Source organism: Gopherus evgoodei, chromosome 4 (genome assembly GCF_007399415.2).
Source record: "Gopherus evgoodei ecotype Sinaloan lineage chromosome 4, rGopEvg1_v1.p, whole genome shotgun sequence".
Lineage (NCBI taxonomy): Eukaryota > Metazoa > Chordata > Testudines > Testudinidae > Gopherus > Gopherus evgoodei.
The window spans coordinates 59,431,655-59,567,005 of NC_044325.1; the positions used below are offsets into that span (position 1 = coordinate 59,431,655).

Here is a 135,351-nt window from a genome sequence, read left to right on the forward strand (position 1 = left end):
GTCACATCCATAAAAATTCTTTATATACTGTACATGTATTTACAGTCAGTAAAATAGCACTGGACCTACAAGTCATTTTAGCTTATATCTCTGCTTGGTTTACCCAACAATAGAGATACCAGCCCCAGATCCAAGTTCAAAACAAGAATTTTAAATCACAGAGTTTTACAAGTCATTTCAACTGGACTTTTAAAATTTTTTTTTAAATAAGTTATACACTTTATATTTAACAATTTAAATTGCTTTGATGGGATAAATGTACATTTATTACCATATACTTGAATGCAAATTGCACATGTCTGTTTGGTCAGCTAAGACTTCAGTGTACAATAGACAACATATTCTTGTAAAGTAACTTATGAGATGTATTCTTGAAGAGCTCTGAGTAGATGTTGCACATAAATATCTTCAGTTACACAAGTTTCTGATATTTAATTGAATTACATTTGATAACAGTTCCCCATTCAGTCAATGGGAAGGATGTATTATACAACTGAAAGTCTAATGAATCTCTTTGTCTTGAAACACAAACACAGTTTTCATCCTGGCCAGATGGCTGTTTATCTGTCAATAATTTGAAAGACTATTCAGTTACCTCTTAACAATATTTACACTTTCTTGCTTTAAAAGCAGACTGGGTTAAACTCACTCTAGCACCTTCAGCCAGGGAAAATTGATTGGCAAACATAGGATCCAGTCCTTGACTTTGGGGGCTAGTACGGTGGAGAAGAGATCAAAGCGGCCTTTGAACTGCTAGGTTTTTGAGAGGGAAAATACTGAGCTAGAAGGGGAGGATGCTAGTCATTATAGGAGACAAAGCTATTGTATGGAGGCTCTTACTCCCACCTCCCAATTAAACATTACAATGTTTGTACAGAATCTAGCACAACAGAGTCCAGATTCATGACTGGAGCTCCCAGGTGCAACTGCAATAATCATAATAATGAATATTGGTGAAATGCTGATGTCACCTCTGCCCCAGAAGGTGTAATGGATTTTGTCACACCTGAATATCAAATTAGTCACAAATTAAAGGATTGGGAGCTAAAGGGCTGGCTGTAAGACTCTGCTTGGCCTGGGGCTAAGAGATGTGACTCTTGATAGGCTGGAAGGTCAAAAGGGTCAGAATTTAAAAAAAACAAACCAAACCCCTCAGAAATGCCATGTATTTTCTATTAGGGCTGTTGATTAATTGCAGTTAACTCACACAAGTAACTCAAAAAATATCATGATTTAAAAAATTAATCACAGTTAATCACAATTTTAATCACACTGTTAAACAATAGAATACCACTTGAAATTTATTAAATATTTTGAATGCTTTTCTACATTTTCAAATAAATTGATTTAAATTACAACACAGAATACAAAGTGTACACTGCTCACTTTATTATATTTACTACAGATATTTGCAGTGTAAAAATGATAAAAGAAATAGTATTTTTCAATTCACCTCATACAACTATCTTAGTGCAATCTCTATCATGAAAGTGCAACTTACAAATGTAGATTTTTGTTGTTACATAATTGCACTCAGAAACAAAAGTGTAAAACTTTAGAGCCTACAAGTCCACTCAGTCCTATTTCTTGGTCAGCCAGTCGCTAAAAGAAACAAGTTTGTTTACATGTGCAGGAGATAACACTGCCCTCTTCTTCTTTACAATGTCACCTGAAAGCAAGAACAGACATTCGCACGGCCCTTGTAGCCAGCATTGCAAGGTATTTACATGCCAGATATAATTTTTTTTTAACATTCACTTTAGTAAATTTTTTATAATACATAGGTTAGAAAAAGAGTGTCTGTACATCTGAGTATAGTGCTTAGATTATCCACAAATACAAAATTAGTTTTTTAAAAGTCATGATACACAGAATATATAATTAGCAATAACCCAAATGTAGGGGAATAGAGTTAACAATACAGTTTAGATATTAGAATCCGAATACTCGGGTACATCGCTCATGAAAAGTTTTACAGAGATTTGGTTGTGGAAAACAAAATATATCAATGAGTGGAGATTGTCCCTCAGTAACTGAGAATTAGGTTGTCCATTTAGAAAAATACAATCCATGAGAAAAGTAAGTGTTACTTTCCTGACTGTGCTTCTCATCCGCACTGCAGCTCACCCCTCCTAGTAGTGCTGATGTCCAGTGATGCGTTCTATGTAGATGTCCCTAGACCACCTGATGGCGTCCGACGCCATGAGTTGCTGCATTAGCCGAGCATAGCGTTGACCAGTTCCGCATTCTCTCAGCACTTGCTCGTTACTGGGGTCCCATATGCCTAAGGCTCCAACAATCAATGTGTGTGTCTGCCCGGATAACCCTCAGCTTTCAAGGTTTTGGCCAGAGGGACATATTTCCTAACTTTAGAGCTCAGGCATCATGGAAGGCTGGGGTCCTGTTCTCAAATGGTACATGATGTCCACCATGATGATCTTCTTCCAGTCCTCGGTGGTGATGACGATGTCGCAGTTGGCTGTTGGTTCCAGGGATGGTGGAGTTTACAGCAACCTTTCCCACAGGTGGCAGGATGGCTCTGGCCAGGCAATCTTGGATGGTGTTGGGTCGCAGCTGCCAAGCTCTCGAATGGGACTTGCAGCTACACAGGATGTGGGTTCGTTGCCGTAGCCGCTCTTCCTGTGTCGCTTGTCCTGATTCCCGTGGCAGACGGCTCCATTTAGTGGGACGCAGTTGAACAAGGCCCTGCGAATGAACCTCCAGTTGGCAAATCAGATGAAGCTGCCCCCGGACAGGAAGTGGTTGCTGGCATCCCACCTTGAATGCCTTGCCCTGGGCTAGCTACCGTTTTAGGTTTTCCACATATTGGCAGTGGATAACATCCTTCAGGATCCTCTCCAGAATGGTTCTAGCTCTCAGAGTGACAATAGTGTGATCTGTATTCTTCACCTGTGGCACCAGGACTTCCAGCTCCTAGCATTCCTTGCACGTCCAGTGGCAGCTGATACGCTTCTCCAGTCATCGCGTAGCATTGTGGGCACGAGTCCAGAGCGAAGCAAAGTCTCTTCCAAATTCACTTTCCAGCGAGCTGCTCAGGTCGGTGGCGACATCTTGGTTGGAGGGGGTCCTGGCGATTCGCTTCTTGATGGCATCCTTTAGAGCACTCTCTGCGATGTTCCTCACCATGGCATCTGGGCACGTCAGAAGGCGGAGGGTGAGAGTGATCATGGCAACATCGCACAGATCAGCCATTCGAGGGATGTTGGCACTGCCCTGCCTGCGAGATGTACACCAGTTCATTGCTGGCCCCCTGGGGAAGAAACATACACTTCTTCACCAGCAGCCGGATGATGATGGCTGTCTTGTTCAGAGGTACCTTCGTCACGGCAGATCCCCTCAGGACAAATAAGATACAAGGGATCAGGAAGGTGTTCAAGGCATTGATTTTCTGCGATGGTACCAGCAGGGAGGGGTCAATCCCAGTCACATCTCACAGATCTCCACATTGGTATCCTTATTTACAATGTCTTCTGAAAGCGAGAACAGACGTTCGCATTGTACTTCTGTAGCCAGCATTGGAAGGTATTTACATGCCAGATATGCTAAACGTTCGTATGCTTCTTCATGCTTTGGCTACCATTTCAGAGGACGTGCTTCCATGCTGCTGATGCTCGTTAAAAAGTAATGCGTTAATTAAATTTGTGACTGAACTCCTTAGGGGAGCACTGTATGTCTACTGCTCTATGTTTTACTTGCATTCTGCCATATATTTCATGTTATAGCAGTCTTGAACGATAACCCAGCATGTTGTTCGTTTTAAGAATACTTTCACTGCAGATTTGACAAAACGCAAAGAAGGTACCAATGTGAGATTTCCAAAGACAACTACAGCACTCAACTGAAGGTTTAAGAATCTGAAGTGCCTTCCAAAATCTGAGATTTGGAGTATGGAGCATGCTTCAAGAAGTCAAGATGCGGAAACTACAGAACCCGAACCACCAAAATAGAAAATCAACCTTCTGCTGGTGGCATCTGACTCAGATGATGAAAACATGAGTCAGTCTGCACTTCGGATAGTTATCGAGCAGAACCCATCATCAGCATGGATGCATGCCCTCTGGAATGGTGGTTAAAGCATGAAGGGACATATGAATCTTTAGCATCTGGCATGCAAATATCTTGCAATGCCAGCTACAACACTTCTATGCAAATGCCCATTCTCACTTTCAGGTGACCTTGTAAACACGAAGCAGGCAGCATTATCTCCTGCAAATGTGAACAAACTTGTTTGTCTGAGGGATTGGCTGAACAAGGAGTCGGACTGAGTAGACTCAGAGGCTCTAAAGTTTTACATTGTTTTGTTTTTCAATGCAGTTAGAATGTGTACATACGTCTACATTTGTAAATTCAACTTTCATGATAGAGATTGCACTACAGTACTTTTATTAGGTGTATTGAAAAATACTATTTTATTTTTGCAGTGCAAATATTTATAATAAAAGTAAATATAAAGTGACCACTGTACTCTTTGTATTCTGTGTTGTAAGTGAAATCAATATATTGGAAAATATGGAAAACATCCACAAATCTTTATATAAATAGTATTCCATTATTGTTTAACAGTGCAATTAATCATGATTAATTTTTTTAATTGCTAGACAACTCTAATTTTTATTTTTTGTGGGTTTGTCTATACAGGGAAGTTAGTTCAGATTAAGATTGGATTTAAATTTAAAATTGTTCTTGATTAACTCCCTGTGTAGAGGCTTTTAATCAGGAATAAAAGTGCCTTATTCTCAATTAGCTTAATCTAAAATGGGTTAAGGGAGTTAATCAAGAATAACTATTCTGCTTTAAATTCACGCTTTACCTTAATCTGAATTAGTTTCCCTGTATAGAGAAGCCCACAGCAAATACAAATACATCATATTCCTAAGAGTTTGTCATAAGGAGACCCTATCTAGCTGAATTTTAGTGTCAGATTAAATACTGTATACATTCCTTTCTATTCTTAATGAAATTTACATCCCCTGAAATGTATTTACATTAAAACACCTTTATGCCGGTAGAGCAGTGGAAAGGGACCTTGTAAATGAGCATCAGGCTTTTGAAAACTAGACTGTTGTTTGGGAACTCCAGGCAGATCATCCCAGGGAGGTACAGCAACCTTCAGCTTCTAAGAAGAGGTTGTGAAAGGAGAGTGTCTGAAACCACCACCACTCAGGCTTCTTGGTCAAAAGGGCACAGGCTGGGGAGCTCTCTCCTATACAGTGTGTTTCTTGCACTATCACAGACATACAGGGATACTAGGATTACGGACAAGAACCAAGTTTCAGAAACAAAGGGAGGTATTTTTATACCTGTGCAAAAATCAGAAATGCAGTTACATGACTTGCATGTGGTAGGGCTTGTTCTTTTTCCCAGTTAAGCCAATGGAGGTTTTGCTGTTGATTTCAGTGAGAGCTAGGTACAGCCCCACATGCAGGTTCCACACGCACAAATTAATAGTTGGTGTCAAAAAATCTGACCCACAATGGCATGAATTTTTAGACAAGACAGCTGAAGAACTTTACAAATGGCCTTAGCAAGCTGATGCTCCAGCCAATGACCTAGGACCAGAGAGGGAGAATGTGTGCAGAAGGGCAGGGTCCTGAGAGCCAGGCAGGAAATTTAATGGCAGGGCAGAACTTCTTGCTGCTGAGGACTCCTGTTAGAAAGCGACTGTTCATTGTACCAAATTAACACAAATGTAAGGGGGGGGGGGAAGATGGAGGAAACAATTTTGAGAGGGCATGTTTGGGGAAGGGGATTAAATGCTCAGGGACTGGGGCCAGGAAAGAGTACATGGATTCAATACAGAATGGGGACAGGGCAGGAGGACCCTAAGTGATTCAGGAAACTCCAAATCCCCGCAGCTTCCCCAAGAGAGACAAAAAGAGATGAAGGCTAGAGGCTCCCTGGTACTGTGAAGTAGATGCCTCTTTCCCATCCCCCTTATCTGCCCATGGGAAGAGAATGGGAGAATTCTTTAAGAGTGGGAGAGAGAGAGAAACGAAGGGTGGAAAACATCCTGCTGCTGCTTGTTGAACCATGCAAGGGGAGAAATACGGACCTCCAGTCCTCCTCCCAAGAAGACAATTGCAGGTAAGCTGCAGGAAGAGATTTTCTGGGGAGGGATGGGTTCATGATGGAGGGACATGTTTGCTGTGGATTTTGGTTAGCTGAACCGTTAGTCAACTAAACTACCCACAAGAACATAACCTGAAATTCCCCATGATGTACATGCAACTTCTCCCCACCCCCAGCCTTCTCAGAATTGTTCCACGGCCACTTTTTTCTGAAATGCTGGCAACCACATAATAATCACATACACAGTCTGTTTTGTATTTATGCCAACAAATCCTAGCTCATGAGCTCTTGGGGCAGGGAGTGCCTTCATGTTATTTGTACAGTGCTTAGCCCACTAAAGTCCTAGTCCCTAGCAGGTACCCGTAGATGTGCCAGAAATAATAAATAACAATAACTTAAGCTATAGAGGAAGGCTGTCAATGACGAGGAGGCTTTGTACTTCCCCAACTTCGATAGGTTCCATAGTTGGAGGCCATGACAGTTAAATGCTGTCATGGACTGACAATTCCCCTTCCTTAATTTTAATATTTGTATTTTTTTGATTAAATCTAATATCAGAACATATTGCACGCTTATAAATGAAGGACTGAAAGATGGAGAGAAGTTAAAGAAAATAGCCAACATCTTTTCCTCCTGTCAAAATCTGTCTTCAACCATTAACCACTGAGCCAGCAGGGCCAGTATCAAGACTATTTGACCTGAATAATAGCATGGGACATTAAAGTGGAAGCAATACTCCAGTGTGAAATCTCTAGTCTCGTGCTCTGTATGAGGCACTATAATTTGTAGTTTTGCAGGCTTAAAAGTGTGGGTAGCTAGAACCTCTATGGCCAGCTCGAAAAGCAAGGATTTTAAAGGAATGCTTAATTTTAATCAGTTATAAAAAATATTTATGTACCACATCTTAGAGCACTAAAAAGGAAAGACTTAAAATCGTCATTCGTTTCACTGCTTATAGACAGTTCATATTTCTAATGTTGGATGATGAAAATCAATGAACTCAGTTGCACTTTCCAGTTCTTAATGCAGCAATGATTGGGACTGTGAAATTTCTCTCATGAAAAATTGCTCAAAAGTCTTAGATTTATCAAATGTTTGTTGTTAGAAAACCTGAATTTGGGGCAAATTTGAGTTGAGAGTGTCCACTTAATTACATACCTTGTCAGAACACTTGTAGGTGACACTGGGCACTCGATAGAAACAGTAGCTACTTGTAGAGTTGCATCATCCATATTGGACATAGAAGTTGCTTACTGACGATAAATATAAACTTCTGGGCCTTTATCGCCCTTCTTGAGAGAGATTCCAGAATGTATTAATTCCCATGTTCAGAAGATAAATTTTATACTGTCAGAGAAAGGAACACATTTATACATTCAGCAGTATATTGAACAGGCAAAATACGCTGATTCAACAGAGTATATTTCTGTTTAAAATCTTTCAGTCTCTGGTTCCTGTTCACTTGAATACAGCAGCTTTGTCACAGTTCAAAAAGCCCTCTCTTTTACATTCATCCAGAGGAGAGCTCCTGCCTTGTCAGCTATGCGCAGTCTCTGTGTTGTGTATTGTCCAAGACATGATTTCTGCGTTGAATACTGAGAGATTCAATTGTTTTGTGTGCCTGTTTAAGCTGAATCTTTAAAGCTTCATTTTCGGCCTTTAGAATATTTCTTTCCTAAACAAAAACAGAGAATGGCAGGCGTCATGTGAATGGTATTGGATTTTTAAATTGATTTCACCCGTTTGCTGGTGCACTTGCTTGATTGGCATCTCACATTTTCTGTGAGAGACTATTTAACTATTCTCCAAATGGTTATTATGCACTGAACAGTAAATGGCATGTTAAACAAAAAAGATCAGCATGAGCAAATGGCAATTAATTTTCTGTTTGCATCTCTAAAAGAATGTATTTGGTTACCCGGTAAATTAACCATTTCATGCTTGGAACCAGTATTTTTCAATCTGACTCATGCAGAATATATTTGTTCTAAATGTGTGCTGAGCTTTCAACCACCCGGTGCATAGGAGATGCAAAGATGGGGGAGAAGATTTGGGTGGAAGGTGGGAGTCCATATTTCAGGGATGGGTGGGAGAGGGTTTACTTGTGGCCATTGCTTGGGTTTGTAGATAGATATAACATGGATTAGTATTTTGGTGTTTTTTCACAAAGACTGAAGGCTTCATAGGGCAGAGACAGGCTGTCTCTTGATTGCACTACCTAGTATAATGACAGTGTACTAATTGAACCATTTCCTCATTTCCTTTTTCCCTATGCATTAATATGCGAAGGTCCACAAAATGCTGGCTGACTGCAAACTGTGTGAAGTGAGCTTGCTTTATTTTTGCTTGCCTGAGATTTTAGGACAGTGATGCTGATTGGAGTTAAGATTTTAACCATTTCAGTTTTCATCTGAATCGGTTAACTTTTGTGAGAGGAAGGGACCATGTTGTGGTTAAAGCACTGGACAGAGATTCAGATGTGAGTTTAATTCCTGGATGTGTCAGGCTTCCTGCATTACCTTAGGCAAGTCACTTAATAGCACTGTGCCTCAAGTCCTTCTCAGTAAAACAGGGGTAAGCAATGCTTGCTTTCTCCCACCTTTTATCTGTCTTGTCAGTTTAGGGCCTGATCCAACTCCCAGTGAAGAATAAGAGTTTTTCCATTGACTATAGCGTGAATTGGATCAGGTAAGCTTGTAAGAAGAGAACTGTTACTTACCTTACAGTAGATGTGGTTCTGCAAGATGTGATGTCTGTGCAGATCTCACCATGTGCACAAGATCAGAATCTTCTAGCAAGTAGTGTCTGTTGGGGGCTGTACCTGCACCCTGAACATCCTCGCCCCTCCCTTCCACCATCCCCAGCTAAACATACAACGGGCTGCATGGATCCATCCAGCTCTGTTCCCTCAGTAATTCAGAATCCCAGAGATAAGGACTCGAAAGGAGAAGAGATGAAGAGGGGGTCATGGAATCCACATGGACAAGACTTTGCAAAGAACTGATAAGTAACTGTTCTTTTCTCTTTGCATCTTTGTCCATGTGGATCCCATGGGTGCTGGCTAGCAAGCAGTAATTCTCACAGGACATACTGAGGAGTCTTGTCCAACTAGCTAATTTAGTCAAAAAGAGAACTGAGAACAGCCCTTCCAAATATGGCATCAGCTCTGGCAGCCCAGGGTTATTTTGGTGAGTGACGCACAGTTTCAGAAAATTATTGCTTCTTGACAAAGGGAGGCGTGAGCACCATTTTGTCTGATGAAGAACATTGCAGATGTATTTTCCATCAAGGCTCCCTTGATCAGTGACAACTCCTTGAAAGCTAGCCTGATCACTCAAAACTCCAGGATGTTAATGTGAAGGCAGGCATTGCTTTGGGACCTGATTAACCCTGTTGTAGAAGCATCTATGACTACTGTTAGTGATGGGCATAAAGTCTGAAATGGATCTCCTCTCCTCGTGCTGGGGTTCATCCACCATTTGATAAAGTCCAATATAGCACTGTGATAAGAGTCTGTGCGGTATCTAGAAAGCTGCTATACAGTTATGAGCCAGGACTGCAGTGGACATGTGCAAAGTCTGGTGAGAAGCAGCACATATGCGCATGAAGCAAGATGACCTAGTAGCTTTAAGCAAAACCTTACTGATGTCATTGGTTGGTCTGAGATCTTAAAGCCTCATCAATTTGGGAATGGAAGAGATCAGGCTCCTTGAAAAGACAGAACTTCAGTAGTATACTGGACCTGTAAGGATTCCTGATGGCTGCAGCTAGGACGTTTTGTTGTTGCTGTGGCCAGGAATTTAACAGCTGCATTGGATGTAGCTTGGTGAGAGGTCTTGGCCACTATTGACCTTTTGCTTCACCACCTTCAGTTCTATTCTTTGGTCTCGAGAGAGATCGAGAAAGGAAGAACCTTATCCCTGCTTGTTATATTTGGCAAGTAATAAGTTGCAAGGATACCAAGGTATGTGGTTTTCTTCCAGGTAAGTCCAACCTCTTTAGATCATTTTCCTTGCGGGCCGACTCAGAGCTGGTTGTCAGGACTTTTCTAATATTGCTGAGACCACAAGAGAGCCCAGAGTAGGGTGAGAAGTGACATTCATGTCCCTTTTGCAGGTACTTGGTAATTCCTCTAAGATAACTTTCCTTGCTGCAGTGAAAGGCTCTGACAACAGGGAGCCTCACTGCAGCGAGAAAAGGCCCCAAAGGTGCCTCTTCCCCCACCCCCTGCCAGAGCCTTTCCCTGCTGCTGAGGCTCTCACCGTGGCAGGAAAAGGCTCCAGCAGCAGGGAGGTAGTGGGACGCTATGTTGCTAAAAATACCAGTGTAGATATGGGAGGCACTGCTTGGGTGTAAAGAGACGTGTAGAGTATCTGTCCTGGGGGTTCCTGTGTGTAGGGCACTCTACTGGCCTAAGCCATGTCTTGCTGGGCATGTAGTGTCCGTACTCTGCATGCTGCCGTATGTATAGACGTATCTTTGGTGTGTGGGCGACGCTGCCCTTTGCATGGAAGTTGATCTTGGTCTTTTTCCAGCTGAAGGTACAGGAGAGTGGGACATAGAGGTATGTGAGGCTGGACCCCAGTATGCCTAGTAAAGCCAGGAAGGGTAGAAAAAGACTGAGGAGAAGTAGTGTTCCAAAGTCTTTCAACCATGTAATGGGGGACATGTCTTTCCTTAAGGGAAACTGGGGTAATATCCCTGTACTTCAGCTCTTAAGAGCATGGGAATACTCCTTAGCAGAAGCTGGGTGGAGGTAGGAGGATGGGGAAGACACAGAATAAATTGAGTCTGTAGAAAGTGCTGATAGGATCAGCACTGGGAGGATCAGTACTAAGGAGGTGGTTCCAGTGCTTACTTTGTAATGAAAGAGGTGCCAGGGCTCAGCCCCAGAAAGCTCTGGCATAAATTAAGCACCGGCTGAGTAGCCAGAGAGTAGCAGCAGCTGGCCGGACACTCAGCTCTGAAGGCAGCACCGCCACCAGCAGCAGGATGGTATGTATGGTGTGTTGCCACCCTTACTTCTGCGCTGCTGCTGGTGGCGGCAGTGCCTTCAGAGCTGGGTGGTTGGAGAGTGGCAGCTGCTGGCTGGAGCCCAGAGCTGCCGGAGCTATGAACAGCCAAGCCTACAGGTGGCGGGCTGAGCCCCAGCACAAATCAAGCAATGGAGGATTCCTTGAGGGCAGGGAACAGGATGGCTAATTGATCCTTGTACTAGAGAGTAAAAGGTCTTTTGGTATTGAGAGAGACTCTAGCATCTAAGGATTCTTTCGTTGCCAAGGCAGTCAATACTGTTGAAGCTGAAGTGGCCTCCCCTTGTCCTGAGCAAGATGACGAGCTAGTCTGGGTCACTTTCTTGAGCTGATCTATGTTCTTGACCTTAGAGTTATCAGAGTCACAGGGCTCCAGGCTCCTCTTACACACATTTGCTTTATTCCTTTCCAGGGAAGGAGAATGGCAGTATCATCTGGCCCTGGGTCACGTCTTAGATCTACCATGTCTTATGTATCAGAGGGGTAACCGTGTTAGTCTGGATCTGTAAAAGCAGCAAAGAATCCTGTGGCACCTTATAGACTAACAGACGTTTTGGAGCATGAGCTTTCGTGGGTGAATACCCACTTCGTCAGATGCATGTAGTGGAAATTTCCAGGACCAGGTATATATATGCAGTCAAGCTAGAGCTCATGCTCCAAAACGTCTGTTAGTCTATAAGATGCCACAGGATTCTTTGCTGCTTTTACATGTCTTATGGTGTCACTACCTGGGTCCTGAACTGGAGGTGTGTGCAGTACCAGGATGACATCCCAAGGATGGCACTGATCTTGAGGCTTTTTCTTGGTACCACCAGGAGCTGGAGCTTGGAGTACAGTCTCCAAAGCACTGTGGGAGTGTGACGTCTGGCTCTGGGGACGTTATTTTGGGTCCAGGGAAGGCCTTTCAAGATCTGAGGTACCCCTCATGGACTGTTATTACAGCTACAGTTTTAGGTGAGATTCCTTCAGTTTTCTGGTCTAAATAAACAAGGATGTGCACATTGAACAATAATTGGGAATATATGATTCCCCTATGCACACAAGACATCTGCTGTGGGTCATCAGCTGAGCATGTGGGGGCAAGGGTAGGAATCAGCCTGTTGCAGAAAGGGTAGAACTCGAGCGCTGAGGGTTTGGAGTCTGTCACGGGGTGGTAAGGCACAAATATCTAAGAACATTCCCTGAGACAAAAGGGGAATGGAAAGCTGCCAAATGGGCAGAAAAACTATTAACTAATAATCTAAATCTATATATGCAATTATTAACAAAACCCAGTTGTTGTAAGTGAAAGGAGGACGCCACAGTTCCCACCTTACTGCCCATACTGAGTTTTTGTGGCCATTTATGCCTTAGGATTGTGGGGAGCACAAGCACGTACTGGGCATAGGTATGGCCCCAATGGACATTGCTTACCAGAAAGTTTGAAACTCATGTTCATGGAACACATGTGAACCAATAACAGTGGGATCCACACAGACAAGGATTTGAAGAACTGTTTCTTACTATGTGTTTTGTACAGTGCTTAGACCAATGCCCCAGTCTAGGTTCAGGCTTCTAGGTAGTTATTTTACAATTGTTAATATTGTAAATACATTTTACAGTTCCTCATTGCTGACTGTCTGGTTTGTCCATTTTACTCTATTGAATGATTTTCATTTCTATAAAGTTCTATTTCTCTCTCTTTCATTAGTCCTCATCTGTCGCTCTTCTTGTTTTATTCTCGGCTACTATCTGTGCCCTCCTGTATCATCAATTCCATGCTATTTTTTTTCCTCTTATTTACATTTCTCTGGAGGTATTTTTTTCTTATTTTTACCCTCACAATCATGTGCTTGTCATTCCTTTCCAGCTTTCTTATTTCTATTAGCCTTCTTTTTTTCTCCATAGCTGACTAGCCCACACATTCAGTGTCTTTCTTTCTGTATATTGACTTCAATTTCATTGATTCCAGCCTCTTGTTCTCCAGTGGCATTTCTTTTTCTCTGACCACTCAAATAGACTTTTCTAGGTGTTTAAATGCAAAAAACTGTGTTAATGCAACTTCTGCACAGTAAAAATCAGAATCAGAAAACTGTAATATTTCAACAGCAAAGCGAACTTGGCCTCATTGCCCTTCCAATCAATTTTATGATGTGTACATATTGGAACATAAACTGTTATGCACTTGCCTGTTCTTTTAAATAGAAAAATGGGACTAGAACACTAAATTTTGTTGTTCAGCATTAAGGTTATTTATGGAAGCTTTAGCTTCTGTATTTCTTTAGTTTTTATAATTGACTGTAACACCTTGAAGTTGCATTTAGAGTTTTTTTTTTTTGGGGGGGGGGGGGGGCGGGGAGGCTTTAACTTCCTGTGGATTTTTTTTAAGAAATGAAAGAAGAGAAACACATAGTATTTAACAATCCCATTTAGATTTTGAAGTTCACATCTTTCTCATGGTAAAGTCTGGTTTTGTTAGTGCTACTGTTTAGCTAGAGAGAGTGTGGGGCAAGGCAGGGTTAACCTGGCATCAGCATAGTGATTTACAGTTTAATAGCAACATCTTCACTGTGGAAACTAATTTGCAAACTATTGCCCCATCTGGAGTGTCCCTAAAATTGATGACCAGTGACTTCAATGAGGCCAGGATTTCACCTATGGATTTTAAGGCTGAAAGGGATCATTGTGATCATTTAGTCTGACTTCCTGCATAAGAAAGGCCTAATAATTTCTGCATCAAGCCCAATAGTTTATGCTTGACCTAGTGCATATCTTTTAGAAATATATCCAATCTTGATTTAAAGTTTTCAAAGGATGGAGACTCTACAAATACGCCTTATTAATTGTTCCAGTAGTTAATTACCCTGGCAGTGCAAAGGGCCCTTGAAATGACAGTAGATTGTTATATCAACTTTAAGGCCTCTTTACTGTGCCACTGTAGTGTAAAGGAGAATGGGGTCCATTGTGTAAGTACCTGCTCCACTTCCTGGTACGAGGGTTTATAGATGCACTGCTCAGCCTTCCATTTCTGACTTGAGTCCTTGTTTTCCCACTTTACATAAGCCTTTTTGCGGCTTAGAACTGGGCTTGGGCATGGAGATGGTGTTGCGGGCTGTAGATAAATATTTTCCGATGGCATCCCATGCTCCTTCTCTATCTGCCTACTGGGTACAGCGCTATTTGCCAGTGCTGGCTCAGTCTGTGTGCTCTTGTCAAGGACAGCTGGCTTCACTCTCACTGAGATTTTTTGGGACGAGACACCCATAAGCATAATTGTTCGGTCCTTGCTCTCTTCATTGTGTTCAGCCACTTCTCCATTAGGAAATGTAAATGGGCCTTCCTCCTGCCCTACAGAACAGAAACAACGAACTGAGTTAACTGGAGACCTGCATTGGGAAGGAAGATATATAGCCAGAATCATTCAGGGTGCTTTTTTAAAACAATGTACTATGCAATATTTAATCTGAAATGGTGTTTATATTCACATCTCTCTGAATTTGGCCTAGTAGCACAGGCTCTTAAACTTTTTCCGGAGTGTGGACACCTCGCCTCTGATTCACAATCCCATAAAATCCCTGCAGCAACTGCAACAATTACTTACAGGGAAAAGTATTATTAGGAAAGTATTACTGTAAATTTAGCTGTCTTTAAGAAGTGTAACAGAAGTGTAAAACTGGAAGGGACCTTAATAGGTCATGTAGTCTTCTCCTTGTATTCAAGTCAGGACTAAATAATAATTAGACCATTCCTGACAAGTGGTTGTCTAACTTGGTCTTAAAAACCTCCTATGATGGAGATTCCACAACCTCTCTAGGCAATTTGTTCCAGTGCTTAACCACCCTGACAGTTAAGAAGTTTCTCCTAATATCCAACCTAAATCTCCCTTGCTGCAATTTAAGCCCATTGCTTCTTGTCCTATCCTCAGAGGTTAACAAGAACAATTTTTCACTCTCCTTCTTGTAACAACCTTTTATGTACCATGAATGAAAATGAAATAATACAGACTAGAGAACTTCCTCCTAATAATTCCTACAGCAGATCTTTTAGAAAAACATCCAATATTGATTTTAAAGTTACCACTGATGGAGAATGGTAAATTGTTCCAATGGTTAATTACCCTCACTATTAAAAGCATACACCTTACTTCCTGTCTGAATTTGTCAAACTTCAACTGCCAGACATTCAATCATGTTATACCTCTTGTTTGCTTGACTGAAGAGCCCATTATTAAATATTTATTCTCCAAGTAGGTACTTAGAGAGCATAATCAAGTCACCCCTTAGCCTTCTCTTTGTTAAGCTAAGTATATTGAGCTCTTTGCATCTGCCACTGCCAGGATGTTTTCTAATCTTTTAATTATTCGCTGCGCTCTTCTCTGAACCCTCTCCAATTTATCAATATCCTTCTTGAACTGTAGACTCCAGAACTGGACACAGTATTCCAGCAGTGGTCAAATCAGTGCCAAATACAAAGCTAAAACAACCTCTCTACACCTTTACATACCCTTCCTTTCCCCATAGCCTTGGAGAAAAATCACAGTCTTTTTGTGTTAGCTTACCCCTCTAAAACTGGTGCAATTAAATACTTCAGTGTGCAATGTCTTTCACGTAAGTGATCCCAAAATGGTTTGCCGAGTTAAACGGCAGTTACAAAATGAAAGCAACAAATTAAAGCAGAAGGAATGAGAAATGGAGAGGTAAGGGTGTGACTCTACGAGCTCCTCCACGCCACCTGGCAAAGGGCTCATTGTTCTGTAACAGCAACTCCTGCTGGGCCTGCTAAACTCACTATACCTAAGATGTTGCTGTCATGGCATTTCTCAGTAAAGCACATTGTGTGAGATCTTAAATGAAAATCAGTATCTTGCTGATCATTAATATTGTTGTGGTATTTATGTACTGATTATATGTAAAAAAAATATGTCCTTGTGGTTTGTATCAAGGTGTTACTCCCTAGCAGAAGTGAAGAACTGGTTTCGCCAGACAAAGGCATGTATGTTCACAAGTCTGCCTAGGTTAATATGTAGATTAAGCACTGTAAACCAAACACAATGGGAGCTACATTTGCATTTCAGATCAGCAGGAGGATCTAAAGACAACTTGGAGGCTGCACAATGGCAGGGGAGGGGGGAGGCAGCAATCCTGACTGGGGGGTCAAAACAATAAGTTTGGCTTTTTGCTTCTCCTTTTATTTCCCATTTTGGTATCCCCTTACTGAGGAAAACCCTTGAAGGGTGTGGCGATAGTTATGAAAACTTGGGTCCTGGTTTTGACTGAACACCAGCAGCTCTCTCATAACTGAATCCTTGGGAGAAGATCTACTTTATAAAACAGGAACGGTAACCATTAATAAGTGCAGACCTCGGCTTGCATTTTATGGGTTTTTTTTATTTGTGTAATCAGTTCTGTTTCCACTCATTATCCTTTATCAATATCTCTTAAATCATAATCTTTGTTAATAAGCATATAAGTAGATTACAGTGCTGTGATGTTATAAAAGGATCAGATCCTGAGACATACCAGCCAAGCTGTGTGTACATTGTTTCTTTGGGGACAGCTTACCTGGTAATTATTGTGAGTGTCCAGGGAGAGGGACTGGATACTGCATGGAGCACTCTGAGGACTCGGGGGTTAGCCTTAGTTGGCACAGAAAAGGCGAGCTCTGTGGCAACTGGGAAATCAGTGATTGTGGGACCTGAAGCTCTTGGTTTCAGGCAGGGTTGCTAACTTTCTTACTGAACATCACTTGCCCCGTCCCTTCTCCGAGGCCCGGCCCCATTCATCCCCCCTCCCTCCGTCGCTTGCTCTTCCCCACTCTTACTTCCTCATTTTCACCGGGCTAGGGAGGGTCTCTTTTCGACCAGGTGTTCGGTTGAAAATTGGATACCTTGCAACCCAAGTCTGACAGCAGTAACTATGTGGGGCAAGCACTTGAGATGAAAAATAGAGACAATTTGAGAACTTTTAAATGAACGGGGAGTCAGTGGAGCTAACGAAGGATGCAGCTGTGGCAAGATGGACGGCCATATCTGCATGTGTTACAGCCCTCCATGTTCTGGAGTCTGGAAAGAGAGATGTGCCTGAGGGAAGCCACAGAGCAGGTCAGTGCAAGCAGTCTGATAGCTTCCAGGGCCAAAAGGGACCCCTCTGATCATCTAGCCTGCCCTTCTTTATAACACAGGGCATAGAATTTCCCCAAAATAATTCCTAGTGAATATTGTTTAGATAAACCTCCAGCCTTGGTTTAAAGATTCCTAGCGATGGAGAATCCACCACGACCCTTAATAAACCATTCCAATGGTTAATTACCAGCACTATGAAACATTTACAATTTATATGGAGGCCTGAGTGAACTCCACCATCAGAGAAGTTGAGGCTGCGGGTGTGGTTCCAGGCAGGTTTACAGACAGAGGCGATGCGCAAAAAGCAGGAGAGCTCAAAGATGGGGAGAGTGAATATCTTGAGGAAATCTGAGTCAAAAAGAAATAGCCTGTGGTCTCATTCAAGACAAACACTTCTTCTTTTGGATGCTTAACTGATTAAATCTGAGATTAAGCCATATTTCCTTGCTTGAGATAGGCAGGAAAGAATGGGCAGTTAGTAAAGATCTGCACAGCTGAGTGTTAATGTACGGTGACCAAGAGGAAGTTTGAAATCACCTAGGGACATGAAGAAAAGAAAGTAATTATGGCTCTTAATTTTCTTGCACATGAAATGTACACGAGTTGATTTTAGAAACCCAGAAGCGAAATTTGAATTTAACCCTGAGCCACTTAGTTAATATTGCAATTGCTTCCTGCCAAATGGTAGAAACTAGAGCACACTGCAGTCTGCTTGTCACAAGGTGGCACAATTAGTTAACACATCAGCCTTTCACTGCTAGACAGCTGGGCTCAGATCCTCTGAGTCACAGCTGAGAAAAGTTGGGCAGCATCCTGGCTCAGCTCTTGTGGGAATTCATCCATGTCATACAATTTCACACAACTGGAGGTCTCTGTTCAGGAAATGACCCAGACTGAAATAATTAGCAATATTGTGAGCAGGAGAGGGATAGTGGTGGGTGCACCCAGAGCTAGGTTTATTATGTCTGGCTCTGGTCGCAGTCAATATGTTAATGAATTCTAGTGTTTATTAACTAATGCTATTCAATCATAGGTGGTGGGTATAAGCCTTCCCTGGCATAGATGCCTGGGCCGTGGTGGCCCCGCTCTGCCCCTTCCCCTTCCTGCTCTACCCCAAGGCCCCCACCACTGCCCGCTGAGTCTCTCCTCTCCTCCATTTTACCCTGCATCTCCACAGATTCTCACTGCTTGTCATGTCCCTCCTCTCCTCCACCCCCATCTTTCCTGTGAGGCTGCCCATGCACCTGCTGCATCCCTCCTCTCCTCCACCCCCTCCCCGCAAGACTCTCCCACCTGCCACTCGCTGTGCCCCCCCTCACCCCCCCCATGGAGGAGAGGAGGGATACAGAGAGCTTGAGTGGTGGGGGCCTTGGGGGTAAGGAGAGGAAGAATGGGGCAGATGGTGGGAGCCTCACAAGGGAGGGGGGAGGAGAGGAGGGACGGGTGGGGGGGCCTGGGCAAAGCAGGGGGAGTGTGGGCAGGGCTGTAGGTGGAAGAGGCGGGACAGGGAGCTAGCCACCCCAGGGGAAGTTTCACCCACCACCCAGGTATTCAATCAGCATGTCGGGGGAGGGGTCCTCTATAGCAGTTACTTTGATCTTAGAGATCTAAACCTTCCTCACCATGGAATTGCTCTTTGACTCCTACAGGGCAGAGACTAGAGGCGAGGGCTGAGGTTGGGCTGTTATCTGCAGTCATGCTTTTGGATCTTTTCTTGCACTCAAATACAACCAGGTCTTTGCATTGCTTGTGACAGTTCATTCCACAGTCTGTAAACAAGTAAAACAAGGTTTGTAACATTTAGTGGTTTTGCTGCCGCATCTGAGATCCGTTCCCACACTGTATTACCTCCCCAGGAAACTGCAGAGGTCTTCTTACATGTTCTACAAGGTATGGTATGAAACCACAAATGGATGGTAAATATATTTAACTGCATCCCTGTGCAATGTACCATTCAAACCACTTTTATACTGAAGATATCCCACTAGCAAACACTCAGCCAAGCACAACACATTACAGTGGTAGTGGCCCAGGTGCCTACTTAATATCGCACAGTCACAGTGTCTTCTCCCATGCAAAAGCCTGCAGGAGCGTATTCCTGCAAGATTTCCATTGTGGAGCTCCCCAAAATGGTTCTGCTGGGGTTTGCCTCCCTGTGAAACAGGAGTGTCCATTACAGGTTCTGTGGGGATTTGCAGAGGGCTAGGGCCATCTGCTGTGAGGTCCTATGACCTCAAACTGGCTGAGGCCAGCTGCCCCTCCTCCAGATCTCAGGCCATGGCTTTCTCTGCCAGCAGACACCCCTGGGATCTGCCTCCTTAGATGGGGGGATTGAAGTGAGGCTATGGAAAAGGTAATGTACACTCAGGCTACAATCTTATCATTGATTTTGCAGGGCACCTTCACAACTATGCATTAAGTCAACAGAAGAGGAAGTAGTAATTACCTTTGCATCTATATCCTTGTTTAATAACTCCCCAGAGCTGGAATTCAGGCACAAAGGGGAAAAAAGGCATATTTGTGTTAAGATATTTCACTGAATTTTGGCATGTCAGATGACCCCCTGCAGGCATAAGAATGTGACAAAAGCCCACCCATTTGTTTTGAAGCCTGATACTTTTTCTTGCCATTCAATTGTGTCTGCTGATCTGCAAAGACGTTCCAGAACTGGAGTAGCAGGGGTCGTACAAGTCACGTCTATTGCGCTTTTGTAAAGTCTAGTCTCCAGCTTGTGACATGCTTTCAGGAGCCATCACTAATGCGTATCAGACATCACCCCATAACAGCATGATGCCGATCCCAGGAATCAGTCACCAGGGAGCAGCGCAGACAGCTTGCCCTGTCTTCCTTTGCTAAACAGGAAGCAGGTCCAGCTGCGCTTACTGCTGGGCCAGTCCCGACAAACTCAGGGAGAAGGAGGTGCTGGGCTTTGAACCTCTTGCCTGACAGTGATGTAGCTTGAAACACAGCTGCCTTGGCAGCCAGAAGAACACAAGGCAGAAGGAGCAATGTTAGAGAAGCAAAAACACTAACGAGGAAAAAGGCTCTCTTGAAACATGGTCAATAGGACAATTTACATGTTTAATGTTCAGATTTCAATATTAATGTTAAATGTTCGCTTACTAGACTGAAGAAACATCGTTATGCTAATAGATGTTAAAGTAATGTACTTAAAAAATAAGCTTACAAATCCAGCACAGTTGTCACAGAACGTAGGCTTTAGGTAAGTGGTCTCTTGGAAGTTGTGAGCAAAGCCAAGACCTAATTTAGAATAGATCGAGCTAGCCCTCATAAAGTAAGCTGTTATTTCATCCCTGCTAATCAGACCTTCCCTGCAAATAAATGAGAGAGACGGTTAATTGGGGTTCTGCTTTCCAGCAGCACAAGGAGAGTTAACTACATCTCCCACCCCCACTTCTAACTGCTGTAGATGTCAGAATTATTCAATAATCTGGCCAAGCCGGTCATGGGTTCTACAGAAACTCATTAAATTGCATTTTAATTCATAGATAATACAACTAAACAAAATAGCTTCTTGTGAGATGGAACCTCACAACAACTTCAGAACACTGTGCAATTATCAAAACAAAGCCAAAAAAAAAAAAAAAAAGCAGCAGCAAGGGAATAATTCCTTCCAACAGAAATTCACACTATTCTTACAATCTCTAATGCAGTGTTAGAAAACGTGCTTTCTCTTAGGGAGAAGAAAGATACACACCAAGGCTTTCTGCAGAGTCAAAATTTTAATTTTCTCTGCTTTCTGATGTTAATCCTTGGCAGGCCAAAGAAACTACAAATGACCACAGCTGCATTTTTCTATGTTTTGAGGAACATTTTTGGCTAACACAGAAATCTATTGTCATTTGGTCAAAACACAGGTTTCACTCGTCTGCGCCAAACATATTTTATTTCTCTACATGGTCTTTAACAACGACAACAACAAAAGCCTGTTCTGAGACAGTTTTTTACCTTAGAAAGATGTTCAATACAGTTAATGTTACTGAATATGATTCAACAAAATATTCTTTGGAGAAAATTGAAGTGTAATATCTTAATTGGTCTAAGCAGAGTGTTGGAGTCTCACAAGAGACAACGGTTTGATTTTGCTGCAGGTGGGCGAGGTCATTTGCAACTAACTCAGAAGGTGCTTTTGTGAGTTATATTTCCACTTTCATTTTGGCAGAGGGAAGGGTGATTTTAACATCTCTTATGACAACAACTATCTGTTACGAAGCTCACATGCAGAAACAGATGTAAAAATGAGGTTCACAGACACACACCTGTCCTTGTCCATGACACAAAATGAGAACGGAAAGCTGGCTGCAATCTTTTCAAATTCTTCCTGAGAAATGTATCCATCCTGATCATGGTCATAATTTTTGAAGACAGACTGGATAAGATGATAATAGAGGAAATTATAATGAAGTTGGATAACTTACTTATCACCTTTTGGGGGGGAAAATATTAAGTTCAAATTATATTAGCATCGCAGACAAAAACACGTATTGCTTTTCAGTCATTCAGTGTAAAATAAACTTTAATGGTTTTCTTTAAAACAGTGCAAGGACCTTTCTGGCTGCCTGCCCTGCTTAAGTCTATAGCCCCATCGTAGATTCTGGACTGATGTCAAAACCTAAAGATAAATTCTAAACAACACAGACCGAATTCTGTATTGTTCCATAGTGTGTGCAACCCCACTACCTAGGTATGGTGGCACTTCCCTTCCCCAGATCCCTTTGTTTTTCCACACTCAGCCCCTTTTCCCCTCTCTAAGCCACTATGGCCAGGTCTACACACAAAGGTTGTGCCAATGTAGCCCTCTTGATTAAAGTGGGAGTAGGCATGTGCACACACCATCACCCAGAGCTAGATCTTTGTAGTTAAACCAAAATAGTTGCCCAGCTTATTTCATCAGGGCAGTTCTACGTTGGAGGGAGTGTTAAATCAATGGAGTAGCACCATAGACACATTTTCATTAATGTAGCGACATCAGTTCAAGTAATCCTCCCTCTTCTAGCCAACACGGCAGCAGTGACTGATGCACTGGGCTGTGGTGACCTTTCTGCACTCCTGTTCTAGCCATCAGCTTGTCCCAAAGTCACTCGGACTTAAGACATTTTACAAACTCCCAAGAGCCCCATTTGCAAGCCACCAGAACGCCAAACCTTTCAGAGCATTCTTGGGTTCACCAGAGGGGCTATACTGCCTAGCACATTTGCCTGGACCTGAAGGTAGGGAATTGACTTCCTTCCTCTCTGGGGCAAGAAGCATGTGTAAACAGAGCTCAGAAACTCTCATCCAAAACAAGGTAATCTGCCAGTACCTGTCATACAAGAGGGTAGCTCTGAGCTCAAGAGCTTCCGATTCTCAGTGCCTGCTGCCTTTGTTATTTGAAACCAGACAGAAACAGCTATGGGGGAGGGCAGAAGTGTCCTTCCCTTCTCTATATCTCCATAGCTCCACTACAAAACACTATTGACCATTTCCCCTGCTTTCTCTGCTTGGTGTTTTTTGCCTTCTCCCACATATCCCCACCTGCCACACACTCAGTTTGGGCTGCCAGGCCCCCACTGCCTCTCTGTCTCCTTGTTCTCTCCTTAAAAATGTTCACTATAATCCCCTCCATGCCAACAAGGCTGTGAGACCCCAGTGGTGTCTGCACCTGTGCAAGAGCAATGGTGTGAATACACTCAATCAAAATACTTGGATCAATTTAACTATTCCAATATAACTTGCACCTGCACAACCTGTATGTGTAGACAAGCCAAAAGTTATTTTCTCTCTTGTAGGCCCTCAACTCAGCAAAGTACTTAAGCATATGCTTAACTCTGAGCTCAGGGGCAGTCCCAGTGACATCAGTGGAACTGCCCACATACTTAAGTACCTGGCTGAATTAAGGCCACTTCTGCAACCCTTGAGTAGCACCATTAAAGTTGATGTGACTGCTTGCATCTATTAAGTATATAAGGATTGCGAATCAGGTCCTAAATCTTAACTTTAAAAGTTCCTCTAGCTCATAACAAATTCTTGTTATCAAGCAATTTGTGAAAACACATGTGAAACACTGGCAGGGGCCATGGGTCTTGAATCCTGGTCTATAGGGCTCATTGGAGCTATCAGGTTCCACCTCACCCTTCAGAGCCCTACTAACTGTTGTCAGAATCGAAGCTGAACCCAGACAGAGCACCTCAGTCCTGGAAGCTTGATCCGTCCAAAGTCCTATTTAAACCCAGCACAGGAAGTTGTCAATACAATGGGATCCACCTTGCTGTGGACTGTGTGCTTCTGCTCTTCTGGCTTGACTTTCTAGTAGCCTGACCTGGCCCAACTCTGGTTCCTGATCTGTGGTTTGGCTCTCAAGCTTGTCTCCTGACCCTACCTGCCTCCTGACATTTGACTTCCAGTTCGCCCTGTGGCCTGTCTCAGACTCTGACTTTCTGGTATGTGACTTGGCCTGATTCTTGCTTTGACCACTAGGTCAGACCGCCCATGTCCCAGTTGCGACAAACACACTGTATCAAAACAAACTTTAGCAAAGAATGAATGTGGGCTCCAGTTTAAGTAGCAGTGCAGTTAGCTGATACCCCTGATGGGACTATAACTACTATAATAAAATTACATGACATGCATCTGATGAAGTGGGTATTCACCCACGAAAGCTCATGCTCCAATACATTTGTTAGTCTATAAGGTGCCACAGGACTCTCTTCCACTTATAATAAAATGTGTGCTTTCAAACAATGCAATGTTTTTAACATTGTTTACAAATAGACTCAGCACAGTTTTGAAGATGTCTGGTTTTCAGTATGCAGCTTCTCATTACATATACGATCATATACAGGATGTAATCAAACATACTTGGTAAAATGGCCACTTACATCCACCATTCTCTGAACGTGCTTGCTGATTGTCTTTGGATCAGGTTTTGGAGCTATGCCTGAGGCCCAATCTGCAACTACCGGCGGTTTGGAAGGTGTCAAAGGCTAAAATGAACATTATAGAAACTTATTACCATCTCATCAAGTATTGTCAATACCCAAGTTTTTTCCTTTATCTAACTGAAGAATAAGAATGGCGAGCCAGGAGAAGAGGCCTACTGGGTCCAGTATCCTCTCTCTGACAGTGGTCAGTACTAGATACATGAGAGGAAGGTCTTCACTGAGCTATCCACAGTTAATTCAGAGCCCAATAAGTGGTGAGTAGTTCAAATTACTCATGCCAAGGTGCAGTTCTTTGCTGTTTTTCCTCCCAACACAAACTAATCCGCTACTCCTGCAATTCCTTACATGTTTTTTCAGTCTTGACTAGTCTAAAAAACTGTGTCATCTGCAAATTTTGCTAGTTCATTTTTCAATCCCTGCTCCAGCTCAGTGAGTATATATTGCATAACACCTGTCGTAGTATGGAGCCTGTGGCATCCTGTTCAGCTACTGACCATTTAACAACTCTTTTCTATCCGAGTTTCTGTTTCCTGACAAAACTACGTATGCCAGCCCATGACTATTTAATTTACTTACTAGCCTTTTGTGAAGGACTTTGTCAAAGGCTGTCAATGAGGCACAATTTTCCTTTATAATGGCTCGTTAGTCTCTTATGATATCATGAACACTTTTAATTATTATTGTTTCAATCTATTTACCAAGAACAGCAGTAATTTCCCCATTGCTACTACAGTCAGTCCTATGCATTTTGATTAATAGGAGATCAGTTTTATGCAATGTAAGGGTGACCTTAAAAGCCCCTCAATGCATAACGGTAAAGAGATCACTGTCATATAACAGCAACTGCTATCAGGCCTGACAAACTTACACCTAACACACTGCTGTCACCGTACTTATTTGTAAAGAATATATATTGTAAGGTGTCAGTTGAAAAAACTTATATCACACTGCTCATCACAATCACTGTGTGATGTATGGATGGGTACACAGTTGAGTGTATATTTCCTAGACAATGGAATGTTGATTTATCTGTCTGCCTAGGTCTCAGATGTCAATCGAGCATGCTAAAAGAAACACAAAGCAAGCATATTAAGTCAACAGGAAAAGCAAATTAACACAAGGATGAGAAAACAGCATAGATAACATGGCGTCTGCATGCCAGCAGGGGAGAACTTTGGTTGGGGCACATGGCAAAAGAATACTTTTCAAATGTTTTCTGGTCTATAAGAAGGAGGAAAGAACCCCTTGGGAATTCGTCACTGAGGGAACAAAGAGGCCAGTGCCTTTTGGACCCATGGATTCTCAGCTTGTGATGCTGAGAGGTGCCTTTAAGTGAGAAACTTAGACGAGGATTATAGCCTGTCAAGTTAAATTTTAGTCACCACAAAGTGTTATACTTTCGTTTGTAACCATTTTCTGTTTCTATTATCTTTGCATAGTGTCATTTAAATCTCTGTTCACTTTTAATAAACTTATTCTTGATTTTACTGTAACTTCATCTCAGGATTGTAATATTACAGTAAAGCGTGACTCCTCAGCGGAGCGAACAAGGTTTTGTGAGTGTCTGGTGACAGGGACTGGATACTGCAAAGGGAAGGCTCTTCCAGAGGGGTTGGGCACTGGGGTGCACCAAGTGTTACCTGCAAGGCAAAGTAAGGACTGGCAGAGTCCTAAGGCGTTTGTTCAGCTGGGTAACCAGCTGGGGTGGCAGGAAATTGTCAGTTGGTTTAACATCAGCAAATCTCTCTTTTGTAAAGACAGAGGGCTAACAAGGTGACTTACAGTTCTGGACGCCCTGAGAGTGTGTCACAGTACGCAGCTTTCTTTTCCGTGTTTATAAAAAAATCTGAAAAAATAAATTATTATAAAAATGCCTTGGGGCAGATTATTGGAATTGTCAGACGCCTGTTGCTTTAGAGGAATTAGGGTTGACTGTCACTGGAGCAACTCATGGGCCTGATTTCTCCACTCATGCTGATATAAATCCATATATTTCAAATACATAATACATAATTGAAATAAATGGAGTTACACTGGTATCATAAGAGTGAGAAGAGAAGCAGGCCCATATATAGGAGTTGTTATTACTATTCTGCTTCACTAACATGTTGTTTGTTTGTAACAACAATATACCACAAACACGTCAGTGTCTTTAATAAGCTGTAGCCTAAACCAAAGTTTCTACTAGGGATGAAATTTATATTGCTGTTAAACCATTTTGTTAAGGTTCTGGAAAGGCTCTTACTGCAGCTCGGTGGCTTCTTGGCTCTCGTGCGTATGATAGTTCATATATTTCATCTTCAGTGTAGTAAAGATCAAGTGACAGCTGAAAAACACAGAACTGGATTAGTCTCTAAGTAGTTGCTGTTATTCCGTGGATTTACTTGTTTCTGGTGCACATGCAACTTGCTGGTAAATTAATTGTTAATTAAGGCTGTGCTACAAAACCATGCATTTGGGGGAACACTCATTCAAAGCATGGGTGCTGACAGCAATTTGAAATAGGCACATTTCCAAATGCCAATCTGTTGTTCCCATTGCCTGAGAAACGGACGCAAGTACAATCAGATATCTGCATCTAGCAGTGTGAGTTAATAAGTGACCCAATAACATCTGTTGTCCCCATGACATTACAATAGGGGTTCTGTCACATCCACAAGAGATGTCTGCCTGTGTGCACTTATGATTCAAAATCTATTTTGGTAGATTTGTCTTTAATAGCTGCCCAAGAAGTTTAGGGCAAAATTAGGTTTCTGTGCAACAAAATTGCTTTTCAGTGTTTTAATTATTTAGAATGAATTTCAGTATAGATTTTATTCAAGCATGCCATACACAAATGTAACTGTAAAGAGAGAAGTAGCCTAACTAGCCTCTCTGAATTGACATGGCTCTTAGAGTTCAGTGACCCCTCTTCCCTCTTCCTCCCACTCCTGCACAAACAGAAGAGTTATTGAAGCTGTACAGGTTATTTTAGCACTATCGCGATATCCACAAATTCAAGGAAGTCGTTCCCAATAACTATTGAGTTTCTTGCCGAGTTGGTTATTTGTAGGTGTGGTATGGTATCTCTTTTGGTTTCCATATGCTCAGCAGAGTCCGGGAAGCCATTTTAATTTGTTTCTCAGAGGGAAACCTATGAGTGGCCTGTTTAAAGTCAGAAACATTCTTAACCTCACTTGATAAATCTGTATCCGGCAGACAATAGCATAGAACATTTTATACTATTATAATTCTCACAGCTACATAGAAGTGCTTTTATTGCTTGATACTTCTCATATGCTACTGCATTTTTACAAGGAAAATAAGTGGTCTTCACTCCACTGTAGTCTTACCATACGGAGTTCCTGTGTTGTTATTGCCCAGACACTGCGTTATTTGTTTCGCTGAGATTTTGAGCCTCATATTATTACACTACCTTTTACAAAGAAATAATCTCTTGGGAAAGACCAAAATTCTGTTGTCAGTTCTGTGTATTTCTGGAAGAGTCCTCCACTCCCAGGGGTGCTGATCTTGTCAAAGAGAAAGGGGCTTAAGGAAGAAGATAGGAGAGAAGCTGAGCAAAGGACCATTTGGCAGGGCTACAGGAAGACTGAGCGAGCCCCTTCAATAGAGGGAAGAAGTGTCCACTCAGACCCTGATGAAGAAGCTGTAGCCTAGTGTGTCTGGGTTTTTCCTTCTTTTTGACTATTTTTGTGAACCCTGAAAGGGGGTAATTTTGGGGGTCATCTCGAGGGCTAACCCAACCAACAGGGGACACTGGGATGCAGACTAAATCTGATAATGGTGGAAGCTGAACTGCACCATCATAGCCCTCAAACAGCATCGGTTCATCACTGGGCATGGAGACCCCATCACAGGAGCTGAAGGAGGCGGCATATAGCTTCATTGCTATTACTCTTCACCTCAGTCTATGCTGTCAGCCTGAAATCTGCTGTTTCAGCATCTTGAATTCATCAAACCCAGCTGGGATCATAAACAGTGGGTAAGTAAGTACATGCAAGAGCCAGAAGATGGGGTTGCTTATTCATAGTGAGAATCCTGCTGCTACCACCATTAATTTTAGAAAGGGGCTATTATTGCACCTGGATGAGAGAGAATTTTAAAAAAAAAAAAAAAAGCTTGCCTACTACCCCCTTTTGCCTTTGTTTCTGCAAATATTCCAGCAAATAAGGTTAGTGGCAGGGAGTTCTTACAAATAACCAATTCTCAGCTGATATTAGATAGTTTTCACAGGAAGTGAATTCGGAACTCTTGCATACAAATATTCACACTAGAAAGCTGGTTCTAGTAGCTATGCTTATGTAAGCCACAAAGGAATATCTGTACAGATCACCCTCTGTACCCAAGCGAGAGCTTCAGCTCAAGCTACAGTAGCTCATGCCCTTAGCTCTAGAGGTCCTCAGGTCAATTCCTGCTGTACCAGCCAAGATGGCATCTCTCATACTTGCATAAGCAGGGCCCAGAAATATAGCATGTGACACGTCCAAACAAAACTGAACAAGGCTGCTCAAGTTTCTGATTTCAAATATATGCAAAAAACCACTTGACCAACCTACAGATCAAGAATTATTATTGCAGAAGTTGTAATGATAATTTCAAATAATCAATAAATCTTAAACTGGTTTCTGGCAATTCAAAAAACAAGCTAATTTTGTCAAATAATATTTTCATTATGAATTAGTCACTCCTCCCTGCAATTACCACCACCTCTTCACACTGACATGTCTGCTGATGCAAAAGCAGGTGACTAAAGACAACAGGAAGGAGTACGATGGAGACTGATGTGAGCCTGGGGGAGGAATAGGCTAACCCCAGGCCCTGGAATGCCAGAGAGAAGCTACTATTGTAAAGTCTTACAGCAAACCCAGAGTAATGTACATCTGATACAGTCACAAAACATCCACCATTTTCAAGGCTTTGCACTGAAATTGTGAATGGCTGCAGTTGTATATATTTCTGATGTGTACAATTATTTTTGCTAAAATGTTATGGAAAATAAGAAAGTTTAGGAACATAAAATCACTTTAAACAAGGTATTAAAAGCTTTTTTTGGTTTTGGATTTTTTTTTTTAGGGGTGAGGCTAGGGGAAATTCAGTACTTAGCAAGGCCCTGTAGGAAAACCTGACTGACTATGGCCCTGATTCAGTAACACAGGTGTTCTACGTCAAGCACATGGGTAGTCCCAGTGGTAGAGCTACTTATGTGCTTAAAGTTAAGTACATATTTAATTGCTTTGCTGAAACAGGGTCTGTAAGCTGGAAGCAAAACTGGCCCATCTTGTTAAATTGCAACCTGCTAAAAATAAACAGCACAACCTGGGAAAAGTAAGTACATATTAATAATTCTTCATAGTATGATAACACTCTAGGAGCAACTAGAATCGTAGGACTGGAAGGGACCTTAGGAGGTCATCTAGTCCAGTCCCCTGCACTCATGGCAGGACTAAGTATTACCTACACCAGGGGTCGGCAACCTTTCAGAAGTGGTGTGCCGAGTCTTCATTTATTCATTCTAATTTAAGGTTTCATGTGCCAGAATACATTTTAACATTTTTAGAAGGTCTCTTTCTATAAGTCTATAATATATAACTAAACTATTGTTGTATGTAAAGTTAATAAGGTTTTTTAAATGTTTAAGAAGCTTCAATTAAATTAAAATGCAGAGCCCCCGGACTGGTGGCCAGGACCCAGGCAGTGAGAGTGCCACTGAAAATCAGTCTTTGGCATGCGTGCCATAGGTTGCCTATCCCTGATCTAGACCATCCCTGACAGGTCTTTGTCTAACCTGCTCCAATGATGGAGATTTCACAACCTTCCTAGGCAATTTAATCCAGTGTTTATTTACCCTGACAGTTAGGAAGTTTTTCCTAATGTCCAACCTAAACTGCCCTTGCTGCAATTTAAGCCCATTGCTTCTTGTCCTATCCTCAGAGATTAAGAAGAACCATTTTTCTCCATCCTCCTTGTAACAACCTTTTATGTATTTGAAAACTGTTATCATATCCCCCCTCAATCTTCTCTTCTCCAACTAAACAAACCCAATTTCTAAAATCTTCCCATATAGGTCATGTTTTCTAGACCTTTAATCTTTTTTTACTAAAACAATGATATTGAGACACATGTACATCTCTTATTTAATTTGGATAGCATCCCTGCAGAACTAGTAACATTGTCCTGGCAGAGATATTCCAGAAAGAACCATCATAAACAGAAGAAGAACAAGGAGTCCGGTGGCACCTTAAAGACTAACAGATTTATTTGGGCATAAGCTTTCGTGGGTAAAAAAAATCACTTCTTCAGATGCTTAAGAAGAGTTTTTTTACCCACGAAAGCTTATGACCAAATAAGCTGTTATATGTTAGTCTTTAAGGTGCCACCGGACTCCTTGTTGTTTTTGTGACTACAGACTAACATGGCTACCCCGATACATAAACACAAGCTAATTCCAGACAATCTTTGCTAGTACCATACAGCAGCTTCACAAAGTAAAGTAAAATATTCCTCAGAACTGAGGTACCTTTATCCCAATAGCATCTTATGATGCCTCTCCCTTTTCATGTTGAAGCACACAGCAGCTACTATCAGCAACAGGCATAGCAAACCCCTCCAGCATACCTGGAGACTTTTATAAGACCTACTATCTCTCCAAGTGTATCCAGGGAGTAAAGGCAGCTCTGCCCCTAGTTAGTGCCTCCTTAGTGAAAGTGAGGCAGTGCTTGCCAACGAAGGAGAGCACAGACAAATGTCTTAATTCCTTCCTATAAAAATAACCCCCAGGAAACTACCAAAACAGCCTGTATTATTAACTACATTTTCCTACAGCCCGTGTCCTCACCGGGACTACTGTGTAACCCCTACTGTACCCTAAAAACCTTACTTTTTTTTTCATATTAGCTGTAGAAAAGTATGTATTTAGCTTTAAACACTTGAGAAATGCATGAAAAGCAGTTTGAAATAGGCAGTGTTTCTGTGATCTTACAGACCTACCGTGAGCAGATGTACAAGATCTTTATTAGCTTCTAAGGGAGGTGCCAACTCCTGGAGTTGTATCAGTTCATTTATGTGGTTATACAGAGACTGTAGTTTATGCACATTAATTTTTTGGTCCTCTAAGTAATTTGGCATGGCCTCATAAAGGGAGATCAGGTCTTTCAAGTGGACCCCAAGGATTGGGATCTTAAAGTTAGTGCACTCATTGTAAGCACGTCGATAATTGTCATAGTTCCTATAAGATGAGAGCAGTTCTGTCATTTCATTAAACACCTAAAGAAAATAAACAAAGTAGTAAAATTAATCACGTTTTCTGTGTTCATGATTTTGTTCCTGTGAACATATTTGTCTCTTCAGATGGTATAGAGAGAGCCCATGTTATTTGTCACTGACGTGTTTTTATCCTCCAGAAAGCCAAGCCAAGATTTACAAAACAAAACAAAAGTAACCTTACAGGTCTAAATCTTCTGGCTTCAAATGAAACCTAGTTTACAACTGCTTACACATTTAATAATATTTTAAAAAGCAATCCACCAATATTTTCAGATTCTAAACCACTTAAACCCCCAGATTTTAGCTTCACAAATTAAGATGATTTAAAATTAGGTATCCTTAAAAATACAGCCTCAAGTCACCAATTCCCCATCTTCCCTCTCCCCCCACTTCCATCACCGCGTATTTGGAATCTTTTAATCTGTAAATGTAATTGGGAGGAAAAAATAAAAATTGTTTGCCTGAAGGTTGTCCTGTCTGTATTGCCTGATGGTAACTAAACTCTATGTTTATGATACCGAGTACAGTGATACTGACCTTGTTGACCTCATGAGGAACATACGAACTTGTTTCTTTGAGCCTGGAGATAGAGCTGTGACAGAGACCTCCTATCACTGCCATTAAAGTATTGAAATTCTGCAACTGGTGGAGCTTCTATATTGACAAACAATATCAATTACTTAAGGTTTGAAGCTGTGAAATGTATATATCCAAATTATGCTTTCCTTTTAAGCTGGGGCCTAGGTTCTGTTGGTTCTACAGAGTTCCTAACAATTTCCTTTCTAGAACATCATTCTTGGTTACCATTTTAAAACAATCTTACTCCACTTTTATACTCAAGCAGTGTTCTCATTTGTTGGGGTGGCGTGTGAGCGCTTCCTTTATACAAAAAGCCTTTTTATTCTACAAGCAGAGCGCGTCTCCAAAGGACACCTCTCTTCAGTGCAAAGGTAAGATTTTAACAATATTCAATGCTCCTGTTCAGGAGAATCTTGAGCATGTTCTCTTTATCACAGTAATTCAGTACTCTAAATGGTGACACCTCTGGAAGGTTAAGGGAAAGTACTGAGTGGTTCAAAAGCAAGTCTAGCTGCTTTGAGCAAATGGGTCTACAATATGGGTCTCAAGGGAGAGACCTACTGCAGTAGAAAATAAGGTGATACTTGATCATTTGGTATACAAATAGAGACCACTGCCAACTCTCCCTCCCAGCTGATCCCACTGGAGAATACAGGTAGTGGTGAAGGAGGAATAATTAAAGGGCTGACAGTTTCAAAGAAAGGACATATGACAAACACAAAAAGGTCAAAGTGAAACTGACCTGTGCAACATGAATAAACTTGATGAACACTTCAGCCCGAAGTTGTGGTGTTGGCCTACTGAGTACCATTAGTTGTACCCATTGGGAGATACCATTACAAAGAGCAATGGATCTTTCCATTGTTGGATTCTCCTTTACGCAGCTGTTTACAATGTAATTCTGGTAATCTGAGAACTAAAAAACAAAAACACAATTAAAATCGCATCCAGACTTTGTATATTCCATGAAGCCTGTGTGCAGATATATATCTTCTTGCTAAATAAAATACATTGACATGTTATGTATTTTATATTTATCTATAGGGTGGAAACCATCCCCCATCCTTAAGCTCTGCTCAGTACAGGGAGGTAGAGGGGCTTCAGTCTGGGAGCTAGCTGACGCTCCGCAAATTACCTTATGCCACTGTCAGAGGTAGTAAAGCTCTGTCCCACCATGCTCCCATCCTGTTCCCCCAGCATGCAATAATGCCGAAGATGAAAGGAGGACTGCTGGTGCGACAGGAAGCTATGCCTCTGACAACTTGACACCAGTTGAGATTTCCCTCACATAAGGGGAATTCTCTACTGGCCACCTCTGGCCAAAATATGTTCACTTCACTATTCCTGAGTAGCATAAAGTGGCTGTGACGAACGAAAGAATCCAGCCCATAATCTGTATACGACTGTTACATATTCATGAAATGGCTTGGTGGTGGAATTCTCTCTCAATGCTTCCAATGTTTCACCTTCCTCTGCTGTGCTTGAAGGCAGACAAAGTGACAGGTATGTTTTGTTTTTTTTTAATTTAGAGCTGTTAGTAAGCAGGAAGCATCTTTTGAATTAGGATCTCTCAAAGAGAGGTTCTTGTGGGGTATGTAAGTGATCAGAATTTAGAATTCTAGTGTCCAGCAACTTCTGACTTTTACAGTTAGTGAAAACAAATTGAGTTTTCTTCTATGCATCCATTCCAAAGGAAATTGACTGACGTGAATTAACTAAATATTACAGCCATCTTGTGGTCACTGCTCATGGTAACCATACAAAGATGCAGAAGCCCTGTATGATGTAGAACTTTTTAATTTACATTAACCTGCAATATGTGGCTGTGCACCTTGCCAGGGCCACTCAGGTCTGAACCACACACTCAAGCCAGTCTGAGGGAGGAAACAGGAGGTGTGTGAAATGCATTCCCTGGGGTCCACCAATCTTAGTGGCAGACCAGCAAGGGAATAAGGGTGGGGAGAGATACAGGGCCTTCAATCCTGCATTCCCAACTGGGATGGTCTAGAAGACTCAATCTGGCTTTGAGCCTTCTGACACAGAGGCTCCTAACCCTGTTCGGTAGGAGAGGCACATGTACTTGTCCCACCTTAAACAACTTCATGGATTCACTTAGTTCAGTGGTCCTTCAGAGAAGGTTAAATATAGAGAGAGGTTAATTGCTCAATCCAGCCCTTAGAGAAGTAGCTTAATTTTAGGGAAACTGGAGGGAAGATATAACTTTCTTATCTCGAGGCACTGATTCTGATCTCACATATGCTAGTGTAAATATTCCAATGAAGGAACAATTCCAATGAAGTCAACATAATTTCAGAATCAGGTTTGTGACTTCTTATTTTGCCAGGCAGATTGCAACAATGTTTTATTTAATTTAATCACAATGATCCAAAGGGTACATCCACACTACCCACCAGATCGGCAGGTAGCAATCGATCCCCGAACGCACTCCCGTCGACTCCGGAACTCCACCAGGGAAAGAGGCGGAAGCGGAGGCGGAAGGGGAGCTGCACCGTGAGGACGGGGCATAAGTCGAAATAAGATACGTCGACTTCAGCCCGTAGCTGAAGTTGCGTATATTATATTGACCACCCCCACCCAGTGTAGACCAGGCCTTTGTGTAAGGGAACACCTGCATTTGTTACAACAATCAAGAAAGAATGCTCATTTTTATCAAAGCACTTTGCTCATCAAATTTAATAGTGAAAAGTGCAAGGGCATGCACTTAGGGATTAATAATAAGAACTTTAGATATAGATTGGGGATGCATCAGTTGGAAGCAACAGAGGAGGAGAAGGACCTTGGGGTATTGGTAGATCACAGGATGACTATGAGCCGCCAATGTGATATGGCCGTGAAAAAAGCTAATGCGGTTTTAGGATGCATCAGGCGAGGTATTTCCAGCAAAGATAAGGAGGTGTTAGTACCGTTATATAAGGCGCTGGTGAGACCCCACCTGGAATACTGTGTGCAGTTCTGGTCTCCCATGTTTAAGAAGGATGAATTCAAACTGTAACAGGTTCAGAGACGGGCTACTAGGATGATCCAAGGAATGGAAAACCTGTCATATGAAAGGAGACTCAAGGAGCTTGGCTTGTTTAGTCTAGCCAAAAGAAGGCTGAGGGGGGATATGCTTGCTCTTTATAAATATATCAGAGGGATTAATATTAGGGAGGAAGAGGAATTATTTAAGCTTAGTACCAGTGTAGATACAAGAATGAATGGGTATAAACTGGACATTACGAAGTTTAGACTAGAAATTAGACGAAGGTTTCTAACCATTAGAGGAGTGAAGTTCTGGAACAGCCTTCCAAGGGGAGTAGTGGGGGCAAAAGACATATCTGGCTTTAAGATTAAGCTTGATAAGTTTATGGAAGGGATGGTATGATGGGAGAGCCTAATTTTGGCAACTGATCTTTGATTATCGCCAGATAAGTATGCCCAGTGGTTGGTGATGGGATGTTGGATGGGATGGGATCTGAGTTACTGCAGAGAATTCTTTTCTGAGTGCTGGCTGGTGAGTCTTGCCCACATGCTCAGGGTTTAGCTGATCGCCATATTTGGGGTCAGGAGGGAATTTTCCTCCAGGGCAGATTGGCAGAGGCCGTGGAGGTTTCTCGCCTTCCTCTGCAGCGTGGGGCATGGGTCACTTGCTGGTGGATTCTCTGCAGCTTGAGGTCTTCAAACCACAATTTGAAGACTTCAGTAACTCAGGCATAGGTTAGGGGTTTCTTATAGAAGTGGATGGGTAGGGTTCTGTGGCCTGCTTTGTGCAGGGGGTCGGACTAGATGATCACATTGGTCCCCTCTGACCCTAGAATCTATGAATCAAGATCAAGGGAGATATCGGATTCCATGTATTGAACCAATGTCCAGCCTCTGAATTTCCTTAATACTTCAGGATCATTTACTATGCAAGTATTTGATTCAGACTGGAACAATCCAAACTGTGAAAAAAATTTAGGTTCAGATCCACAGCCCACGCACCAATTCTGACTTATTAAATCTGATTTTATACCAAGTAGAAAATTAATTCCTCTAGTAAGCCTATAAAAACAGAAACTGGAAGAGATGGATCTGTAATAAATTGTCAGCTCATAACGCTGCTTTATGTTCCCTACAGGTTCTTTCTTGTCTTTATCTTTCTTTTGTTTCTTTTTCTTTTCTTTTTTTTTCCCTAATACGAGCTATCAACTGTTCAAAATCCATGTAAAAAAGCAGAGATGACAGCCAACAACCTTGCTTTGTTCCCCTTGCTAAATTAAAAATGGAAGAAATATTAACACTAATAAGCAGAGTTGTCTGTGAGATTACAGACTGTTCACATCCATTGTTTGAATTTTGGACCAAAGCCAGATTTGGCAATAGCATGGAACCCAGGCAGCCACTCTACAGAGCTGGATAATTTTTCAGTATTTAACTATATAATTATTGTCTTTGTCTTTGGTTTGTCTTTGGTTTCAGTACAATAATTAATAAGTTTGATTAAATTATGTTGGTTACCAAAAGTTCTCCCTTCTGGAAAATGCCAGAAGGCTTCCCTATAATGTTGGGCACATTTTTATATAATGTATTAGACAAGCTTTGAGAAGAATGCTGGTGTCTGAATTTATTATCAAGGTTATTTAACAAGGTTGGAATGGAAAGTAATTTTGCACAGAGCAAATAAACGTTAATTTCATTCAGAATAAACATACCTTTTCATCTCCGACTTGTATTTTTACTAAGAACAAACACAATCCGTCTACCCCAAACTGAACAAGATAACGGCTGAATGAAACAACTGAAAACAGCATAGACTCATAGATGGCTATGTGAGAGATCTGAATTCAAAGATCATTTTGTTCTTGCTCTAGCTTTCAGCACTGGAGCAATGATATTTTCAGCTTACAGCATTTGAATATCAGTCATTTATCAGCCCACCTTAGTCTCTTTTTTAGATAATTATGGAGGGGGAATCTATTAACCATCCTGTTACAAGGTTGCATCCCACAACTAGATACGAAAAGAAGTGGAATTAAAATGGCAAAATTGTGGCCCAGAATCTCATAGACCTGATTGCTGAGTACTTGGGTATTTTTTGTAAAATGGAAACCACCACAAGTCTTGTAATTCCATTAAACTGAGTTCACCAGTACACTGTCCTAAAAAAAAGTCCCATTCTATGTAAGCATCTCCTGAAGTTCAAGTGGCTTAGCTATTTCAAGATTTAGGACCTACATAGGTTATCAGACCCTATGAAGACACATGTTATCCAACCATTCTGTCATAATTCCATCAAACTCAAAAGCTCAGCTCTTAAAACCAGTGCTTTTTTTCAGTAGTAACATCTTGTTCACACTGGACATGCTCAGAGAATTAAACACAGTCATTAAGACATTTAGATGGAATGACTAGAAATTAAAGCCAGACAAATTCAAATGAGAAATACAGTTGTTGGGTGGGGGGGTGAGAGAGAGAGAAATACACACATCCAACAACCCAACAACTGTATGTCTTTTTTTCAAAAAAACAGAGAAGGAAATTAACCTTTGGAACAAACTGCCAAGAGGAGTGGTGGGTTCTCTCTCTCAATACCAAGACTGAATGTCTTTTGAAAGATACGCTGTAGTCAGACACAAGCTACTGGACCCAATATGGGAAATACTGTAGGAACATTAATGATTTGATGGTAACTGCTAGCCTTAGAATGAATGAATGTATGTATGAATAGTTACTCTCATGTTAGCATTACATCATCTACTTTGCGAAGTCTCTCCCATAGCAGGGACAAGTCTTAGGCTACTATAGTAGGGAGGCATTCTGTGAGGAGTTAAATAATCACATTGTTTAATGGATAAAGCACTTTCTTTTCCTAACCAAGGTCCAGGTGAACTAATCTTTTATCTCAGATTATCATTAATAAAAGTATGCTGGAACCTATGTTACACAGCTAAATAACTGGCTGAGAACTACGAGGGAACCAAGACTCTGACTGTGCATCATACTTGTTATTCCCATTAATCATTAATTAATTAGTGTCTGCACAGAGCTTTGAAAATGTTAAGCATTATATAAGCGTTAAGTATTATTACTGCCTACAGGTAGGACCCTATGCATAAATGCGTGACTTCAGTCCCAAGGCTGTTAGATTTTAACATAACATATGAGGAGTCACGTACCTGGAGCTTAAAATAAAGTGCATTGATGCATGACTAGGAGAGATTTTTTTGCAATCTGTTCAACATCCCTCTAACTGCAAAACTTACCCTTCAGATTCTAGTGCTACCATCCAAAAGATGAGTCTCTTTGTTCTTTTAGCTACGCATCTTATCTCAGCAGCTTTCAAACCAGTATTGTACACATTTCCGGGGTGGGGAAAGGAACAACTATACCCACAAACAAACTGCCCCTCCTTGCTGCTTTGAACCTGCTGTGCACTTTTGTTTGACACAAAAAGAATATCAAACCATACTGACCTTTTCTTTAGTGTGACAAAGAAAGAAGAGTCAGGTACAGCCCCAATTGGCCTGTTTAAAATAAAGTGTTACTTCAATATTTAAGGGGTTTCAGGGCTCTCCAGGAGCCCTTGTAAAGGAGTGCTGCAGCGCCCCTCTGCTGTCATAGTGGGGTGAGTACACCAGGGAGACAGAATCAGGCAGCCTAGTTCCTGCAGTGCTTTGCTTTCCCCATTCTCCAGTCCCCTCACCATCCCCCTGTCCCCCATGCCACTTGCATCAGCTTAAACACTGTTCTGAGTGAAAGGAGATAGCTTGTTCCTCAGCCTGACCCAACCTACTGTCTGAACATAAGGGGGTCAAAACTGTCTGCCCTCGCCACTGCTAGCTCCCCTGACCCAATACAAACACTTTTTGAAAAAACAAACAAAATAAGGATCAGGATGAAAGTGAGTCCAACCGCATACACTCAAGGTTAGTTGTTTTGTTTTTTTCCTAGCCAAAAGCTGATCACTTACTGAGATTCTTCGGAAGGACTTAAATTCAAGGTAGGTGAGGTGGTCTGATAGCTCTTCCGGCTCTAGATGATCAAAGAGAAGTGAGACTTTCCTTTTCTTACTGGTGTTGGGCTTTATCCGCTGTGTAAGCTTCCGGGACCAATCCCGGGAATTTCTTTTTATAAAAAATAGGAAAAAGTTTACACTAAAATTGAGGTTGATTTTTGCAGGAAAACTAATTTACATTTCCCCCAAAACATGGTTGCATCAGTTGCTTGATTTATTGCAGTTGAAAACCAATTAATGATTTGAATTTCAAAAGAACAATTTCTTTATATTCATTATGAATAATGGATATTTCGACATATGCAGTATAGCTGTAGCCATGTTGGTCCCAGGATATTAGACAGACATGACGGGTGAGGTAATATCTTTTACTGGAAGTTGGTCCAATAAAAGATATTATGATAACAGTCCCGTTGAATGCTTTTAGCATGCATTTTTCAAGTACCCTTTAAAGATAGTAAAATTACATTATGAAACAGAATACCGCCATAGTGACATCTCCTCAGCCTTGTTGTGCTTAACTCTCTCCAGTTTGCTGTGTCCATTGGATCAAATCCCAGTCCCATTAAAGTCAATGGGATTCAGTGGCAACAGGATCTGGTCTTGCCTTGTTATTGCCCCTTATTGTCTTCATGGGCAGCTCAACTGAATCTCATAAGGAAGCTTATACTCTACTGCCAGCTATAAATTGTGGGTCAAATTCGGCTGCCTGTTTCTCACTCTTATTTAAAAATGGGAAGAGTCTCTTCTCAGGAGAGAGCCACGTGAGATACAGCCCCTGTGCCCTTTATTTTTCTAGGTGCTCTGGGATCTGTTCTTGACCAGATAATAAGATCAGCAACAACACATAAAATAACATTAGGAATTAGATATTATGAAATGAACCCTATATTGTCTCCCTAGTAACCTGAATTTTGGCTTTTAAAAAGTCCACTGTTTTACCTCATGTACATGCTGAGTAAAATGTGTTCTCCTTTCTCACTGCCCTTTCAAGGAATTAAGTCTTTCAAAATCTTTCTTCACTTAAAGTCTTCTGTGTTCCTTATGGTGAAGTTTACCCTGTGCAGAGGGTCGGCACAAGATCTCTGCAACAATTAAGTTAAATTGAAGCCATATTTTTAGAGCTTTAATGGGACTTAAATTGTCACATGCTGGCCCACTGCACAGGGGTAAATTTCACCCTCAGTAAACTGAAATCTTTTGCACATTGCTAATATAGGACACTTGGAAATATTCCTAATCTAGCTATTGGAGATTGGTTACTATTATTTTAGGCAAGTGAGATGGTACTATTGTTTTGTTTCCCAAACATAGTAAAACTTTGACACTCACATTTGAGTTGTGTCAATTAGGCGACAGTGTAACTCCTCACCATTAGCTCTCACCAATTTCTGAAACTCCTCCATGGTGTTAATTAGACTAGAATCCATTTTGAACATGATCCAGAACTCTGTTATCCAATACCTATTGTGAATGGAAAATAGAATAATAAAATAAAGAATTTTGCTGGTTATTTGTGTAACTAAAACACCAGTAATGCTGCAAGGCAAACACCCAGTCTGGTTTATAACTTCTATGCTCTTTTGGTCACTCAGATTTTAAATTTTGCTTCAAAGCACCTTCTCCAAGTACACTGTTCTATCCAAATAGAGAGTTTATACTGCAAGACTCAAACCCTTGTACTGACACTACAAACTCTGTCTTATTGCTTTGTAATGACTGTGTATATGACAAACTTCAACCTGTCTGATCATCTCACCATAGTATCTACACATACATAAATATTAAACAACACAGTGAGTTGGCTCAGTGCTCAGACCTTTAAATACACTGGGCAGATCCTCAGCTTGTGTAAATCATCATAGCTCCACTGACTTCAATGAAGCTACACAGATTTATGCAAATCAAGGATCTAGTCTATTACTTTTTCTTTAGATGGTGCTTATCTGTACCACCAAATTCTACAACAAACTCAGATTTTTTAAATCAGTTAGTTTGACAGTGAAGGCAATGCCTGGTTCCAGGATTATTTTTCTTTATTATATATTGGGTGGGAGAGTGGAAACCTGCCACTCACAAATAAATAGAAATTGTTATGGGTGATACACTTTGACTTGATATGTACAAGATATTTCCTGAGAAATAGTGCCTTGTACATGAGGTGGTCAGATTACATGTATTATGTCTCATCTTTCCATTCAGCTTATTTGGCTTGTAAGCCATGCACACACAAAACCTGGGTTTGCTCTAATAAATGGACATATGTACTCTCCTGTAAGTATGTGCATTTGTGAATTTTACACATGCACAATTTGAAAATGTATTCCATAGTGTCCTGTAAAATACTGAACCATTCTGTACTAATGAAGTACCCCTTTTTGAGATAGTAAAATGGTCACTATTGAAAAGCTAACATTTGCCAGCATCTACCATTTATTTCCTGGTCTAAGTACTGATGAAAGTATTAGTGCTATGCAAAAACTGTTGGCAAATGCTGACTCTTTAATAAAAACATTCTTTAAACTAAAATATCAACCATTACATTAAATGTAATAGAAGGAAAAAGGAAATAATTTCCTAGGGTAACACTGCAATTGATTAAGTACAACTCCGTATTGAATGCAATCAGGAGTTGGGCTACATATTGATATAGCCCAAGAATTCAACATTGCTTTATTTGAAAGAGAAAACTGTATGGTAACCTAGGATCCAATTCAATCAATTGCTGATCACTCTCAACTTTCAGTGATGTCAATACAAGTTGAGGGCGCTCAGGCTTTTGGAGGCTCAGGGTCATAATTATGCACCCATAACATGGAGCTGAATTTATCCATTGATTTTAATGGATTTGCACCAGGCCATTTGGGCCATTGTGCATAGATCTGTGCAAGTAAAACTTTAAGGAAGTCTGTGGAATAGCATTCCTCTTTTGAATGCTAACTTAAGAAATGCAAAGTCATTCTTATTTGTGGCACCACATGACCAACTTGAACAGTAACTCCTAGCATGTCATTGTATCACTTATTTTATTTCACAGGCACATTTATGCAAAAAATTCTTACCTTACAAAATAGCATATCTTTACACAAAGCCCAGAAGATTTCTTTTCTAAAGCATCCAGATATGTAGAGAACTGTTAAGGAAAACAGGGCAGTTCATCCACGCAGGGCTGGCTCTAGCGTTTTTGCCGCCCCAAGCGGCAAAGAAAAAAAAAAAAGATAAAGCCGGGATTGGTGACACTTCAGAGGCAGCTCTACTGCGCCACTTCATTCTTCGGCAGCTGGTCCTTCACTCTGAGAGGGACTGAGGGACTCGCCGCCGAATTGCTGCCAAAGACCCGGACATGCCACCCCTTTCCATGGGCTGCCCCAAGCACCTGCTTCCTGCGCTGGTGCCTGGAGCCGGCTCTGCATTCACAATCTGAAACTTGATATGTTCAGTTTTTCCTGGGGCCTGATCCAATGCTCACTGATTGAAGTCAATGGGAACCTTTCCATTGTCTTCCGTGGTCATTGGATCAGGGCTTTGATGCATATTATTCTTCTGAAGTCATTAGTGAAGGACAGATATAAATAGGACAGTTATAAATAACACTGACGTATCTGATCAAGTGCTGAGAGGTGTTAAGTACTTAAATGAACATTTGCTTTTGAGTTTGCTTCTTGGTAATTTGCTTCCCAATTTTCATTAGAATCTGTCCATTCATACAGCTTGTTAACGTATGAAACAAAAGGTTATAAAATAGTACTAAATTCATCAAGGATCATTTTTATGGAGACCTGCCTGTTAACTGTTGTGATTTACCGGAGATAATACTGGAGAGAAATATTTTTGAAGTGTGAAATATATATTAATTGCAAAGAGAACAGTTATTTTTATTCTATAAATGGTAATTTACATATATGGAAGATCAGTTCAGGAAAAATGTTATGGGCATTATGGATATTTTTCTCCTGCAGAGAGAGAAAATGCATCTCTTTATGAAGTATTGTGCACCTATAAAGAAGAACAGGAGTACTTGTGGCACCTTAGAGACAAACAAATTTATTTGAGCATAAGCTTTCGTGGGCTACAGCCCACTTCTTCGGATGCATAGAATGGAACATATAGTGAGGAGCAGGGGCGGCTCTAGGAATTTTGCCGCCCCAAGCACAGCAGGCAGGCTGCCTCCGGAAGTTTGCCTACAGAGGGTCCACTGGTCCCGCGGCTTTGGCAGACCTGTGGCAGGCATACCGCAGGAGGCAGCCTGCCTTCCGCCCTCGTGGCGCTGACAGAGCGCCCCCCACGGCTTGCCGCCCCAAGCACGCACTTGGCGTGCTGGGGCCTGGAGCTGCCCCCGATGAGGAGATAGATAGATAGATAGATAGATAGATAGATACACATACAGAGAGCATGAAAAGGTGGGAGTTGTCTTACCAACTCTGAGAGGCCAATTAAGTAAGAAAAAAACTTTTGAAGTGATAATCAAGATAGCCCAGTATAGACAGTTTGATAAGAAGTGTGAAAATACTTACAAGGGGAGATAGATTCAATGTTTGTAATGGCTCAGCCATTTATGCCTTGTAAGTATTCTCACACTTCTTATCAAATTGTCTGTACTGGGCTATCTTGATTATCACTTCAAAAGTTTTTTTCTTACTTAATTGGCCTCTCAGAGTTGGTAAGACAACTCCCTCCTTTTCATGCTCTCTGTATGTGTGTGTATATATATAACCTCACTATATGTTCCATTCTATGCATCCGAAGAAGTGGGCTGTAGCCCATGAAAGCTTATGCTCAAATAAATTTGTTAGTCTCTAAGGTGCCACAAGTACTCTTGTTCTTTTTGCGGATACAGACTAACATGGCTGCTACTCTGAAACCTATTTAAAGAAGATAATTTACAGACTGTTAGAGGGTCAGACTAATCTAAATGTGACCCAAATCTACTGCAAATTGACCAGAGCTGGTCATGTAATTTTGAGGGATTAAGAGTGGTAGAGCTGGAAATTTGAAGGCAACTTCAAAAAACTCACAGCCCAGATTAGCTGATCCATTCAAATCTGCTTTAGTCCACCACTGGCTTTGCAAATACTTATATCTGGCTGGAAAGTCTGAGTGTGTGGAATTTAAAAATTGACAAATGAACTACTTCCCTGACTGCAGAAAACCCAAGTCCCATAGGGAAGATATAAACAATTATTTTGTTCCATTGTAAAAAAAAAAAATGATCAGAAAGGAGTGGGGGCTGTCAGCGACAGCTTGAAGCAAATTTGAACCCAACTCCTATTTATTGAGCATTGAGGCCTCCAGAATTGATCACATGGTATATTTGGGTTAGTGTGGAATCAAGTCCCCTTTGTTTCTACTATTGTAGAGCAAAACCCGCACACTTTAATATCTAATCTATCGATATTCTTTACAGGTGACGGACCTAATTTTGCCTTCACTTACAAAGGGCTACCTCCGGTTGTAGTTCTTATTGATTGAAAACAGAATTGTTTTCCTGACCCTGGGAAGCAAGTTGCCTCTGTAAGTCAGCTATTTGTTTGGTTCACACTGTAAATGGGAGTGTCTCAATGTAAGTAGAACTGAGTCCCATATCTTGTTATTTCTGAGGAACTGCAGGGCCCTAAATTAAATGCCACTTACTCTACACTCCAAAAAGTAACCGCTTGATATCTTGGATTCTGCATAGTGTGGGTATCTAGGGAAGTCTGACTACTAATGTCTGTTTTGCACAGATATACTAATTGGAAACCAATATAAAAAATAGAGTTGTGGGGGGAAGTACTAACTAAAACAAGTTGTACCAAGTAAATGCCTGACTCAGAGGTGCTTGGTGTCTCTCAGGATTGGTCCCTAATTATGTTATGATCCATTAATTATGAACAAACATTCAGTAAAGCTAACAGAGTTAGGCAGTATCTTCCACAGCTAAGAATCCTCTAGATAAGAGAGAGCAGTTATGCCTGTATTCATGCTCTTAGCATCTTCTTTATGAGAGTCTGATGGGCCACAAACTCATTTTGTGAAAATATATTTTTACAAAGCATTAAGGCCCCAAAGTATGATAATTAGACTGGGGATTGTTTTAAAATTTACCCACTTCACTTTTGGAACATTTTAACTTTTATTTGCATGGAGAAGGTAATCCAAGATTTAGTGCATATCTTTCAATGATTATCTGACATAGACTAGGTTAGTATAATCTGAAGATCTTTCTGTACATAAATAATTATCAGCACTGGGTCTGAGATTGCAATTGCCATGTAATTTTCTGGAAAGCCTTCTCTATATACCTTCTACTCTACCTTCTACTGATAACATCTTCCTAGGTTTGTTTTAAAATATGAAGACTTTTCTTAAGCACTAAATTGAACCTTTCAGTCATCATGAGATGCAGAGGTGAATGCACCAATTTATTAATATTGACCTGTAGGTTGTATACACTTACCATTCTGTCAATGTATTTCTGTATTACCTTAATAACTACAGGTAAGCATTATAAAGGATATAGATCAATTAGTTTTCGGAGCACATCTTCAGAGGGGATGATAACTCTGTGCATGGTCAGTGTTATCTGTAGCAGCTGGTTGTTTTGACATAGGTTTCCCTCTGAATCTGAAAAGTGAGGTGAAGCATTCTTATCAGGAACATAGTAAGACTTGTCGTACAAGAGAATAGGGGTTTTTTCAGCTTTCCTGTTCTGATCATGCCTGTTCACCAAAGCAATATCAGAGACAGTAGCTACTCTGTTGCATCAAGGAGATGAGATTATTTTGCAAGCAGAGTTGCATAGAAACAATTTGTATTTGCATAGAATATTTCATCCAAGGATTTGGAAACCATTTACAAAGATTAGTTCAACCTCAAAACATCCTGCAAAGATACGCAAGCATAATGGCCCCAATCCAGCAAAGCACTTAAGCATATGTTTAATTTTAAGCAAATGAGTATAACCATTGAAACAAATTGATAAACTGAGGTGGAGAGGTTTGGATAAGTCACCTCACCTAATCAAACAGTGAATCAGTAGCAGAACTGGATGTAGGTCCCAACAACCAGATTTTTAAAAGGGCACATGCAGTTTTTTGCACCCCTAACTTGCATGCCCAAGACTCTAGGGTACACAGAGGTCAGGATTTACACTTGCACAAACTATGCATGCACAATCCTAATAAGAGTGTGTATATCAGGAGATTTTGCATGTGCATAAGTCCAGCTATGTGCCCACTTAAGAAACAAAAAGAAAAAAAAATCTAGGCCCAAAAGTCTTAACACAAGTTCTCTTCCTTTATCCATTACATTCACTGTACTAGTATTAGTTTTTAGATACAAATTTGTATTTCTCATATCTATACTTGGGAAGAATCCAGGACATCAAGTATTTCAGACACGTTTAAATTAACATTACTGTAAATTTGTTACATAAATGCAAATATAATTACACAGTATTTTACAAATATTCAAAGAAGGTATTTTATACCAACTCTGGAAAGAGAGGCTTCGCCTCTTCTTCTTCAACACTTAGCCAGACAGCCGGCCGTAGCAATCGTTCGCCATTTGGTCTGTTCCTGCGCAACCACAAAGGCTTGACTTTCTGAGAGTACAACATTGGAACAGACTTGGTGAACCCATGTAATAGGGGGGTCTGCATCTGGGCCACCTCCACCCCTCGGCTGGTAGAATTTTATCCCAAATGTTACAAACCATCTGGAGAACGACATTTGCTGGAACGTCTTGTGACATCCTTGCAACATGTCCAAAAAGCACAAGGTGCCGCCTGTGGACAATGGCCCCAGTAGTCTGTAGACCCAAATGATCATGAACATCTGCATTACAGATGAAGTCACTCCACTTTACGCCCAATATACTACGTTGACATTTTGTGTGGAAAGCCTCCAGCTTTGTCCCATCCGTATGGCATAGTGTCCGTGTTTTGCAGCCGTACAACAGTAGGGGAAGGATTCAGCTCAAATAAATCCTAAACTTAGTTGTCATACTAAGATGTTGATTCTATATCCATTGTAAACAGCCCATGGCAGACGCTGTGATGCCAATCCGATGAAGACCGTCCATGTGAGAACTGGAGGAGCTGGTAAGTACAGAACCCAGACAACAAAAGCTGGAAACTGATTTGATGGTTCTGTTGTTCAAGGAGATTGGAGTCATGGGTGGATCAGGTTCTAGATTTTGCAGTTTTGTCTTTGAGCATGAAACATTGAGACCAATCTTAGCTGACGACTCCTCCATATGCTGGAGTGCTTCACAAAACCTGTTAAGACTCCGTATTAAGAGAACATCATCATCAGTGTAGTCAAGATCTGTGAGTGAGAGATCACCGATCTCAGTGCCTGTGGACCTGATAGAATGCTGCATTACGAAATCCATTGTCCGACAAAAGAGTGCAAGGGCCAGAACGCAGCTCTGCCTAACACCAGATACTGATTTAAAAGGCACTGACATCCAGTTCTCCAGATGAACACAGGCAGTGATTCCATTATGCAGCTCTCTAATCAAGTCCAGCAGAGTGGTAGGGACACCTACGCCCTTTAAGGCCTTCCATAATGTGACAAAGTCTACAGAATCAAAATGCAGCCTTAAGACCAACATACGCTCCATGCAGGGGCTTTCTGAACTCACAGTGTATTTCCAACAACAAGCCAAGGGCCAAAATGGCATCTAATGTGGACCTGTTCCTCGTAAAGCCTGACTGTTGGGGATGATGCTTCAGGTGTAGCAAAGGCTCCAGGCATGCCAGCAAAACATGCACAAACACATTCCTTGGAATGGAGAGCAAGATGATTGGCCTGTAACTCTTACATTCACTGCACGGTCCCTTGCCCTTATAGAGTGAGATCACAATACTGTCCTTCCAGGCAGTTGGCAAGGTTCCAGTTCTCTACACCAGACAAAAGATGGCCAGAAGTGATTCTGCTGCAGGATCAATAGCACATTTTAGCAGCTCTGAGGGGATGCCATCGGCACCGGATGTGCGTCCATTTTTCAGTTTAGAGATGGCATACTTCACTTCATCCAATGTTGGTGCATCAGTACAAATGTCTGGATCCAGATCAGCATCTTTCTCCCATGTCTGAGTTGTACATCAAAAGGTAGGAGAAGCTGGGTCACTTTTAAGTTAACAGTTTGTAAATTTCTTCAGCCTTGGTGCCTCAGCTCACTCACTTTAATGAAGATTTCTGTATTATGGCTCTCCCTGTGCTAAATACAGGACATCTAGCAGACAAAAGAAGATATAGATCTACCATCATTTCATAGCCAGTTTTTACTGACTCTGGAAACATCCTAGAACTTCTCCCTAACCCATCCAAGTCAATTTAGGGTCCTTATAACCTTGTGGGATTTTGAAACATGTCCCACTTCTTCTTGAATGTATTTACACTGCTTACTTTGGTTGCTGGCTGTGAGGGGTGTTCACCACACACCACCCATGAAGGGATTAAGGTAGCTCAGAAGGGGCTAATTAACCTAGTAGGCTGTACATGGAGGGAGACTTAGGCCTGACTAACAAGCATTAATTGAAGATGGAGCCCATGTGGACAGGAGTAGGCAGGGCTTGTATAAAGCCAGGAAGGGAGAGCACAAGGGGGCTACAGCATGGAAGTTTGCAGTCACTTTCTGGGTATAGGGAGGAGAGAAGAAGAAAATCTACTGGGGGAGCAGAAGCCCTGGGATCCTGACTCCTGAGGGAGCTGGAGAAAAAAGCCTGTGGAGGGCAGAGTAGGAAGGAGAGTGAGAAGACATATCTGGAATGGCATCTGGACAGCTACTCCAGAGAGACTTCCTTACCCTGGAAGGGGAAAAACTGTATAGTGACCTGGTTGATGGGCCAAGCCACAAAGACAAAGCACTGCAATTCCTAGAGAGCAAGAGGGGCCACGGCATGAGCGAGCAAAGGAAAGGGATGTCAGACTGGGCAGAGCTAATTCCCAGATGCAGGCACAAGGGGTGCCCCAACGGTGAGTAACCCCTGTTATGCTGGCTCTGACAAATGGTTGTGTGTTTTATTTCTTGTATCATTTTTGGAATTACACTGTCCAAACTGTTTAGACAGTAGTTCCCTCTTCAACATCCGTTTAACTAAATCTTGTTTTATAATTAATAGCAGTCTTCATATTTAATGATGCACTACTTTCTTTCTGGATCATTGGTAACTTTTAGTTGTTTCCTCAATCCATCAGCCCTTTTATAAGCAATCAAGCTAAATCTGGTCAAACCGAACTCATTTACATCCCTATAAATGGAAATATTTTGGCTGCACTCCATTAAACCCTTTCATACACATCTTCCTTTAATAGTTCCACACAGTTTCAGGTACACAAATATCTCTGCTATATTGTTCTCCACTGGGACTGGGCTAGTCTGCCTCAAGACAGGCCTAGTTTATGAATCACATATATCTTAATCTATACGGGACCAATTCTGGCTTCAGTTACATGGATGGAAGTCTATAGGCCTTGCACTCATGTAACAGAGGGCAGAATTGGCCCTGTCTCTATGCAAAGAGCACATGAGCAGCAAAAAGAAAACATAATATGGATGCATATAGTTGTGCAAAGAAACCCATACTGTGGCTTTAGGGTGACTTATACAGAAACACTTTGGCCTAAATAGCTTACTTTCTTTAAAGGATTAAGTGTCTGTTTTGAACAAAAGCATCTTGATGAGCAAAAATTCTTAGTCCATATCCTGACAGAAAGGGGGCTTCAGCAGCCAGCTGAGGATTCCCTTTGTTAGGGGAATCCCTCAGTGGCATAAATCTGATAGTTTGATTTATACCATCTGTTCCTGCTCCTCCTGGTGCAGAGAGTACTGAGTACCGAAGAGACAGGAGGATGTCTGACTGGAGCATGCTGCATTCTGGCAACTCTGGGCCAATAGAACAGGGTCCCTAGGGGTAGAGTACACTGATGACTGCTGCCCTGAGGATGAGCTAACTTGAACAAGGGGCTGAGCGAGCTCTATTTCCCCCAGGATAAAGGGAAGGCAGTAGAAAGCATGGAAATGTACTTTCTCTTTAGAGATATTCATCTCTGAATATTTTGACAGGTTCAAGAGGAAAAACCTTAGCAAACAGCTTTAGAAAAGAATTTCTGGTGTGCTTCTTAACAAGCCTGCTGACAGCACATCTTTGTTAGATAGGCTGAGAGTGTGCAGGTGCACTCACCACTAGTGACAAGTAGTGAACATTCTGGCAGGCAGATAAATGAATGGAGACCACTTTGAATTGCGTATAACATCTAGGGGGAATGCAGTGGACATAATATACCCAGACCTCAGCAAGGCTTTTGACATAGTCCCACATGACATTCTGATAAGTAAGCTGGAGAAATGCAGGTTTGGTGGAACTACCATTAAGTGGATACGTAACTGGTTAAACAACCACAAACAAAGAGTTTGGAATGATGTCAGATTGGAGGGAGTCTCAAGTAGGGTTCCACAGGGATCTGTTTTTGGCCTGGTGTTCCACATCTTTATTAATTACGTGGATGTAAGTATAGAAAGCATACTGATCAAATTTTCAGATGAGACAAAGCTGGGAGCGGGGGGGGGGGGTGTTGCCAAGACTTTGGAGGATAGAGCTAAAATTCAGAGGGATCTTGATAAACTGGAGAACTGGATTATAGACAACAAAATGAAATTCAACAAAGACAAATGTAATGCACTTAAGGAAGAAACACCTAATGCACAAATACAGAATGGGGGGTAACTGGCTTGGCAGCAGCACTGCTGACGAGGATCTGGGAGTTGTGGTGGATCACTGCCTCAACATGAGTCAGCAATGTGATACTGTTGCAAAAAAAAACAAAACAGAAAAGCAAATACAATTTTAGGTTGCATTAACAGCAGCATAGCATGCAAGACACAGGAGGTGTTAGTATCACTCTTCGCAGTACTCGTTAGGCCTCAGCTGGAGTATTGTGTTCAATTTTGGTCACCAATGTATAGAAATGATGTGGAAAAACTGGAAGGGATCCAGAGGCGAGCAACAAAGATGATCAAAGTGATGGAAGGCAAGCCATAGGGGCAAAGGCTGAAGGAACTGGGTATGTTCAGTTTGGAAAAGAGGAGATTAAGGTGGGACTTGATAGCTGTCTTTAAAATACTTGCAAGGCTACCATAAAAAAAGATAGAAAAAAGTTGTTCTCTTGCCACAGAGGGCAGGACAACAGTCAGTGGGGTTAAACTACAGCACAGCAAATTTAGATTAAATCTCAGGAAAAACTTTCTAACTATAAAAACAGTAGGACTCTGGAATAGACTGTCTCTGGAGGTTGTGGAAGCTCCTTCACTGGAGGTTTTCAAAAGGAGGTTGGACAGCCATCTGCCTTGGATGGTTTAGACACAATAAATCCGGCATTTTGTCAGGGTATTAGACTAGATGACCCTTGCAGTTTCTTCTAACAAACACACTCTATTCTCCACCAATGGAAATTTCCCTGAAAGTCAAACACGTAGATAGAAAGTATTTTGACTCCCGCACCAAAATATCTGTATGTAGGCTTCAATTCCCTTCAAGGAACCAGTAAGACATTAAAGCTCAGTGTTAGCAATTGGTATTTTGAACTGAAGCAATGCAGGTTCCCATATGGAGGCAGTTAGAAACCAGATCTCTACTGCAGTAACATGATATTTATTCATCATAACTGATGAAACAAAAAAAGGCACCTAGATAAAAAAAAAGAAACTAGTAGTTGATCTTAGCAGCTGGAAGCCACAAGAAATCCACTTTAGGGTTCTTGAAGAAACAGCAGGAGAAATTGTGGAGCTGTTACAAATAAGTTGAGTGCCAATAAGCTATTTCCCTATCAGATGACTGGTTTTTTTGTTCATTTCCAATCTCCAAAAAGGGGAGGAAAAGAGACCCATAACATTGCTGACTACTTACTCAAACTCTTTACTTGACAAAATCTTGGAAAATAAAATCACAAAGTCAACAGGCATGTAGATTAAAATATCTAGAGCTGTTTATTGTCAAAAATTCTTGGGCTGTCCATCGATCTGTATATTAAACTTTCTGTTCTAAAGTGTGATATTGAGGTCAGGGTCTTCACTGTCAGTGTTTAAAGTTCATTTAATTCATTATTTAGTTGTACTTTTGTGTCTGTCAAGCCACAGCCTGCATTGGAGTATGGCGCTCTTCAGCCAGAATTCACGTGGGGCAACAGGGAATGTCAACACCTGTTAATGTGGTGAAGCAGGGCCTCAGCCTCTCTAAGTGTGGCACCCTTTGCATTCGAAGTGCCTCCAGCAGCACTACAACTCCCCCAGTTCTTGTACTCAGAGGCGCAGCTCATAATCTCCTCTGGCTTAAAAAATGGATGGGGATGCTGGAGGAGTGCTTAACAGTTTCCATTTAGGGCCCCAGTCCAGGAAAGCACTTAAGTACTCACTTAACTTTGAAGCCAATGGGACTAGTGCTTTGCAGAACTGGGGCCTTATGGACTTAAGTGCCAGCTTTTGAAAAGCTCTCAGCACATCCCAATGTGAGGGCTATTAAATGTCTAGTTGAATGCTTTGAGGGTATCTCCTCTGTCTGTATTTCTAAACATACAATCCACTGAGCTTGTTACAATGATCACTTTCAAGGGCAGCCCTAGGCATGAACAAAGTACATCGACATGCAGACCCTGTACCACTCACGTTATTAGCATCTCCTCTCTACAGGTAATGAAGCCTTCTCCCACCCCATGCAGGATGACCAGATGTGCCAATTTTATAGGGACAGTCCCAATTTTTGGGTGTTTTTCTTATATAGGATCCTATTACCCCCCACCTGGCACCCTGATTTTTCACACTTGCTGTCTGGTCACCCTAACCCCATCACCCACCGTCATCGTCACCCTCACCACACACAGGCACACCACATGCACCTTAGAAGGCAATTACAGGGCTGGCTTTCTTAGTTGTCAAAACCCACTCTGCTCCTTCCTTCTACCAGTAGCAGCTGAAAGTGTTCGGATTCTCTTTGTTGAAGTGTCAATTACAAGCATCTCTGAACTGGCCAGCTGTCAAATCCAACCCCCAGAATTGTCACATGCCAGTTTGGAGCTCTTATTCTGTGGGTTGCTTTGTAAAACATTCCCTGGGTCACCTTGTTACTCAGACTTCAAAGCCCCCACTACAATGGTCTCAAAGTATTTAATCTGTGGACCAATATGATAACCTCCACAGTCTAAGAATTGTGCTCAGGCATTTAGCACCTCTGGAAACAAGGGCACTTTTATTTAGGAGCATAACTATGGATTTAGCTGCTTAATGTTTGGTACGTATTGGAAAACCTGGTCCACGGTCAATACTGTGATTAGAAAAGGAACTAATCAGATATAACCTAATGAAAGGAAATTATATAAAGTTAAGTAAACTATCTTCATGAAACGTATGGAGCCGGTGAGTGGCACCTTCTTGAACCAATCCCTGTTGTAAGAGAGTTTGCATGTTTCCACTTGCACTTGAACCATGAGCAGTTTATTTTTACATTTATAAGTTGAAAGCTTCTTGAGACTCATTTTCATTTCCGCTTGCATACCTGTTCCTAACCACACACCCTGCTGAGCAAAACCACTCAGTGAATACTAAATAAATTGGAATGGGTGCGTGTCAGTGTTATATCATTTTACATTAGGGAAGTGCTGCAAAATAGTGTACAAGTGTTGGTTTTGTTTTACTGCATTTGTTAAAAACCAAAACAACCTATGTGCTTTCATTCCTTTTTTCTGTAAAATACTTATGCTACGTAGATGTAGGAATTTTTCAGCTAGTATGCATGCTACTCAAATAGGCAGATAAAATAGAACATCCCAATCTAGATCTATTTGCCACCCTCAGCCACTATTTAAAAAAAATAAATAAATACAGTCACCAATAACTGGGAGAACATCTGAAACAGAAATGCCTTTCGCCATGTTCTGAAGGCAGCCACAGCTTGGCTCTGAGGGGCTCTCAAAAGGAGTATGTTCCACAGTCAGGATCCCCCTCCTGAGGCCTGGCAGCCAGTTCACACGAGTTCAACAGCAAGAGTGCCCCAGATTAACTGAAATCTTGTAGCAAGGGAACGCCTAGAGGTCATATTTGGGGCTGGATATTTCATAACCAACATCTGTATCTACAGGGGTTCCTATCTATCATTGTGGTATCTAAACAGTACTCTGAAGTGAATCAGAAGCCAGTGCAGGCATGGAACACTGATATCACATCCTCACAGTAACCAAACCTCTACTAAGGTGAATAACTTTTCTCAAGTACCTGAAGTCTCCTAGTAGTTCTCAAAAGGTAGCACCCGAGAGAACACATTGCAGTAACTAGGTCAAAGTCATAGGTAGCTGCACTGAGGTCCACCTCACTTGATGCTGCAGTCACTCACTACTTAGAACTTCTAGGGACAGTGGCCTTCAAAGTGCTATGTGTGATTACTTCAATAGCCATCTCCCAATAGTGGGAGACACCCATATAATCATAGGAGCATAGTGTTACAAATGTTGACTCCAGGAGATAATTAAAGCAGCATAACTCCATAGCACAGGTGGGAGAATCAAAGTACTCAAAAGCTCGTATCAAAGACCTTAAGGAAACATGTACAAGTGTACAAAATAAATATGAAGGCTAATCCGGGAGTTCAGAAAACTGTTACCATCCTACTCGTGCCTATTGTACTGCACCTCTGCTCCAGACGGCAGCAGATGCAGGACTAACAGAGAACCTTAGGAACACTAGAAACAACCCAAGCTGGAAGGAGTTCTGTCATGAGTTCTATGGTGCTTTGCAAAAGGTACTACTCATTTATGTCCTCTTCAATTGCAAACACCACAGATAGCATGGCAGGCCCTCATGTTGTCTCATCAGTTATAAATCGATCTCAGCTAAAAACTCCCCATTCTCCCTGCATTGCTATGCAATGTGCGGCACCTCCAGAAACTGTAAGGGAACCCTAATGGTTCTGGTGGTTTTTAGCTTAAAAATAAAAATATTTACCCCCTTCTCAAACTCAAAAACTGCCCCTTGCAACAAGTTGGCAAAGCCCTAATGAAGGACCAAGAGGATGAGTGAGGAGTAGTTAGTGCCCCCAGCAGTCACGTCGCTATTTGAGGTATATGATCACTTCTGTCTTCAGGCCTCTTGCTCATCACACACATTTTATTTTATTGACTATGCCCTCAGTGGGCATGCTTGGTAGATAGACATTTTACATTACGAAAATTGTGCAAATTACCTCCCCCATTGTGTTCTGAATATTCCGTGACTTTCCAGCCAGGAAATGCTTTTGTCCCTTCCTCTGTGTATTCTTCTGTGGTTTGAATTCTCATTTGCTAAATATATAAAGCAGGTTATTACCTTGGTCTGCTCTTCAAGACCTCTATACAGCCTCTCACTCTTGGAAATTCCTAAATAGAACCCTGCAGTTACACGTATGCTATCTTGTGCAAACCCTCATACTGATACTTTATATGTAAATTATGGCTACATTAATGTGAACTGAGATGTGAAACTATTTCTGGAAGCTTTTCTCTAGATACCTTTCACTTTCTCTCATATACTGTTCTTCATTCTGTTTGCTTATTGAAAAAGAAATGGAGAAAAGCATTTTGTTGAGGTTCATTCACAGCAGCTTCCCAAGAACTTGACCAAAATCTAATTCTTGAAGCTATACTTGTCTTTCCACAGACTGGCCTATGTCCTTAGATCTTGAGCTAGTTATTGCTCCATCTTTCATACAGCAGATTTACCCACATTGTCTATTGCTGCAGTTGAGATGCTTTAAATTAGCAACCGCCCCAACTGTGACTATCTAATGGCAGGATCTGAGACCCAGATCCTCAAAAGATATTTAACTGCCTAGCTCCCATTAATTTCAATGGGCGTTAGACCCCTGATTAACTTTTGAGGATTTGCGCCTAAGTTGCTGATTGCCTAATGGATCCAACCTAGGTCATGATCAAGCTGGGTAGAGCAAGTCACTAACTCCTGCTCATCATTTTACGGCAGCCTTTATATTAATAGATTGGGGGGGGCATGCAAACTAAATTCAGGTGATTCCCTTTCAGCAGTAGACCATCATTTGTTTTCTCTACTACTTGAGCTTCAGACATGATGCACCACTCGTTTATCAAGCCTCTTAGAGTTTTTTAAAAAGGGGGGATTCTTCCTCTCTTGGGAAGAGGCAGAAGGTGTAATGTAATTAGAATGGTTCAGCAGTTCTGTTTACATTCATACTGGGGATACCCAATCATATGACAACCATGCCATAACATTCCTGGGTTTTGTTTGAATAGACGGACGAAACCATGTTCAGGGAACTATCCTACAGACAGCACTAAAGGTCTGGTCTGTAACATGATTATTGGCCCTGTCAACACAGGGGGGAAAAAAAAAATCAGTCCGTGTTGTAAGATGGCTAAGGCCCATACACAGTAGTAACCTTTGTGTAGTTGGGAACTTAGGGAAGAGAAGTTAAGTACCATTCATGCTCCATTTGTATCAGACACATGAGGCATGTATCTCCATCTCATGCACAAAAAGGGCTTGATCCAACTCCCATTGAAGCTAATGGAAAGGAATCCACAAAGAGGAGAGACTATAAAATTAAATGAGAATGCACCAGGATCTTGGAGAGAGGAAGGAATGGTAACCTCACTTTCCATGTTCAGCTCTGCACTAAAGGATCCCTAAACAACAGCCAATAAAACACGAGTTGTTGTAAGAAACCCCATACTTTGAAATAAAAGTTCTCAAGTGTCCTTTCCTCTGAGACAATTTGGGGAATCTGTATATGTACAGCTTATGAATTGTCCGATACCAGAGAATTGTTACAGGTATCTGTGTCAGACTGTACACTCCATTTTGAATGTGATGTTTATTTGCTTTTTCTGTGGTTCTCCTGAATTTCAAGGGCCAGTGTCCAAGGGCTAACAATAGAGGTCCATTAAACCTTGATGGTCTCCTTTCCATATAGAAGCACCCTAGCCTAAAGGCGGGATGCTATGCAAGAGAACTGCTTTATCAGGGGACAGGCTGACTGGCAAAAGAATCACATGGTAATGGTCTCTCCTGTTGAAGCAAAGCAGGAGGTCACATGACACACAAGGCTGGAAGGCTATAAAAAAGCAGGAGCTGCTCCATTGTAGTGTTCTGGCTATTTTCACCAGCTGAAGCTTTTGGGAGCTGGACAGGTGTCTGAGGTAGGAGATAATCCTGCCCATCTGAGCACTGATGGTCCCCCAAGGGAAGGGTAAGGAACATTGCATTTGTGGTGTTTGCTATTTTCTAAATGATCTGTGCTTTTACTCTTAAGTAAAGAGTAATGGGGTGTTAGAATCCTGTGCAAAGTCAGTGTGTGTGGCTTTCACTACTGTGTATGCCTGAAGAGGTGAACTATAAACTAGCAGGCTCACATCTTCAGTGGGATTCTGGGTTGTGCAAGAACTGCCAGTTTCAGGGTATAAGTAACTGGACCACAGGATCCCCACTGGCAAGAGGAGTGTCAGACATGAGGTCTGCACCTGGAGTGCCCACCTACAGGCCCAATGCCAGGGACTGTGCCTAAACTCTGTCCAGCTCCTGAAAACCAAGGGCATGTGAGATTCAGCATTTGAATGCCCTCAACAGCTGTGTGGCAAGGGTCCTGTGGGAAGAGTTCAACCAGAACTGTGAAACCCTGCAACCACAATGTCTATTCACTTAAAAGCATAAATTGCCATGTCATATAACCCTCTCCATATGTCACAGACCTCTCAAAACAGCATTTGGCCTTTTTATAGTTGCTCCTAGCGGCTAGCCCTGTGTATTATTTTAAAGTGGAATGGCTGGTGAATCAACTATCACCAAGCAATATGGATAGTCTTATCCCTACATCCTCTTTATTCAGGCAAGGGATGGATTGAGTCGGTCTGTCCATCTACATTAGACTAATTTGGTTAGCTCCTTCTCTTAGTAGACTGCAGTATTTTCCCTCCATAAAACCATTCATGGGAGTTTTTGGTGCAAATGCGAAGAGTATAACAAAAGAAACCCAAGGTGGAATTTGATAGAAATGAGAGCCAGACTATAGTTGCCCTCTCTCAGGAGCAACCTTTATGAAGTTACTCACACTTACAGGGTAGGGTAATAACTTTTTGAAGTAGGAAGAAAAGACAAATGGGATGATTTTAAAAAGTTAAAATGTATTTGGAGACACCAAACTAATGTGGGTGGAAAGCATTTCATTATTTGGTCTGATTTTCCAAACTAACAGAAGCTAAAACAAAGAGTAAAGGGGAAAAAATACCTGATGTTCATTGTCCTACAGCATGTTAAAAATATTCATTTTAGCAAATTTATGGCATAGATGAGACAACTTTTTACAAGATTATCTTAGCTACAAAGCCTACAAAACATAGATTGAATGTGGAAGCTTCATAGAAAAAGTTCTAATAGCATGGGTTTATCGCCAAGCTGAAGAACACTGCTAGTTTACTAAAATGGCCCTTTGCCATGGGACTGAGTCTTAACTTCACAAAAAGAACGTTCCATTCAGACCTCACTGGAACAAACATGGTGGGGTTTAGTCCAGGTCTTATATGTTTTGGTTGGCTGAATGACGGCAAACAAACTGAGTGTTCTCCTGTGGAAAACTAAAATGTCAAGATACCTCTTTGCAAGTCCCAGTGGTTTAATAAGCATATTTGCCAACCTCTTGGGAAACAATAGCAAAACCAATTTCAGACCACCAGACTGGGAAACACTGTCAGAGATGTAGCCACACTGCTCCTTTTTCTTTCTCATCAGCTGTTTTCCAAAAGAGTTGCTATTTGCAAAAGAATAAATCACTTGACAACCATTGGTGGAGTTTTCCAATGCAGACAGACATCAAGGAGCTATTTTTTCATACGCTATATTAGCTCTTCTGAAATCATTTTGACCAAGACCTAAAATGACGTGTTTACAAAGATGTGTGGTAGGATCTCCCTCAGATATCTAAGATAGTTTGTGTACTTTTGGCCCCCTGTTGAAAAATATAGGGATAGCTCAGTGGTTTGAGCATTGGTCTGCTAAACCCAGAGTTGTGAGTTCAATCCTTGAGGGGGCCACTTAGGGATCTGGGGCAAAAATCAGTACTTGGTCCTGCTAGTAAAAGCAGGGGGCTGGACTCAATGACCTTTCAAAGGAGATAATTTTTTTTTTTAATGGAAATATCCTAACTAAAATGTTCTACAGTCATGGAAAGCCCCACTTCATATTCTCTATATCTGAAACTTTCTGTTAGACTCATACCAGAATTTGATTTAGGTAAGCTTCCTTTCCAGTACAGAGGTCTCCTGTTAAGCCTCATCTCAAAGTATGTGTCTAATACTGACAACAGGTTCTCTCTTAGGTGGACAGGGTAAGAGACATAATGATTTCTAACACCAGGATCAAGGTACTCCAAACTTGTGTAGCATCTAAAAATTGTCTCAGTATTCTTTGCATCTCTTCAAACTAGTTGCCCTACCTTGCAGCACTGAAGCATATTTACATTCTAACTTGTTCATAGATCTTTCTGCCATTGTGGGGCTACTTGGAGGAAAAATGTTACAGGTTCTTTTGCGTTGTTTTCCTGTTTAAATTTTCCTTAACTAGTCATTAATAATATGAAAGTCTGTTTGAAGAGTCCAATTTGGGTTAATGTTGGAAGAATCTTGCTTGAAGTGAATACCCCATTTGCAGGGCCCTAACAAATTCCCGGTCCATTTTGGTCAATTTCATGGTCCCATGATTTTAAAAATCATAAAATTTCATAATTTCAGCTATTTAAATCTAAAATTTCACAGTGTTGTAATTGTAGGGGTCCTGACCCAGAAAGGAGTTGTGGGGAGTTGCAAGGTTATTTTAGGGGGCAGAGGTTGAGATACTGCTACCCTTACTTTTGCATTGCTGCCTTCAGAGCTGAGCAGCTGGAGAGCGGCGGCTCCTGGCCAGGAGCCCAGCTCTGAAGGAAGCTGTGCCACTTCTGTGCCAGCAGCAGCAGCAGCACAGAAGTAAGGATGGCATGGGATGGCATTGCCACCCTTACTTCTGTGCTGCTGCATTCTCTGAAGGCAGACACTGCTCTCTGGCCACCCAGCTCTGAAGGCAGCAACGCAGAAGTAAGGGTGGCAATACCGCAATCCCAAAATAACCTTGCAACCTCCTTGCAACTCCTGTTTGGGTCAGGACCCCAAGTTTGAGAAACGCTGGTCTCCCCAATGAAATCTGTATGTGTAGGGTAAAAGTGCACAAAAGACCAGATTCCCATGGTGGGAAATCAGATTTCATGGTCCGTGACATGTTTTTCATGGCCATGAATAGAGTAGGGCCCTACCCATTTGAGTTATTTAACTTATCTGCAGCCAAAGCTTGCTGTTTACCCTGAGACCAGGAGGCTATGATGAGAAGTGCACTGTTAGGAATGAAGAATTATAGAAGATGGAAATCATCCAAAACAAATGTTCTGAAAGAGTCAAGTTCAAAGGCTGAGCAAAAACGGATCTTGATGTCACATTATTGATCCCTGCCATACAAACTCCACACTTCAAAGACATGACACCTACTGAAAAACCTCACTTGGAGATGTGACATTTCACCACCATATGTATGCAACTGGGCACTGACTTAAAGTTCACTCTGTGTGTACATTTGAGTCTAAAAGGTGCAGTGCTCCAAGACTCCTGAAATCCATCTACCATGCATGAGTAGCGCTGATTGCCCCTAATGGCTGCTGCCTCCCCTTTGCCTTTCCCCAGATGCTCACTTCAAGTTCTGAACTAGGTATTAGGGATGGGATGAAAAGAAGCTTAGGAAAAATGTCTCGATTTTTTTTTCCAGCCTAAAGCTTTCTAACAGCAAGATCTATTAGACTGTGTAATAATCTCCCACAGGATGTGGAAGCTACATTGTTTGAGTCATTTAAAACTGGTGCAAAATACTAGAGAATATACTGTAGTGGTGGTCTTAAGGACTGGCAATGTGGATAGTACTGTACAAGATACAGAATACTGAAAGTTCCCACGTCAAAGAACTTACAATCTAAACAAGATAGACACGGGGTAAATAGGATGCACTGGGAAGTCCCGAGAGGAATTAACTGGTTCTTAATTTTTGCTGCTACTTCACACATTGGCTGGAGGAAAGAATGGACACTAGTACAGCTTTCTTTGGCGACTGAATTGATCATCTCTATAAAATGCCTAAGCTTTTGTGAAATGTAGAGAGATTACATCCTTTTCCTCAACTGATATACCGATAAATATTTTTCTCCCAGATACCTCTAAAAGGCATTCACTAAGGGACCCAGCGAGAACTTTTATCCTTTCTAACCACTTCCATAAAAATTGAACATGGAGGGCCAGATCCACAGCTGGTGTAAACTGACCTAGCTCCACAGATGTCAACGGAGCTATTCATACTTGCCCTACCTGACGATCCAGCATATTTTGATTAATAATAGTACTTGGTATATTCCCTCTTTCAATCGGAGATAATCATTGACACGTCATAGTCAAATCCCATATTTTACATGCAACATCGTTCTACAAAGTAGAATTTTTTTCAGTTCAGTTGTCTAAAGTTAACATGCAGAGTTAAAGGAAAGAAATAAGACTGAGGGTCAATTTTTTTTTTAGTCTTTTAAACAGCTTTTTAAAAAACTAATTCATATTTTTGGCAGACTCTCCTATGGAAAATGTTAAGTTATCAATGGCTGTTTTACATTTGTTACAACCACAATCAGCTTTAGTTAACTAAATTAGCATTTAGCATTCTAAAGAGCAGTAACAACTCTTCTGTGCTTGTAATGTCATTAGTTCCTTATTAATATAATTTCTGTTGCCAAGCAACTAAAGCTTCTGTGCCATATTTGATGGAATTATGCCAAGATTATTTAAAAGCACAAATATGGATCCCATTTTAATACAGAGTAAACCTGAGCTAACTGCTGAGTACTTTATCAAACAGAAATGTCAATTTTCAGTTTAGGGCAGTAATATTTAAGAGGTGGGGGGAAAAAACAGAAATTGAAGGATAGAAGGTAAACAAAATGCCATTTCCAGGTGAATCTAGTAGCAAAAAACTAAATGATAAAGATAATGTGCTTCAACGTGGGTGTGTATTCATGTATAAAATACGTAACTGCCTTTGAGTCAGAATTCTGTGTTACAGTTTGTGTGAATTAAGCTGACTTTCTAAGCTTTCCCCATCAGTGGCAACATGATTTGAGCAGGTAGGGAATGCTGACCTCACATATAACATCATCTGACTTTGTTTTTAAATGTCAATGTTTAATATTTTACAAATTGCCAGGTTGATGGGATTTGATGAATATATTGTACCCTAAGTTTGCCTTATGTATTGCTGGAAGATCAAACAGGATGCTTTTTGAAACAACTAAATGCATAGAAGTCTAACCAGTTCTTGATGATTTAGGCTGCAGTTTAGCACCTTATATATTGCAAAGAGAACTGTGTAAGCAGACCTCTCTAGTCACAAGGAGATGCACTGAAATCACTAGGGTTACACACAAGCCTGGGTGGCTGCCCACATGGCTTTCTTTGCAGGACGGGGGCCTATGGTAATTACTAAGGTTCTCTAGAGTTACAGTGAATTTTATTCTTCTAAAAGAATTCTAAACTCCAGAGACTGTTGGCCATGGAGAAATAGGTGTGATCCAGTGGTCTGGGCACAGAAGGCCAGGAACTCCTGAGTGCTGAGATAAGCACTGATACTGACTTCCTCTCTGGCTTGTTGTATGTAACTTATTTAAAACAGCTTTTGTACCATTAGACTGGAGGATAGCTATTGTGATGCCAGTTTTTAAAAAAGATTCCAGAGATGATGCCAGCAATTACAGGCTGGTAAGCCTGACTTTAGTACCAGGCAAACTGGTTGAAATTATAGTAAAGAACAGAATTGTCAGACACGTAGATGAACATGTTGTCTTGGAAGAGTCAACCTGTTTTTTGTAAAGGGAAATCATTCTTCACCAATCTACTAGAATTCTTTGAGAGAGTCAACAAACATGTGGACAAAGGTGTTCCAGTGGATATACTATACTTAGATTTTTAGAAAGCCTTTGACAAGAACCCTCATCAAAGGCTCTTAAGCAAAGTAAGCTGTCACGGGATAAGAGGGAAGGTCCTCTCATGGATTGGTAACTGGTTAAAAGATAGGAAACAAAGGTTAGGAATAAATGGTCCATTTTCAGAATGGAGAGAGATAAATAGTGGTGTCCCCCAGGGGTCTGTACTGGGACTAGTCCTATTCAACACATTCATAAATGATCTGGGAAAAGGAGTAAACAGTGAGGTGGCAAAATTTGATGATGATACAAAACTACTCAAGATAGTTAAATTCAAAGTAGATGGCGAAGAGTTACAAAGGGATCTCCCAAAACTGGGTGACTGGGCAACAAAATGGCAGATGCAATTCAATGTTGATAAATGTAAAGTAATGCACATTGGAAAACCTAATCCTAACTATATATATAAAATGATGGGGTCTAAATTAGCTTTTACCCATCAAGATAGATCTAGGACTCATTGTGGATAGTTCTCTGAAAACATTCACTCAACGTGCAGTGGCAGTCAAAGCGAACAAAATGTTGGGGATCATTAAGAAAGGGATAGATAATAAGACAGAAAATATCATATGGTATGACCACATCTTGAATACTGTGCACAGATGTGTTTGCCCCAGCTCAGAAAGATATATTGCAATTGGAAAAGTTTCAGAAAAGGGCAACAAATGGTTAGAGGTAGGAATAGCTTCCATATGAGAAGAAATTAATAAGACTGGGACCTTTCAGCTTAGGAAAGAGACTACTGAGGGAGGATATGATAGCAGTCTATAAAATCATCACTGGTGTGGAGAAAGTAAATAAGAAGTGTTATTTACTCCTTATCATAACACAAGAACTAGGGGTCATCAAATGAAATTAATAGGCAGCCAGTTTAAAACAAACAAAAGGAAGTATTTCTTCGTACAATGCACAGTCAACCTTGCCAGAGGATGTTGTGAAGGCCAAGACTATAACAGGGTTCGAAAAAGAACTAGATAAATTCATGGAGGACAGGTCCATCAACATATTAACCAGGATGGGCAGGGATGGTGTCACAGAACCACTGCCTATTTTGAACTGCTTTTCATGCATTTCTTAAGTGTTTAAAGCTAAATATATTCTTTTCTACCGCTAATATGAAAATATATCTAAGGTTTTGGGGGCACAGTAGGGGTTATACAGTAGCCCTGGTTAGGACACAGGTTATAAGGAAAGATAGTGGGAGTTAAAAGGTTAGCTTAACTTACCTGGCAGTAGAGGGAGAGGTGGTTGATAATACAGGCTGTTTGGTATTCTGCTTGGGGTTATTTCTATGGGAAGGACTGGAGACAATTGTCTGTGCTCTCCTACATTAGCAAGCACTGCCTGCACATCTACACTAGGGAGGCACTAACTAGGGGCAGAGCTGCCTTTACTCCCTGGATACACCTGAAAATATAGAAGGTCTTATAAGGTATGCTGGAGGGATTTGCTGTGCCTGTTACTGATAGTAGCTGCTGTGTGCTTCAACATGAGAAGGGAGAGGAATCATAAGATGCTGCTGGGATAAAGGTACCTCAGTTCTGAGGAATATTTTACTTTTCCTGCTGTATGGTACCAGCAAAGATTGTCTGGAATTAGCTTGTGTTTATGGTGGTTCTTTCTGGAGTCTCTCTGCCAGGACAATGCCAGACTATAACAGGGTTCAAAAAAGAACTAGATAAGTTCATAGAGGATAGGTCCACCAATGGCTATTAGCCAGGATGGGCAGGGATAATCTCCCTAGTCTCCTGTTTGCCAGAAGCTGGGAATGGACGACAGGGGATCATTTTGATGATTACCGGTTCTGTTCATTCCCCCTGTGGCACCTGGCATTGACCACTGTCAGAAGTCAGGATACTGGGCTAGATGGATATTTGGTCTGATCCACATGTTCTTGGCAAGTGTCAAAGACCATCTACAAAGGATTTTCAAAAATTTTGGTTTATACCCCTTTGTGTTTTTATTGATGTATAAAGTAGGCCTGAAACATGTAGATCATGGGTAGGCAACCTATGGCATGCGTGCTGAAGGCAGCATGCGAGCTGATTTTCAGTGGCACTCACACTGCCTGGGTCCTAGCCACCAGTCTGGGGGGCTCTGCATTTTAATTACAATTTAAATGAAGCTTCTTAAACATTTTAAAAATCTTATTTACTTTACATACAACGCTAGTTTAGTTATATATTATAGACTTATAGAAAGACCTTCTAAAAACGTTAAAATGTATTACTGGCACATGAAATCTTAAATTAGAGTGAATAAATGAAGACTTGGCACAGCACTTCTGAAAGGCTGCTGACCCCTGATGTAGATATTGTTCCCACTTGTCCTTTTTATCTTAGAAGTATCAAAAACATCAATTCTGGTCTTCCCTGGTTCTGCTGGAAGGTTTATTGTGGATTTCAGATGATGTATACTGCTAGTATTTCCACTATAATGGAGGGGATGAGGGTGCCAAATCTTTAATACAGATGCTTTCTCCAAAATGTTGTTTAGTGATTGAAATTAAGTACATGTTAACAAAACAAACAGAAATAGTTGGAAGCAGTCTGAAGAAGTCATTTGGCTCTTGTAAAGTTGTTTCATTAGTTCTCATGTCTGCCAGCCTGGATAGACTAGTATGTGTGGTTTGTTTGTTTTAAATTAAAAAATACAAAAGGGGGGGGGGGAATGCAGGATAGAAACTGAACAAACCTTTCAGAAAAAAGGGGCATAGACTAATTTTTTTCCCTTAGTGGATGATCTTTAACATGTCTGTCTGTCCAATTGTAAAACAGGGATAATATTTATCTTCTTGGAGGTGCTGTGGAGGATCAATACTTTTCTGTACAGATCTGAAGAGGAAACGTGCTACAGAAGTATTCTAATCTACAGAGCAGGTGCAGTCATGTTTAACTTACTTTGCAAAACACCTACTGGCAATTATATCAATTTTCAGGGTATGGTGGAAAGGGAAGTACATACAGACTGCCAGCACCATCCCCAAATTCACATCTATATACAGCTTTCATTCAAATAGGTCCTCAAGGGCTTTTCAAGTTATGTTATGCTGACTCTACAAGGTGTGCTTATAAATATCACTTTGCTCAGTGACTGAAGTTCTGTTTAACTAAACAAGCAATACTATAGATCAGTTATTAGGAAGTTAAGAATACGATAATCATGTGAATTTGCAGGTAGAAGTTGTGGACAAAATGAAATTATGCAATTTAATAATTGGCCAAGACCTGGGTTCTCACTCCTAAATCTCCTGCAAAGCACCACAGAATCTCTAACTATGGTCAATCTTGTTTTTTACGATTCAAGTGAAATATCTTGCTGTAGGAGTACTGTACTGCATACAATTCTGAACAAATATTTTCAGTATAGTTTCAGAATTAGGCTTCTAAGTACAAGACTACATCAAATAATGATATTAATCCATGTTATACTGCAGTACATATACTATGGGAAGCTATTTTTACTGTCAGATGCATAATGCAATGAGATGTACAGTGTCTTTAGACGACAAATCTATATTCCACAACTTTTTGTTTTGTATTGCCCTTATGATTCAAGTAATTACCACTTGAAGCCATTCTAATAAGCACGGTTTTGTTCAGCAGAAGATGATTGAAATGTAGAAGAGCTCTGCATATGTCTAACCATTCCAGTAGGTTGACAGATTCTAATAGTCTTTCCATAGCTCTTCCCTTTGTTCAAGCTTTAGTAAAAGAAACTGACTTCGGGATGTGAATCGTGAAATGCATTAAAGGAAGCTGTTTCAAGCATCCTTTTACTAATAAGCTTTCTTCTTTGCTGTTTAGGATTACAGGTCTGTGGTGAGACCAGAAGGGTCCCCTGGTTGTCTAGAAGAGATGAAATGCATAAATAGGAAAGCATTGTCTTATCTTATTAGCACTAGGGGGGTAAAACCATGTTCAAAGGGCAGTAGTAAAAATTTTGGACAGTTGACTGATCTGATGACGGAATGTTGCATACAATATAAATTTCAAAGACTTGAGGAAGCCTGCACTGCTTTTTAAAGCACGATGGAAGCGTTTGTCACATAAGTAAAAGGTATGTTAGGTGTTTGCTCATGTTCTGAAACTCTAGTGTAGACAAAGCAGATAGACATTATCTGCAAATCCTAGCACAATGGTCAATAGAACAACTTCCACTGAGGTCAGTGGGGCAGAATTTCACCCTAATACATAAGCTTGAGTGGAGGCCTAAGCTTCCCCCTAGGGGCTGGCTGTATTTAGGAGAAAGGGTGGGGTTTTAAAACATTTTAACTAATACATTTTAAAATTCTAATGGTCACTTCTCCTCCCTAATGTAAGTTAAAATACAACTTGCCCTGTTTACATTAGGCTTTTAAAATATGCTTAACAACAATTTTGCTAACACACTTAAAATATCTTTTAGGCCAAGGATGGGTAAACTTTTTGGCCTGAGGGCCACATCTGGGAATAGAAATTGTATGGCGGGCCATGAATGCTCACAAAATTGGGGTTGGGGTGCGGGTTGGGGTGTGGGACGAGGTGAGGGCTCTGGGGTGGGGCCAGAAATGATGAGTTCAGGGATTGGGAGGGGGCTGGGGTGGAAAAGTGAGGTGCGGCGGGGGGGGGGTGATGGCTTTAGCTGGAGGTGCAGGCTCTGGGGTGGGGCTAGGGATGAGATGTTTGAGGTGCAGGAGGGTGCTCCAGGCTGAGATCAAGGGTTTTGGAGGGTGGGAGGGGGATCAGGGCTGGGGCAAGAGGTTGGGGCGTGGGGAGAGACTCTGGGGTGCAGGCTCCCGGCAGCGCTTACCTCAAGCAGCTCCCTGAAGCAGCGGCATGTCCTGTGCAGCCAGGCGGCTCTGCACACTGCCCCATCTGCAGGCACCACCCCTACAGCTCCCATTGGAGTACCGGAGGGGGCCACTGGAGTGCATAGGAGCTAGAGGAGGGCCATGCCACTGCATCCGGGAGCCACGTGGAGTGGCCTTCAACCCCGTGCCCTGGCTGGAGCGCCAGAGCAGGGTCATGTGGCTGCTTCTGGGAACTGCATGGAACAGCTCCTGACCCTGCTCCCCAGCTGGAGCACGGGAGTGGGGCAAGCTCCAGACCCTGTTCCCCAGCGGGAGCTCAAGGGCCAGCTTAAAACAGCTGGTGGTCCGGATCCGACCCAGGGGCCACAGTTTGCCCACCTGTTTTAGCCTATTCCAGACCAGCCCTAGCCTTCAACTCAATGAGCTTAGTCTATGTTAAAGCCTAAACTACCTGATCTATATTAGTTTTGAACGTTAGTTGCAGTTTTCTAATGACCTCTCTAAACCCTAATCATGATAAACACAAAGGTAGAGTTATCTGGGAGAGATACAAGGGGGAGGGCTCTTATCACCAAACTTTTTACTTACACACATATAATTAAGTGCAAAATTACCAGCTATGACAGACTTCTACATAATGGATCTCAAACCCCAGAATGCTATGCTCATAATTACAGAAGAAGCTGGTGTAGACCAGTGTGTTGTGAACAGTTCACATGTCCATGCCCAGTGTACATACAGCTGACAGACATGATCATCCAGTGACCACCACGGAAATATTCATCCTTTCAGCTGTTGACTAGCCAAGCTATTCTGTGAAGGAATATCACACTTTCTGGACTTAAAATATCAAACACTGAGCCTCATGTATTTAAATTAGATCACTTATCAAATGTGTTTAGCCCTTCCTGTGCCACAGCTTGCTGCCTGCCTGATTCACAGGTTAAGGTTTCTGTCAGAAAAGTGACTAAAAATGGAACTGTTCTGTTCAAGATATCTATTGCCTGTGTTTGTTTAAAGCAGACAGACCCAATACAGCTGGGGAAGAACAAGTCAGCTTCTATTCTACCTCAAGCATCAACAAAATGGAGGTTTAAAGAATCTTTATTACTGGCAATGATGTCAGAGGCAGAAAGCCCAACTTGAGTTGCAGATCCCAGATTGAGTTTGCAGGATGTCAGTTGGAAAACCCTTCTTTTGACTTGTAAATTGAACAGACATGATATGAAAACACTGGATTCAATAGGCTCTTTTTCAGACCCAGTGTCATTGTTGGTGACACGCTCTGTTATCTGTGCTTCTGAAATGCTCTTTTAATAAGAAAAGTGACACTAATACAGATACTTCTACTACAAATTCACTCTAATGTTGTGCTGTATCTTTAGCCAAGCAGCACAACTTCTGCACTCTCATTGTTTCCAAACTTTCAGCCTCAGCCCCTTTTGCCACCTGCAATTTACTCAAACCCTCCTCCCTGTCTGCTCGGGATCTTGCTACATTCTTCAAAAAGAAAACTGATATGATCCAAGGGCACCTTCCCCTTCCTTCCTTACTCCCATCACCACCATCTCTTCCCTGTCCCCACCACTGAAATTGTGATTTCTCTCATGCATATTAATTCAAGTTCAGCAGTTTCTCGATGGAGTCTGTTTTTGAAGCTTTTCTGTTGCAAAATTGCTACCTTTAAATCTGTTACTGAGTGGCCAGAGAGGTTGAAAAACACTAACCCAGGAACCTATCCTGATGCCAACTCTGTCCACATATCTATTCAAGTGACACCATCATAGGACCTAATCACATCAGCCACACTATCAGGGGCTCGTTCACCTGCATATCTACCAATGTGGTATATGCCATCATGTGCCAGCAATGCCCCTCTGCCATGTATATTGGCCAAACTGGACAGTCTCTACGCAAAAGAATAAATGGACACAAATCTGACATCAGGAATCATAACATTCAAAAACCAGTAGAACACTTCAACCTCTCTGGCCACTCAGTCACAGATTTAAAGATGGCAATTTTTTTAACAGAAAAGTTTCAAAAACAGACTCCAACGAGAAACTGCTGAACTTGAATTAATGTGCAAACTAGATACTATCAATTTAGGCTTAAATAGAGACTGGGAATGGTTGAGCCATTACACACATTAAATCTATTCACCCATGTTAAGTATCCTCACACCTTCTTGTCAAACTGTCTTATATGGGCTATCTTGATTATCACTAAAGTTTTTTTCTCCTGCTGACAATAGCTCGTCTTAATTAATTAGCCTCTTAGAGTTGGTAGGGGAACTCCCACCTTTTCATGTCCTCTGTATGTATATATATATCTCCTCACTACACGTTCCATTCTATGCATCCGATGAAGTGGGCTGTAGCCCACGAAAGCTTATGCTCAAATTTGTTAGTCTCTAAGGTGCCACAATTATTCCTGTTCTTTTTGCGGATACAGACTAACACAGCTGCGATTCTGAAACATGTTCTTAATAGCTTGTTCTCCTCCTCCTTTCCTGGTTCTCCTCCTATCTCTCTAGTTGCTATCAATGTTTCATTCGCAAGATGGATCCCATTAATCCTCACTCCAGCCCTCACTGCGGTTCCCACAAAGCTCCACTCTTGGCCCCTTTCCTCACCTCCCTGTTGCTGGAGATCTCATTCAGTAATATGATTTTAAGTATCATCTTTACACGGATGACTCAGGATATGTCTATCCTGCAGTATAAGCCCAAAGTTCAAACTGAGGCTCAACCTAACCACCCCCCTTTACACAAATCACACTAACCCAGAACTCAGATGCAGAGTCTCAGGACCACACAGGGGTGGCATATCCAAGCCTGAGTCAAACCGGGACACAGGGATCAAGCCTTATTGGTTTGCAGTGTAGACACAGCCTCGTAGGACTCATGGTCAGGGAATCTACCAAAAACATTCCACGATGCCATGGGCTGAGTCTTTGTCCTCTGGACATTCAAGTTTTTTCTCACGCTGCATCTGAACAAAGGGCTGAACAAAGGGCTAAAGCAGCTACATTTTGGGAGGCCTCTAGGAAGTCTGGGATATGGGTGGTTGGACTAAGGCCCACGTAAATCCCTATAGATACTGGGTCATCAGGTTCAGACCCAGGGTTCAGTAATTCCTAACCTGGGTTACAAATGAGTACAGATGCTCAAACCCTAGGTTAGCAGACCTCGGGTTTATTAAATTGAGTTCTACTAACTTTGAGCTTACCTTGCAGTGTAGACATACCCTCAGATCTACCTTTCTACTCCAGACCTCCCTCATTCCTTCCAAACTAAAAATTCAAAACTGTCTTTCAGAAAACTCCTTGTAGATATTTAGCCATCAGTTTAAGCTCAACATAGCCAAAATTGAGTTCTTGATCTTTCCCCTAAAGCCCTCTCCACTTCCATTGTCACTATGTACAACACTAACATCCTTCCCAACATTGAGGCCCATTGTCTTTAACCCAGTCCCCTCTCTGGACCCACACTTCCAGGCACTGCCTAAATCTTGCCTTCTCCTTCACACACATCTCCTAGATCTCGCTTTTTCTCTCTGTTCTGTCATAACTTTCCTACTCAGATCTGAACCTTAGAGTTCAGAGCATGAGAAGCTAGCATGAAACCTCCAAACTTAATTACCAGCTTGGATCTGATATCGCTGCCACCAGCCAGAATTCCAGTGTCTGGCTCACTCTGGTCTCCCCAAAACCTTCCCTGGGGAACCCCCAAGACTCAGATTTCCTGAGTCTCACCACAAAGGGAAATAACCCACTTCTCTTCTCCCTCTTCCCCTCCAGGTGTTCCCTCCTTGGGTTCCTGGAGAGATATACAGATTCAAGTTCCTTGAATCTAAACAAAGGGATTCCACCCTCTTTACCTCCTCCCAGATTTCCCCGCCCTGGGTACTCTAGGAGATTCCCTGCTTCAAGTCCTTGAAACACAAGTACCGAGAGATCAAATCTCTCTCCCCCCTCACCCAGAGGGTATGCAAAGTCAGGCTTAGTAAATCTAACACAAAGAGATTTTCCCCCTCCCTTCGTTTCTTAGCCTTAACCAGTGAAAAACACTCAAACGGGTCTTAAAAAGAAAGCTTTATATAAAAAGAAAGAAAAAGGACATAAAATTGGTCTTTGTATCAAGGTGACAATATACAGGGTCAATTGTTTAAAGGAAAAAATGAATAAACAGCCTTATCCAAAAAGAATACAATTTAACACACTACACACATGTAAATACAAAAAAAACCAATATAAACCTATTGTCTTACTATCCTTGTATTTACAACTTGGAAATAGAAGATTAGAAAGCCTGGAGATAGAAAGATCACTCTCAGAGCTGAGAGGGTCACCGAACCAAGACAAAGAACAAAGAACTCACACTCAAAACTTCCCTCCACCCAGATTTGAAAAAGTCTTGTTTCCTGATTGGTCCTCTGGTCGGGTGTTTGGTTCCCTTTGTTAACCCTTTACAGGTAAAAGAACATTAACCCTTAGCTATCTGTTTATGACATGTTCACACTGCTAAACCTTGATACAGGTCCTCTTTATCTCACATCTTGTCACTTCAGCTTGCTTGTTTCTGTTCTTGACAAAGGTCATCTTGCTCTCATCCCTCCTTACATCCATTCACCACACTGCTGCAAAAAAATCATCTTCCTCGATCACTGCATCCCTTCATTGGTTTCCCCTTTCCCACTGCATGACACAAAACAAGTGCAAACTATTTGTCTTCATTTTTAAGACTACTTGACTTGGCCCTGTGCTAATTATCATCTCTGATATGGAATAAGGCTGTCAGCTCCCACCTACACTCCACTAGTGCTGCCAGCCTTTATTGCCTATTAGACACACATCAATGTTCAAACAGTTTTTGTCTGTGTGCAGTACCCAGCACAATTGGGATGTGATCCCTGACTGGGACCTCTCGATGCTATTGCAAATATTAATGGAATAGCATAATGTACAGTGTCCATTTTAAAGCATCTTGTGTGCCTTCTTTTGGGGCTATTATATACTGAATTTTCATAGCAGAGATCTCTTTTTCACCAAGTAACTCTAAGCATTAGTTTTCCTACTGTGCTTCAAATACTAATTTAATAAAATGTAGATATAACATTTAAATAAAACATTGCAGTTTCCAGCACTGGATTTATCGGGGTGGTTATCTATAAAATCTTGCAAATCAGAGTGATTTTCTGAGATGCAGAAGGAAGAAAAATTCAGTCTGGAATAGAATTGTGATTGTCCACGGTAACTGGGTAGCATTCACTGCAATTTCAGGCATAGAGCGGACTCACTCAGTCTGTTGTTTGACTTGTACTTATTCAGCATCTAACACTTTTTTTTTTTTTTAACTGGATCACAGAGCAAAATTTTATCTCCCCATTCCCTCTCCTGAAATGGACTCCAGTGAAGGTTGTTGGCGAGATGTTTGTAGTTAACCCTCTGTAAGCAACGTCTTTATGTAGTTGTACCAGTCTCATTTCATGCTTTATTTAAATACTCTACTGTGAAGTCCCAAGATATTTTAAGAATTTGCACAGTTTCAAGGAAAACAAAACAAGCTATATAGGAAGCCTATTTGTATAAGCTCACTGAATGGAAGAGACTGTGAAGTGCCTTTGGCTTATATAAGAATATGTAGATATCTACAATACAACAGAGTTCTCTCAAACAAGCTCTTCCATAAATCTTATGGTTACATATGCATTATTATTCTTCATTTCAAAGGATTCAAATATAATTGACACAAAAAATATATATTGACTAAAGAAATAGGAATACTGGATGAAATCCTGGCCTCATTAAAGTCCATGGCAAACACCACATTGATGTCAATGGGGTCAGGATTTCACCTACATTATTTGAAATAAGTCACTGCAACCATTCTGCTAGCTTTTAATATAAAATGCATAATCCTTTTTCTTTTATAAAAATACAGGTACAAATTGAGAAGATTGGTTAATGAGCTAAAACAAATACAACGTGTATATAGGCTTACTTTAGCACTTAGTCTGGCTCATTTTGCCTGAAGAGAGATGCAAAAAAACCTCAAACTACTAACATTTGGGTAAGAGTGAAGGCTTTTTAGTGGTTTAATGGATTTTCTTATGTAGTAAAATTCAATAAAACTAGATGGAGGAAAAAGGATTGTTGGTTCTCTTCTTCTGCAGATATGTATGTCTTTCCTTGCAAATTCTTTATAATCAGTAAGTAACAATGCATGCTTTCCTCACTGAGGTGTTGCAAGGATTAGTCATGGTTTGTACAGTGCTTTGAAGAGATAAAGCACCATATCAATACTAAGTCTTTAACTCCTACAAATCCTTCACTGAAAAGAAACCCATCGGACTGCAACTCACCCTATGTATATGCACAAATACAACTTCCACTGCTCTGCCTATTTTTTGCAATTGACAACAAGTAGCTTGTTGGACATTTAGAAAAATCCATGTCATACTCAGCTTAATCTCCATTTGCAAAATCTGCAGTTTTCATGTTTGTTTACAGCTATTAAAAAGGTGAACTCTACAGATAAATGGGATGCCACAAACTGCTGCTAGGGACTGAAATATCCAGCACATAGCATGGAAGTCTGTAATATTGGCAGTAATAAAAGAAAATAGTACTATATAGTGAAAGAAATACATCATTTAAAAAAAGAAGTGATTTGAAAACTTAGATTTCTATCTTTATTAAGGCTTTGAAGCCCTCCATTTGATTCTATAAAATATCGAAAATAGTGTTTGCTAATGAAAATAGAAAGCATCTTTTTTCTTTTTTGCATGAGTTATACATCTCACATGGTGCTCTTCAATGTAGATATTTTGCTGCTGAAAGTAACAAATCATGAATAATTCATAAGCCAAAAAGTATACGATTGGGCTTTTCACTTGAATTTTCTCCTTAAAAGCTGATTTTTTTGTTTTAAGTATCTCTTCTGACTAAGTAACAAGCATTCCTACTTTACTGCACCTAGCCCACAAAACAACTCTTCTAATTTCTGACTAGACAATATAAAACACATTTACACAGTTTGAGAATATTGCATTCTCCATTTTCCAACGTTTCCTTGTTAAACATCCATCCATGTGCAAAGAATGTTTCCGTTCTGTGCATGGAGTAACAAAAAATGAAATGAAAATCACTTCACTTCAAATGCCTGGTAACTTTACTGTACTGATTAGGAGTATCTTCCCAGAAAAGAATAAAAGTTATCATTTTAAACTCTCATCACATTACATATCTATAGATCTATAGATAGATATATCTATATCTATATCTATATATATATCTATATATATATATATATAATAAAATGCTTTACTATATCTTAACATTTCACAAGTTACCTAAACTGCTATTGTACAAAAGTCTGAAAACATTTACACATGATTGTTTCAAATCAGGACACTCACCAAAAGACTGAAGGCAGGTTTCAATGAGGTTCTCCAGGCTGGCGCCTTTGGCTAAGTGTCCCAAAGGCATCATTATTCTGAACTCAGTAATCTGGGCAGGATTTGAATGGGAGGCACAAGAACTGATCTGCTTCAGTTCAAGTGCTGTTTTAGGGGCAGTGCTGCATCCTTGTGCAGGTTTCCTAAAGGAAAGGACAACAGTCAAGTGAGTACAATGAGAGCAAGGCAGTGGCAAATTTCATACAAGCCTCCACTGTGGGTTGGAAAAGGAGGAGAGATTGAAAAGGCAATTAGCTCCCTGGATTTGGGTTGGTGAAAAACATAACCCTCCCACTTGGCAAATGCACCAAAGAAACCCCTCTTTATAAAATATATTTCACCCCGAAAATATGCCTCTTTAGAGCATGGTTATAGAGCTCTTCATTTTTTAAAATCTATATATTTCAATCTTAATGTAAACATAATTCCCAAGCAAAGCAACAGGCATTCATATAATCTGACACAATCTAAAATCAAACAATGTACATTATAACACTGGGAAAATGCCCTAGTAATGACTATCCAGCCTATGGATATTTACATTTGGGTACTATGATGAAAGTGAATGGATTTAAGCCCTTAGTCAAACCCTGAACAATTCTGGAAGACATTAAAAAAAAAACTGTTAAAAAATAATGATAAAGCTCATGCCTGAAATATCAGCATGATTTTACAGTGGAATATTTTAGTTACATGTTTTTGTTTCTATAACTGCTCCCATAAATGTCCACTTATACTGAATTTTTCTTGCTAAGTTACTAATGACTGTTAACAACAACCTTATTGGTCAGACTTTCCAAAGCAGCCACTAAAACTGCACCCATAATTCTGCAAGTGCCTATTTTTAGATGTGTATTTTTCACACCTAAAGGTTTTGTATGTACAAAAAGCTTCTGTGTTTACAAACAACATTTGAGTTTACCTTATTTTTACACACAAATTACAATTTTCCTGCAAACATAAGCGATTGAGAAGGCACAAAAATCATAGATAAAATGTGTGCTCAAATTTGCATTTGCAAAGCTGCAGGCACCATTTTGAAATGCCTTTGAAAATATGGCCTGATCGTTCCCAGTCAGTGATAACCGCTCTGTTCAATAAAACGGTTAGCTGTTTTTAGGTATGTAAGTTGCACGCCACTGAAACATCTTCTAAGAGAGAACATTAAAAATCATAAGTGGGGTGAATTTTACTGATGGTAGAAGTAAGGCACAGATGGCATTGCCTGGAACAAAACTTGGTACAGTAAGCAGAAGTGCAGATCTCCTTCATGCACAGTTTGAACCCTGCAGTGAAACTCATGTTTTAACCCCTGTAGGTTCAGGCGCAAATATAAAATACTTATTCAATACAGTTTTTCATAACCAAAGCACTTAAGATATTAATTAATGAAATCTAGCCAAGGCCCTGTAAGGTAGATTTTTAGAGTTAAATTGTTTCTGGTGTAAACCCACTCTCTGTATATTACTGATAAGGAAGACAAGCTACAGGGGGAGTGTTTTTAGTGTCAGAGCTGAAAGTAGACATCAGGCATCTCTGACTCTAGGGTCTGTGCTCCAAGGGGAGTTATACATGCCTAACAAAGAGAATAGAGCCCTCACGCCATAGCTTCAGAAATGAATCTCAATCCTTATCTGCAATTTCTCTGCCATTAGAGTGCTGTGCAGTTCATGACACTCATTTCACATGTCACGTATGACCACGCTTGAAGCCAAATCACCAGAAATACAAAGCTAGTGTATGATGGTGCTGCTGATAGAGATGCTAAACACCCCCATCCATTCCTGTTGAAGTCAGAATTCTTCACACAGCAGTATCAGCCTGTCTCCTATTTTGTCTAAATGTTCCTTCCCTTAGCTTTATTGTGTGACCTCATGGTCTCATTTTATGGGTCTAACAGGAAGGAACCGATCAGCTTACAATATGCCCTTTGTCGATTCCCTTCCAACTCCCATTCGAGCCAGGCTGCCACAGCATTATAGTGGCAGTGAAACAAAAGTTACAAGTAGTAGGTGTATTATTTTGGCTTGGGCCAGAATGCACTCAGAACTGAACAGTGCACAAAATAAAGTCAGTCCCCACCCCACAGATCTTACAGCATGGCACTTTCTGCTTCCAAAGCAGGGTACAGAGGGTAACTAATCAATGACATTAGCTGAATTCATCAATTAATTAAAAATATCTCCACTTACAGCAGTTAGTCAGCATGTAAGGGGAGTGGAAGTGAACACTTCTTTTTTTCCCATCCTGGATTTCCACTGCAAACTTTTGAAGGGAAAAAGAAATCACGAAGTAATGAATGTCAGCTTGTGGGCTAGCACCCAACACTAGGTGGTGTCCCCATGTGAGAGGACTAGCACCAAAGCGATGACTTCTCATACACCACACTATAGACTCAAGCACGTTACCCCAAAGCGACAGGTGAGGAGATTTTTCAGACAGAATAAGAGATCCACAGGCTCGGACATTCCTGCAACAGCAACCACAGGGGAGGCAAGATCACTCCAGCAGCATTCCTGCTAGGCCACCCCATTTATTACAACTTTCAGGTATTCTCAATCCACCCCGCTTTTCAAAACAAGACAAAAGCCCAGCTCCCGCTGGGAAAGTTACAATCAAGATGGGGAAATAGGCTCTTTTTACGCCCCCATTTCCCTCCCCTCTTTCCCCCGGGGTAATTGGGTAGCAAAGCGATGGGCTTTAGACACGCTATTGCAGCAGCCTGGATTTCAAGCTTCAGGGCACTGCTTCCCCTTGCAGGTCACTTCATCCCAGCCTCCCTGCAAGCGCGGCAGCAAGGCAGCTCTGGCCAAGCCGCCCAGGCTCGAGCCCAGCGCGGGCTCTCCGGAACCAGGAGCGGGTCCGGGCGCCTCTAACTCTGCCTTTCAGTGCGCGTCTGGGAGGGGGGTCTCGGGAACAGCTCCGGCCAGTTCATTTGCCCCGCATTCCCTCCCGCCCGCATCTGCCGCCTCTTCATCCCCTAGCGCCGCCAGGGAGCTCCCGCCTGGAGAGGGGTCCCGAAGCAAAGTCCCGGCTCGCTTACGGGTTCTCTTTCCTCTTCCCTAAGGTTCCCATCTCGGAGCCAGCCTCAGCCCTGCCGGGATCACATGGCGAGCGGGGTCACCAGGAGCAGCGAAGTTTCTGGGGAGCAGCCCCGGGCATTGCATTGCATCGCTTCCTCCTCCCCACTCGCTCTGTTTCCACCCGCTGAGCAGCTTCTCTAGAGAAGCAGTTGCGAGCGGTGCAGCGGCAGCCGGCGCCAGTTGTGACAAATGAGGGCGCAGATCTTATCGCCAGAAGGAAGTGATCAGCTGCTCTTCTCCGAAGCCGCCGCGCTTAACAGGTATGGAACCGCAGCAGACTCCTGCTCGCGCGGGTTCATGGCAGCAGCATGTTCCAGGGCAGGGCTCTGTCTGCAATGCAGTTGCTTACCCTGGCGGGCCGAGAGGGCTTCAAAGCCCAGCGGAGTTTCATGCTAACCGGAGAAACTCATTTTCCATTTTCAGTGGAACACAGTTTTTGGTTTGGTTCGTTTGCGGGTTTTGTTTTTTTAAATGGCTTATCTTTTTTTTCCTTTCTCCAGAATTTTGGTCACTATGGCAGCCAAAAACTGGTTCCGAAAATGTTCAGGATTTTAACAACATCCCAAAAAAACTTCAAAGAACTTATTCACTGCAAACTAAATCCTGTTAATTTTTGCTGATTCTACACACACACACACACACCCAAATCCTTTCCCAGCCACCTGTATTATAAACGCATTCAGACCCTCTAGTCCTCCTAGCAATTGATAGCATACCCTGGCCTCCCTGCACCTCAGCTTTCTCACGTGTAGAATAGGGATAAAGATGCCTGGCCACTTCTGTCAGGTGTTTTCAGATCTATCTGTTAAGAGATCTCTCTATATACTAAGAGTTCTTCTAGTTATTTATATAACACAGTAGATGTGCCTGGAGCTTACAGGCAAGGAAAAAACAAAGAGTTCCCCTTCTACAAGTCAAGGTAAGCAAAAAGCAGAGCTAGGGAGAGGGAAATGGCAGAAGAAATGCCAGATCCAAGGAAGCCCCATGTGGAGACCATGTTCCATTAGAACAGAGGTGGGCAAACCTTTTGGCCTGAGGGCCACATCGGGTTTCCGAAATTGTATGGAGGGCCGGTTCCCCAAACAGCCAGGTGTGGCCCAGCCCTCGCTCCCCGCCCCCTATCTAACCCCCTGTGCTTCTTGCCACCTGACAGTCCGCCCGGGACGCCTGCCCCATTCAACCCCCACTCCCTGTCCCCTGACCAGCACCGGATCTCCCACCCCTGACTGTCCCCCGCCACCCCATCCAACCTCCTCTCTCCTTCCTGGCTGCCTCCCTGAGACTCCTGCCCCATTCAACCCCCCTGTTCCCTGCCCTCTGACCATCCCAACCCCTATCCACACCCCTGTCCCCTGACCACCACCCCAAACTCCTCTGCCCTCTATCCAACCCTCCCCACCCCCTGTACTCCCTGCCCCCTTACTGCATTACCTGGAGCACTGGGTGGCTGGCAGTGCTAAGCAGCTGTGCCACCTGTCTGGATCCAGGCACACCACTGCGCAGCACAGGGCACCAAGTCAGGCCGCAGCTCTGCAGCCCCGCTGCCCAAAGCATTGTGCTGGCGGCACAGTAAGCTGAGGCTCCGGGGGCGGGGGAAGAGTAGGGGAGGGGTTGGGGGCTAGCGTCCCCAGCCGGGAGCTCATGGGCCCGGCAGGAGGATCCCACGAGCCGTAGTTTGCCCACCTCTGCATTAGAATCATAGGATTAGAAGGGCCCACAAGAGTCATCGAGTCTAACCCCCTGCCAAGATGCAGGATTTGTTGTCTAAAGCAGGGATCGGCAACCTTTCAGAAGTGCTGTGCCAAGTCTTCATTTATTCACTCTAATTTAAGGTTTCGTGTGCCAGTAATACATTTTAACGTTCTTAGAAGGTCTCTTTCTATAAGTCTGTAATATATAACTAAACTATTGTTGTATGTAAAGTAAATAAGGTTTTTAAAATGTTTAAAATGCTTCATTTAAAATAAAATTAAAATGCAGAGCCCCCTGGACCAGTAGCCAGAACCCGGGCAGTGTGAGTGCCATGGAAAATCAGCTCATGTGCCACAGGTTGCCTACCCCTCGTCTAAACCATCTAAGGCAGATGGCTGTCCAGCCTCCTTTTGAAAATCTCCAGTGAAGAAGCTTGCACAGCCTCCCTAGGCAGTCTGTTCCATTGTCCTGCTGTTCTTATAGTTAAGAAGTTTTTCCCGAGATTCAATCTAAATCTGCTATGCTGTAGGTTGAACTCACTGTTTCTTGTCCTGCCCTCTGTGGACAAAGAACTACTTCTATCTTTTTTGTGGGAGCCTTTCAAGTATCTGAAGACAGCTATTATTGTTGCAGGAGCAGCAGTGATCTGTATGCTATGTATAACCTGTATGCTCAAAAGGTCTGTTATACTCCCCCACACACACACACCTTTTGTCTCCTCTCCCTCTCTGAATACCTATGAGTGGCTTTCCCCCTCCCCCTCCCTCCTGGAATGCTTGTGGGATGAATGGGCTGGTTGAACAGCTGGAAGATCAGAAGAGCTCCCAAGGTGTTTGGGACTCTAATTAGGTGGGACTCACACACCCAGTGCATGGACACTGCCGCAGGTGGAGTGTAACCAACCAGACGTGGCCAAGTCATCTCTAGTCGCAGGCCATGAGGAGCAGGACCTTAAAAGGGGAAGGTGCCATGTACTCAGGAGTGCACTCAAAAGCTTGTACCTCTCGTTAAGGTCCCTTCGCCCGGACATCCTGGCCAGCGATTCACTGCGTTGCATTCCATTGTGCCTCGGGAAGACTTACCTGTGCTATGGGACACTTATCTTGAAGGATCCTAACATCTCCAATGCCATGCCTGTCCTGGGAGCATGAGTATGCAAGTGTGAATGGGACATCTCCACCCCCTTTTGAGCTTAGCTATCAATACAGTAAACATGCTGCTTTCTGCCAAACTCTGGTGGGTCATTAGTCCTCCCTAAGCCTACTAGCTGGCCCAATTTCAGGTAACAATCATATCCCCTCTTAATCTCTTTTTCCAAATGGAACATACCCAGTTCCTTCAGCCTTTGGTCATATTGCATGCATTCTATCCCTTTGATCATTGATCTGGAGGAGGCAGGGCCGGAGTGGGCAGCCATTTTCCACATCATAATCCTCTTCAACCATTACTCCTGGGGGAATTCTGCACCACTGCACATGCACAGAATTTATATGCCCCACAGATTTCTTTGCTTCCCCGCAGAAAAATGACTTTCTGATGGGGAAGCAAAGAGAAGGCACAAGAGTGGTCAAGCGACCCTCCTCAGCAGTATGTTTCAGGTGCCCGGGGCAGCCACCAGAGAGGTAAATCACTGTGGGGCAGGAGGCGGAACTGGAGAAGACCCGGCTGATGGCTCTGACTCTGTGCCAGGCTCAACTGCTAGTCTGGGCTGGGGAGGATGGGACTCCCTCTTTCCCTGCATGGCATCAAGGGCCAGATCAGACCCACCGCCACCCGGCACTTCCTGTACCCATCGCTCCTCAGCTGCAGGGAGAAGGATCCTCCATCCGCCCAACCCCCGTGCATCCAGACCCCATCATACCCAGACCCTTCTGCTGAGCCTCACCTCCCACCCCCGCCGTACTCAGAAGCCCCCCAATGAGTCTCCCTGTACCTGAATGAGTCACTCGCATCCAGATCCCCACCCTACCAATCCCCAACCAATTGCACCTGGATCCCTACCCCACAACCTCAGTATCTGGACCCCACACTGAGCCCACCACGTGCAAACACCCTTCACCCCCAGGCCCTCCCCAGCTGATCCCCAACCACCTCCATCTCGACCCCCCTGTAGAGTCCCATTACCATTACACTCAGAACCCCCTAACAAGCCCCTGTGCATCCAGAACTCTCCACACCCAGATTCCCCACTGAGCCATCTGTACCCAGATTGCCCCACAAAGAACCTCTCAACCCACACCAGGATACCCACATGCTAAGCCCCTTCACACTTGGATCCTGCCTTGCTGAGCCTACCTGGTGCACCTGGCACAGATGGGCAGGGCCCTGGGGTGTCTCTGGGGCAGAGTCGTCCTTATGCTGTGTCAGGGTTCGGTGGAGCCACACCACTGAGTCAGTGTCCAGGGGTAGGTGGAGAGCTGCACAGTCATCTCCCACCTCTGTGCAACCAGTAGCCTGTGCTCCCCAGTGCCATGCTGGAGCCTTCACATTTATTTGACAAATAATATTTGCAGAATTTTAAAATAGTATGTGTAGAATTTTTAATTTTTTGGTGCAGAATGCCCTCAGGAGTAAATCATGCGGGAATTCCAGCAAGAAACTAAATGTTCCAAAACTTCACTAACACAGTTAAGGTTGACCAGTGGTGCCTCCTGCCTTTCCAGACATGCAGTAAACCCCTGAAGGGGAAGGTCACTGGAGGATCCATCCTATGCTGTTGTGAAGGCTGGAGGGATTGAGGAACTGTGTAAGCGTGCTGATTTAGAATGATTTCTTATTCAAAATCAATAATTCCTGCCCTTAGTTTCACTGCACGACCTCCTGGTCTTTGTTTTATGGGACAGAGTAAAAAAAGAGGGACTGATCCATTTTCATTGTTCTCTTACCTCAGAGGTGGGCAAACTATGGCTCGTGGGACCCTCCTGCCCGGCCCCTGAGCTCCTGTCCCAGGAGGCTAGTCCTCGGCCCCTCCCTTGTTGTTTTCCCTCCCCAGCAGCCTCAGCTCACTGTGCCGCCAGCACAATGCTCTGAGCGGTGGAGCTGCAAGTTCTTGCCTGGCAGCGTAGCTTCAGAGCTGGCCTGACTCAGTGCTCTGGATGGTGTGGCTGTAGCAATACCAGCCACCAGTGCTCCAGGCAACGCGGTAAGGGGGCAGGGAGCAGGGGAGTTGGATAGAGGGCAGGGGACTTCGGGGTGGTGGTGGTGGTCAGGGGGCAGGGGTGCGGACAGGGGTACGGGTGGTCAGATGGCAGGGAACAGGGGGGTTGAATGGGGGCAGGAGTCCCGGGGGAGCATTCAAGAAGGAGAGGAGGGGTTGGATGGGGAGACCAAGGGGCAGTCAGGGGCAGGAGTTCCAGGGGTGGCCAGGGAGAAGGGGTGGTTGGATGGGGCAGGGGTCCTGGGGGGGCAGTCAGGAAGGAAAAGAGGAGTTGGATGGGGTGGCGGGGGGCAGTCAGGGGTAGGGGGTCAGGGGATAGGGAGGGGTGGATGGGCCAGGGGCCCCGGGGGGCCATCAGGGGGCGAGAAGCGGGGGAGGGGGGGGGTTGGAAAGGGGGCAGGGGCCAGGCCAGACACAGCCTCCCCTAACCGGACCTCCATACAATTTCAGAAACCTGATGTGGCCCTCAGGCCAAAAGGTTTGTCCGCCCCCGTCTTACTTGGCTTAAATAAAAGGGCCTAAAATTCTTTTTCATTCTGTGAGGTGACAAATCCTTTCGCTCAATCAGGCAGAAAATCTGCGAGTCCAAAGTCACTGCATTTCCTGTCTCTTACATAGGGGACAATCTGATCCAAGGTTCTTGCCTTGAGGGATTTAAAATCTAAATTAATTAGAATGTATTGAAGGCCCTAAAGTTGTAGTTCAGCAGGATGTGGATAATGGATATTATGTGACCTCAGAGTAATAACTATCTCAACATATTCATTTCCAGCCTAAAAATCCACTGACAGGTGAGTGAGGTGGCTCAAGAAATCTTTAATCGAATACAAAGATCATTAATTCAAATCTGACTAGTTTGGTAGTGGCTGAAAGACGTTACCTTCCAAATGTTCTGTGAGTTATGTGAAATGAATTGTTGAGTTCAGTTCCCAGTGGTCAGATCACATCAAAATTCACCATCCCAGTTAGTACTAATTAGCATCCTCATACTCAGTCCTGTCAGAAAGTCTAAGGGCTGAATGAGCATAGAAACTGAATTGCCCATTCTGTTCTAGAGGCGGTAACTTGAAGCAGCACATTGGTGGGATGGGAGAGCATTCACTGGCAGTGCCTTCCCTGTTTAGTGAATAATTATACATCTCCTAGGCCATCAATACAACACTGTTCATAAGGAACAAATGAATCAATCATTTAACTGCTCTGCTGAATTCTATGTCAGCCATAACTGCATTATTTTACAATATCAAACCTCTGGACTTTCAGGGAGAGCCTCAAATGTTGAACTTGGTCACAGCAACCCCCTCTCCTTCCCAAACCACATTTCTGCGAATTAAGGGGCATCCTTTAACCTCTAGCACACATTAAAAGCAATGGCATGAAATTGCATTGCTTTGTATGGGCAAAGTTCCTTCTCAGAGAGTGCCAGATATAAAAATGAGAGTTAGTCCTTTCCAAATCCATTTTAATTATCAGCTAAAGTCTCATTTTGTTAATGTCTGTCAAATATAGAAATTTTAGTTCTGATTTGGTGAAAAGATTTATAAGAATCAGTAAGGACTGATGACTCAGACTTTCAAGACCAGGATACTCAGAGATATGTCTGCGGATAAGAATGGTGCCATACAGTAGGTCATTGTTTGTTTAAAAATGCAATTGGATGAAGGACTAAAGAGTGGCCTCAAGTTGTGATTCAGAGTTTCAACTGAAAGGGTAAACATTAGTCATAATGCTAATAGCAGTAAATACATGTCGTGAAAGCATAAGGCATTGTACTTTCCAGTACTTCTTTAGGGACTGTTGCTCTCTAGCTGGTAGATGTTCCCAGAACATCCTTGATTGGTGCTGTTCTGTCCCTCACTCCACTTCTCACTCCTCCTTCTCTCCTCATCATGCTGCTAGTGCCTTGAGGGGCTTGAAAAATTATGTAAGAGATTCTCTCTGAAGAGCCACCTGCATGACCACCAGAGCTCGTTAATCACAACCCTTTGCTGCTGCTATAAATGGCTCATGTTTGGGTGCTGGGACTGTGTTATCAAAGGTAACTCAGTCATCATACTGCTATCCAGCCTAAGGCTGGGATCCAGTCAGCTTTCATAAGCCATCCAATGTAGGCTTCGACAGTGAGGTTCAATGTCACAGTTTCAGGATTAATGGCACCTGTATTTCCCTTCCATTGTGCATCAAGGGCACCCACTTAAGGTTTCCCGCTCCCAGACAGCACCTCTCTTGGATGGAGAACTATATCTGTCCCCCTCCTGACCAGGATTTTAAGGTTTCACAGCCCCTTGTCATCCTCTGTGATATCCCCAGCAGAACAAACTGCCTAACAGACAGCCCCTGTTCTTTGTTTTCTCTCCGCAGGCAATAACAGTCTTTTTACCAGCAGTTAATACACCACTTTTCCTAAGCAAACACATTCAATCTTCAGGTAAAAACATTACATAGAAATCATAATAAAAACAGATTTGAGCACAGTAAACATAACAGGACTCACCGATCAGTCTTATGGGGCCCAAACTGGCCAAAGACTTTTCAACCCTTCCACAAGGGTTGCCTCCCCTCCCCCATGAACAGATGATCCTGTCTATTTGCTGGATCAGAAAAAACGCCTGAGTCAGTTTAAACCCAGCTGTTTTACATCAAAAGCTCTTTCTTTGTCTGTTGGTCTCTGGAAAACCCACTTAGAAGCAATATATGCAGCTTCTGCAGTGGGAGGTACCTCTCTGGAGGTGTTTACAACCTAAGTGATTCATCTTAATCACCCCCACTGTTTTTTTGGTTCCTGGAGCTTTCCCCTGGAGCTGCATGCAGTCCCTGACCCATAGTGATACATAAACCATTCATACATTGAATACATTATGGTCCCGAAAAATATTGCATGTGGTTGCAATATCCATCACTTGACAGTAGGGTCCAGATTTTGAAAAGAGTTCTGCACATACAATCAGAGCCAAATTAGCAAAACTGCTCAGCTTCTATTTAGGCACCGAGGTAAGAGGACAGATTTTCAAAAGAACCAGCATATTGGGTGCTGCGCTTTTGAGCCAATCTGGCGATAAGTGTAACAATGGAAGCTTCTGGGTGCTGAACACTTTTTCAAGTTTGGCCCTCCATTTATAGAGGCCATCCAGGAAAAGCTAGGTGCTGCAGGAAATAGCATTAGTGATTCAGTAGGTGCTATTCTTCTGAGTCAGCAATGAGCCAGTTTCCAGCATGTTGTCTAAAGATCACTGTGGTCCATGAGATGCCATCTGTCTGATGACACAATGTAAAGATCCTAAGTAGAGCTTGTTGGAAACTTTCTGACGGAACACTTTTCTGTCGGAAAATTCCGATTCAACTATATCAAAATGTTCCATGGGAATGTGTCAGTGTCAGACTCTTCTAATGGAAGCCAGACAGGTTTCTTGCCAGTTCTCTGGCACCCTGCCTGGTGGTCTGCTGCAGAGCTAGGCAGCTCTGGGTTCTCAGGGCTTCTAGGCTCCCTGCTCTGAGTCAGGGATCTTGGAAGCATGGAGCTGCAATTTTTTCGTGCAGCTCAGAAAACCTTATCAATTTTGTTTCAAAAAGTCAAAGTGAAATGGCATTTTAATTTTTCTAAACAAAATTTTGGAATTCTGTTCTGCAAGAAATATTGAGGTTTTGTTCTGATGCAGAACTATGTTGTTTTTTTTTTAATTTCAGTATTTCCCATGGAATGGTAATTCCAGACATTAACCCAGGGGTCAGCAACCTTTCGGAAGTGGTGTGCCGAGTCTTCATTTATTCACTCTAATTTAAGGTTTTGTGTGCCAGTAAAACATTTGAATGTTTTTAGAAGGTCTCTTTATATAAGTCTATAATATATAACTAAATTATTGTTGTATGTAAAGTAAATAAGGTTTTTAAAATGTTTAAGAAGCTTGATTTAAAATTAAATTAAAATGCAGAGCCCCCTAGACCAGTGGCCAGGACCCGGCAGCGTGAGTGCCACTGAAAATCAGTTTGCGTGCCGCCTTCAGCACACGTGCCATAGGTTGCCTACGCCTGCGTTAACCAGTCCTGGCCACATAATACCCTTAAGGGATCCTGTGACATTTCATGCAAAAGTGAGTGTGTTAGTCCAGCATCCTGGCCAAATTCCAGTTTGAGCAGTTATATGCGGTCTATCTTTTGTTTTGTTTGCTTTTCAGTTTAATCAATTTTTTCCTGACCACTGTATAAGCAGGCATGCACAATACATCATTCTGCTAAACACAGATATAGTACAGTTCCGCTTTGTGGTCAGAGATAACAATGGTATGTAGATTTTATGGTACAAATTCTTTCTTACAAATATACTATGATTTCTATTCCCCAACTGCCATCTAACCCACTAGAGATAAAGAACTCTATAGAACAAGGGTATTCGATAGGTAGCCCAGGGGCCAAATCTAGACCACCATATGCTTTTGAACAGACCCCCAAAATCTTTTTATTTACTTATTATCATTGCGGTTTTCTTTTTATTATTATTTTGTCTGGAGTCTGGACCTTGACTATACCTAGACCAGGAAATTTGGACCTTGACAAAAAATTATTGACTACCCCTGCTATAGAATGTGGTACTAGATAGACATGATGGATACATACTGAGCCAGATTCACACCCTCCACACCCACTCCATGACTCCAATGCTCTGCAGATAGCATCCCTCAGCATCTGGCTGTGCCAGAGAGAGATTTGCCCTAGGAGAGGTCACGTGGTGGTACTGCTGCCTCCCTTTCTCAGAGGTTGTCAGTGGGTGGCCACTTTAAAATTCAGCTGGTGCTCTAGAGCAGGGGTTCTCAAAACAAATTTTTTGGTGGCCTCAGAGTGCGGCCACCAAATCTTGCTGGTGACCAGTCTGACATTTTTTCCTCAAATACTTAATTGGCTTTAGGAAAAACAAATAAATAGGCACATACATATGTCCAAATCATTATAATTTATTATTGTAGAGTTGTTGTTTTTTTACAGACTCAGTAATAAAAATAATGTGCAGTTGTCTCAATTCTTCACTTGACCTAAACAGAATAGAAACACAAATAATGTGCTTTGCATGTTTTGCTTTTTTGGTTGTTGTTTTTTTTTTCCAGACTTGCTAGCTAGTAAGCCTGCTACTGTGAAAATTGATAGTTGTATATCTGTTAAAATAACTTTTCACAGCAGACTTACTCTGCGCCAGCAAGCTGGGGGACAAATTAAGCCCTGGATGGGGAGGTGGATGGGGGTGGGGGGTGGTAGGGAGGATGAGGGGGGTGAGTGGAGGGCTGGAGGAAGCAGCAAGGGTCACGGCAATGGTGGGCGGGGTGAACTTGGGGTTGGACCCTGGGATCCCGCTGCACAGCTGAGGACTGGAGGAGGCAGTAGGAGCAGGGGCAACGTGGGGCGGGGGGTGAGTCCAGGTCCAGAGCTTGAAGCCTGGCAGCTCGGGGATGGAGCCCACCGCTGCACAGCTAGAGCCTGCTGCCCACCATCCCAAGGCTGAAGCCCGAGCCCCACCATTCCTGGGATGGTGGGGAACTTACAATGGTTGCCTGCTCCTAAAGTGTTTGGGGCTCCAGAAGGGGGTAGGGACCAGCCCCTGCTGGCAGCCTTGGGAGAGGCCCACTGCTTCCCCCTATCCCCATCATCAGCCAGGAGGCTGTGGCTGCAAGAACAGCCCCTAGTGACTGTGTTTGAGAAACGCTGCTCTAGAGGAGTCCTGGTGGTGGATGCTACCAAGGAGAGCTGATGGGTTAAGTCAGTTGACTCTGGGACCCATGCTGCCATGAGACTTTTGCACTGCCATGCCCACATCCCTGGAGAACCTTCCATCACCAGCCTGATTTTGGATTTTGCCATCAGAACCCAGTGAGTGAATCAGGCCCACCATCTAGGGTGAGAAGGATCTTTCAGTAAGGTACATGTCTGCTCCAATCTGTGCCTGGCTTCCTCCTTAATCATGGGACTCCCGCAGGTCCTGCTGAGAGGGGAAGTCAAGCCACCTTCTCACTATCAAGGCAGAGCTGGAGAGTAGTTACTGGTGATGGGCTTTTCAGTGAGAAGTTGACCAGGATCTGCATAGGTCCTATGCTAGGTGGCAGGATCAAGGAAGAAGGAGTGAAATCCATGAAGCTACTTATGCTCCTAACCACAGATTTTGGTGCCTAAATCTCATTTTTATGTGCCTAAGGATCGCACTATGATCTACGAAACTCCTGCCAAATTTTTAAGTGCCTAAACTAAGTGCCTAAGTTTTTCAAAGTAAAAATCTCTTATGTGCCTACATTTTTGCCTCTGGGCATGCACACTGATCCTCATTGTAGTTGTCTGGATGCCTATGGCTCAGAGTGATTCACAAACCAGGGGAAGGATCTGGTAGGCATCCTCTGATTCAAAATCCAGCTAGAGGACAAAGCAGCAGCATCCACCTTATAACTTTTAGCCTAGAGGTTAGAGCACACACCTGGGCTGTGGAAGACCCAGGTTCACTTCCCCCTTCCTAGCAGAGGGGGCAAAACAGTTTGATCAGGGGTCTCCCACCTCTCAGGAGAGCTCTAACCACTGAGCTATGGGATAGTCTGATGTGGGGAGTTTCCTCAGTCTCTCCTATTGAAGCTGCTCCACTGTTGATTAAAAAAGAATGACTGTAGTCCAGTGGTTAGGGCACTGTGATGGCACTGACTGCTAATCTGGCACCTCTTCCTGTCCACTCTGGGGATTAGCTCATCAGGCTGATTCTCACTCCTGCAGTTGCACGCTAGCACTCCATGTCTCTCTCTTGGTCTGCAACCCCTCTTTTGCTTTAGGAACCGCAATATCATCTTTGTGACTTTGCCATCTGGCCAGATCACTATCTGTGTTTCCCAACCCTGGGGTATATCAAAGTCTTTATTTCAACTGTTCAAGGCACTTTTCGCATTTGCTGCTTCAGGTACACCTCTGCCCCGATATAACACGAATTCAGATCTAACATGGTAAAGCAGTGCTCCAGGGGGGCGGGGCTGTGCACTCCGGTGGATCAAAGCATGTTCGATATAACACAGTTTCACCTATAATGCAGTAAGATTTTTTGGCTCCTGAGAACAGCGTTATATTGAGGTAGAGGTTTACCACACCTTCAGTGGCTGGTAGGGAACCAGGGCCCACCTACTACTCCAGTTCCAATCCAGGGACCCTCAACCTAGCAGTTCTGGATTGCTGAAGGAACTCACTGCTCCTTCCCTGGACTGCTTCCTAACACTCCTCGCTCTCCCCCTTTCTCTGGGAGTACCAGCTTCAAACCCCCTTCCCAGAGAGTGACTGCTCTTTTCCAGCAGCAGCCTCCAAACACTCTTCCCAGGGAGTGTCTGCCCTCTCCCAGCAGCTACCCTTGTCTGGTGCCTGCTTCCTTGCTTTACAGGCCCTGCCTATCCCTGGCCAGCTGAACCTGGCTCCATGACTTAACAAATGGGGTCCCGCAGGGATCAGGTCTGGGTCCGGTTCTGTTCAATATCTTCATCAATGATTTAGATAATGGCATAGAGCGTACACTTATAAAGTTTGTAGACAATACCAAGCTGGGAGGGGTTGCAAGTGCTTTGGAGGATAAGATTAAAATGAAAAATGATCTGGACAAACTGGAGAAATGGTCTGAAGTAAATAGGGTGAAATTCAATAAGGACAAATGCAAAGTACTCCACTTAGGAAGGAACGATCAGTTGCACACATACAAAATGAGAAATGACTGCCTAGGAAGAAGTACTGCAAAAAAAAATCTGGGGGCATAGTGGACCACAAGCTAAATAGGAGTCAACAATGTAATGCTGTTGCAAAAAAAGCTAATAGGATTCTGAGATGTATTAACAGGAGTGTTGTAAGCAAGACACGAGAAGTAATTCTTCTACACTACTCTGCACTGATTAGGCCTCAACTGGAGTATTGTGTCCAGTTTTGGGTGCCACATTTCAGGAAAGATGTGGACAAACTGGAGAAAGTCCAGGGAAGAGAAACAAAAGTGATTAAAGGTCTAGAAAACATGATCTATGAGGGAAGATTGAAAGAATTGGGTTTGTTTAGGCTGGAAAAGAGAAGACAGAGAGGGGATGTGATAACAGTTTTCAAGCACATAAAAGGTTGTTACAAGGAGGAGAGAAAAAACTGTTTTTCTTAACCTCTGAGGACAGGACAAGAAGCAATGGGCTTAAATTGCAGCAAGGGAGGTTTAGGCTGGACATTAGGAAAAAATTCCTAACTTTCAGGGAGGTTAAGCACTGGAATAAATTGGCTAGGGAGGTTGTGGAATCTCCACCATTGGAGATTTTTAAGAGCATGTTAGACAAATACCTGTCAGGAATGGTCTAGATAATACTTAGTCCTGTCATGAGTGCAGGGGACTGGACTAGATGACCTCTCAAGGTTCCTTCCAGTCCTATGATTCTTCCGCCAGGTGCAGCCTGTGGAGTTAATAGGCCTACCTGGCCACCTTAACTCCTTCCAAGTCCTGTATGATGTGGACAACCCATCACAGGCACCCATGTGGAGGACCAGAGACCCTGGGTCATGTCCCTCTGCTCCAATCACTCTTTCTTTATCCTCAGTGCCTCCTTTCAGTCTGGATTTAGGTACCTATCTGAGAAAGGGGCAGGGTTTAGCACATTGGCATCTCCAATTGACTGCTTTAGGTGGGGTGGAGCTATCTAGCTCACTGGCTTTTATGAATTGCAGTCTAAAATGTCTGTCTCTCCTCGTTCATTGTATAGGGAGATTAGGCACGTAACTCAGGCTTGGTGGATTGTAGTGTTGTTCCTGTGATTTTTCTAAGTGCCTAAAAGTTAGGTGTGATGCTCAACGTTACAACATCTAAGTGCCTTCATGGATTCCACCCAAGGTCTCAAAGGTAGGCCTGCAGGAAAGCTGGACAATCCAGGGTAGGAATTAGCTTCAGGAAGCGGGAAGTTAGGGTTGCCACTATTTGGGGGAAGTGGGGATTCTTATTGTTGTATGAATATTTTATGCAAATTAGCTGATGTACATGTAACCATAAATGTCAGCTTTAAAAAAAAGTATGCATGGATTTAGTAGTGGTGAATGCATTGGTTTGACATCCTGGTAAATGAATTCTCCCCTGTCCTGCCGTCCCCATTCTGTCCCTCTGGGAAAATGCCACTGCTGGTGCCACATAGGAGTCAGAAATGGAATATCCTGGCTCCTGAACTGCTATGACTTCAGGAAGTGTTGCCAGCTCTTGTGAATTTATCACACGTTTTGTAATATTTAGAGGTGGTCTACACTAGAAAATTAGACTGACCCAGCTACAGTTAAGGACATTGAGGTCAATGGTAACTGGGACAAAATACAACATGGCTTTACAAAAGGTAGATTGTGCCAAACCAACCCGATCTCCTTCTTTAAGAAGGTAAAAGATTTTTTAGATAAAGGAAACGCAGTGGATCTAATTTACCTCAGTTTCAGTAAGGCATTTGATACAGTTCCAGTTGGGGAATTATTAATTAAATTGGAAAAGATGGGGATCGATATGAAAATTGAAAGGTGGATAAGGAACTAGTGAAAGGGAAGTGGGTCGTACTGAAAGGTGAACTGTCAGGCTGGAAGGAGGTTACTAGTGGAGTTCCTCAGGGATCAGTTTTGGGACCAATCTTATTTAATCTTTTTATTACTGGCCTCGGCACAAAAAGTGGGAGTGTGCTAATAAAGTTTGCGGATGACACAAAGCTGGGAGGTATTGCCAATACAGAGAAGGACCAGAATATCATACAGGAAGATCTTGATGACCTTGTAAACTGAGTAATAGTAATAGGATGAAATTAATAGTGAAAAGTGCAAGGTCATGCATTTATGGATTAATAAAAATTTTTGTTATAAACTGGGGACTGATCAGTTAGAAGTAACAGAGGAAGAGAAGGACCTCGGAGTACTGGTTGATCATAGGATGACTACGAGCTGCCAATGTGATATGGCGGTGAAAAAAGCAAATGCAGTCTTGGAATGCATTAGGCGAGGTATTTCCAGTAGAGATAAGGAGATGTTAGTACTGTTATACAAGACACTGATGAGACCTCATCTGGAATACTGTGTGCAGTTCTGGTCTCCCATGTTTAAGAAGGATAAATTCAAACTGGAACAGGTACAGAGAAGGGCAACTAGGATGATCCAAGGAATGGAAAACCAGGCTTATGAAAGGACACTCAAAGAGCTTGGCTTGTTTAGCTTAACCAAAAGAAGGCTGAGGGGAGATATGATTGCTCTCTATAAATATATCAGAGGGATAAATACCAGGGAGGGAGAGGAATTATTTAAGCTCAGTATCAATGTGGACACAAGAACAAATGGATATAAACCGGCCATCAGGAAGTTTAGACTTGAAATTAGATGAAGGTTTCTAACCATCAGAGGAGTGAAGTTCTAGAACAGCCTTCCAAGGGCAGTAGTAGGAGCAAAAGACAGATCTGGCTTCAAGACTAAGCTTGATAAGTTTATGGAGGGGATGGTATGATGGGATAGCCTAATTTTGGCAATTAATTTATCTTTGCTGCTGGAAATATGCCCATGGCCTGTGATGAGATGTTAGATGGAGTGGGATCTGAGTTACTACAGAGAATTCTTTCCTGGATGTCTGGCTGGTGAGTCTTGCCCACATGCTCAGGGTTAGGCTGATTGCCATATTTGGAGTCGGGAAGGAATTTTCCTTCAGGGCAGATTGGCAGAGGCCCTGGGGGGGTTTCGCCTTCCTCTACAGCGTGAGGCATGGGTCACTTGCTGGAGGATTCTCTGCGCCTTGAACTCTTTAAACCATGATTTGAGACCATCAGTCACTCAGAGATAGGTTAGGGGTTTGTTGCGGGAGTGGGTGGATGAGATTCTGCGGCTTGCGTTGTGCAGGAGGTCAGACTAGATGATCTAAATGGTCCCTTCTGACCTTAAAGTCTATGACATCACTCAGGAGTATGAAAAATTCACACTCTAAGCAACATAGTTAGGCTGACCTAAATCCCTATGTAGACAGTGGAAGGTCAACAGAATTCTTCTGCAGCTGCAATGTTTTAAGTATAGATATAGCCTTACTGTTGTATTTCAAGACCCAGCTCCTGTAGGTGGCAAGCAGAAATCCTTGCAGTCGAAGGACAAAGGTCTGCATCCACAAAGGGATTTATTTAGACACCTGAAAAATCACAGGAACAACACAGAGTTAAGGACCTAGTCTTCTCTATACAATCAATAAGGAGAGAAGGGCGCTTTAGAATGTGAACCACAAAACCCCGTGTGCTAGGCAGGGAGCTATCTAAGCTAGCAGGGACATGGTGAATGGTGTGGCGTGGGGCTAGGGTAAGGTGGTCAGATGTCCCGATTTTATAGGGACAGTCCCGATGTTTGGGTCTTTTTCTTATATAGGCTCCTATTACCTCCCACCCCGTGTCCCGATTTTTCACACTTGCTGTCTGGTCACCCTAGGCCAGGGCAGGCACGCAGGGAGTGCGCCACTGCAAGTAAGCAGTGCCAGGCTGGAACCCAAACCCCTCCTGCACCCCACCCCCCAACTCCCTGCCCTGAGCCCCGTCTGCATCCCGTACCTCTCCTGTCCTGAGCCCCCTGCCACACACCTCTTGCACCCCAGCTCTCTGTCCTGAGCTCCCTGTCCTGAGCCCCCTGCCTGTACCCTACACCCCTCCTGCACCCCAACTCCCTGTCCTGATCCCCCTGCTGCACCCCTCCTGCACCCCAACTCCCTGCCCTTAGCCCCCTACCTGCAGCTCGCACCCCAACCCCTTGTCCTGAGCCCCATCCTGCACTCCATCCCCCAACTTCCTGCCCTGAGCCCCCTGCCGCACCCCTCCTGCACTCCAGCCCCCTGCCTGCACTCTGCACCCCTCCTGCACCCCAACCCCCTGCCCTGAGCCCCATCCTGCACCTTGCCCACAACTCCCTGCCCTGAGTCCCCTGCTGCACCCCACACTCCTCCTGCACCCCAACCCCCTGCCTGCACCCTGCACCCGTCCTGCACTCCAACTTCCTGCCATAAGCCTCCTGCCTGCACCTCGCACCCCTGCCCTGAGCCCCCTGCTGCACTCTGCACCCCATGCACTCCAACTCTCTGCCCTGAGCCCTCTACCTGCACCCCTCATCTTTCCTGTACCCCCACCCCCTGCCCTGAGCCCCCTCCTGCACTCTGCACCCCTCCTGCACCCCACCCCCTTCCCTGAGCCCCCTCATACACCCCGCATCCCTCCTCTGCCCAGTCCCTTGCCCTGAGCCCCTTCCTGCACACTGCACCCCCTCACACACCTTGCACTCCATCGCGCACCCCAACCTTTAAAATAAATAAAATTCCCTGGGTGCACACCCTAATGAAATGTGCTACACATGCCTGTGATCCTAAGGGAGTACTCTCACGACTGGGATAAAGGTTATAAAGAAGGGCTTGCTCCTCCCCCTCCATCCCAGCTGTTTTGTGTGGTGTTAGGTGACCTCTGAGCATGTCTATTGGATCGGGCCATGCATGAGTGTTAGGTGGAGGAGCACTTGTCGACCCCTGGTTTGTGGCTCTCTCTGGGGCTTAGGTGGAAGATAGGTGTCCTGACCCCTAGAGTGAGGCCGCAGTGCACATGTCCAGAAGCAGAACTTAAGTGCCTACACATCTTTTATTGCAAAAACTTAGGCCTACAGGGTTAGGCAGCAGCCGAGCTGGAGTTTTGTGGATCACAGTGGAGCCTACATATGGACATAGGCATTAATTTGGGGGTTAGGCACCTAAGTACCTTTGTGGAACTGGGCCAAAGAGACCATTTGAAGCATCTGCAGCCAAGAGGTGAAAGGAACTTCTTTGTATGTTTGGATTCTTGTTCTGCCCTGAGAGAGGAGTAATTTTAGTATAGCTGGAGAGCTAAACCATGCCATCATCAGAGGGGGACCATGGATCAGCAGAAAGAAACTGAAGCACAGAGGATGGAAACTGAGGCAGCAACACAGCTACTGGTGGAAAGGTAAGCTGGACCCTCACACTCACTAGCTCATATGCATTCCCCTGTTGAACTCTTATCAGATATACAAAACTCAATACATATTAACTCTGAGGGTACATCTACACTACAATTAAATACCTGCGGCTGGCCCGCATCAGGTGACTTGATTTGTGGAGCTGTAAAATTGCGGTGTAGATGTTTGGGCTCTGACTGGAGTCTGAGCTCTGGTACACTCTCCCTTGTGGGGGTCTCAGAGGTCGGGCTTCAGCCCGAGCGTCTACAGGAAAATTATGTACCCCACAGCCCAAGCCCAAGTCAACTGACCTGGGCCACCGTGCGTGTTTGCTGTGTACTCATACCCTGGCTGTCCGACTGTCTCAGGAGACATCCAAATTCTTCGTATAATCAAAGTTTTAGATAAAAAGTATTGGAGTTAGAGGACAGAAAACAAAATTCAGATAAACAGGGTTTATTTGTTTACCAGTAGATACAAGAAACACAATTAGGGGTAGAAAGTATCACTGAAAACTGCAGAGGAAAAAATCCTTGTTTCTTATGCATGAAGATTCATAGAGGGATGCGGCGAGAGGTCCCAATTCAATAGTGTTGTTTGAAGTTAAAAATCATCTGAGATGGAGAACAGAGCAAAGATCTTCAAAAGGCTCATGATGCATCCGTGTAGATTCATGTGCATTAAATTAATCTACATAAAATTCTGCAAAGGGCTGCCACATATTCTCATTATTACCATACTAATTTAATCTAGCAATATACATTTCAATGGTAGTGAATCAGTTCTTATACATTATACACAAGGCACTGTGGGACATTCTATATCAAAGGTGCTATACAAAATTAAGTCATTATCAATGTCAACTCTAATAATAAAGTAGCATACTATCATTCTATTGGTTAAAAGACCTTTTTCCACAACTGACATTTTTTTGTTCTGAATTTTTCTGACAGCATTCACACCTACAGTAAATTGTGACTGGAATGACACCTTGCTCATCTGAATCAGATTGGAACTCTAGAAGTAGTTTGCCCATGCAGACAAAAAAATTAAACATTCACATGCATGTACAGACAAAAATTATATATAGAAAAATGCTAAGAACTACTGTGTCCACAGTGTAAATGGACAATACATATTATATATAAAGTTTGTGGTGTCTCCCCCAACAAATAAATGAAGTAATATGATATGCTTCAGTCGTTCTAATGTCTTTCAGATCTTATACATATTCAAGGATGCCTCTGAGGCTTTTTTAAAAAAGCAATAGGAGTAATTATCTAAAGTGATTCTCACTTCCAATGAAAATATTCCTAGTTTTCAGCACAAGCAACTAATTATATTGGTAAATAAAGACTGTTCCTTATTTAGAATAGGCTTTATTCTGTAGGCTCCCAAACATGTATTTAAAAAAATATATGTCCTCTATACATGGTTGAATTTATGTACCTATGAGCTGGGAGTCTTAATTCAGCAGAATATGATAATAGTGCAATATAAAAGCCTCTACGTGATATAAAAGACTCCCTGTGAAGTAGAAGCTCAGGGAGAGGATGTGTGTGTGTGCGTCTGACAGAGATGCATGTGTATTTCAGAGAATGAAAATCAGAATCAAAATTATTTCAGAATGTTTCTATGAGTAGCTTGTGTCATTTCACCAGAGCACAAGTACTGTAATAACATAAGCACAATGTTGAGTTAAAATGATAGCTAAATGACTTGATTATATTTCATAAAATCCTGTGTGATGGCGACATTCATTGTAAAACTGCTAACAGTTTTTAAATTTTTTGTTTTTTGCAACATTTCCAGTACCAGTAAATCCTGGTGACAGGTATTTTTACACTTCTCCCACTGAACACTCCCCACAAAAAAGAGAAGAAAACAATCTACACACTGTGCAACGTTTAAAACTCACCCTCTTGCTGGGGTTTGGCTTTGTTAGCAAATAAATTAACACTAGGATAACGAGATTCATCTCAAGCCTTTTTCTCAGTTTGAGTGCTCCTAAAGTTCCTGCTGAAGGACTGCCCAGCCCACACTCTGTATCCTCACTCAGTCTAGGCACCCATGTATCACCTATATTCAAGTGAGTATTTGCTGATCTTGGGAACTTCAGGATAGGATGTAGATCCTTGATGGTGTGCTGGAGAGGTTTTAGTTGGGGGCTGAAGGTGACGGCTACTGGCATTCTGTTACTTTCTTTGTTGGGCCTGGGTATTCTGGCTCTGTCAATCTGTTTCTTCACTTCAGCAGGTGGGTATTGTAGTTTTAAGAACACTTTAAATTAGGCTTGATAAGGACTGGGAGTGGATGTATCATTACACAAAGTAAAAACTATTTCCCCATGCTAATTTTCCCCCTACTGTTACTCACACCTTCTTGTCAACTGTTGCAAATAGGCCATCCTGATTATCACTACAAAAATTTTTTTTCTCCTGCTGATAATAGCCCACCTTAATTGATTAGTCTGGTTAGAGTTGGTATGGCAATACCTATTTTTTTCATGTTCTCTATATATAGCTATCTTCCTACTGTATTTTCCACTGCATGCGTCTGATGAAGTGGGCTTTAGCCTACAAAAGCTTATGCCGAAATAAATTTGTTAGTCTCTAAGGTGCTACAAACTCCACCAGAGAGGTCCTTTGGGGCCATCTGCCTGTCCCAAGTCAGGATAAAGGAGGAGGGTTGGGCGTGGGGCTAGCAACTCCACCTCGTAAAAAATCAACCTGCTACAGAAACGACAACAATAGAGACAACAGAGACTTTTACCCTGGAAAAAGAACGGTCTTCAACTCGAAGATGCATGATGCTGGGTGGTAAAAGCTGTGAGGAAGCCACTAAGCCAATTACCCTTCTTGCAACCAGGAGGATTACCATAGGCACATGGAATGTGAGGACCATGTATGAGTCAGGAAAGACGGCGCAGGTTGCAGCAGAGATGAGGAGCAACAACCTGACCCTATTAGGCATTAACGAGACAAGATGGACGCAAGCGGGACAGAGACGACTGTTGACAGGAGAGCTGTTGCTGTATTCAGGACATGAAGAGAGCGACGCACCCCACACACAAGGAGTAGGCTTCAATGTTGTCCAAGCAGGCACAGAGAGCACTGATTGGTTGGGAGGCACATGGTCCCAGGATCATCACAGCATCCTTCAGAACTAAAATGAAGAGGATTAAGATGAATGTTGTTCAGTGCTACGCTCCAACTAATTACAGCGAAGAGGAGGACAAAGATTATTTTTACAACAGACTCCAGAAAATATTAGAGATTCTCCCAGACAAAGACATCATCATCCTTATGGGGAGACTTAATGCCAAAATTGACCTGACAACACAGGATATGAGCAAGTCATGGGGACCCACGCTCTGGGAGAGATGAGTGAGAATGGAGAGAGATTTGTGGATCTGTGTGCGCTTAACAACCTGGTCATAGGATGTAGCATCTTTCCTCACAAGCGGATCCACAAGAGTACCTGGGTATCACCAGCAGGCATGACAGAAAATCAGATCGATCATGTCTGCATTAGCAAGAAGTTCAGAAGATCCTTGCAGGACGTTAGAGTTAGAAGAGGAGCAGACGTGGCGTCCAACCATCACTTAGTGGTGGCCAGATTGAAGCTGAAGCTGAAAAAGAACTGGATAGACGCGTCAGACAGAAGAGTGAAGTACAACGTCAGCCTTCTGAAGGCCCATAAGACCAAGGAAGATTTTGGACTGATGCTGAAGAATAAGTTTTCAGTATTACAGGATCAGTCTGAGGAAGAGGAAGACAGTGTACTAAACAGATGGCAGAAAGTGAGAGAGACACTTAGGTCAGTATGCCAGGAAGTGCTTGGAATAAGAAACACCAGCAGAAAGAGTGGATCACAGCAGAGACCTTGATCAAGATAGAAGACAGAAAGAAGAAGAAGGCAGCAGTCAATAACAGCAGGACTAGAGCAGCAAAGGCCAAAGCTCAAAAAGAGTATGCTGAAGCCCATAGAGAGGTGAAGAGGAATATCAGGAAGGGCAAGAGAGAGTATATGGATGAACTGGCAGCAGAAGCGGAGCAGGCAGCATACAGCGGTAATATGAAACAGCTGTATGATACTACCAAGCGACTGTCTGGAAAGTTCAGCAAGCCAGAACGTCCATTTAAAGACAAGCAGGGAAAGTCTATAACAGGAATAGAACACAACAGATGAACAGATGGGCGGAGCACTTTGAGGAACTCCTGAACAGACCAGCACCAACCAAATCCACCAGATATCAACCCAGCCAACGAGGACCTCCCAGTTAATTGCGATAAACCAACCAGAGATGAGATCAGAAAAGCCATCACCATGATGAGAATAGGAAGGCAGCTGGACCTGATGACATCCCAGCAGAGGCCCTGAAAGCAGACCTGGATGCTTCAGTGGAAATGCTGTACCCACTCTTTGAGAAGATATGGGAAGAAGAAGTGATTCCGGTAGACTGGAAAAGAGGGATATCTCATCAAAATCCCCAAGAAAGGAGATCTTAGCAACTGTGGCCAATTATAGAGGAATCACACTCCTGTCGGTGCCAGGGAAGGTCTTCAACCGAGGTCCTCTTAGAGAGAATGAAGGATGCCATCGATCCACAGCTACGAGATGAACAGGCAGGTTTCCGGCAGAATAGATCATGCACGGACCAGATAGCAACACTTTGCATCATAGTTGAGCAGTCTATGGAGTGGAACTCCTCGTTGTACATCAACTTTGTTGATTATGAGAAAGCGTTCGATAGCGTGGATCGAGAGACTCTCTGGAAGCTCCTTCGGCACTACGGCATCCCAGCAAAGGTGGTCAACCTGATCAAGAACTCATATGACGGTATACACTGTAGAGTGATCCGTGGAGGGCAGCTAACTAACAGCTTCCAGGTGGAAACTGGAGTCAGGAAAGGATGCTTGTTGTCACCACTTCTCTTTCTCCTCGTCATCGATTGGATTATGAAGACATCCACTTACGAGCGTAGGAACGGAATCCAGTGGACGTTGTGGACCCAGCTTGATGATCTGGACTTTGCTGACGACCTTGCACTCCTTTCGCACAGTAAACAGCAGATGCAAGAGAAGATCAGTGTAGTGACATCCACGTCATCACAGGTTGGCCTCAACATTCACAAGGACAAGACCAAGATCCTTAGGATTAACTCCATCAGCAATGACCCAGTCACACTGAATGGAAGCCCCCTGGAAGAAGTGCAGTCCTTCACCTACCTATGTAGCATCATCGACCAGCAGGGTGGCACAGACGCAGACATCAAAGTAAGGATTGGTAAGGCAAGAGCAGCCTTCTTACAGCTCAAGAACATCTGGAGCTCCAGAGAGTTGTCTTTGGCAACAAAAATTCGACTGTTCAACTCCAATGTGAAATCAGTCCTACTGAATGGAGCTGAAACCTGGAGGACAACGAAAACAACCATCAGGAAGATCCAGACCTTCATTAATAGCTACCTCAGCGGATCTGGAGAATCCTTCTGGCCAGACACCATCAGTAACATCCACCTCTTGGAGAGGACCTGTCAACTTCCAGCAGAGGAAGAAATCAGAAGGAGAAGGTGGGGTTGGATAGGACATACACTACGTAAGCAGCCAACTAACATCACCAGACAGGCACTGTGGTGGAACCCCCAAGGCAAGCGGAAAAGAGGCCATCCAAGAAACACCTGGCGACGTGACCTTCAGGCTGATAGCAAAAAAATGGGCTATACCTGGAACCAGCTAGAGTGAATGGCCCAGGATAGAGGACTCTGGAGATCTGTGGTTGGCGGCCCATACCCCAATTGGGGTGATGGGCATGAGTGAGTGAGTAAGGTGCTACAAGGACTCCTCGTTCTTTTTGCTAATCTTATTTGTGCGCATGTTTAAGCTTCATTCACACTTTTGAGGGAGCTCAGCAACCTTGCATTCTCTACCATGCACTGCAGAGATTTTCAAGATCAAGGCCTTAAGATCATTTAAGCTGAGAGACTTTAAAAAAATAATTTACTGAAACTAATTTTTGCCATTAAAGTGAGCACTAAACAGATACTTTCAGAATATACAAAGGGAGCAGATCTTGTTTGTTAGAAAGTGCCATTCTTACATAGTAACTCTTGGGATTAGAAACACACTCTCAGGGCTTGTCTACATCAGAAAGTTGCAGCGCTGGTGAGGGAGTTACAGCGCTGCAACTTAGGAGGTGTACACATCTGCAGGGCACCACCAGCGCTGCAACTCCCTGTTGCAGCGGTGGCCGTACTCCCGTTTTGTCTCGGGTTGTAGAGGATCCAGCGCTGGTGATCCAGCGCTGGTAATCAAGTATAGACACTTACCAGCGCTTTTCTTGACCTCCGTGGAATAAGCAGATATCCAGCATACCTGAGGAAGCCTCTGGTAATCAAACTGGTTCTCCTTCCCCAGCTTGCTCTCGCGTTCCCCGAACCCCGAGCAAGCAGGTCTCCTTCCCTGAGGTTTGCTGGGTTTGCTGGGTGGTTCCGGGAACGCGAGAGCAAACCGCGGCGAAGCTGGTCTCCTCCCCGGTTTGCTCTCGCGTTCCCCGAACAAGCAGGTCTCCTTCCCTGCGGTTTGCAGGGTGGTTCGGGGAACGCGAGAGCAAACCGCGGCGAAGCTGGTCTCCTTTCCCGGTTTGCTCTCTCTTCCCCGAACCCCCGAGCCTCCTTCCCTGCGGTTTGCAGGGTGGTTCAGGGAACGCGAGAGCAAACCGGGAAAGGAGACCAGCTTCGCCGCGGTTTGCTCTCGCGTTCCCCGAACCACCCTGCAAACCGCAGGGAAGGAGACCTGCTTGCTCGGGGGTTCGGGGAACGAGAGAGCAAACCGGGAAAGGAGACCAGCTTCGCCGCGGTTTGCTCTCGCGTTCCCGAACCACCCTGCAAACCGCAGGGAAGGAGACCTGCTCTCAGGGGTTCGGGGAACGAGAGAGCAAACCGGGAAAGGAGACCAGCTTCGCCGCGGTTTGCTCTCGCGTTCCCCGAACAAGCAGGTCTCCTTCCCTGCGGTTTGCAGGGTGGTTCGGGGAACGCGAGAGCAAACCGCGGCGAAGCTGGTCTCCTTCCCGGTTTGCTCTCGCTGTTCCCCGAACCCCCCTTGAAGCCGCCCAACAGCGCTGCAGTGTGGCCACATCTAACACCACTTGCAGCGCTGGTTGCTGTAAGTGTGGCCACTCTGCAGCGCTGGCCCTATACAGCTGTACTAATACAGCTGTAACAACCAGCGCTGCAAAATTTTAGATGTAGACATGGCCTCAGTTGCACAGTTAGTATCTTGGTACCAGTGAAAAAGTATGCCAAGAGGAAATCATTTTCCTGCCTGGAGTAATGCTGGAAGGCAACAAACACTGAGTCACCCATTTAGAAAGAGCAATGTAATTGCCTCCCACACTCGAGTTCTTCTGCACTGGAAGCAGCATACCTTGTGCTGTTTGTGAGATTTCACAGTGCCGTTTGCTATGCATTGTGAGATTGTCATGATATTGCCTGTCTGGATCAATGCTCTGTATCATGAAAACTGAAAGGTACTTTTAATTCTGCCTCTAATTAAAAATAGCAGCTTATATTTGGTGTTGGATGAGTACTCGAGTTCATCATTTAGAGCTGTTTGGAAATTTTTCATTAAATGGTTTCTTGATTAAAAATGCTTTTTACAAGATCAATATATTTTTAAGAGTGTCCATTTCAACAACATTTTGTTTAGAAAACAAATGAAGCAAAGTGTCTTGACATTTTAGGAACAGAATGTTTTGCTTTTTCATTTAAAATTGACCTTTTGAAACTAAATTAACTGGTTTTAGATTTTTTTTTAAGTTTTAAAGGTCAAAATCAGAACGTTATGTTTTGATTTTATCGAAATAAAATGTTTTGATAGACCCAAAATGAATTTTCTTGGAATTTCACTGCACAGGAAATTTAAAGAATTTTTGTTTCTGTTGCAATTGGGAACAGAAAGTTGTTTTTTAAAATTGTTTTGAAATTGTGGAATTTCCTGCAAAATGGAAAATCTGGGTCCCGCTCAGCTCTATCCTCATCTGTAACCTCTCACTGTGGGTTAATGTCAAGTTTTTTGCGACCCTCCAAAACTAATACTGTTAAATTTTTACTATTCATTTTTTACTCAGTTCATGTGAGGAAGCTTGTGTCTATAGAGACAATTTAGCAACTGCTTTTGAAATAAGATTTGCAAGAAGATACAGCTGCAATGTCATGTTTTCAAGTCATCAATCCGTAAAATGGAGAGAGAGGAGGTGGGAAAGATCTCAGATTTGGAATCAGTCCTATACTTGAAATCACATTAGACCTGAGAGGAATGAGACTCAAAATAAGGAAGGCAAGAGGTAAAAATGCTTCTACAGAGCCTTTACTTAGATCTCCATCTGTTTCAAGAGACAAGTGCCTAAACAGAAAGTAGATAACACAATCCCAAATGTCCCATTGTAGCTATTTTCCAAATTCAAGAGACGGTAATTAGATATTTCCCTAACAGGATATTTCTTGGCCAGAAAAAAGAGGCAAGACAAAGGTCACTAGAATATAAACATGTATTGTTTTAACCTTTTTAAAGAGGTTTCCTAGATAAATGGCTGTGAGGCTGAGCAGGAAATAGTTAAGAATACAGCAGGATGGAAACAAGCCCTTAGAAGTTTTCTGTCCTGACTTTAATGTAATTTTTACTCAATGTTTACAAGATAATTTATTTATTATGTGCAAGTAACAACTAAACCTACCATCAATGACATTTCAGCTTGGAGAGAAGTGTGTATTTTTCCAGCTATGTTTATTTTGGATACAATTCTAAAGGCTTTTGTAACTACTCTTAGCGTTCCTATATAAGGTTTAGTAACATGTAAGATGTCACTTAAAATGAAAAAGTGGAGTGTTGCATAAATATCTAGATGTATGCTAATAGTGGTAAGCAGCTCATCAGTTCAGTTACCAGCATATACCAAGAGTTTCATTGGAATCTGGTATATCTTTTTCATCTCAAACTGGTGTGTACAGTTAGGGCCTGATGCCCACTAAAGTCAATGGAAAGACTCCAATGACTTCAGTGGTCTTTGGGTCAGGCCATTAAACAGCTGCTGTGGTATACTCCAGATGTTTTGCACAGAGAGGAGAGGCAATTGACTGGAGAATTTGTTGTCTTCCCATCGAACAAAAGTGATTTTTCACTCATAACTGGAGCTGGTTATAAAATAGTGAATTGGTCAAAATTATTCCGTTTCTTTTGGGTCAAAATTGATTTTGACAGAGATACTAGCAACCAGTTCTTCCCATAATCAAAGACTGAAAGCAACATCAGCTGTCATGCTTATGCTAATTTGCTAGAAATATTTACACTTTTTTTCCTGAAGAATATACTGAGGATGCTGAGGGCTCCATGCATTGCTCAATTTGTGTAATTTAGAGACAGGGTGGGAATGAATACTTTGTAGGCCTCGTGGGGACATCCTCCCTTTGGCGCCTTTTTATTCATCTTTGTCATTTGGTGTGATCTGGTCCATTCTAGAGGAAACCAATTTACTCTTCAGAAGCATTTGCTTGAATCCTAGGGATAAGCTACCTCTAGCGGGGTTATTTAGCAGGGCGATGATCTCACACAAGAGCCCAACCTTCCTTTCTGTTTGAAGGCAGTATTTTACTATGGGGCTCCTAAATTCTGGGAGTGCTCCCTAGTACATCACTGCAATAACACTCTGAGCCTTTCTAGGTCAGTTACTTATTCTTATGAGTTTGGTCATAGCATTTGCTCTCAAGTTGTCAAAAAAGCAGCACCTTCTGCTGAAGCATGGTGGCAATGCAGAGAGCTATGATGTATCCTTCATTAGGCTGAGGCAGAAGGAAAAGGGCAGAACAATATTAACTAACAGGCTCCTGAGGCCTAGGACTGAATGGCCAGGGCAGTGCTTTTTAGGCAAAGCAGCTGCCTGTGGGAACAGTAGTAGTCTGGTGACGTGGGGAATTTGAGGATTATTTGGGTAGTCAACAGTTTACAGCTGCTGCTGTGCCAGTTGGCCTGGGGGTGGAGTTGCAGTTGCCTGCCAGCTGTAGACAAAGCAGAGAGGTCAGCCAGCTGGCAATGGTAGTGCGGAGAAGAAAAGGTGTGTCTTGGGCAAAGAAACTGCAGGTGGTTTGAAAAGAAAGTGTTGTAGCAGTTGGGGGTGATACACCTAGGTGATTTCTGACTAAGCCACTCTAGTGGGACTAAAGCAGGGGTGGCCAACCTGAGCCTGAGAAGGAGCCAGAATTTACCAATGTACATTGCCAAAAAGCCACAGTAATATGTCAGCAGCCTCCCCCATTAGCTCTTCCCCCCCCCCCCCCGCTCCCAGTGCCTCCTGCCCACCAGCAGTCCTGCCAATCAGCCCCTCCCTCTCCCTCCCCACACCTCCTGATCAGCTGTGGGGTGCAGGAGGCTCTGAGGGGAGGAGCGAGGGCATGGCAGGCTCAGGGGAGGGGGCGGGAAGGGGTGGAGTGGGGGCAGGGCCAGTGGCAGAGCCAGGGGTTGAGCAGTGAGCACCCCACAGCACATTGGAAAGTTGGTGCCTGTAGCTCCAGCCCCTGAGTCGGTACCTATACAAGGAGCCGCATATTAACTTCTGAAGAGCTGTGTGTGGCTCCAGAGCCACAGGTTGGCCACCCCTGGCTAAAGGGTTAAGGAATGTGTTGAGGCCACAGTGTGAAGTTCTGTGGGCTATTTTTAATTGCTCAAGCTCTGGCTAAAGGAATATATCCAATACTAGTTACAAACAAGAAATAATTCTTGCTTTGATTTAATTGTTGCAGTTTTTCACATGTGGGAATTTACTGTGCAGAAAAAGCAAAATAATACAGCCTTATCCAATATTTCAACATTTGGAGAAAATGACTTAAACAGCTGATTCAGCTGAGACATCTGGAAACCTTGTTCAGGTACTTGATAACAGCATTCATGAAGCTGGCATCCCAGACTGCTTGCATACTCATAGTCTGGGAAAATCTTTCCCTGAAAGGGACATACTACTGGATCCTACTCCCATTCAACTTAATGGAAACTTTGCAGTTGATTTCACTGGGAACAGGGTTGGGCCAATAAGGGGCCTATGAATGCAGTGAGAAACTTCAGAGTACAGTGAAGAATCCTGCTAGGCTACAAAGGACCTCTTTCATTTGCAATTGCTACTTGTATAAACTGAATATTTGTGGAAACCTCAAGTCCTCAGACATGAAATTATGTGAATTTTCTTGATCTGTCTATCTGCCCATTTCTAAGAAGTTAATGCATTAGTTACTTTCTTAGGGGAGGACTCAAAAATAGTGAAAATATCAAACAGTAATGCTGTTAGGTACTACTCTTACTGCTCCACATGAGAACAATTCCTCGTTGCTGGCAATGCATGTTATTAATGAACCAGGGCTGAACATGATCTAACTGCAAGTGTAGACCAAAAACCATGTTCAGCACCATTTTGGTAATCATCTTCTGCAAATCACTTAGGCTCCAGTTCAACAAAGCATTTAGTCACATGCTTAAATTTTTGCACAGCAGGGATGGATTTAACCACATGTGTAAAATTAAGGCTGGGATTTTCAAAGAACCTTAGGGGTGTTAGATATCCAACCCCCTTGGGAATAACAACTCTTCAGGCTCCTTTGAAAATTACTGCCTAAGTACTGCTGAGTGAGGGCCTTAGCCTCTAATTTTGAGTTCTTCTGGTTTTGATACCAAGGCCCAATTGTCAAAGATGATGATCGCTTGCAGCTACAACTAAACTCAGTGTGTTCAGCACCTCTGAAAATCATGTCATAGTTGTCTCAAGTTGGGAATGCAACACTTGAAGGTGCCAAAACTAGAGGCTACTTTCCAAAATGCCAACCTGCTCTTTCTTGTGCCTCCTTTTCCATCATCTGTAAAATACGGCTAACATTTCACAGGAGTATGATTCATTTATGTTTCTAAAGACCTTAAAACCATAGTGCTATAAATGTTAAGGGCACAATGCTGTGATAACCTAGAACTGATATCTAACGTAAGAAATACATTAGTAAAAATGAGATTCTGACTTTCTGTATAAGTGTGTTTATGTCTGTGTTTTCTCTCTTCCTGTACATCTTTTGTTATTCTACCAGTCCTTGAGAAGTTCACACAAGTGGAAGTGTGAGTGTATCTTTATGCAGGGTGACTAACAAGTGAAAAAGTTGCTGCATGTACTATTTTTTCCTTGTCTGACACAAGCACATTTCAAATTTTAATTTAAGATTAAACCCAATGGTATCTGTTTTCAAGAAAAAAAGATAGCAGAAGGGGAAAAAATACATTACCAGTAAATTGTGTGACAAATTAATTAGTCACATTAGATTAATTGAACTAATATTTTTAAAATAGGGTTTTTTACATTGTTCTTGAGAACTGTGCCAAATGTTATTACCCTGAGGACTAGTTTCACCATAGCTCCAGAATTTTTATTTAATGGATAAGCACACAGAAAATTCGTGTGTGTGTGTGTGTGTGTGTGTGTGTGTGTGTGTTTCTCCTAAAAGTTTTCATTTTCTAGGGAAATTATAAAATACAGGAGAAATATTTGTATTTAAACAGGCATATCAGATTCTACAAATGTTCAGATCACGAGCTTACATGTCAAAGAAGAGAACTGGGAGCCATGAATTTTGGGTTGTATTCCTGGCTCTGCCACTGATCAACTCTTTGACTTTGGGCAAAAAACTTCATTCTTGTGTTTCAGTTTCCTCGTCTATAAATGGTTATGATATATTCCTACTGGTACCTCAGAGGGGTGTTGCGAATTTCATTAATGTTTGTAAAGCAGGTTGAGATCTTTGGGTAGAACGTGCTCTAAAAGTACGAAGTAGCATATTATCAATTTACTTAAACTTCTTCTTTTTCCCCCCTTAATATTGCTGGATGCATTTTGGGGGGGAATATTTGTGCATACTTACATACTTCTCCTAAGTAAATTCCATTGTAAATTAAGTGTAACTCAAAAGTTAAATTCTCTGTCATTGCCTGGTGTAGATGAAGCCAGAAATTATCCCCAAAGCTACTTATATTTTCTTGTGCTTTGTCAAAAATATTCAGGATAGGCTGGCATCTCACTGGATCATCTGATGTGCTTCACCACATACATTAGATTGCACTGTAGCCACATTAAGTGCTTAAGTTCACTGGAATGTAATCTCAGACTTTTTGGTGTCAAAATACAGACTTTAGTTAGATCATCCTGTCCCAAAGAGAAACCCACTGGACTATGGCAAAGACGCCATGAACTCCCCAGTTAAACACAAGGCGTTAACAAGTAATCACCCTTCTTATACAGCCTCTCAACCCTGTACATTCTGGGGGTCAGGTGCTGTCCTCTATTACAACCTCTGTTTGCCTCCCGGGAAGCATAATGGGGCAGAATGATGCCCTGGGGAAATCCCTCCAGCATAGGGGTAATGTATTGCTGGCGCACATGTGCACATACACGTCCCCCAGCGTGTGCACCCCCTAGTACAGGGATATGTCAGGGAATGGGGGAGGACACAAGGGTAGTGGGGACATGGCAGGAGTGTGAGGGAGAATGGCTGAATGCTCTGCAAAACAGGCAGCTGGAGGGAAGCTGCTGTGCTAACGCCTGGAGCAGCTCAGAATCCCAGAGGGGCAAAAGTGGCTTAAAGCCACCATTCTAGCCTCCTCCTGGCCTGTGTCTTCTGTGCTGTGTCTCACAGACTCGACCCTCCGAATCCCCAGTTCAAGGAAGCTCTAGATCCAAGTTTGGGTGGGTCCTCAACTCCTGGCAGCATGGAACGATGTTACCACTAGCTGAATCCCCCCACTCCTGAATTTACCTCTTTATGGTTCGCAATTGCTGTTTATTCTGTAACCAGACTTTTCACAGGATCCCAGATGATCACTTTATTGCAGCTTCTTAACATTTCCCATTCTATATCTAACCAGCAGGTTGTTGGTTTTATTAGACAGAGGCTTCAACTGAGATCAGGGCCCTATTGTGCTAGGTTCTGTATAAACTTTTACTAAGAGACAATCCCTGCCATGAAAAGCTTGTCATCTATATAGCTAAAGGCTGGGAAAGGAAACAAGCAAAGGGAGGTAAGGTGCCTGGCCTAGCATCACCCAGGAGGTCAGTGGCAGAACTGAGAAAAGAATCCAAGTCTCTCAGGGTATGTCTACACAGAGTTTTGGAGCCCATGGAAGCAAGCGTCTCAGTTCAGGTGGACAGACTCAGGTTAGTAGTGCTCATGCTACTGCTCTTAAAATAGCTCTAGAGGCAGTGCTTTTAAGTTGTGTCTCTGGCTGAAGCTTGGGATCTGAAGCCTAGGAATGGGGCAGGCTTCAGAGCCTGTGGTCCAGCCCTACTCGCAACTTCAAAGCACCATCTACACAGCTATTTTAGAGCACTAGTGTGAGCCCTGCTAGCACACGTGTCTTGAACCAGGCTGGGAAGCCCATTCTTGGGGGCTCCAAAATGCTGTGTAGATGTAGCCTTAGATCCCAGTCTAGTGCTCTATCCAGTGGGCCATGTTGCCAGATTAGAAGAGCTTTCGTATTCCTGAAAAAGAACATTCATGAACCCTCCAATTGGACATATGCTAGATTGATAACCCCAGCAGCCCCTCAGTTAAACTCAGGTCTGCAGTTATGTAATGCCTTAATATCTGTCTGCATCTGCATTTCAAGAAAAATTTATCACGGCACATTTGTTTTTGGAAAGCACCCAGGTGTACTATATGTGATGAGTTTTCCAAATAGTTTCACAGGATAAAATACTACTTCTCTCACTGTCTAAGGTCTATATACCCACACCCCCATTTTCAAATTCCACAAGCTGACCACTGCTATTCTCTGAATATAGTTGATATATTTTTCGAGTGCAAACAATAAACGCTTTCAGTGAACTTATAAAGTTGTTTGCCAAGTAGTTCGGCCTCCCTCCTTCCTGGAGGTTAGGAGAAAATATTTGTTTAAACTGTAAAACAAATCTCTAGATTAACCAGTCCTTGGGTACATAGGATTTATCACAGGATAAATGGGAAAAACTTTGTAGGAGTCCCTTGTTAAAATATTGTCATGACATCACTGGTTACGATTCAAAACCTTGGGCCCTTATTTACACTGATGTGACTCTGGAGCAACCTTATTGAGTTCAGTTAGAAGTCACTGAGGGCACAATTTGACCCAATATATGAGACACTCAGATATTATGGCAGCTATGCAAAATCCTTTCATCATCATCAATCAGTCTGGTAAAAGGAAGGCAGGAATACATTGTGCATTTTTATGGAAATTTTGTAAGGCTGTGCTATGGCGATAAGTGTGGTATAAATGCTTAGATAGAAGGTACCAATTTATTCTGTTTGAGATGTTGCAGTGGGAAGCTGTCTTCTTGTAGCTATGTACGTAATGAAATGGTCATTTATGAAACCACACAGGGCTGAGAGGAGAAGGTTTCACTGTAAGAGTTAGGCAGTTATGCATGGTTCTCAAATGTCCTCAGTGACTGTATTTTACTCCTACCCACACTTCAAAGAGATAAATAGTGCAAGCCAACATTTCACACTCCCATCAGCCCTCCTTACACTTTCTTCCCCCCTGCATGTACTTAACACCTGTGGTTTTTGGAAACAGTGGGTGGGGGGCAGAATTCAAGTGGTCACTCCAGACTCAAACAATATTTCACTCTTTTGCTGTTTGTCTCACAGTCTCGCCCTGTATTAGATTTGTAAATCACAGAATATGCTTTCTAAATTCTGTCTTCTCTGCCATCAGAAGCACATATCTGCCCTTTCAGTCCCATTTACTCATCTCTCTTTCCTCTCCAGCCATTGGACGCATCATAAAGTGTTCTGTAATGAGTGAGTGATGTGTACCTGGCAAACCAGACTCTTTACACTATTTTTTCACTCCTTGAAGCACTGAGTTTTTGCAGTACTTCAAACAAGTCTTTACCCTTTAATAATCTTGCTTTAATTTAAAGAGTTTCACATTGTATTGGGACATGCAGCACTTGATTCAGTAACTTCATTAAATCACCACAGATTGTATTTTCTGTCTATGGCACTTGCACAATCCCCCTCACAATTGCAGCTAAGCTTCTCACAACCTTTACTTTTTTTATTTGACAGCACCCCCACGAGGCGGGGAAGTACTAGTGTTCCATTTTACAGAGGAACAGGCTCAGAGAGAATAAGCGACACACCCAACATCAGACGGGAAGTATGTGGAAGAACAGGGAATTGAACAAAGGTCTCTCAACTTTGAGGCTAGTACCATCGTGGACCATCCTTCCTCTCTGCTCTTATTTAAAGTACTTCCTGCTAATTCTGTAGTTGCCTGTAACATGCACACTGTTCGAGTGTGCTCCTGCCCTACTTGGTAGCCAGCATCACCTTCTTGCTTTATGTTTAAAGCATGCAAGCTGGACTTTTCTTGAATGGCTAATCACACTGCCTGTGCAATACGGCAGATCTTCATTTTCTTTTCTCGGTTTGACAAACAGTGGTAGCTACAGTACTGCTCTAGCAACCAGAATAAAAACAATGCTGTAGCACATCCTGTAAAGGAGACTTAAAACTGGAGAGAAAAATGAAACCCATCTATAGTTTGTGACTGGAGTGGACAGTATTGCCAACCCTCCAAAATCACCAAGCATTAAAAGATATTCATTTTGGGTTCTTTTTATTTGCCTTTTGGTTTTGGAGCCTTTGGCATACATGCAAGCCATATTTTCAAATTGTTCTTCATCATCATGAGGGCTAGAAACATGTTATTTTTAAAAATGAAAATGAGATTCTCACAAAATAACATGACTCCAGCAGTTGGAGCTTTAAGGAAAACGCCAAATTGCAAGACTTACAATAAAATCATGAGAGTTGGCAACACTGCATCTGGGTTGTATGAGGGCCCTGGATGCTTGGCTTCACCCATATCTTGCTGGCTGCAAGACAATCTATTTCCCTATCTACTCTGCAGCAGGCAAAGCAGGCAGGGAAAGGGTTAAGGGGTGTGGAGTATGTGCAGTTGGGCTTGGTGACCTATCAGGCCCAGTGGCTGGATATAAAAGGAAAAGGCCACAGACTAGTGCTCAGATTTAGGTGCAAACTGGTGCTCTGCATGAATAGCATCAGCTGTTCCCCGTGAGATACTTCTAGTTCAAGTCTCTGAGCTCTTTTTATGCCCTGGGAAAAGGGAAGGATATTTGTTCTATTGAGGCTTTGGTTAACCTCAGTCAAGGCAGTTACATTGATTTGGTTTGGGTGAAGGTTCTCAGGTCCCTAGGGAGGGAATACCCAGGCTGCAACAAGTCTATTTATTTTCTCATGTTACATTCTAATCAGTCTGCGGGTGGAAGGGGAATGTATGTGGAAAGTGCTAGTTTGGCAGAGAGAGACAGGAAAGCTTTATGTTTGCTAGAACCAGTGGAGCTGCTCTGGTCTTAAAAATGAGAGAATAATTTCATTAAAATATCAATGTATATAAGGCAGGGATGGCAAGCTACAGGCTGCATCTGGCCCATCACACCTTTAATCCAGCCCTCAAGCTCCCGCCAGAGCAGGATCGGGGGCTTGCCCCACTCCCACACTCCAGCTGGGGAGCAGGATCGGGGGCTTGCTATATCTCTGTCAGCTCCCAGAAGCAGCAGTATGTGCCCCCTCCATCTCCTACGTGTAGGGGCAGCCTGGAGTCCACACACTGTTCCTGTCCCAAGCGCCAGTTCCATAGCTTCCATTGGCCAGGAACCACGGCCAATGGGAGCTGCAAGGGCAGTGCGCAGATCATCTGGCCGCGCCCTCACGTAGGAGCTGGAGTGGGATATGCTGCTGCTTCCAAGAGCTTCTTGAGGTAAATGCTGCCTGGAGCATGCACTCCTGGCGTCCTCCTGTGCCCCAACACCCTGCCCCAGCCCTGATCTCTGTCCTGCCCTCCAAACCTCGTGGTGCCAGCCCAGAGCACCCTCCTGCACCCCAAACCACTCATCTAGAGCCCGCACTCCCAACCGGATGCCCTCACCCACCCACCCTCTCGACCTCAACCTCTGGCCCCAGCCCACAGCCCCCTCCTGCAACCCCAATCACAATTTCATGAGCTTGTCATGGCCCACTATACAATTTCCATACCCAGACGTGGCCATTGGGCCAAAAAGTTTGCCCATGCCTGATATAAGGCCTCATGATGCTTGAGGAAATGCACTAATTCAAGTTCTAAAAGTGGAACTTACCTGCAATTTGAGCTGCAGTCCCTGGGTGGTACCAACACCCACCACCTCCTCCCCCCACATTCTATGAACGTTGCCTGGCTCCCTCCCCCTGAGGATTCCTTCCCAAATTGGTATATATAAATCCTGTCCCATTGGGACTGAGTGAAGCCTGAGTAGAGGATATTGTGTTTGGTGCATTTCACCAACATTCCAATGTTTAAACTAACTGGTTTCAAGGGGGTTTCATGCCTGTCTTGTGTCCCATTTCTCCATATGTTCTTGCAAATAGAGCGTTACTAGTGCAATATTAGAGAAATGTGGATTGTAAACTCAATTAAGAATATTTAATTTTACACTGAGAGGCAATATGGTCTGGCATATGATCTGAGGTTCTGGGCTGGACTCAGTAGACCTGGGTTCTGTTCCTGGCTCCACCACTGATTTGCTGTGACCTTGAACAAATCGCATCACCTTCATTTCCCCTCTCACCATTTGTCTTTCTTGGCTATTTAGATTGTAACTTCTTCACAGAAGGGTCTGTATCTTACTATGTGAGTAGATAACACCTAGCACAATGGGGTCCTGGTCTTGGTTGTGGCCAAAAGGTGATATTGAGATATAAATAACAAATATACAGTGCATAACAAATACAATGGCAATCTGAAGATCCAATTATTTACAATTAACTGTTTGTGACTATCTGCAGACCAAATACTAATTGCTAACAAACATTGTGAATAATTTCAAACTGGAGAACCATGTTTTTAGACAATTTGCAAAGAGAAACAGGCAAAATTTGTCTAATAAATTAGTATTTACAACTGGTTCAGCCAGGTCTTATCTCCTTCACCCACCCCCATCTCTTCCTAAGCCTTCTTTTGTCTGGCTATTTAGAATATGCCAGGTTCCTAAAGAGTTAATGTTGTTGCTCTTTATTTATTATGTCTCTTTGGCCTTAATTGGAAACTGTAAGCAATTCACAAGCACTGTGTAGTTTTGATGTCGCTGCTGCAAGTACTGATACCAGCAGGCTCTGTACTTTTAATGCAGAGCTAAAAAAAGCCTATCTTATTTTGTGCCTCCCTGTAAATAAACCAGTGTATGTGCCCTTTGATAAGAGATAGTGTGAGTGCACTGCACCCTTGGCTCAATTACTCCAGGAGAAGCGACAGGTTTTCATTCATACTGTCGCTCAAAGATGCCTTTTATCTCCAAATTCCTTCCATCCTCCCTCCCCCCCAAATAATAGAATCCTACCTCTCGCTGGAACAGCCATAAATCAAGGTATCACAAATGTTCAAAGACCCATGCAAGCTTTTCTCAATTCAGCCATAAGAGGCATAATCTCATCTGGAACCTATGTCCTCTCTTATGGATGGATGTCCAGGCTGGGGGTGGCATCCAATGTGAAAGGTGCCTACTGGTGGAATCTCTCAGGCAGCAGGTGGGAGAGCTACAGGAGGAGGTGGCTAGGCTGAGGAACATCTGTATCCATGAGCAATTCCTGGACAGTATCCATGTGGAGACAGCTGACGTAGCTGTCCCAGTTCACAGGACTACTGACACACCAGTGGAGGAGGAGATGGCTCAGGGTGAACACTGGCAGCTGGTTACTTCTGGCAGCAGGCAGTGCTCCATCCCTGCTGCAAACCCTCCTGCTGTGGTAATAGATAACCATTATGCTCTTCTTGATACAGGAGAGAAGGAATCACCTCCAACAGTTAAGGAGGCGAAGCCTCGTATCCCTAAGGCTGGGAGGTCTGCTGCCACCACTGATCATAAGAAACGTAGGGTAATGGTGGTTGGAGACTCTCTGCTGAGGGGGACGGAGACACCTATCTGTCGCCCTGACCGTTCATCCCGGGAGGTACGCTGCCTGCCAGGGGCCCGTATCCGCCGGGATCTGATTGGGATATGGATAGAGACCTCTTTAATGTCTTTAATGAAGTAAACACAAAGGGGAAATGTGTAATTATGGGGGACTTCAACTTCCCGGATATAGACTGGAGGACGAGTACTTGCTAGAATAATAGGGGTCAGATTTTTCTGGATGTGATAGCGGATGGATTTCTTCATCAAGTAGTTGAAGTACCTACGAGAGGAGATGCCATTTTAGATTTGGTGTTGGTGAGCAGTGAGGACCTCGTAGAAGAAATGGTGGTAGGGGACAACCTTGGTTCGAGTGATCATGAGCTGATTCAGTTCAAACTAGATGGAAGGATAAACAAATGTAGATCTGGGATTAGGGTTTTTGACTTCTCGAGGGCTAATTTTAAAGAGTTAAGGAAATTAGTTAGGGAAGTGGATTGGACGGAGGAATTAGTGGATTTAAATGCGGAGGAGCCCTGGAATTACTTTAAGTCGCAGCTGCGGAGACTGTCGGAAGCCTGCATCCCGAGAAAGGGGAAAAAAAACATGGGCAGGAGTTGTAGGCCAAACTGGATGAGCAAACAACTCAGAGAGGGGATTAGACAAAAGCAGAAAGCTTACAGGGAGTGGAAGAAAGGCGGGATCAGTAAGGAAAGCTACCTTGGTGAGGTCAGAACATGTAGGGATAAAGTGAGGAAGGCTAAAAGCCGCATTGAACTGGACCTTGCGAAGGGAATCAAAACCAATAGTAAAAGGTTCTACAGCCACATAAATAAGAAGAAAACAAAGAAAGAAGAAGTGGGGCCGCTATACACTGAGGATGGAATGGAGGTTAAGGATAACCTAGGCATGGCCCAACATCTAAACAAGTACTTTGCTTCAGTTTTTAATAAGACTAGTGAGGAACCTTGCGATGATGGAGGGATGATAAACGGGAATGTGGATATGGAAGTGGATATTACCGCAACTGAGGTAGAGGCCGTACTTGAACAGCTCGATGGGACGAAGTCGGAGGGCCCGGACAATCTCCATCCGAGGATATTAAAGGAACTGGCGCGTGAAATTGCGAGCCCTTTAGCGAAAATTTTTAAGCAATCAGTAAACTCGGGGGGTTGTGCCGTATGATTGGAGGATTGCTAATGTAGTTCCTATTTTTAAGAAAGGGAATAAAAGTGATCCGGGTAATTATAGGCCTGTTAGCTTGACGTCTGTAGTATGCAAGGTCTTGGAAAAAATTTTAAGGGAGAAAGTAGTTAAGGACATAGAGGTCAATGGTAATTGGGACGAATTGCAACACGGATTTACTAAAGGTAGATCGTGTCAAACCAATCTGATCTCCTTCTTTGAGAAGGTGACGGATTACTTAGATAAGGAAATGCGGTAGATATAATTTACCTAGATTTCAGTAAGGCGTTCGACACAGTTCCGCATGGGGAACTGTTAGTCAAATTGGAAAAGATGGGAATGAATATGAAAGTTGTAAGTTGGATAAGGAACTGGTTAAAGGGGAGACTCCAGAGGGTCGTATTGAAAGGTGAATTGTCAGGCTGGAAGGAGGTCACTAGTGGAGTCCCTCAAGGATCGGTTTTGGGACCGATCTTATTTAACCTTTTTATTACTGACCTTGGCACAAAGAGCGGGAATGTGCTAATAAAGTTTGCGGATGACACGAAGCTGGGGGGTATTGCTAACACGGAGAAGGACAGGGATACTATTCAGGAAGATCTGAACCACCTTGTAAACTGGAGTAATAGAAATAGGATGAAATACAATAGTGAAAAGTGCAAGGTTATGCATTTAGGAATTAATAATAAGAATTTTGGATATACGTTGGGGGCGCATCAGTTGGAAGCGACGGAGGAGGAGAAGGACCTTGGGGTACTGGTTGATAGCAGGATGACTATGAGTCGCCAATGTGATACGGCTGTTAAAAAAGCAAATGCGATTTTGGGATGCATCAGGCGGGGTATTTCCTGCAAGGATAAGGAGGTGTTAGTACCGTTATACAAGGCGTTGGTGAGACCCCATCTGGAATACTGTGTGCAGTTCTGGTGTCCCATGTTCAAGAGGATGAATTCAAACTGGAAGAGGTTCAGAGACGGGCTACAAGGATGATTTGAGGAATGGAAAAACTGCCTTATGAAAGGAGACTCAAAGAGCTTGGCTTGCTTAGCCTGGCCAGAAGAAGGCTGCGGGGGGATATGCTTGCTCTATATAATATATCAGGGGGGTTAACATTAGGGAGGGAGAGGAATTATTTAAGTTTAGTACTAATGTAGGCACGAGGACGAATGGGTATAAACTGGATATTAGGAAGTTTAGACTTGAAATTAGACGAAGGTTTCTAACCATTAGGGGAGTGAAGTTCTGGAACAGCCTTCCGAGGGAAGTAGTGGGGGGCAAAAGACTTTCCTGGCTTTAAGACAAAGCTTGATAAGTATATGGAGGGGATGTTATGATAGGATTGTTAATTTGGGCAATTGATCTTGGATTACCACCAGATAGGTCTGCTCAGTGGTCTGCGGGGAGATGTTGGATGGAATTGGAACTGAGTTACTGCAGAGAATTCCTTCTTGGGTGCTGGCTGGTGACTCTTGCCCACATGCTCAGGGTTTAGCTGATCGCCATATTTGGGGTCGGGAAGGAATTTTCCTCCAGGGCGGTTGGCAGGGGCCCTGGAGGTTTTTCGCCTTCCCCTGCAGCGTGGGGCACGGGTCGGCTTGCTGGTGGTTTCTCTGCAGCTTGAGGTCTTCAAACCAATTTTGAAGATTTCAATAACTCGATCCTGGGATAGGGGTTGTTATAAAATTGGATGGGTGGGGTTCTGTGGCCTGCCTTGTGCAGGAGGTCAAACTAGATGATCAGATTGGTCCCTTCTGACCTATGAGTCTATGAGTCTATGTTACAGAGGCATTGTCGAGGATTATCGGCCTTCTGACTACTACCCCATGCTACTCATCCATGTGGGCACAAATGATACTGTGAGGTGTGACACCTGAGCAGATCAAGAGTGACTACAGGGCTCTGGGAGTACGGGTTAAGGAGGTTGGAGCGCAGGTGGTATTCTCTTCGATTCTTCCTGTCGAAGGTAGGGCCCGGGCAGAGGACAGATGCATCGTGGAGGTGAATGCCTGGCTGCGAAGATGGTGTCGCCAGGAGGGCTTTAGATTCCTCGACCACGGGATGCTATTCGAGGAAGGACTGCTAGGCACAGATGGCGTTCACCTTTCGAGGAGGGGAAAGGCCTTATTTGCGCACAGACTGGCTAACCTAGTAAGGAGGGCTTTAAACTAGGTTCGACGGGGACAGGTGAGCAAACCCCACAGGTAAGTGGGGAACAAGACCTGGGAGATGGGTTGGAAACAGGAGGGAGCACGGGCTATAATGGCAGAGAGAAAGGAGGGTCAGGGTAAAGCTGAGAGGCAAGATCAAAACCAGTATCTTAGATGCCTATATGCAAATGAAAGAAGTATGGTAATAAGCAGGAAGAACTGGAAGTGCTAATAAATAAATACAACTATGACATTGTTGGCATTACTGAAAACTTGGTGGGATAATACACACGACTGAATGTTGGTGTGGATGGGTATAGTTTGCTCAGGAAGGATAGACAGGGGAAAAAGGGAGGAGGTGTTGCCTTATATATTAAAAATGTACACACTTGGACTGAAGTGGAGATGGACATAGGAGATGGAAGTGTTGAGAGTTTCTGGGTTAGGCTAAAAGGGGTAAAAACACGGGTGATGTCGTGCTGGGGAGTCTACTACAGGCCACCTAATCAGGTGGAAGAGGTGGATGAGGCTTTTTTCAAACAACTAACAAAGTCATCCAAAGCCCAAGATTTGGTGGTAATGGGGGACTTCAACTATCCAGATATATGTTGGGAAAATAAAACCGCAGGGCACAGATTATCCAATAAGTTCCTGGACTGCATTGCAGACAACTTTTTATTTCAGAAAGTTGAAAAAGCTACTAGGGGGGGAAGCTGTTCTAGACTTGATTTTAACAAATAGGGAGGAACTCGTTGAGAATTTTGAAAGTAGAAGGAAGCTTGGGTGAAAGTGATCGTGAAATTATAGAGTTTGCAATTCTAAGGAAGGGTAGAAGGGAGTGCAGCAAAATAGAGACAATGGATTTCAGGAAGGCGGATTTTGGTAAGCTCAGAGAGCTGATAGGTAAGATCCCATGGGAATCAAGACTGAGGGGAAAAACAACTGAGGAGAGTTGGCAGTTTTTCAAAGGGACACTATTAAGGGCCCAAAAGCAAGCTATTCCGATGGTTAGGAAAGATAGAAAATGTGGCAAAAGACCACCTTGGCTTAACCACGAGATCTTGCGTGACCTACAAAATAAAAGGCGTCATATAAAAATGGAAACTAGGTCAGATCACAAAGGATGAATATAGGCGAATAACACAGGAATGCAGAGGCAAGATTAGAAAGGCAAAAGCACAAATGAGCTCAAACTAGCTATGGGAATAAGGGAAACAAGAAGACTTTTTATCAATACATTAGAAGCAAGAGAAAGACCAAGGACAGGGTAGGCCCACTGCTCGGGAAGGAGGGGGAAACAGTAACGGGAGACTTGGAAATGGCAGAGATGCTTAACGACTTCTTTGTTTCGGTCTTCACTGAGAAGTCTGAAGGAATGTCTAATATAGTGAATGGTTACAGAAAGAGGGTAGGTTTAGAAGATAAAATAAAAAAAGAGCAAGTTAAAAGTCACTTAGAAAAGTTAGATGCCTGAAAGTCACCAGGGCCTGATGAAATGCATCCTAGAATACTCAAGGAGTTAATAGAGGAGGTTTCTGAGCCTCCAGCTATTATCTTTGGAAAGTCATGGGAGACGGGGGAGATTCCAGAAGACTGGAAGGGGGCAACTATAGTGCCCATCTATAAAAAGGGAAATAAAAACAACCCAGGAAACTACAGACCAGTTAGTTTAACTTCTGTGCCAGCGAAGATAATGGAGCAAGTAATTAAAGAAATCATCTGCAAACACTTGGAAGGTGGTAAGGTGATAGGGAATAGCCAGCATGGATTTGTAAAGAACAAATCATGTCAAACTAATCTGATAGCATTCTTTGATAGGATAACGAGCCTTGTGGATAAGGGAGAAGCGGTGGATGTGATATACCTAGACTTTAGTAAGGCATTTGATACGGTCTCGCATGATATTCTTATAGATAAACTAGGAAAGTACAATTTAGATGGGGCTACTATAAGGTGGGTGCATAACTGGCTGGATAACCGTACTCAGAGAGTAGTTATTAATGGCTCCCAATCCTGCTGGAAAGGTATAACAAGTGGGGTTCCGCAGGGGTCTGTTTTGGGACCGGCTCTATTCAATATCTTCATCAACGATTTAGATGTTGGCATAGAAAGTACGCTTATTAAGTTTGCGGACAATACCAAACTGGGAGGGATTGCAACTGCTTTGGAGGACAGGGTCAAAATTCAAAATGATCTGGACAAATTGGAGAAATGGTCTGAGGTAAACAAGATGAAGTTCAATAAAGACAAATGCAAAGTGCTCCACTTAGGAAGGAACAATCAGTTTCACACATACAGAATGGGAAGAGACTGTCTAGGAAGGAGTCTGGCAGAAAGATATCTAGGGGTCATAGTAGACCACAAGCTTAATATGAGTCAACAGTGTGATACTGTTGCAAAAAAAGCAAACGTGATTCTGGGATGCATTAACAGGTGTGTTGTAAACAAGACACAGGAAGTCATTCTTCCACTTTACTCTGCACTGGTTAGGCCTCAACTGGAGTATTGTGTCCAGTTCTGGGCACCGCATTTCAAGAAAGATGTGGAGAAATTGGAGAAGGTCCAGAGAAGAGCAACAAAAATGATTAAAGGTCTTGAGAACATGACCTATGAAGGAAGGCTGAAGGAATTGGGTTTGTTTAGTTTGGAGAAGAGAAGACTGAGAGGGGACGATAGCAGTTTTCAGGTATCTAAAAGGGTGTCATCAGGAGGAGGGAGAAAACGTGTTCACCTTAGCCTCCAATGATAGAACAAGAAGCAATGGGCTTAAACTGCAGCAAGGGAGATTTAGGTTGGACATTAGGAAAAAGTTCCTAACTGTCAGGGTAGTTAAACACTGGAATAGATTGCCTAGGGAAGTTGTGGAATCTCCATCTCTGGAGGTATTTAAGATTAGGTTAGATAAATGTCTATTAGGGATGGTCTAGACAGTATTTGGTCCTGCCATGAGGGCAGGGGACTGGACTCGATGACCTCTCGAGGTCCCTTCCAGTCCTAGAGTCTATGAGTCTATGAGTCTCTTGTGACATGGAATCGCTGAGTGTGTAGAATTGTAAGAAATAGTCACTATGAACCTTGACTCTAGCCTGCGTTGTAGTTTCAGTAAGTTCATCAACCTCAGCTTATGTTCCTTAAAGCTCTGCTAAATTTTGTGTTGTTAAAGCCACCCACTTCCCCCAACCTATATGTGGTGTTTCCACAAGGTCCCATTTATTCTCCTTGTTCTAGCCTGGGACTCCTCAGTTTTGAGGGGTTTCTAGTTAGCTCTTCCCTGTTTTCACACTGGACTGAAGGACTGGCTGGCACCTGCTCCCCAATCTTTAAAGATCTTTTTGGGGTAAGAAGTGTTCCGCATATAGTGCAGCAGGGAACAGCCATCCCCTGAACTTACTGCCAACCATTGGGTTTGCTGAGCTGAGATTGAGCGATGCTTATTCATTAGCATGATCATTACACTAGCAATAGGTAGAGTGAAGTAGAGTGTGGAGTCTTGGAATATAAGAAAAACAGAATAAATATTTGTGACAGTACCTTTGGTAGGAATGTAAGAACTGCTAGTCCAGGACAGATCAATGCTCCTTCCTTCTAACCCAGAATCTAGTCTCTGCAAGAGGCATTGCATACTTCAGTGGAAAAATTTTGAAAAACAAGCAACGCAGTGCATAGATAGCCTTTGTTTCTTACTTGAATAAACAATTCTAAAATATGTTGCTGCAGTCCTTAAAATATACGATCATATACTCTGAGAGCCACTGGGAAGAAAAAGCCTATTTGATCCAACCTTGTGATGCAGTATCAATGATCTCTGGGGTCATTTGGCTACAGGGAAACTGAATGCTAAATTGAGGCTTAATTCTGATATGAGTTGTTTGGTCGATGGCTTGTGGTGAACTGTGGCACACCATGCACTTTAGACTGTACCAATCAGCTATAGACCATCCAGTTTTACAGGTCATGGGGTACACATCTGCATATCCAAGGTCAGACTGGAGCCTTAGAAGTGTTCTAAGTGTGCTGAGATTGATGTCTGGTGACAGACTACTTTAAAACTTGTGTTACACAGATTGCCTGTCCAGCTCTTCTCCTATGTAACTATAGTGCCCTCATGGCCAAGATGGAGTCCGCTTTGTAGGCGACAACAGCCAAAAAAAGGTGCATTCAGGAACGCAGCAGTGAAACTCCCTTCCACCCCAGGGGCATCTGTTCCAACCCCCCAGAATAAACACACACGCCAGAGTAGCACAAGAAATATAGGAAAGAGAAAAAATGATTTACAGAGGGAGGAACAGAGAAAAACAACAGAGGGAGAAGATGGGGTGAGCAGTAAACCAGGGTTCCATCCAACACAAGGACCCCCGGGCCCATTCGTACCACAGTATAACAGGATAGACACCAAGCACTGCGTCTAGTCTCAGAGTTCAGGAATCCTGAGCTGAGTTCCAGTCTGGCACTGAGTCTTGGGCGCTCCTGATTGTCTTTGGTGCTAATAAATTTTCCCCAACAAACCCCTCTGGTGCCATCTTTTGCTGCTGTCCATAAACCCACACAGACAGACAACCTCCCCACTTAACTAGCTACAACCTCCTACCTTATTCCCAATGCAAGGTCATGAGCCCCAGTACTCATGACCTCATACAGCTCTGGGTCCAGCTCCAGTTTGTCCTTCTCACAGTGCTCCTTCTGCCTGCCATCCTGGAACGTCCCCATTCAGTCACTCTGTCCCTCCCAGGGTTCTGACTGGTTCTCAGCGGCTACACTATGTGAGGGCCTGGTCACTATAGGCCCACTTGTCTGAAGCTACAGGTGCACGCACTCTATCACTCTCCCTCTCTCCAGTCTCGTCCCCCTGGAGCCCCCTTCCTCTGCCTGAGAATAAGGTTTTAAAAGGGCCATGCTCTGTAAACCCAAGGGGATTACACCTGTTTGGATATAAAAAAAATATTAAAGCTAATGTTTAAAATTTGTATAATACACAGGTTAAGAAAAGAGTGTCTCTACATCTGGGTATAGTGCTTAGATCAGTGGTTCTCAGACTTTTGTACTGGTGACCCCTTTCACATAGCAAGCCTCTCAGTGCAACCTCCATTATAAATTAAAAACACTTTTTTATATATTTAACACCATTACAAATGCTGGAGGCAAAGCGGGGTTTGGGGTGGAGCTTGACAGCTCACAACCCCCCATGCAATAACTCGTGACCCCTGAGGGGTCCCAACCCCCAGTTTGAGAACCCCTGGCTTAGATTATCCACAAATACAAAGTTTGTTTTAAAAGTCATGATACGTATAGTACATAATCAGCAATAACTCAGATTTAGGTAAATATATTTAACAATGCAGTTTAGATATTAACATCCAATTATTCAGGTACATTATTCATGGAAAGTTATACAGAGAGTTGGTTGTGGAAAGCAAATATATCAATGAGTGAAGATTGTTTCTCGATAATTGAGAATTTAAGGTAAGCTGTCCTTAGGAAATACAATCCCTCAGAGAAGTGTTCAAGTTACTTTTCTGACTGCTCTTCTTATTGGCACTCCAGCTCGTCCCTCCTGGTATTGCCAATGTTTGGTGATGTGTTCTAGGTAGATGTATTACATGGCAATTGTAGCCAAGTAATTCTTCCAATAGGAGAAGACCTAGTACAAGGGTGCTGTACAACTACTAAACCATGCAGATTTACTGCATAATATCTTTGGATTAAATCCTGACCCTCAGGCTCCGTGGAATTTGTCTGGATGGTTCACCACCAGGTGGGACCCTGCACCCAGGGAGTGCTATTTATATCTAAAGCAGGGATAACAGTCTGAAGCAATGGTCACAGAGAAGTTTCACAGCTGCCTAGCCTTTCACTGAAGTCCAAGTCTCTGTCTACCCACACCCATATAATGAGTGAGGCCCTGAGGAGTAACATTTGGCAGTTCTGAATGTGAGTAGTAGCTCCCTGAATTGTGTGGTGTGTGGGTCGGCAGATACTGGCCTGGCTGACTGACAACCAATGGCACAGTAAGGGAGCAGAGCCTCCCCTACACCATCCATTGAGGCACAGGAGATGGATTATTGCTCTGAAAAATAGCTCTCCTCTAGTAGTGATAGCGGCCCATCAGTCAGAGAACATGCCCTCATAGGTCAGTTGAGATAGTTGAGATAACAGGGACTGCTTCATTTCCTCAAACCTTTCACCAAAATGCTGGTTTTGGGGGGCCTCTGACTTCCCTATGAAAGGGCCCTTTTCTTTCTCCTTCCCGCCTCTCACCCACAGGTCACTCCACGGGTATTACTGCAATGGTCCTGTGGTACCTAAATGGGGGGCAGAGTTTATAGATGAAGGGAGCTCCCCTTCCTCTTCTGGGCCTTCCTGTGACCTCACTGTGGTGCCTGAGTAGCTGTTTCACAACACCTGCTGCGCCACCCAGAGGATCGGCCAGGCATAGACAGAGAGCTCAAGGGATTTCTGTGGACCTCGGTGTTTTATTCTTTAAGTTTACTGGAAAATTACATCAGAAATTATTGTACAGAAACTTGCAGATAATGAGTGAGGAACATAATCTGGCCAGATGGAAAACACATTTTACTTGAAAATAAAAAGAAATAGCACACAGACTTATTCTCTCTTTTGAGCATAGAACTGTGCCATTTTTATGTGGTTGGTTAGTTTTAGTCTAACTTTCTAAATCTATAAAATCTAAGTCTATATTGCTTCACTAAAAGATAGCAAAATCAGCGTGGCAATCTGGGCCATATATTCATATTCATTATTAGATCCATTGTATTTCTTACAATGACTCATATACTTACATGTTTGTAAAGTGGGATTTCAACAACATCCTGGTTGCTAGGGTACATATCACTGTGTCACCTAAAGTTCCTGTTAAAAAGGATTTTAGTTTTAAGTATTTAAGGAACAAAGCTGTAGGTTTGTTTATTTAATAAATGGTCCCACACTACTTAATTGTGCATGACAGCTTGACATTTTAAATCTTCAAATAAACATCAGTCTGTACAGTTCATAATCCCCAATTGATAACTGTGTGACACAAACTTTCCATTTTGGTGAATGGCCCTTCAGTGCTTCAAGGTACGTGTGATACAGGAGTTTCCTGGCTGATTTTCCTCTACTTGTTTTTTTCCCCAGTGGCCCACTCAATCAATAGCTGTTGCTGGTCTATAAATAGCTTTTAAATGTATTTCAAGCAGCAGAGTTGCTCTTAGTCTTTCCTACGGTTTAGACGTAATCTGCAGTTATAACATGCAGACAGTTTAGTATGTGCTCTGCTGTTTTCCTTTAAGAATGGCAACCTTGCTTACTAATGCACTAGATAAGTACACTCTTTTGTGCTGGTCACTGCATTAAGTATTTGTACTCTACTGTATTTATAAATTACATCCAAAAATACGATGTTAAAAGAATGTTAAAGTTGCAAAGTCAAGCCCTCAGATATTAGGGAATGCCAGAATTAACATTGCCTGTGCTATTGTAATTCATCTCCTTTTGCTTGTGCATTATGATATGTTTTCAGCTACATGGTCACATACTATTTTTTTTCCACGGGATCCCACCTCAGGCAGTGCACAGGATGGCAGGTGCTCACTGAATGGGTAGCTCTTGAATATTTATTTGTATCCTCATTATTCAGCGTGTGGCTCCACACATTTACTGTATACCCTCTAAACGTGCACTGAATACAGAATTATTAATTTCCTCATGGGCTTTTCTATGGTGTCCTTGTTGTGTAGCTTAGTTCTTTACAAATCAATGAATATATCTTCACTATCCCCTGGGAGGCAAAGTGAAGATTTTACACATGGGAAACTGAGACACATAGATTAAAATTAAATTTGTTAAATGTCAGCTAATTTTGGATGTCCAATTGTAGATCAGAGGTGAGCTACGGTTTTTTGGAGCCCTAGGTCAAAGCAAGTGGGGGCCCCTCCCCACCCCATCCACCTGTAATCTCCCCCCTCCAGCACTCCTGCCTGGGAAATGAGGTTGGGGTGCCGGTGCTTGCCCTGCCCATGCCCCCCACCTGGCACTTCTGTCAAGGAGTGGGTTGGGGTATGAGGGCTTGCCCCACTCTGCCTGCCCGGCACTCCTGCCAGGAAGTGGGGTTGGAGCACGGGTGAGCACTGTCAGGTGCAGGGACTTGTCCTGCTACACTGGCAGAAAAACTTGTATCAGCGTATGCTGCAGCTACACTCTGGAACTATGCCGGCATAGCTACACTGACATAGCTATACCGACATAGGCTCTGTAATGTAGACATAACTCAACTCCCATCCACACACAAAAATCTCTAGCTCCAGTTAAATGGTGCTGTAAATTCTAGCTAGCTCTATTTTTAGCCCATTAGTTCAATCAGAGCTAGTGCAGGTATCTCTCCTTGAGCTGAAACTTACATCTGCAGCTTGAAGTATAGATGTATCCTATAGCTAGGCTAACTTGAATGGAGTAACTCAGGCTAACTGTTGCGGTGAAGACAGGCCCTATGAAGCTGTCCTTTCTCTTTGTGTAGTCCCCACTCTCATTCACCACACACCTTCCATAAGAACGGCCATACTGGATCAGAAAGGTTCATCTAGGCCAGTATCCTGTCTTCCGACAGTGGCCAATGCCAAGTGCGCCAGAGGGAATGAACAGGTAATCATCAAGTGATCAGTTCCCTGTAGCTCATCCCCAGCTTTTGGCAAACAGAGGCTAAGGATGCTCAGAGCATGGTGTTCTATCCCTGAACATCCTGGCTAGTAGCCATTGATGGACCTAGCCTCCATCAATTTATCTAGTTCTTTTTTGAACCATGTTATATCCCTTCTTAGTTCTTTTTTTCAAGCTGAAAAGTCCCAATCTTTTTAATCTCTCCTCATACAGAAGCAGTTCCATACCCCATATAATTTTTGTTATCCTTCTCTATTTTTCCAATTCTGATATATCTTTTCCAACTTTAAAAGCAGCAAAGAATCCTGTGGCACCTTATAGACTAACAGACGTTTTGGAGCATGAGCTTTCGTGGGTGAATACCCACTTTGTCAGATGCTTGTAGCGGAAATTTTCAGGGGCAGGTATATATATGCAGCCAAGCTAGAGATAATGAGGTTAGTTCAATCAGGGAGGATGAGGCCCTGTTCTAGAAGTTGAGGTGTGAAAACCAAGGGAGGAGAAACTGGTTTTGTAGTTGGCAAGCCATTCACAGTCTTTGTTTAATCCTGAGCTGATGGTATCAAATTTGCAGATGAACTGAAGCTCAGCAGTTTCTCTTTGAAGTCTGGTCCTGAAGTTTTTTGCTGCAGGATGGCCACCTTAAGGTCTGCTATAGTGTAGCCAGGGAGGTTGAAGTGTTCTCCTACAGGTTTTTGTATATTGCCATTCCTAATATCTGATTTGTGTCCATTTATCCTTTTCCGTAGAGACTGTCCAGTTTGGCCGATGTACATAGCAAAGGGGCATTGCTGGCATATGATGGCGTATATTACATTGGTGGATGTGCAGGTGAATGAACCGGTGATGGTGTGGCTGATCTGGTTAGGTCCTGTGATGGTGTCGCTGGTGTAGATATGTGGGCATAGTTGGCATCGAGGTTTGGATCAGCCACACCATCGAGGTTTGGATCTTTTTTTGAGAGAGAGCAACCAGAACTGCACACAGTATTCAAGGTATGGGCATACCATGGATTTATATAGAGGCATTATGATATTTTCTGTCTTATCTATCTCTCTCCTAATGGTTCCTAACATCCTGTTAGCTTTTTTGATTTCCACTGCCCACTGAGTGGATGTTTTCAGAAAACTATCCACAATGACTCCAAGATCTCTTTCTTGAGTGGTAACAGCTAATTTAGACCCCCATCATTTTGTATGTATAGTTGAGATTATGTTTTCCAATGTGCATTACTCTGCACTTATAAACAACTGAAAACAGGGTCTTATAGTGTTGGGGCAACCTTAACTTTAGACAATGCTACCTATGCTATCTGCATCATCTATAATAGTTCTATTGTTTTCAAGCTATGGTATTACTCTGCCATTAACTGCTCAGCTTCAGTTTTGACACAGACGTGTACCAGCATTTTTAACAAAATGTAGTTTAATAGGTCCTTTTAAAGTGCACTTCTGGGAAATCACAGCACCTGGCAGGTAGTGATATTGTAAAACTTAATAACAAAGGCCGAGTTAATTTAATCACCAGAAAAATATAGCATTATCTTTGTGTCCAGCGTTCTAATGCCATTTCATAAGCCTGCAGTACATACACTTTGAACCTTCTGAATAAATAGTCAGACTTGAACTCATCCCAGAATGCAAGGAGTTGAATGTTGCCCTATGTCATTTGAAAGGTAATTTTCTCCTAGATTTACAATAAAGTCTTGGATTTCAGCCACAGTCTCAGTATAAATGATCTCAATGCAGACAATGTGCTGGTACACTAACAATAAATTTGGGGCTTAGTACTGTAAACTCCCATTGACTTTGAATGCCATTTAGTTGGTTGAGTTGTTACAGGATTGGACCTAATGCTTTTTTCCATTCCATTATGGAGGCACTTTTTAGAATTTTAATTAAACTTGAAACATTAGAAAGTAAGTGTGAATGACAGCTTTAGCAAAAGATATAATAAAGATTTCTTCCAGTGTAACCTGCTGTTTCACATGTTCACAGGTTTCTCAAAAATTATCATTTAAGGCTGAAACTTTCCATACATTGTCTCAACCCAGAGATGAATGATGAGGGAAAGTCTGAGCTAAAACTCTTTGGCTATTTTTGAGTTATGAGATATGGGAGAAATAACTTTTGGAGCTGAAACAATGAAGCGATTTTTGGTTTGTTTTATATTTGCTCACCAATAACTCAATAAGAGCTGTACAAAACCCCTCCACACTTGGCATGTGGCTGATAACTCTAATATGACCTTGTCTAGACTATGAAAAGATGTGTTTTTTTCAGCTGAGTTAATTTTAATTGAGCTAGTTTAACTCAATTGAAAATCCTATTTACGACCAATGTAGACACAGTTGAACACCTTTAGTTTAATTTTAACAGGTGGAGTTCTAGTCTGGACTCCTACTTAAGGAAGAATCCATGACCTTAATTTGAGATGGACAAAATTTAAAAACCTCCAAAAGCTATAAGTCATTGCAAAATTAATTCCAATCATGCTCTCTGTTCAGATCTTAAATAGTGCTTGATAGCCTCATTCTCCTCCATGCACATTCTCTCAAGGCATGTCTACCCTGCAAACTTAAATTGACTTCAGTTTAGTTGACACCCAGCCGCCGCAGAAAATAAGTTAGTAGTGTGTGTCCACACCACACGCCTTGTGTTGATGGAGCGCATCCTCACTTGCAGTGTTTGCATCAATGCAGAGAACAATTGACGGTGGGTAGCTATCCCACAGTGCAACTTGCCCCAGGGGGGTTTGGGAAAGGCTTGCAATGCCTCATGGGCTCAAAACATTCTTGCAGGGGGGACTGAGAACATGGATTCCTGATGCAGTTTTTTCCCTCCTCCCCTGATTTCAACTGCAACCCAAAATATTTCTTGCCTTTTTTTCAAAAGTCTAGCACAGTCGAATGTACACCATATCCCGAGAAGCATGGACCCTGCTCAGCTGTCCACTGTTGTTGTGAGCATTACAAACAGCACACACCTTATCCTGTAGTGTTTCCAGAGCTGTGAGAGGAGCCGCCGCGCAGAACATTGCAATGTCCTTGAAGCAGCCCTGCTGGAAGCCATAGAATGAAACAATTCTTGGCTGCCACGGCAGTCACACAACAGCTCGACATGGTGGAGTTCTGTGTCTGTTGCTGGCAGGGTTGATGCAAGGAAGTTTCGGGCCCTAGGCAAAACTTCCACCTTGCACCACTCACCGCCAGCTAACCCCACCTCCCGCAACAGCAGCTAACCCCACCCAGGGAGCCCGCCCCAGCTCACCTCGACTCCACCTCCTCCACTGAGCATGCAGGTGCTGATCTAATTCTCCTCCCCTCCCAGGCTGTGGTGCCGATTGGAGGAGACTTACTGCTTGTCTACATCAGAAAGTTGCAGCGCTGGTGAGGGAGTTACAGCGCTGCAACTTTGAAGGTGTACACATCTGCAGGGCACCACCAGCGCTGCAACTCCCTGTTTGCAGCGCTGGCCGTACTCCCGTTTTGTCTCGGGTGTAGAGGATCCAGCGCTGGTGATCCAGCGCTGGTAATCCAATGTAGACAGTTACCAGCGCTTTTCTTGACCTCCGTGGAAGGAGGAAGCCTCTGGTAATCAAGCTGGTTTCCTTTCCCGGTTTGCTCTCTCGGTCCCGGAGCCAGCCAGCAAACCGCAGGGAAGGAGACCTGCTTGCTCGGGGTTCCGGGACCGAGAGAGCAAACCGGGAACGCCGCGGTTTGCTCTCTCGGTCCCGGAGCCAGCCAGCAAACCGCAGGGAAGGAGACCTGCTTGCTCGGGGTTCCGGGACCGAGAGAGCAAACCGGGAACGCCGCGGTTTGCTCTCTCGGTCCCGGAGCCAGCCAGCAAACCGCAGGGAAGGAGACCTGCTTGCTCGGGGTTCCGGGACCGAGAGAGCAAACCGGGAAAGGAAACCAGCTTCGCCGCGGTTTGCTCTCTCGGTCCCGGAACCCAGAGCAAGCAGGTCTCCTTCCCTGCGGTTTGCTGGGTGGCTCCGGGACCGAGAGAGCAAACCGCGGCGTTCCCGGTTTGCTCTCTCGGTCCCGGAACCCCGAGCAAGCAGGTCTCCTTCCCTGCGGTTTGCTGGGTGGCTCCGGGACCGAGAGAGCAAACCGCGGCGTTCCCGGTTTGCTCTCTCGGTCCCGGAACCCCGAGCAAGCAGGTCTCCTTCCCTGCGGTTTGCTGGCTGGCTCCGGGACCGAGAGAGCAAACCGCGGCGTTCCCGGTTTGCTCTCTCGGTCCCGGAACCCCGAGCAAGCAGGTCTCCTTCCCTGCGGTTTGCTGGGTGGCTCCGGGACCGAGAGAGCAAACCGCGGCGTTCCCGGTTTGCTCTCTCGGTCCCGGAACCCCGAGCAAGCAGGTCTCCTTCCCTGCGGTTTGCTGGCTGGCTCCGGGACCGAGAGAGCAAACCGCGGCGTTCCCGGTTTGCTCTCTCGGTCCCGGAACCCTGAGCAAGCAGGTCTCCTTCCCTGCGGTTTGCTGGCTGGCTCCGGGACCGAGAGAGCAAACCGCGGCGAAGCTGGTTTCCTTTCCCGGTTTGCTCTCTCCTCCCGGAACCCCCCTTGAAGCCGCCCAACAGCGCTGCAGTGTGGCCACATCTAACACCACTTGCAGCGCTGGTTGCTGTAAGTGTGGCCACTCTGCAGCGCTGGCCCTATACAGCTGTACTAATACAGCTGTAACAACCAGCGCTGCAAAATTTTAGATGTAGACATGGCCTTAGAGTGGGGTCTGTGTGCTCAAAGGAGGAGGCAGAGTGGAGGTGATCTGGGGCGGGGAGCTGTTCCCCTGTGCAACCCCCATTACTGCAGGTGGCCCTCCTCTTGTCCCAGCTCACTTCCACTCCACCTCCTCACCTGAGTGGGCTTTTAAGTGCCCCCAACCGCTAGGCAGCCTAGGCGCCCGCCTAGTTTGCCTAAATGGTTGCACTGGCCCTGGATGTGGGGAAACAAGCACTGACTAGTGGGATCGCATCACTATGCAGTCATGGGATGACCATCAGTGGCTGCAGAATTTTGTATGCACAAGGCCACTTTTCAGGAACTGTGTGCGGAGCTCCCCCAAGCACTGTAGCACTGAGACACTAAAATGAGATCTGCGCTGACAGACGAGAAGAGAGTAGCAATCGCTCTGTGGAAGCTTACAATGCCAAACTGCTACCAGTCAGTAGGAAATCAATTTGGAGTTGATAAATCCACTGTGGGGGTTGTTGTGATCCAAGTATGCAGGGTCATTAATCGACTTCTGCTAAGAAGGGTTGTGACTCTTGGTAATGTGCAAGAGATACTGGACTGTCTGGCCGCAATGGGGTTCCCTCACTGCAGTGGGGCGATAGATGGCATGTATTTTCCTATCTTGGCACCAAACCACCTTGCCAAAGAGAACAGAAAGTCATACTTTTCAATAGTGTTGCAAGTGCTGCTGGATCACTGGGGGTGTTTTACCAACATCAATGTGGGGTGGTCAGGGAAGGTACAGGATGCACACATCTTTGAGAACATGGGTTTGTTCAGAAAGCTGCAAGGAGGGATTTAATTTCTGGAATGCAACAAAACTCTTGGTGATGTTGAAATGCCAGTAGTAATCCCGGGACACTCAGCCTACCCCTTACTCCAATGGGTCATGAAGCCGTACTCTGATCACCTGAACAGCAACGAGGGTCAGTTCAACAATAGGCTCAGCAGGTATGGAATGGTGGTTGAATGTGGCCATTTAAAGGGTCATTTGGCCATTTAAAGGGACACTGGTGCAGTTTGCTTACTAGGTTACACCTCAGTGAAAGCAATATCCCCATGGTTATAGCTGCCTGCTGTGTGCTTCATAATATCTGTGAGGGAAAGAGAGAGAAGCTTCCACAGGGGTAGGGTACGGAGGCAGATAGGTTGTCTGCTAATTTTGAGCAGCCAGATACCAGGGCTATAAGAAGAGCTCAACATGGAGTGCTGCGTCTCAAGGAAGCTTTGAAAACCCATTTCAGTAATGAACCACAGTAATGTGCACTGCTTCTCTGTATTGTGTCTTCCCATAGTGTGAATCTTGCTGTGACTGCTAGGTTTTTGTCTCCAGCATATCCCCCCGTTGCCTGTTTCCCTGTCCCTCCTCTTCCTTCCTCCCTCATTTTAAATTAACAAAGATTATTTCATTTTTAAAATGTGGACTTTTATTGTGCAAACATACTGAAATTTAAAGATCACAAATAGAATTTAACCTTGGACACACAGTAGAATCAGATTGGGAGGGGAAAAACACATTAATCTTTTCTTTAAAAGCACAGTGGCCTTGCCTGTCACATCACTGTTTGTGCGGCTTTTATTCTTAGGACCCTCCCCCTTGCCTGCTGGAAGGTTTGGGACAGAGGCAGGGGGAATACAGCGATGCAGGAACGCTGTTGTACAGGAGCTGCAGAGGGAGTCTAGCCTCAAGATGTTTCTGAAGGTCAACCAGATGTGTCAACATTTCTGTTTGTTCCTTCAAAATCCCCAGCATCTCCTGCTGCATGCCATGTTCACTCTCCTGGGTGCCGTTCTACTCGCAATGTCCATGTCCAGTTTTTCAGAGAGAGAAATTCTCCACACTCTCTGCTCAGTGTCTGCTGTCACAGAGGCATTTATAATCTCATAAACATGTCATCACACGTTCTCTTTCACCTTCGTCTTATCTGGGAGAGCCTCTCCACCTGTGTGGAGAAAGAGCTGAACACTACTCTTTCAATAGTAAATCATGGAAAGCACAAAGCAACCACTATCAGTGCAGAACCAGGGTCTAGTGCAGAGTTATATAAGAATCATTCCCCTTATTTCATGGCAGAACATTTTAATTTACACAAGTTATTCACTGAACCACTTTGCTGTCCCAGCTATGGTGAGTATGGCCCTGGGGCATGGGAACTGGACCATCAGGAGCATTGGATGGGCAACTCACAGTGGGACCAGAGGTGGGCAGGGGCCATGCCACCTCCACTTTGTAACATGGGTGTTGTCTGGCAATCAGGGACCAGCGTTGACCCTCACAAACCGCAAACTTTGGCAGAGGCTGCACTGGGAAGGTGGTTGCAGGGACAAGTGGGCGCCATAAATGTTCCCTCTCCGGTGCTGCTGGTGCTAGCCATCACATGAGGCTTGCAGTTACTAAGATCAATGCCGACTCCTGCCAC

The 135,351-nt window shown here is 43.2% G+C and overlaps 1 protein-coding gene across 3 annotated transcripts; it reads right to left on the reverse strand.

The window, feature by feature from the left end:
* Positions 1–1,621: 1,621 nt before the first annotated feature.
* Positions 1,622–78,609, reverse strand: RASGRP1 (RAS guanyl releasing protein 1). 3 transcript variants are annotated; one of them, XR_003999990.1, is made up of 18 exons: positions 78,366–78,609; positions 75,284–75,465; positions 45,501–45,606; positions 42,066–42,128; positions 40,336–40,467; positions 38,959–39,112; positions 32,749–32,922; positions 31,965–32,081; positions 31,152–31,427; positions 26,410–26,490; positions 24,102–24,206; positions 21,504–21,613; positions 20,411–20,555; positions 19,670–19,706; positions 18,846–18,992; positions 14,077–14,450; positions 7,249–7,765; positions 1,622–3,271 (listed from the first exon to the last, which is right to left on the reverse strand). XR_003999990.1 is itself a non-coding variant. In XM_030559396.1 (17 exons), exons 1-17 carry the CDS (start codon positions 78,395–78,397, stop codon positions 7,372–7,374), a joined length of 2,301 nt encoding a protein of 766 aa, XP_030415256.1. In that variant the 5' UTR covers positions 78,398–78,609; the 3' UTR covers positions 4,578–7,371. The 3 variants fall into 3 exon arrangements, 2 of the variants coding, with proteins under 2 accessions (XP_030415256.1, XP_030415254.1); XM_030559396.1 differs by lacking the exon at positions 1,622–3,271 and having other exon boundaries at positions 4,578–7,437; XM_030559394.1 differs by lacking the exon at positions 1,622–3,271 and having other exon boundaries at positions 4,578–7,765.
* Positions 78,610–135,351: the final 56,742 nt, after the last annotated feature.

Coding starts and splice junctions, on each gene's coding strand:
- RASGRP1 (XM_030559394.1), bottom strand. CDS start 78,397: ATGGGAACCTTAGGGAAGAGGAAAGAGAACCC. Junction 24,207..26,409: donor CAAGAAGCCACCGAGCTGCA/GTAAGAGCCTTT, acceptor TGTTCATTTTAG/CCTTTGACACCTTCCAAACC. Junction 18,993..19,669: donor ACAAGGATATAGATGCAAAG/GTAATTACTACT, acceptor ACTTGTTTACAG/ACTGTGGAATGAACTGTCAC.